The sequence below is a fragment of the Stenella coeruleoalba genome (assembly GCF_951394435.1).
Source record: "Stenella coeruleoalba genome assembly, chromosome: 6".
Lineage (NCBI taxonomy): Eukaryota > Metazoa > Chordata > Mammalia > Artiodactyla > Delphinidae > Stenella > Stenella coeruleoalba.
The window spans coordinates 114290918-114435096 of record NC_137151.1 but is presented as its reverse complement, the minus strand read 5'-3'; the positions used below and the strand labels follow the sequence as shown (position 1 = coordinate 114435096).

Genomic DNA, 144179 nt, shown 5'->3' with positions numbered 1-144179 from the left:
TGTGAAATTTTTTTGTTCTAGTTCTGTGAAAAATGCCATTGGTGCTTTGATAGTGATTGCATTGAATCTGTAGATTGCTTTGGGTAGTAGAGTCATTTTCACAATATTGATTCTTCTAATCCAAGAACATGGCATATCTCTCCATCCATTGGTATCATCTATAATTTCCTTCATCAGTGTCTTAAAGTTTTCTGAGTACAGGTCTTTTGTCTCCTTAGGTAAGTTTATTCCTAGGTATTTTACTCTTTTTGTTGCAATGGTAAACGGGAGTGTTTCCTTAATTTCTCTTTCAGATTTTTCATCATTAGTGTATAGGAACGCAAGAGATTTCTGTGCATTAATTTTGTATCCTGCTACTTTACCAAATTCATTCATTAGTTCTAGTAGTTTTCTGGTAGCATCTTTAGGATTCTCTGTGTATAGTGTCATGTCATCTGCAAACAGTGACAGTTTTACTTCTTCTTTTCCGATTTGGATTCCTTTTATTTCCTTTTCTTCTCTGATTGCTGTGGCTAAAACTTCCAAAACTATGTTGAATAATAGTGGTGAGAGTGGACAACCTTGTCTTTTTCCTGATCTTAGTGGAAATGGTTTCAGTTTTTCACCATTGAGAATGACGTTGACTGTGGGTTTGTCAAAAATGGCCTTTATTATGCTTTGAGGTAAGTTCCCTCCATGCCTACTTTGGAGGTTTTTTATCATAAATGGGTGTTGAATTTTTTTGAAAGCTTTTCCTGCATCTATTAAGGTGATCATATAGTTTTTCTCCTTCAATTTGTTAATATGCTTTATCACATTGATTGATTTGCATATATTGAAGAATTCTTGCATCCCTTGATAAGCCCCACTTAATCATGATGTATGACACTTTTAATGTGCTGTTGGATTCTGTTTGCTAGTATTTTGTTGAGGATTTTTGCATCTATGTTCATCAGTGATATTGGCCTATAGATTTCTTTCTTTGTGGCATCTTTGTCTGGTTTTGGTATCAGAGTGATGGTGGCCTCATAGATTGAGTTTGGGGGTGTTCCTTCCTCCACAATTTTTTGGAAGAGTATGAGAAAGATAGATGTTAGCGCTTCTCTAAATGTTTGATAGAATTCACCTGTGAAGCCAGGTGAATTCACCTGTGAAGCCAGACTTTCACCTGTGAAATTCCTGGGCTTTTGTTTGTGGAAAATTTTTAATCACAGTTTCAATTTCATTGCTTGTGATTGGTCTGTTTATATTTTCTATTTCTTCCTAGTTCAGTCTCGGAAGGTTGTGCTTTTCTAAGAATTTGTCCATTTCTTCCAGGTTGTCCATTTTATTGGCATATGGTTGCTAGTAGTAATCTCTCCTAATCCTTTGTATTCATGCAGCATCAGTTGTTACTTCTCCGTTTCCATTTCAAATTCTATTGATTTGAGTGTTCTCCCTTTTTTTCTTGATGAGTCTGGCTAATGGTTTTTCAATTTTGTTTATCTTCTCAAGGAACCAGCTTTTAGTTTTATTGATCTTTGCTATCATTTCCTTCATTTCTTTTTCATTTATTTCAGACCTGATCTTTACGATTTCTTTCCTTCTGCTAACTTTGGGGGTTTTTTGTTCTTCTTTCTCTAATTGCTTTAAGTGTAAATTTATGTTTTTTATTTGAGATGTTTCTTGTTTCTTGAGGTACGATTGTATTGCTATAAACTTCCCTCTTAGAACTGTTTTGCTGTATCCCATGGGTTTTGGGTCGTCGTGTTTTCATTGTCATTTGTTTCTAGGTATTTTTTGATTTCCTCTTTGATTTCTGCAGTGACCTCTTTGTTATTTAGTAGTGTATTGTTAGCCTACATGTGTTTGTATTTTTTACCAATTTTTTTCCTGTAATTGATATCTAATAGCATAATGTTGTGGTGGAAAAAGTACTTGATATGGTTTCAATTTTCTTAAATTTACCAAGGCTTGATTTTTGACCCAAGATATGGTCTATCCTAGAGAATGTTCCATGAGTACTTGAGAAGAAAGTGTAAGCTACTGTTATGTCCTATAAATATAAGTTAAGTCCATCTTGTTTAATGTATCATTTAAAGCTTGTGTTTCCTTGTTTATTTTCATTTTGGATCATCTGTCCATTGGTGAAAGTGAGGTATTAAAGTCCCCTACTATTATTGTGTTACTGTCGATTTCCCTTTTATGGCTGTTAGTATTTGCCTTATGTATTGAGGTGCTCCTATGTTGGGTGCATAAATATTTACAATTGTTGTATCTTGTTCTTGGATTGATCCCTTGATCATTATGTAGTGTCCTTCTTTGTCTCTTGTAATAGTCTTTATTTTAAATCTATGTTGTCTGATATGAGAATTGCTACTCCACCTTTCTTTTGATTTCCATTTTCATGGAATATCTTTTTCTATCCCCTCACTTTCAGTCTGTTTGTGTCCCTACGTCTTAAGTGGGTCTTGTGTAGACAACATATATACAGGTCCTGTTTTTGTATACATTCAGCCAGTCTATGTCTTTTGGTTGGAGCATTTAATCCATTTACATTTAAGGTAGTCATTGATATATATGTTCCTATTACCATTTTCTTAATTGTTTTGGGTTTGTTATTGTAGGATTTTTCCTTCCCTTGTGTTTCCTGCCTAGAGAAATTCCTTTAGCATTTGTTGTAGAGCTGGTTTGGTGGTGCTGAATTCTCTTAGGTTTTGCTGTCTGTAAAGGTTTTAATTTCTCCATGGACTCTGAATGAGATCCTTGTGGGTTGAGTAACCTTGGTTGTAGTTTTTTCCCTTTCATCACTTTATATATGTCCTGCCACTCCCTTCTGGCTTTCAAAGTTCTGCTGAAAGATCAGCTGTTAACCTTATGGGGATTCCCTTGTATGTTAATTGTTGCTTTTCCCTTGCTGCTTTTAATGTTTTTTCTTTGTATTTAATTTTTGATAGTTTGATTAATATGTGTCTTGCTTTGTTTCTCCTTGGATTTATCCTGTATGCAACTCTCTGCACTTCCTGGACTTGATTGACTATTTCCTTTCCCATATTAGGGAAGTTTTCAACTATAATCTCTTCAAATATTTTTTCAGTCCCTTTTTTTTTTCCTCTTCCTCTTCTGGGACACCTGTAATTCAAATGTTGGTGCATTTAATGTTGTCCCAGAGGTCTCTGTGATTGTCCTCAATTCTTTTCATTCTTTTTCCTTTATTCTGCTCTGCGATAGTTATTTCCACTATTTTATCTTCCAGATCACTTACCCTTTCTTCTGACTCAGTGATTCTGCTATTAGTTCCTTCTAGAGAATTTTTAATTTCACTTATTGTGTTGTTCACCATTGTTTGTTTGCTCTTTAGCTCTTGGTCCTTGTTAAATGTTTCTTTTATTTTCTCCATTCTATTTCCAAGGTTTTGGATCATCTTTACTATCATTACTCTGAATTCTTTCTCAGGTAGACTCTCTATTTCCTCTTCATTTGTTAGGTCTGGTGGGTTTTTACCTTGCTCCTTCATCTGCTGTGTGTTTTTCTGCCTTTTCATTTTGCTTAACTTACTGTGTTTGGGGTATCCTTTTGCAGGCTCCAGGTTCACAGTTCCCGTTGTTTTTGGTGTCTGTCGCCAGTGGCTAAGGTTGGTTCAGTGGGTTGTGTAGGCTTCCTGGTGGAGGGGACTAGTGCCTGTGTTCTGGTGGATGAGGCTAGATCTTGTCTTTCTGGTGGGCAGGTCCACATCTGGTGGTGTGTTTTGGGGTGTCTGTGGACTTATTATGATTTTAGGCAGCCTCTCTGCTAATGAGTGGAGTTGTGTTCCTGTCTTGCTCGTTGTTTGCCATAAGGTGTCCAGCACTGTAGCTTGCTGGTCGTTGAGTGGAGCTGGGTCTTAGCATTGAGTTGGAGATCTCTGGGAGAGCTTTTGCCACTTGATATTACATGGGGCCAGGAGGTCTCTAGTGGACCAATATTCTGAACTTGGCTCTACCTCCTCAGAGGCTCAGCCCTGACACCTGGCCAGAGCACCAAGACCCTGTCAGCTACTTGGCTGAGAAGAAAAGGGAGAAAAGAAAAGGAAAGAAAGAATGAAATAAATAAAAAGTATTAAAATAGAAAAAATTATTAAAAATTAAAAAATAATATAAAAAAAGAGAGAAAGAAAGAAGAGAGCAACCAAACCAAAAAACAAATCCACCAATGATAACAAGAGCTAAAAACTAAACTATAAAAAACCCAAAAAACAAAAATGGACAGTCAGAACCCTAGGACAAATGGCAAAAGCAAAGATACACAGACAAAATCACACAAAGAAACATAAACATACACACTCACAAAAAGAGAAAAAGGGAAAATATATATGAAAAAAAAAGGAAGAGAGCAACCAAATCAATAAACAAATCTACCAATGATAATAAGCTCTAAATACTAAACTAAGATAAACATAAAACCAGAAACAAATTAGATACAGAAAGCAAACCCCAAGTCTACAGTTGCTCCCAAAGTCTACCACCTCAATTTTGGGATGATTCGTTGTCTATTCCTGTATTCCACAGTTGCAGGGTACATCAACTTGACTGTGGAGATTTAATCTGCTGCTCCTGAGGCTTCTGGGGGAGATTTCCCTTTCTCTTTTTTGTTTGCACAGCTCCTGGGGTTCAGCTTTGGATTTGGACCCTCCTCTGCGTGTAGGTCACCTGAGGGTGTCTGTTCCCTGCCCAGAGGGGACGGGGTTAAAGGAGCAGCTGATTAGGGGGCTCTGGCTCACTCAGGCCAGGGAGAGGGAGAAGTACAGAATGCAGGGTGAGCCTGCGGAGGCAGAGGCCAGCATGACATTGCACCAGCCTGAGGTGCACAATGTGTTCCCCCAGGGAAGTTGTCCCTGGATCACGTGACCCTGGCAGTGGCAGGCTGCACAGGCTCCCAGGAGGGGAGTTGTGGATAGCGACCTGTGCTTGCACACAGGCTTCTTGGTGGTTGCAGTAGCAACCTTAGCATTTCATGCCCATCTCTGGTGTCTCCACTGATAGCCACGGCTCGTGCCCATCTCTGGAGCTGATGTAGGCGGTGCTCTGAATCCCCTCTCCTCATGCACCCCAAAACAATGGTCTCTTGCCTCTTAGGTAGGTCCATTCTCTTTCCCAGACTCCCTCTTGGCTAGCTGTGGCACACTAGCCCCCTTCAGGCTGTGTTCATGCAGCCAACCCCAGTCCTATCCCTGGGGTCTGACCTCCGAAGCCAGAACCTCAGCTCCCAGCGCCCACCCACCCCAGCGGGTGAGCAGATAAGCCTCTCAGGCTGGTTAGTGCTGGTCAGCTCCAATCCTCTTTGCAGGAATCTCTCCACTTTGCCCTCTGCACCCCTGTTGCTGCGCTCTCCTCCGTGGCTCCGAAGCTTCCCCCTGGCTCACCCCCCATCTCCTCCTGTGAAGGGGCTTCCTGGTGTGTGGAAACATTTCCTCCTTCACAGCTCCCTCCCACCGATACAGGTCCCATCCCTATTCTTTTGTCTTTGTTTTTACTTTTTTCTTCTGCCCTACCCAGGTACAGGGGAGTTTCTTGCCTTTTGGGAAGTCTGAGGTCTTCTACTAGCATTCAGTAGGTGTTCTGTAGGAGTTGTTCCACATGTAGATGTAGTTTTGATGTATTTGTGGGGAGGAAGGTGATCTCCATGTCTTACTCCTCTGCCATCTTGAAGGCGCCCCCTGGTAATTCTACTTTTAATTTTATAAGGTACTGCCATACTGTTTTCCACAGTGGTATACCATATTACATTCCCACCAACAGTGCACAGGTGTTCCAATTTCTCCATATTCTCACCAACACTTGTTATTTTCTTTTCTTTTTTTTTCATAGTAGTCATCTTAATGGGTATGAGGTGGTGTCTCATGTAGCTTTAATTTGCATTTACATAACTATTAGTGATATTGAGCATCTTTTTGTGAACTTATTGGTTATTTGTATATCTTCCTTGGGAAAATGTCTATTTAAGTCCTGATATTAAGCATCTTTTTGTGAACTTATTGGTTATTTGTGTGTCTTCCTTGGGAAAATGTCTATTTAAGTCCCTTTGTCTACATTTTTTTTTAAGAGTTTTTTGGATGTGGACCATTTTTAAAGTCTTTATTGAATTTGTTACAATACTACTTCAGTTTTATGTTGTGGTTTTTTGGATGCAAATCATGTGGGATCTTAGCTCCCAGAACAGGGATTGAACCTGAACCCCCTGCTTTGCGAAGTGAAGTCTTAACCACTGGGCCACCAGGGAAGTCCCCCTTTGTCTACTTTTGAATTGTTTAGTATTTTTCTTTTTGTGTTTTAGGAATTCTCTATATAATCTGTATATTAATCACTTATCATACGTATAATTTACAAATATTTTCTCCCTTTCTGTGGATTGCCTTTTAATCTGTTAATAGCATCTTTTGATGCACAAAAGTTTTATTTTCATAAAGTCCAAGTTGTCTATTTTCCTCTTTTATTGCCTGCACCTTTAGTGTCATACTCAAGAAATCATTGCTGGACTTCCCTGGTGGTGCAGTGGTTAAGAATCTGCCTGCCAATGCAGGGGACATGGGTTCGAGCCCTGGTCCAGGAAGATCCCACATGCCATGGAGCAACTAAGCCTGTGTGCCACAACTACTGAAGCCTACGCATCTAGAGCCTGTGCTCTGCAAAAAGAGAAGCCACCGCAATGAGAAGCCTGCGCACTGCAACCAAGAGTAACCCCTGTTCGCTGTAACTAGAGAAAGCCTGCATGCAGCAATGGAGACCCAATGCAGCCAAAAATAAAATTAATTTAAAAAAAAAGAAATCATTGTCAAATCTAATGTCATGAAAATTTGTCCCATGTTTTCTTCTAAGAATTTTGTAGTTTGTTCATATTTTCCTCTTGATTTATTATTTTTTTATTTTGTACATATTTTATTATAAGTGTAGATGAGCATTTCTTTTTTTTTAATAGATCTTTATTGGAGTATAATTGCTTCACAATACTGTGTTAGTTTCTGTTGTACACCAAAGTGAATCACCCATATGCATACATATGTCCCCATATCCCCTCCCTCTTTAGCCTCCCTCCCATCCTCCATATCCCACCCCTCTAGGTCATCGCAAAGCACTGAGCTGATCTCCCTGTCCTATGCTGCTGCTTCCCACTAGCTTCTCACATATATACACATTCGGTAGTGTATATATGTTGATGCTACTCTCACTTTGCCCCAGCTTCCCCCTCCCACCCTGTATCCTCAAGTCCATTCTCTATGTCTGCATCTTTATTCCTGCCCTGCAACTAGGTTCATCAGTACCATTTTTTTTTTTTAGATTCCATATATATGCATTAGCATACGGTATATTTTTTCCCTTTCTGACTTACTTCACTCTGTATGACAGACTCTAGGTCCATCCACCTTACAGATAACTCAATTTTGTTTCTTTTTATGGCTGAGTAATATTCCATTGTATATATGTGCCACATCTTCTTTATCCATTCATCTGTCGGTGGACATTTAGGTTGGTTCCATGTCTTGGCTATTGTATATAGTGCTACAATGAACATTGTAGTACATGTCTCTTTTTGAATTATGGTTTTCTCAGGGTATATGTCCAGTAATGGGATTGCTGAGTCATATGGTAGTTCTATTTTTAGTTTTTTAAGGAAACTCCATACTGTTTTCCATAGTGGTTGTATCAACTTACATTCCCACCAACAGTGCAGGAGGGTTCCCTTTTCAACACACACTTTCCAGTATTTATTGTTTCTAGATTTTTTGATAATGGCCATTCTGACCAGTGTGAGATGATACCTCATTGTAGTTTTGATTTGCATTTTCAGCTTTATTTTTCCAGATAAAATCTGCAGTCTAAATATGCCCTGGGTAAAATATACACGGATGTATTACTCATCTACAGAACCCAAAGGTAATTAGCTATTGTGCCTGCACTTGTGTGCATGTGTGTACTCAAGTACTTGCGCATGTGTGTTAGGGTATCGCTTGCTGCAAGAAATAGCAAAAGCATTTAACACTAGTACAGGAAAATATGGGCATATTAGATAGGGTAGGCTAATGGCTAAACAAATAAGCCAAAAATTTATAACTGTTCAAACAAGAAGTTTATTTTTTGTTTATGTAACATCCAAAGCAAATATTTTTGATTGATGGCAGTCTTTCCTCAAAGTCATCATTCAAAGACCCGTGCTCCTTCCTTCTTCCTTCTTGTGCCATCTTTGACAGGCTGCATGTCCATTTGCATCAAGCTGGTGAAAGCAGACAGAGAGTGAAGAAACCACATCTGCTTCTTAACCACCTTAGTTTAGAAGTGACATACCTAACTTCTGTTCCCAAGCTTTTGGCAATACCTAGTTACTTGGCCCTTCCTAGAGGCAAGGTAACTAGGAGATGAAGTCCCTGAGAGCATAGCTACTTTCCAGTGATTGCTCTATCTTTGCGATCCAATATGGTGACCAGCAGCCACATGTGGCTATTGGGCACTGGGGATGTGGTTCATCCAAATTGAGATATGCTGTAAGCATAAAAAGCACACCAGACTTTGATGACTTAGCATGAAAATAAGGATGTAGATATCTGATTGGTAATTTTTAGAGTGATTACAGGTTGAAATGGCAAGATTGTGGATAACTGCGTTAAATAAAATATATTATTAAAATTAATTTCACCTGTTTCTTTTTACTTTTTTACCAAGGCTACTAGAACATTTTAAGGTACGTATGTGACTTGCATACTTGCGTACTATTTCTATTGGATAGCCCTGCAATGGAAACTACCCTTCTCTGTTCCACAGATTATCTCATAGGATTGAGATAGGGAGTATATCTGGGCCACTCACAGAATCAGAAGAAGAGGAATTGGAAAGCTCTCTGGAATCAAGGTGTGTGCTCTCTCTCTTTCTTTCTTTTTCTCTCACTGGAGCCACATGGTCACTGGTCTCTCTGTCTATACCTACTGACTTAACTCTTCTCTCTCTGTCTTTCTCTTTCTCCCTCTGTCTCTTTCATTCATGTTGCAATCAGCTGGGGTCAGGAGGCTGAGGTCAAATGGCTTGCCACCCATTCACTAGAAGCAATGGAAACAGGTTCTCAGGGAAAGGGCACAAGTAGGTCAGACAAATTGACTGACGTGTTTGCTCAGTATGCAAATATGTAAAGGCTACATGGACTTGGCAGCTGTCAACATTCCCCAGTTTTTACACTTCAAAGACTATATTTACTCTGAGGCCTTTTGTAAGAACTCTGTGTTGAATAGATGATTAAATTTAATCTGAGAGTATACTATTTAACTCATGTCATCACTAATGAAAACATGTAACTAATCTTTATTTCTTGGGTTTGTACCAGTGCCCAGAAATAGTCAACCTCATTGACAAGGCTTGAATTTCCAGCAGTGTACATTGGGCTCAACATATATTCATAGAATATCAATTTAGCCCATAGGACCAGGCTCATTAAACCATATGCAGAAATTATGTGAGAGTACAAAGTTAATATATGGGTGATATACCCCCAAATATAACTCTCCTGTTGGGCCGGAACCTTTACATTTTAATGCCATTCTCTGGAGTTTAAGAAATGTCACCAGCCCCTGTTAGAATATGTATATATGACCTAGAGAGATTACCAGATGTGTTTAGATTCTCAGGAAGAATTTACATGTCAGACACCATCCTAAATCCACTAACAATTTATCAGAAATGGATTTTTCAGATTATTATCTTCCACCTAGAAAAAAAAGGGGCCCATAAGGAATGGAATTAACTTTTGTTAAAACGGGATTTGGTTAGCTTCAAAATATGTCCAGGGGTCCTACAGAAGCTGGATGGCCAGTATCTGCACTAAGATCTTAGCCATCAGGGAGGGAAAAGGAGGTAGGGGATGGTGATGAAAGAGGGGACACGAATGTCACCAAACACACATTTTACCTTCTTTATTTTCCTGATGAAACTAGAGCTTTGACAATGGTAGTCCTTTTGCAGGTGCAATTTCACAGCCCTGCTTTGAGGCTATGACCTTCAAAGTTGGTAGGAATCTCCTAAGCCTCTGAGGTTCTTTTGGACTTGTCTTAGTTAGTGGATGACCTTCCAGAAATGAGCTGAGATTTCCTGTGGCATTTTTAGGATGCTGAGTGGGGCTGGCTGTAAGCTGAGCTGTTGGGGATACATGCTTTGCCTTTTTCTCTCCTGCAAAGCTTATTCAGAGTCCAATGCGGGTGTAGGTCTGCCAGGAGATGGCCTCTACTCCACCAGTGTACTGAGCTGAATCTATCGTCTCCCACTGACATAATGACCTACCTCCCAGGAAACCTAGCATATTCCTAAGGGGGATTCTCTTACCCTTTCACTAAGAGGAGATGGGGTACAGTTGCCAGCTGTACTCCTCTCTCAGCTTGGAATCTAGACAAATTCTAGAGGGGTAATTTGCCAGGAAGTGGGAAGTAGTAATGCAAAGAGCTTAGGTATCTTCCACAACTTATGGATGGCTTTGAGGGCTACCCATAAATCTTGATGGAATCACTGGCCTTGTAATTTATGTAATGGATAATAGTTCTTAGCTCGTGTTCTTTCTAGTACATGTTCCTGAAATTAAACACACATCTTAAGAATGTTCATAACATTTGACTACTAGAGTTAGATTATTAGTTCTATGAAGGCAGGGACCACTTCTGTCTTTATTGTCTTATTTTTCCTAGTGTCCTTAGAGCTAAACACTGATTTAATGAAGGAATGAATGAATGAACAATGAATTTACTTATACTCTTATGTTATTTATTGATTGTGCATCTTTGTTATAGTTGTTCTTTTAGGGAAGAAAAAGATGTTTTAGTTTATTCTGTGTCTTGGAGACAGCTTTATCAGGGAACCACTTACTAAAAATCATTTGCTAATAAACAACTGGACAAGAACATTTAGAAATTTTATCCGTAGAGAACAAGTAATCCTTTTCTTTAAAGCATGGACTTCTTTTTTCCACTTCCTATGTGAAAATGAAAAATAATAGAGGCCACAGAGAGATAATAAATAGTATCTGCCCCAAACTCTATCACGTGGAAAAAAACGCCCACTTTCACATACTCTATTTCATTTTATTCTTAGAGCAATCTTCTCAGAAATAGAACTGACAGTATAATCTGTTTTATTAATAAAAGAGTAATTAAGATCCAGATAGTTGTAGTGTGTAGCTCCAAAAAAACTAGAAGAGTTGGGGTCAATGATTATAACACGTGGCTTATTTTAACTTTGAAATCTGGACACAGAATTCTGTATATTGACTCTTAGGTTAAAATCGTTATTTTATGTCTGACTCTTACACATCCCTCAGATCTCAATTCAAATGTCTCTTCCTCAAGGAAGTCCTCTCTGTATTCCCCAGGCTGGGTCTGGTCTTCCTGGAAATGCTCTTATAGTGCCTGGTAACTTCTGTACATGGTACTTATCATACTTGTCTGTTACTGGCTGTTTTGGTGGCTTTATCTGATTACTATATTTTCTCCTTAACCAGGAAGCATGCTGTTTTACCATGGTATTCCTGGAGCTTAGCACACAGTAAGCATTCAGTAAATACCATAGCATTAATAAGTAAAGGAACAAGGACCTACTGTATATCACAGGGAACTATACTCAATATTTTGTAATAACCTATAAGGGAAAAGAATATGAAAAAGAACATTTATATTCTGTGTTATACACCTGACACTAACATGACGTTATAAATCAACTATACTTCAATTTAAGGAAAAAAAGAAAGAAAAAAATAATAAGTAAAGGAACAAATAAATGTTGACTTTTTAAAATGGAGTTTAAAGCCCTAGGAGGAATTCAAAGAGAAAGTAAGAATTGAAATTCATTTTCAGAGGACTTGAATTGATGTTTACATTTCAGAAGAATTCAGAATAATTTTTAAAATTTAAATAAATGTAATAGCAAAGAGATATTTCAATCAGTTATTACTAAGATACATTATTTTTATAATTATGTATATGCACTAAGACTATTTAAAACATTCAAAATAACTTCTAAACATCCATAAATCTATAATACAATTTGAACTTATTTTTTAACCTGACCTATTTTATGCTTTCTTTATGGGAACATAGGTTAAATCACTAATTTTGTTAATTTTTCCTCCTTAATGGTCTGTTTTTAAGATAAAAACATTTGATTCATGTTATCTATAACAATATATTTTATTAAAATGATGCTTAGTGAGGAAGAAAATGGCTAGAAAATGTCAAAAAACAAAAATAATGTCATAGTGTGTATGAATTAAATTTATAGGAAACTTTATCCTACTTAGAAAAGTTTTATAGGGCAGTAAGACATCAAAAAGTTTAAAAAAAGGAAAGTTTACTAATGGAAGAAAAGAAAGTTTACAGGTTTTTCTAACTTTTCCCTATCTATAACGGAAATAAGCACCATTCAATAGAATTCAAATGTAAGACATTTAAATGTGGAGAAAAACAGTAGCTAAAAATAAAACATGTCATTAAAACTGTCAATTTTTTTTTTTTTGCGGTACGCGGGCCTCTCACCGTTGTGGCCTCTCCCGTTGCGGAGCACAGGCTTCGGACGCGCAGGCTCAGTGGCCATGGCTCACGGGCCCAGCCGCTCCGCAGCATGTGGGATCTCCCCGGACCGGGGCACGAACCCATGTCCCCTGCATCGGCAGGCGGACTCTCAACCACTGTGCCACCAGGGAAGCCCAAAACTGTCAAAATTTTAGTGTGAAAAATTATGGTTAATTTTCTTTCAGTGTAAATACTAATAAGATATTTATAGAAAGATTATAATTTTAACTTTTTTCATATTCACATATATGTTGCATTAAGATATCCTCAGATTTAGACAAAGAAAATAATACCTAAATTAGCAACTGCAAAAATGAAAAAAGGATTTTGGGGAAAACTCTTGAGACAATTTCCTTAATATAGAGATTTAATATAAAAACATATGTCTTAATATAAAGATGTATAAATACACGTATAAAGGTGAGTGAGTTCTTTAAGTAAGAGATTAAAAGTCAAAGCAGAGCAAGCCAAGAGGACTGCCTGGGAAGAATAAAAGGGAATGGAGGTCAGGGATTTTATTAGAGTAGGAAACAGGCAAATCTATAGACCTTTGAAGAGCTGGTTTTCATAAATATGTCTCTTCCTTGGTAAACTGTAATTTCCTACTCATGTATTTAGCTTAATAGCAGAATTTTACCTTAATCAAAAGTTAAGTGGGCTTACCAAAATTCTTGAGTGTTTTGTTTTGGTGAATTCCATAGTTACTATGATGCTGATTCACAGGAGTCTAACATAAATGGTACATAATGCTAGAAAATTGAGTTTAAAATACAATTCTCTTTTATATTCTCATTCCCATAATAGAAGAAGAGAAAACTGAGTTTAAAGCTGCTGTGTTACTGACACTTCAAATAAGATTTAATTAGTTTCTCTGACAAAGCAGTAAATCTAAATTAAAGAGTTCAGGAGAGCTTAGCCCCATAAATTCTCTAAGGAAATTTAAATAGGAATAATAAATTTTAAACACATCTTTCTTGGTGCTTCCCATGAAGCAGCCAGTGTTGGCCCTTGACAAATGACAAATATAAAAATACCTTGAATCTATAAAAGTCCATCACAGGCATTTACTAAAATAAGACTTCTTGATGTTCAGGAATTAGAAGCCGACCTCCAGAATACCAGAGAATGATATAGATGAAATATTAATCAATCAATAAAAGTCATCTTTCTCTATAACAACAGCCAACATTTACTAAGTGCTTATGAAATGTTATGGCCTACTTTAAGTATTTTACATGGATTGAATCTTTACTCCTCTCAACCCTATGTGGTTGAAGCTATTATTATTTCCATTTTATAGAGGAAGAAACTAGGTCTTAAACAAGATGAGTGACTTCCTAGGAATATACTGATAGAGGATGTCTGTAGCAAAGGCTGCAGGTGTGCCAACTATATTCCCTTGGCCTTATCAATGTAGTGCACACCCAGGCCTTACTTCTTTCTAACTGCCAGGGCCTGCTGCAGGCCACTTTTGTGTATGTTTTGCTGTATGCAAGACAGACCAGAAAAGCCAGAGCTAGAATCTGCCCCAACCTCCTCCCAGGAGCCCTCAATCAATGACAGATGGACTTTGGTATAAAATATCTCAGATCCCTCACCCCTCAGGTAGGGTAGCTCAGAGGCACGTATTCTATATTGCCTACTAAGAGTTCCCAAGTGGGATTAAACTTTTGTTACTCACAGTTATAACTTACTTAAAAATTCGTCATTAATTGGCTGCCTTCCCTTGCCTTTCTTATTTCCTTAGTCATTACCAGTGATTTCTGAGATTACCTCCCAAAATAAACTGTTTTCTCTCATATCCTTATCTTAGAGTTTGTTTCTCGAGAAACCCAAACCAGAAAGAGACCTAGACATGATTAGAACCCAGACAGTCTGGCCACAGAGTCTAAGTGTTTAATTCCTACAATGTGCTGCCCATTCTCCCAAAAAGAGGACATATATTTTGTAAAAATGGTCTCAAGAGATGATAGGAAGAATTTTTGTCTCTATTTTCCATCCCACCTTCTTGTCAAGAACGGTGAAGGGTCTGAGATTTTCCTCTTCTTGCTAACGAAGGAATTAGCTTGCTTTGAAGGCTGGTAGAAGACATGAGACTCCTGAGTCAGAGACAAGAGACTCTATTACACACAGCAGTGGCAGTAGCTGAAGAACCTGCATTTGTACCAGCTGCCCAAGGCCCATTTCTAGGATGACACAGACAAGCCCAGATGAATAACTACACATGCAGTGGATTGTGTTATGGGAAAGAAACCCTGAGGTTAGGGAACCCAAAACTTTTATACAGGACAATAAACATGCCTGCTCTTTGCTCCAGAGAGAGACACTATCTCTGTCTTTCAAAGGTGTCAGCTATACCAAAAATTTTGAAAAGATAGTCCATAATAAAGGCAATCAGTGCCTCACATGAAAGGTGTGCAGCTATGCAAGACACCCATGGAGAATTGTCTTCTATGTTCGGAAATCAAGAAATATGTTCATAGTTTCATCACACTGTGGTAACATAATTATGCCTTACAGAAAATGGCAAGAACGAACAAATTGGCAAAATTTAAACATTGTTTATTGTGTTGTTCTTAGTTTTTATTGTTTTGTTTTCAAAGCATAAACACATTTTCCTTTGATGCCCACAGTAATCCTGTCAGGCAAGTATTTTATGGCTGATGGAAAAATGACTCAGAAGATAAGGAACTTCACTACCCTCATCTAGTGAGTGGTGGACCCAAAAGTTAAATCCAGGACTTCTTAGCCCAAAGCCGCCAAACATTTGACCAATTGCGCTAGAGAAGATGGACAACTGCTCAGAACTTATAACCTAAAAGCTTTAGTGAGTCTCTTCATTTCTTCGATGCTGCCACACTCCCAGATCAGAATTTTGGGAGCAGAACTGAAGACATAAGCTGGAGGGTGCAAATGGGGAAAAGGGCACAAATATGCCCTCTTTGTTTTTTTGATGTTCAACTTCTACGTTCACTTTTGTTTTAGGTGGTTTGCACTGTGCAAATCAGTCACTGCTTAAAAAAAAAAATCCCAGAAAGTCGTGGGTTTGGAACTGAACTGTGAAAAAAACTCCACAATAAGCAGAATTATAGCATTTTCACTCAAATGGATGCAATACATATTTATTTCAGAATTTCGTGTGTTTTTCCCACCAGGGAAATATGCACAATTTCAGTGCATTCAAAAACTCAAGCTAGGGCTTCCCTGGTGGCGCAGTGGTTGGGAGTCCTCCTGCCAATGCAGGGGACACGGGTTCGTGCCCTGGTCCGGGAAGATCCCACATGCTGCGGAGCGGCTGGGCCCGTGAGCCATGGCTGCTGAGCCTGCACGTCCGGAGCCTGTGCTTCGCAACGGGAGAGGCCACAACAGTGAGAGGCCCGCGTTCCACAAAAAAAAAACTCAAGCTAATGTTACACTTTTGGACATACTGTTTATAGCAGCAGGGTGCCATTGTTTATGACATACGATACCTGAAAAAAGTATATAGATCAAATTCTGCTCTATCACATTATGGTTGAAGTACATTATGGAAATGTTACTTAAGGGAAGCCTATAGTGAATCCATTTTGTAGAAAACAACTGTAGTCAGAGAGATATCATGACTAGTGGCAAAAGTCTTGACCAAAGAGTAAGAATTCTGGGATTCTAGTGCTACTGCTTCTTTGTGTCATTTGTACCAAAGGAGGGGATACTCGATAATCTCTAAATGCCTCTAATTTAAATTTCCCTTTTCTGGAGTGTAGTGACTGATGTGGTTTGACTCTCAGCTGTGCCGCTTACTGGATACACACTTTCCTGCAATTTATGTAACCTTTTCATAACTTTTCCTAACTTGTGAAGTTAGGATAATAATCTGTACTTCAAACAATACTTGTATTACATTAAATTAGATAACACTTATTAAGCAGTTTGTACAAAGACCGGCACATACTAAGTGCTCAATAGCTTGCAGTCCATATCATTAATTCTACATTTTCATGTATCAAGTTCACTTACTGTGAGACTTCCTATAATACATGCACATTCTGGACTCTTCTTTTCAATTAAATATGACTATAAGTAATTTAATCCACACATTCATGCTTTTTTTCTAACATTTTATTGAAAAATTTCAAACCTGGTATAAAGTTGAAAGAACTATGCAATGAATACCCATCTACCTACCACCTAGATCCTACAATTAACATTTCCCTAGATTTGTGTTATCACATGTCTGTCTACTCACTCCGATATCCATCCAGCAAGCCTTCTTTCTTGATGCATTTCAAATTTAATGGAAAATGTCAGCACACCTTTCCTAAACATATCAGCCTGCTTATTGTTAAATAGAATCCAGAATTTGTTTGGAGGCCTTTTTTTTCCCATCTGAGGTAAAACTTTACATACAAGAAAACCATGCATTTATTTTTATATTCTGGGGTGATTTAAATATTTCAAATTGACTCTTTTGTAGGGACTTAAATATTCAAAATTAAATCACCAATTATGTTTGCTATAACCTGTAACATAATGCATTGAAATGCCTTTAAAATCCTGGTGTCAAAGAGCAATCTTACCTTATAGGTCAGCTAAACCATATCAAGTTTCTCTTTGGTGGTTGTTTTATTTGGGCACATTCAATTTGACCTTGGTGTCATATATCCACATCCACTTGGATATCCATTTGTAAACTATATAAAAAGATGTTCCACGGCAGAAAAAAAATTTGTAACTATGTGTGGTGATGGGTATGAACTAGACTTATTGTGGTGATCATTTCACAATATATCCATATATTGAATCATCATGTCAGACACCAGAAACAAATCGAATGTTATATGTCAATTATATCTCAATTTTTAAAAAAGAGGAAAAGTAAATAAATCTATAAGTATGTAATAAGATTTCAAAAAAGAAAAAGAAAATGAATACTGCAAGTCAATAAAATTAGAATGACATTCTAATTCACATTCTGGTTTTCCAGCTTTTGTTTGATTCTACCATGTTGAAGCACTTCAACTCAATAGTTCCCACATGTAACACTAAGGGGAAGATGCCTGAAGAGATCCCCTACCTTAGGAAGGGCTTTGGCAATCTTAGTCTTATAGGGGATACTCCAAGAAAAAGGATTTCAACAAAATTATCCCCTAAACTATACCTGCTCAGCTTGTTTTATAATTCACACCTACTCCCTTCCCACTTCTCATAATATATCTGACGTACAAAGTAAACCCTGGACAGAAAAATAAATTCCACTGAAATTACTGGAAAAAAAAGCAACAATTAATCATAGCTGGGACCCTCAGATATATCTGCATGTTCTGGTGAACTAAAGAAATTCATTTAGCTCCAAAACCTCTGTGGAAACTTTAGTTCCTTTCTCTAATGTGTGAGAAGAACAAACTCAGCAAAAATCATTTTTTCCTAGCTAATTTATGTCTTAAAGTATATAGAGATGGTCTTCATGAGTAAAGATCACAGTAACGTGGATAGAATATTATCACATTTTCAGGCCATCACTCAAAATGGCAACAAAATACAGTCATCCCTCAGTATCCAAAGGGGATTGGCTCCAGGACCCCCATGGATACCAAACTCCATAGATGCTCAAGTCCCTTATGTAAAATGGTGAAGTATTTGCACATAAGCTATGCACATCTTCCTGCATACTTCAAATCATCTCTAGATTATTTATGATACCTAATACAATGTAAAAATATTTGCAGTGTGTGGCAAATTCAAGTTTTGCTTTTTGGAAATTTGTCTTTAAATTAATTTATTTATTTTTGCTGTGTTGGGTCTTGGTTTCTGTGCGAGGGCTTTCTCTAGTTGTGGCAAGCAGGGGCCACTCTTCATCGTGGTGCGCGGGCCTCTTACTATCGCGGCCTCTCTTGTTGCGGAGCACAGGCTCCAGATGCGCAGGCTCAGTAGTTGTGGCTCACGGGCCCAGCTGCTCCGCGGCATGTGGGATTCCGCCAGGCCAGGGCTCAAACCCGTGTCCCCTGCATCAGCAGGCAGATTCTCAACCACTGCGCCACCAGGGAAGCCCTGGAATTTTTTTAACCAAAAATTTTCAACCCTCGGTTGAATCCCCAGATGCAGAACCCATGGATACACAGGACCAACTGTAGTTTGTCAGGGTCTTAGGCATAGACTATCCATCTGTTGGTCATTCAGCAACATCCACTTAGTGCCCTTTAAGTGCAGAGCACTCAGGAGTATACCAAAAAAGTTATTATTATTATTTTTTTTTTTTTTGCGGTACGCGGGCCTCTCACTGCTGTGGCCTCTCCCGTTGCGGAGCACAGGCTCCGGACGCGCAGGCTCAGCGGCCATGGCTCACGGGCCCAGCTGCTCCGCGGCATGTGGGAACTTCCCGGACCGGGCCCGAACCTGCGTCCCCTGCATCGGCAGGCGGACTCTCAACCACTGCGCCACCAGGGAAGCCCAAAAATTAATTTTGATCTCCAACTTTTGGGGCACTTTGTCCTATTATCCTGTGTGGAATAGAGTATTTGAAATAGATATTCAGCAGAAATATGACATATTTGTGAAACAGCCAGGCTCTAGAATTGGATAGACCTGAAATTAGATAAAAGCATTTAAATCCCTCTCTCATGATTTATTAATGTAGTGACCTTAGGCAAATAAACTCTCTCAGATATGACAAGTTACTTAATCTCTTTGATATACAATTTTCTGATCTATAAAATAAGAAAAGAGCAGATTTTTATTAAGTGCTTATTATTTGCAAGGTGCTGGAGTAAGAGCACTGAAGGTTCCTTAACTCCTTTAATCTCATAACAATCTCAGGAGGTAGGTACTGTTATTATCTCCTTCCTATATGGGAGCACCCAGGTCGTTCAGCTCATGAGTGCAGTGCCTGAGCTGGAACCCAGAGCTGTTCATCATGATGCTAGTGATACTGAACTGCACAGGGTTGCTTTCAAGAGAAGTGAGCAAAGTTGAGGCGTGAAAGACATGTAGCAGATGTTCAATCAATGCTAACCTCCTCTCCTTAGCAATAGTGTACCTAAGAACACCCAGAACCTACACTTCAGATATTTTCTTTTTTTATTTATTTATGCATTTACTTATTTATTTATTTATATTTTTTTAAAAAAGAAACTTGTTATCTGTTGAGCTTTTATTTATTATTTATTTTATATATTTATTTTGGCTGCTCTGGGTCTTAGTTGCGGCACGTGGGACCTTCATGGCAGCATGTGGGATCTTTAGTTGCAGCATGTGGACTCCTTAGTTGCATCATATGGACTCTTAGTTGTGGCATGCATGTGGGATCTAGTTCCCTGACCAGGGATGGAACCTGGGCCCCCTGCATTGGGACTGAGGAGTCTTACCCACTGGACCACCAGGGAAGTCCCTTTATTTTTTATTGAAGTATAATTGACATACAATATTATATGTTACAGTTGTACAATACAGTGATTCATAATTTTTAAAGGTTAGATATTTTCTTATTTTTAGGAAGTTAGTGAATGTAAAACAAACAAAACAACAATAAATTAAGAATCGATCTGATGTAAATTAAAAAAATACTAACTTCTATTCCCAAAGGAAAATTTCTTTGTTATACCAGTTCTTTACATCTTTGGGAGACACCTTTGCTACCAAACAGTAGAGACAGGATCAAAAGCCGAAGGGGGGCTTCCCTGGTGGCGCAGTGGTTGGGAGTCCCCCTGCCAATGCGGGGGACACGGGTTGGTGCCCCGGTCCCGGAAGATCCCACGTGTCGCGGAGCGGCTGGGCACGTGAGCCATGGCCGCTGAGCCTGCGCGTCCGGAGCCTGTGCTCCGCAACGGGAGAGGCAAAAGCCGAAGGGTTCCAGAACGATTAATAAATGTTTTGGCATCAATCAAGTATAAGTATTTCTGAACTAAACATCCCAATACAAAATTTTCACATACCTACTCACTCCCTTAGAAAGGTTTAAAATGAACCCAAGGTCATACTTCATTCTTGGGAGATGTCTTGATTAATTTCCATTGTAATGTGGAAAGGAGCCAATCTCTCACCAACAAACAGGAAGTGGAGTGAAGAACACACTTCCCCTCAGGAGGCAAGGCAGGAAAAGGGGAGCTCCCAGAGGGCCACAGGGCCGCTCTCCTGAGACTCTTACTTCCCAGTTTCTTCCTCATACATTGGCTCAAGTAGGGCACATGTTTGAATCTCATTATCACATTATTTTCCTATGTGTTTTACACAGATATGTTTGTCTATTGGAAATCTAAGCAAACGGATAAAGAAGTTGCTTCTCCCTTTTTAAAGATCCTGCCCATCTTGGGAATTCGCTTGTTTGCAGGTACACTTAGATTCTATGATGTAACAATTAATGCTAAGCTTTGGTGGCTTAATGTAGCCTTCTTCACATAAGCACTTACTTTTGAAAAATCTTTAGACGTGCTTTATCCAATAGTGGAACTGATGGCTTTGAGCTCAGAGTGGGGTGCTATGGGGTTTGGAGAGACAGCACAGAACCTTCCACCCTGTATCCCATAGGTAACTATCTTGTCCACCTAAGCAGATGGCTAGTTAGGTCTCTCTGTGTTTTTGTGCATTTGGTTTGCTTTGTTTTGTTTTTAAAGGGGGAGCATTTTGGAGGGTAAAGAGGCCTCTTCATCACCTGTCAGGTTGCTCTTTGTGGGCACCCACCTTTTGTCCTCATTTGCCTGTGGAGGTCCTGGTCTATAGAGCCCACAAAAGCAGGGAGCAGAGAATAAGATTTCTCCAGCACCTCTGAGACAGAAGCCTATGACCCCTGAGAGAAGTGTGCAGCTGTCTGTGCATGCCCACAGTATCTTTTTGAAACAAGCTGCACCTTTCTGTGGGTCCCTGGCTGTGATGCACTTCTCTTTGATCTCCTTACCTGTGTTTGAGAGCTATCCATTCATTGTAGTTTGGGGCCTGAGATCATGCCCCTTCATTAGCCAAAAAACCTATTTTTCACACACATACACACACACACACACACACACACACACACACACACACACACACTTCCCTTTCCCTCAAACTTAATCTCCACGTAAAATCTCTTCAGAGATAAATATATGTGCTCTGTACTAAATGTTGACTCTCCAAAATCTGTTCTACCCCAATGATAGCATAAACTATGGTCACTCCCCTTACTACTGAGTGGGTTAAAATAGACACATAACCTAGTCTTGGCCAATAAGCCACAACAGTCTCCTGCTTCTGGGAACAGCTTCCTAGCTGATTACACAAAGCTGTAAGAAAGAGGCAGTCTCTCTCCTTCCTTTAGTCTGGACTTTGTTTGTCTGCAAGTGATACCTATAGTGTCTGGAGCCACCTTGCCATCAGCCCAAGGCCAGGGCCAGGAAGACTGTCACAAAGCTGGGCTGGAGCCTTGATGTACCATGTCTGGAGACCACACTAACTTTGGACTTCTTATGTAAGATAATAGATTTGATTGTTGCGTGTGCCAATTTGAGTTCGGTTTTCTGTTACTTGCAACAAAACTTAATTTAGCTAATTCATAAAAATACTATTTTTATGGACAACCTTAATTGTTCTATTGCTTTGATATAACCATTTGATAACTGCTAATATTCTTTGAGTTCAGACCATATGCCAGGTATTTATGTAAAGGAGAGTCTGCTGGCTTGTTTTTAAAAGTGATATCGCTTATAATCAATTCATTTGTAATCCTTCTCCATCCCTACCCATGGTCACTTGTTACCACACTGGTTAGTATAACATTAGATGGTAGCTATGTAAATTCACCAGAAACTGATGGTGAATGAGTTGATCAAACTAGAGCCATGTGGACCATTTCTTTTACTCCTAAAAGTCTGGACACAATTATGGAAAGACCTGCCTCCTTAATCAATAGATAAAAAACATACTTTAGATGATATAGCATCATGCTTTCAATCAAAATCTTAAGGATGAAAAGAAAATCTTAAGGATGAATTTAATTTGCCATGTACTTAACACTGACATGAGACTCCTAATTTTTCAGTTGTTGTAATGATGTAAGGTCCAGCCTTGCTGCCCTCTTGTGCATGACAAAGGTGACATGGCAGTGGGGAGAGGAAAGCAGAAGTGCAAATGATAATGAATTGCACCACATGTAATTTACATATCCAAAGTTTATACTTTGTATGTTTTGGAAAGAAAGAACACAGCCTAAAACAGATCATGAGAAGGGACAGTCGGGTTACGTTGCTTTGCATGCTTATTTTCTAAAGTCCATTGTGGAACCTTAAAGCAAGCATAATAGATTTAAAGTTTTAATCCTAGAGTTGTGGTACAACCAAATCTTAAACTACAGAGAGGATATCCTGACGATTTAAAGGCTGTTGAAGATTTTGATGCGGCTTGAAAATCAAAGCAGAGTTCCCACCACTGTTTATTCTTTTTCAGTCTTTTTTAGGAGGCTTGATGCTCCTGAGTCTCACTGGAAGGATAGATAACTTGGGAGCATCCTCCACAGATAACAGATGGCTAGGATGTAAGCCTAGAGAAGCGAATGTTGCAGGGAAAATGAATGCTGACTGGAAAGTGATGTGATCGAGAGGATGATGGACGTATAGGTATCAGATACAGATGACAGGGAGGCCACTGTGTAAGGGGTGATGGGACTGGGCGTTGGGGAAGAGATTAACCACACAGGATGTTGTGGTGGCTGCAGGAATGGAAGTCAAAAAACAGTATTGGAAATTAACCATAAAACAATTGTTCATGTTCTTGGAGTTCAAACTGCATGCCAGGTGTTGGGCTAAATGCTTTATCTCTACTGTTTCATCTAATCCTCACACTAGCCTTGTGAAGTCGGCATTATTATTAACCTAATTTCACTGACGAGAGTAAATGGCACACTTTTTGATACACTGCAGAACTCAGATGAGAATCCAGGTAGTCTGATTCCAGAGTTGGCATGCTTAACTAGATGCTCTATTGTTTCAGAGTTTAAAATATTAGTGCATGGGCGACGCACAGCCACTGCTGGTCTATATGATAGTTTTAATGCAAATTAGAAAAGACCAAAGGGCCCTGCCCACCACCCAGTGAAGTCCAGCCCCCTAGCTGCACAGTTTAGAGGGCAGTTGGCATCTCTGATCAAGGAAACACACGCTCCATCCTTCAGGTAATTACAGCCCTTGCAAGGGTACCTGCCTTGGATATGAGCCTCTATTGACCTTCTCAGCAAGGCACCTCCTTACAGTGCACAGGCTTTACAACTATATGAGGGGGCTTTAAAAAATGAATGTATATGTATATTTTAGTTTTATCAGTCAAGTCTCATTCGCAAGCACTCTACACAGATATTCCCTGTTCCCTCTCCAGATCTATTCTCTACCCTTCTCCATTCTGCTCTGTGTTCTGAAAGGCTGACCCTTATGGGCTCCACCAATGGGCTTCCTTGCCTTCTCGCTTCCAGGTAGCTTCATCCAATGGGAGGCACCAGCCAGAAGTCCAAGGGAAGGAGAAGAGTGAGGCTGGGGTATTTTGTCCCCTGGCTGCCTCCGTATTGAGCCAGGAGCTTGGGTCCTCTCCTAAGGTCTCAGCTTGTCAGGCAGCACTGTTCCACAGCTACAGAGAGAGTTCTCTCTCCAGGTTCTGGTGGCACTTCACCTCATAGCCCTTCCAGCCTAGAAGTGGTATAAGGCTCCCTGCTGTTGCTAGTCTTCATCATCCCTTGGTCACTCCCTAACTCTACCCACACTTCTGTAAATAGTCCCTGAATTAAAGTCCCCCCAATTTCCCTGTTTGAGTGAGCCAACTGTTTCCTGCCAGGACCCTCTCTGATACACAGCGGAAACAAACTTTGACCATCTTAAGCAAAAATGGAATTTAGGGAAGGCATTTTAGGAAGCACATGAAGGAAGATGGGAGGACCAGGGTTGGAGAACAAGCAGGAACCCAGGGACCTCTGGAAAGCTGAAGAGCAGGAATGACAGCTAAAGTCATTCAGTGGGAGGAGCTTAGGCCACCCACTGCCACTGCCCCCATGCCAACCAACTGTCCCTGTGTCCTTCAGCCACCTACTCAAGAGTGTCGAGGAGAAGGTCCGCTTGCCTGAGTCTACATCATACATCCCCAGGCTGAGCTGGGGAGTGGAGATGGGGGAATCAGGCCCCTCTGGCTATTGTGATAGGAATGGACACCACTACCCACCAAGACCACACCCAATGGGTGAATCCTTTAAAACAAGAAATCAGGATGCTAATAGGAAGCACCACCCCCAAAACAAGGACAAACATAGCTGTAAAAATTAATAAAATAATGTGAGACTGCCTTAACAATCCAATCCAAGCATCTGAAGTAACTTTTCCCAAAAGACGAAAGTTTGTGCAAAGACAGGCACTTCTCAACAAGGATTCCAGTAGCAGAGAAGTATCTAAAGGTCTTATAAATGAAAAGTCTTTATAGGGTTTCAAACTGGGTTAGGTATAAAGATGCTGGTTTCATCTTAACAAGATGCCATGTTTGTCCCTTTCTTAGAACCACCCATTCAATGGGTCTTCTGCCCAATAACCAGCCACTCAAGAACTAGAATATTCAGATACCAATAACTTATTGCCAGGAATTAATTGATTATATCAACCTGGGGCTAGAAACTGGCCCCAACAATTTTTTTTTAATCTGTTAGTCTCTTAAAGGTTATTCTTCAACTCTACCACCACTCCTTTGCTTTATTCAGATTTTGTTTTTTACTAGTTGAAGATGTAGGAATAAAGAATACAGGTTTACTGTGAACTAAAGACAAACAGCTTATTGCAGAAGTTTAAAGATAATACTATTTTATTATATTTGTTGACTGTTGTATTTATAATTCACACAATTACTAAATCTAGCATTAAATTTAGACTACTTTTATAGCTCTCTGGAACCATGCTTTATCTCATCTCCAAAATTAACTTACTTCACAAAGACAGAGCTGATGAGTTATAAATTTCAACATATGCTTTACTTGTCACGAATGAAAGCAATACATATTCATAATTGTCCCCCAGAGGTTTCTTGATATAGTTACTGTTATCAGTAAGAGGAAATTATTTTTCTTCAAAATAAAATTACATGAATGCAACGCCTATAATTTTTTTTCTTTGCAGTACGTGGGCCTCTCACTGTTGTGGCCTCTCCCACTGCGGAGCACAGGCTCCGGATGCGCAGGCTCAGCGGCCATGGCTCATGGGCCCAGCCGCTCCGCGGCATGTGGGATTTTCCCAGACCGGGGCACAAACCCACGTCCCCCGCATCGGCAGGCAGACTCTCAACCACTGCGCCACCAGGGAAGCCCAACGCCTATAATTTTTAATTGAGAATATGTATTCTGGTAAGTTAGGTTTGTTGGTTGTATATACAGATATTTTTATTTCCAAAATATTAATTTATTGGATAAATGTGGAGTAAATAGAACACTGTCCAGGCCAACTAGAAGGTTTCCAGAGCTGCCAGTGAGATGCTTTTGTTTAGCATGACAATGTGATAAAAATTGAGATGGGTTTTTATGATACAATAGGCATTTAAGATTTTCTTTAATTCAAGATGTAACTTGTCACATATGCTCATAGGTCTTATAAACTTCTTGTCTTGATGACATACACATAAAAAGATAGTAAGAACAAAGTAGAAAAGATCTACAGTTTTTATATATGTAATTGTCTGTGGTTATGTTCTCAATCAAATACTCCTATAATATGTCATCTTATAAAACAAATATGAATGCTACTGCTCTAAATATGTACAAATTTAATGGCCTGCAATACTTGCTAGTTGCCTGGTGGAGACAAGGAAGAAAGTAGATCTAGCCCTTCTTTTCAAGGAAGTGATAATATCTATAAATCTTCCTCTTCCAATTTCAAAAACATGCATCTTTCCCTAACAGTCTTTGTTGTTCAAAGCCATTGACCAGATTTTTCTAAATGAATTGGGAGGCTGTCAGCAGTTTTAATAACCAATATCTGCACAATCAGATCACCAGGTACGATATAGTAATTCATGTGGCTTGGTATCCTGGATACCTAGAAATTCATGGCCAAGAAGAAGCTATTGCCTTTCACTGGCTTCTCACAGTCTGTACTGCCCATTTCTAAACTGGGTTGTAGAAAAGAGGCTGGTCCACTCAGCCTCCTGACTTCTCTGACTGCACGTGCTCCATGCGAATAAATGGAAATGGGGCCACTGTTCTCCTGTGTCAGGACACGGTCAGCGTAAGTAGGAATACCAACTGGCAGGCATGTAACATCTAGTGAGTTCCTAGTCCAGAGCTGCTTTCTCTGCTAGATCAGGTGGCAGGTGGCAGGTGGCAGAAAAAGAAATATCCTGAAAGTTCATTTGCTATTTGCAAGTCAGGGAATACTACTGGACTAGAAGAATGGTCTACTGCTGCTTTAGAGAGTATTTCATAGACATTTTGAGGATGCTGATTTCCTAGAAAGGAAAAGCTCTGATTTCTGTACTGCAGTATATAAAAAGTTATTGCCAAATTCAACCTGGGTCTGTGGTTTCCAAATTTTTTTGGGGGGGGAGGGCGGTGGGAAGAACTACATATTCTGTGATTGCACGTCTCATCTGTCTTATTCACCTTAGTGCCTGACATATAGCAACCATTAAATAAATGTTTCTTAAACAAATGAATAATTAAATGAAAAAGTAAATGAGCAGTAGATTTTTTTTTATGGCAGTGGTAGACAAATTCATTTTGAAGAGTTTTTCTGGGTCCTTGTGGTTAAAAGCCTAAAGGAAGACCGTTGAAAGTGATTCTTTTAAATGCAGCTAAATTTTGCTTAAGCAAAACCAAAATATGAAAATCTGGGTTCACAAAACAAATTAATTAAAAGGTGATTATATGCTTCACAATTACATGGGAATATGACTTAATGCAGGGTATTCCTAAATGCTGGCCCATGGTGTTTTCTCAGGTTCTCGCTGAAAGGAGAAAAATCAGCTCAGTGTATTGTTCTAAAGAACTGTCCTCTATTCACAAATTGACCTTCCTCCATTTCTGTGGTTAAAATATTTAACAACAACAAAAAGATAATGAAACTAGTCTCTACTTCCAGTTAATTATTCCTTTTTAATATTCTTAAACTTGCCAAAATAAAATTGTCAACCCTAAATTGGTTCCCCAGCTTTTTGAAAAATACTTTATTGGTTTGTGAAATCCAAATAAGATTCATTTTATAAAAGCATATAGCATTTTTAAAGAAACCTACATATTGAATAAAGGACGATAGTGTAACCTGGGCCTTAATTACCCATGATAATAACAGCCAACAAGTTTTGAGTCGGTGCTGAGTACTGCTCTCAGGCCTTTTAAAAATGGTGTTAATCATCTAAATTTCACAGTAGCCCAAGGAGAAAATATTATTTTTATCCCTATCTTACAGATGAGGAACTCTAGACACAAACAGTCCAGTCCTTGCCCCAAAAGATAGAAAATACAGCCAGTAAAATGGTCGAGATGGCCCCATATATTCTTAAATTACAAAGAAACTGAGCCATGTGACACTACAACCAATAAAAAAAATTGGTTGTTAATATAGTCTAATGATTATAGAAATGGCATTTCAGTCAGCATACAGATTATAAACTATCCAAGACTCATAGTATTTTATATTTAAATCAGAATCCTCCCAATCTTACCTTAGCAACAAAATTCTTGAGCTATTTTTAGCTTCAGTATTTACACAGATACTGCTTCAAGCAACATCCTTGTTTCTTAAGCTCTATTCTATTAGCAAATACCAGAAAACAAAACAAGAAAATATGATGTTTCTAATGGGGCATTTCAACCAAGTAGGGGGTGAAAGCACAACACTGGTAAATCTAGCTATCAGGATTAAGCTAATTTAGGGAAAATTCAACCTTATAGCGAACAAATCAACAGGTATATTTCAGTCCACTTATTTAAAAAAAAAGTATAAAAAACCCACTTTCCAAATGCTACAAAAGTATTACACTCCAGATTTTTTTTAAAAGTCTTTAAAAAATAAATTTAAAAAGTATTACTACCCTAGCTTCCAAATGTAGGGTCTTATTTAAAATGAGATCACAAACTTTAGTCGGAACTCACATATTCCTCTGCAGAGTCAGAAATCCAAATATAACATCAATTGGGCAAAGAGGTAAATTAGTAAGTATAATCCATAATAAATGAAAAGCAAAACTAGACTTTTTGATCACAATGCCAAAAATTTTTTTTCCCAAGTTATCCGCAAACTGGAATCAAAGACAAAAATTTTGGCTTTCAAAGTCTATCATACTCTTGTAATGGTAAAAATGATTTGGCAGGTTAAGGATAGGTTTCTAATCATCCTATCTTCTACTTAACACCATTTACCAAAATACTGCACTGCGTTAAGGGAGTTATCTCAATGGCAACGAAAAAGAGATCTTAACACTAATAAGTTCTGGGTCCCTCAGAAAATATCAGTGAATCTAGAGCTTATGCTGTTTAAGGAAATTTTGTGGATTTACACCCCTCAATCCTGACAGCTGGGGTGTGCACATCCGATCTGAATACTTTGTTAGGCATACAGGAACCGAATTTCTGACACTGCAGGTAACTCCTGCACAAACTCTTCTTTCAACTTTCTGGCATCTTGTCCAGTACCCATCCCTAGTCCACATGCCCTAGAAAAACACAGGAACCAGTTCTAGGACGTGGTTATCCACCTAGCACCCCACGCTCCACCCCGAGACTACTCGCCTCCCGCCCTAGCTCAGCCCACCCCGGCCAGCCCAGCCCGGCGGAGCCGGACCCAGCCTACTACAGTCCTACTGCTCTGGCTCTCCGAACTTCCCCCGCCCACTCCGTCCACGTGAACGGGGACCGCGCCGCGGTCCACCAATCAGCAGCCACCTCGCCCAGGATCCGGTCTCCAACGATCCCCTTTCAAAAAGTCAGCTTACACCTCCCGCCTCAGTCCCGCCCCTTTCCTACCTCCCCGCCCCTCTGGTCCCTCCCACCTCCCCAACTACCGGTTCCCCTCCTCTCCTCCCGTTGCCCCCTCCCGCTCCCAGGCTTCGCCCCGCCCAACCCAGGACAGAGCACTCGCCCTCTTCTCGCGAGATCTGAGCGTCCCCCGCAGCGGCCGTCCGCTTCCCCTTCTCGTCCTCCCGCCCCCCTCCTCCCAATCTCTCCACTCTCCGGCTCTCTTCCCTCCCTCCTCCCCCCTCCACCCTCTGGGCCGGATCTCGTCTCGCTGAGGCGGAGGAGGAGAAGGAGGAGGAGGAGGACGTTCGGCCTGCGCAGTGAGATGTTTGTCCGTCGCCGCCGCCGCCGCCATCGCGGAGGAGCGCGATAAAGGGAGCCGAGCCGGGCGTGAGGGGCACCCCGTGGAGCCGCCGCGCCAGCGCAGCCCCCCAGCCAAGCCCGAGACGCCGGAACCCGAGCCGCCGCCGCCACCGCCGCGGCCGCCCAGGGGCCGGCCAGCTCCCCAGCCCAGCCCGTGGGCCGCGCCGCCGCCCCCAGCGTCGCCCCTCGCCTGCCCGCCCGCCTTAAATGTGACACCGGCGCCTCGGAGTGCGACCCGAAGCCGCCGCCGGGGAGGGGACGAGCACCATGTCGAATCTGAGCAAAGGCACGGGCAGCCGGAAGGACACCAAGATGCGGATCCGGGCCTTTCCGGTGAGTCTCTTCTCGGAGCCTGGGACCCCGGGTTGGGGGCCCGGCCAAGAGCCGCACGCGAGGCCCGGGCTGAACTCCCCCAACAGGCCGCAGGCCCGGCCTCCCCTCCCCCACGCCGCCGGCCGCGGGGCGCTAGCCTTCCCGGCAACTGGGCGGCGCGGGGCCCCGGCGCGGCCGCCCTCCCGGGCCGTTCCCCGCGCCCGTCGCCCGAGTCTGGCGCCGCTCCCCCGCCCCGGAGCTGCGCCTCCGGTCGCCCTGCGGGCTGCGGCTGGGGCCCCTTCGCCGGTCCCAGATTCTCCCCACGCTCCTGGGGTGTAGGCCCAACCCCTAGTACTCCGCTCCCGCTCGGTTCCCGGGACTCCCAGCCCTGCAGGTATGGGGACTGTCCAAGTCCTTCTTGTTTGGGGTGTGTGTGTAACTTTTCACGTGGGGTTTCGCTGCGGTTGAAAAAATCACCCAGCCTAAAAGATGGCCAGCCCAACGATGAGGGGGACTGTCCTCTCCCGCTCTTCCCCTGTTCAGGAAGGGCTATGCCATCCACCTGCCCCCCACGCAGTGACAATGGTTCCACGTAATGCTCCATAGTAACATACCAACAACGTTCTGTGTGTTTACAGCATTTTTTATCCACAAGCTTCCAAAGCACTTGACAAACTCTCTTGTGCAGGAATTGCCTTGCCAATCAAAGGGAAATAAGAGAAAACAAATTGGACGGTTGGTTCTCCATTTCTTAGCCATGGAATCCCAAAAGAATGAGTAGTCACCACCCTGAGTTGCTTTACTCTTAGGGACAGCAAACGTAGTCTGTTTAGAAACTTATTCTTTTTTAGCATTACGTTGAGTCATACCCTTGCAGTGTTTAGTATATGGGGTATAACTTTGGATGTCATATCTGATTCAGATAGCCAATGGCAAGCAATTAAAGTGTACTATTGGAACAGAGGAGCTGGACATACTTGCTCATGTCGCTACAGTAACAGGTATATGTCAAGATAGACAAACTAGCAATGGAAAAGAAGATTTTAAAACAGTAAAACTAGAGAAAGAACTTGGGTTTCCTTTCTTAGAATCACAAACACAGTATATCATGCAAGGAGGGAAAAGAGGGTTTGTATTCACTTCATGAAGCATGCTTTTTCTAAAGTGTAGTTTGCACTTTAGAGGGAAGACTTATTAATATAATTGTCCTAGTTGAGTAAGAAAGCGACCCAGAGAACTTGAGGACCTCTCTGAATTCTTAAAATTTAGAAGAAGGAAATACACCTTATGCAGAACTCTGAAGTTGTAATAACAAATATTAATATCAATGTGAAGAGTCTTCAGGGTTTATGTAAATAAATGTAGGATATACTCAGGAGAATTAAATGTTTTGATGCTCATTAAAGGGATTTTATATCTTTGAAGTTTTTTTTCTAAGTAATCATGAGAAAGTACAAAGAAAGTGAGAAATGTTGACAGAAGAGAACTGATGAACTTCATGTGCACGTTTTTCCTTATAATGAAACAATGAACTGGGTTTATGATTTTGTGAGTAATGTTAGTTCTCCTGCTAAACCAGTTCTGAATATTTTTAGCAGAATCTAGAATTACTCAGAATTTTAAATAGTTTAGTACAAGAATTTTTTAAGAAAAAATTAGCTATTCTTAAAGTCTGAGTTCTTCTAATTCAGATTATTACTAAAATGTGGAGTAGTTCACATCTGACATCAGCTTACTTATGTGGATATTCTGATTAACCAGTTGTACCTTTATGTGTAGTCAACTCTTTGATCTCTTGGTTTTGCCTGTTCCTACCTGTTCTTCCATTCCTTCATTCATTCAACAAATATTACTGACGACTGTGTGCCAGGCACTGTCCTAGGGTCTTGGGATATATCGGTATAGCTTGAAAGATGAGTATCCCTCCCTTCTGGATCTTGTATTGTTGGGAGGAAGTGGTGGGAGAGAATTTCATTATTCCTTTAGCTGAAGAGTATAATAGTATGTGACAAGTTACCACATACTACTGAAACTGATTTTTTTTTTAAGCAGCATTATGGTCATGAGCTAGTTTAGACCCTTTCTGTCTAAAACTTGTTGCCCTCAAAGTTTTTCTAAAATCCTTAAATGAAGTTTGTAAGTGGCTAGTGTTTGATATTCAGTACTTAATATCTGCTAATTTTTAAAAGCATTAAGATTTTTTTTTATTTCATAAGTATTAACATCACTCATAAGTAGTTCCTACTGAAAAGAACCATTATATTTTTTAATGTATAACTTTTAAAGTCATAGTTCTTTGAACCTTCATTCAGGATGGATACATACCTCAGTGGTGTGGTATTTCACTGATTAATTTGGTAACTGAGTGCTTCTAGACCTTCAGAATTTTTTTTTTATTCCAGGTTAGCAGTCTTTTACAGAACTATAGTCTCCATGGATTGCTAGTCAGAAGTAGTAAATGCATATTATTCCATAAAGAAAATATTATGTTCATATGTACTCGTGTGTGCATACTTAAAACTGTTGTATTTCACATTACCATTTGAGATAGACAGTTACTCTAAGGGAAATTGCAGTGTAATCGAAAGCCTCAAGTGCTCTTTTCAGAGTGTGTTTTATAAAATTGATGTGTAAAAAGTACAAAAATATGTTTCAGGATTGTTTTGTTTTCATTGCAAAACAGTAAGTGAAGGTACAGGATATTTTGTAAATGTGTAAACCTACTCCAGCTATAGTCCCATCAGTAAAATCAGTTTCTGAGAAATTGGTTCTTTTTAAGGTGGGAAACAATGAAGAGCTTTCTGCACTTATAGATTGGTGATGGAGGAAATATTTATTCCAGTTTGTAAACTTTCCTGCAGTGGACAAAATACATATCATTTCACATCTTTTGGGGTTTTTTGGTACCCAAAGTAACAGCAAGGGCCACAAAACTTTTTTAAGGAAGAAGTCTGTAGTTGGGAAACTTCTGGAAACGATATGGATTTGGACCAAAGAATGCTGCCCCCAGAAGTTCCTGGTCCTCTTTCCTTGCTGTTGCCATGTGTCTCACTCCTGAGCTTTTATTCCACTATGTAGGATTAGTTGCTGTCAGGTGAACCTTTTGTCCTTATCTTTGAAAAGCCATTACTCACCATCTGTACTGTCCACTGTCCACGTGGGCTTGAAAAGCTTGATTGGTTTGGAGGGGATATGGTTGAATGGAAATACTGGTCTCTCCTCTGATTTGCCTTCTTGTCTGAGCCTTCAGAGTTTAGGAGACGTGTTATGAAAGTGATTGTCTTTAGAGTGTGATCTGGAAATGGTTTCAGTTTTTGGTTTATAGAAGCATGCTAAATCATGATAATGAATCTCTGGTTGTAGTGTCCACTCCATAGTTCTAGATGGGCTTCACAGAGCACCACCTGTGTGGCGTGAACAGTTACTGATGTAGAAGTTATTGTTAGATGGAACCCGCAAAATGACTGACATTAGAAAGAGATGAATTTTAAGATCATTTGTGATGTACTTAAATACTTAAGAGGACAAGAATTTAATGACAAATGGGGACAGTTAATGTTTTTTTTTTTTCCTGGCTATAGTGATATTTGCTAGATATGGAGGAACAGCTTTGATCTTCAAAATAGGTTTCTCTTAGGGAAAGTAGTTGTTGCCTAGAACTAGCTGGACTGTACATAGAGAAAGGCTGAATAATAGTTTTGGAAATCACACAGGGCGGGGAATTAACTATAAGTTTGTTTTGCATTCTCTAGTGTTTTGTTACAGAGATGTTATGGAGTAAGATATAACATTCATTAAAGTGTTTCTTTCACTTAGACTGATTTTGTTCTATTTAATGGTTTTAGGACAGTCAGCTGTGTTGTAGCTGTTAGTACCTCTCAGGCTTTAGAAGTTTAAAAATAAAAAGATAAAGTAGTTATCTATAAAAGTGTATATTTTGCGTTATCTCCCTAGAAAGTTCACAGGAGCCAAGAAAATTATTACTGCCAAATTATTAATACTAAAGTTACTGAATTTGAAACAATTATAGTAGTATAGAATATAATGTGAGAATTTGGCCTTTTAAATAATACACTAGTCACAAAGTTCTTTCAAACAAAATAGAGAAAGTGTCATTTGTTTGTACATCATTCATTCATTAAATGTAGCTAAGTAATAATAGCATTTCTCTATTTCAACAAGAATATATAATTAAGACTAGAAAAAGTAGTATGTCTTCCCTTTGTGTTATAAATTGGGAGACCTTAGAGATAATTTTTTGCTGTTATCTTTATTCAAGAGTATCTGGGTGTTAACAGTTTTGTTAGATTTTTATAAAAGTTATTGGACAATTTGTAGTTTTAAATAATGGAACTTTGAAAATAGTTCTTGTTTGTCCATTGTAAAGTCAGCAAAAAAGTAAAAGTGCTACTAGTAAGAAATCACTGAGATAAAACGTGAAGTACATTTAGTGTCTTTCTATTGTGAAAACTATTCAGTAGTAGTCTGTCAAAGCTATGAATTCATTTTAGTAGCTTTTCTAATTAGAAAAGTGATGCATATTCATGATAGAAAATTTAATAAATATCTAAACTTATAAGTAAGGAAATAAATATCACCTGTAACCCTGCCACTTGGAAATAAGCCATATTAACATTTTGATGTGTTTCCTTTTAATCTTTCATAAATGTATAAGCACACAGTAAAACTGAGGTACGACCTTTTCATATGCTGCCTTTTAAAAAATATATAGTATCTCACTGTACATTTATTTCCATGTTAAATATATAGAAAACATGATTTTGGATGACTGGGTAATACTCTCCAGTACCTTGGCTTATACATTTCCCTACTGACAGGTATTTTGATTGATTCCAGTGAATTCGTATTTTCTCTGTTATAAAGAATGCAACTGAGACTATTTAGGCACATAAATATTTGAGCCCATCCATGATTATGGAATTACTGGGCTCGACATAATTGATACATATTACCAAATGGACCTCCAGAAGGGTAGGAGTAATAATAGTACCACTCACCGAATGCTTATCATATGCCATACAATTGTTCTCTGTACTTTGCATGTGTAAACTAATTTCATTTGCACAATAGAATACTACTATTATCATCTTTTTTTACCTAAGAGGCCTTGAGAGCTTAAGTAGTTTGCTTAAGATCACTTTGCTTGTAAGTGGAAGAACTAGGGTTCTTTCTAACCTAGGTAGTCTAGCTCTAAAGTGAATGCTTTAAGAATTAATTACATCTCTCAAGCTTGTATCAGTAATGTCTACCATGTAGCAGTGTCTTAGCTAACATATCTTTAATTTTGTAGGTGAAAAAAATAGTACTTCAATGCTTTATTTTGCATTTCTTTGCCTACTTGTAAGAGTAAAACTATGGATAGTCTAGGGAATTTTCATTTAGTTTTACATTAGAGTATTCAACATATGTTTTAGAAGTATGACTAAAAAGTAAAGAGACTGAGAGCATAATAGTTAAGAGGGTGGGCTCTGGACTGTCAGAGTTTGAATGTCAGCTCCACCTCTTTCTAGTTGTGTTATCTTTAACAAGTTACTTAACACTTCTAGCCTCAGTTTTCTCCTTTGTAAAATTAGAATATTTATAAGACCTATTTTACAGGGCTGTTGTGAGATTAAAAAAAAAAGGTATTAGAACAGGACCTAGCACACAATTAACTATTGTTATACCAACATTTAGCCATGATTATGCCACAGTTTATATATTAAAATTGAATGTTATTTTTGCAAGTAATTTTATTTACTGTACAGTTATTTTAGTGATGCCGCCATTTTTTGGTGCTTACATTTTTAGAACTTACATTTTGAAAAGCTTACAGAATCAATCTGTGAACCACATTAAGAACTCAGTGTCAGGATATAGGTTTGGTACCACTGGAGTGCTTCGAAAGAATGCCACTGGCTCTTGGGTGAGGGGTAGATTCAAAAGAGAAGAGATCCAATAGTGATTATCACATAATCATCGGAATAAGTATGTAATCTTTCTGGGGTAACTTTATTGAAGGAGTAAACACTCATTTGGTGTGTACATTCTAATATGTACATTAAGTGTTTATCTAAAAATACATTTTGTTTTTATTTCCTTCCTTTTTTTCTTCCACCCTCTTTTTTGTTTCACTCATGAACTAGGCTGCGGTCCCTGCCCAAAGCTTATACCAGACACCCTTTTGAACCTGGAAGTACTTAGCATAGTGTTAGACACAGTGTGGGTGGTTAGTGAATGATCGATTAAATGAGAAACTAGTCCTTTAAGACAAACCATAGAAATTCATTACTTAGCTAAATCGATGCAGGTAGTACTCCAAAATGTTTGAACTCTTTTCAGCTGTAAGTGAAGTCTTAATTTGTAGGTCATTAATGATCATGTGGCACTTCCCTTAAAGGTTAGTCAGTCTAATCTCTTGAAACTGTAATGACTTGAAAGTAAAGGTAGTATGTACTGGCAGTAACCTTGGATTGGCATGTCAGAAGACTTCATCTCTGGCCTAGTCTTTTCTGTTTACTAGCTGTACTCTACATTTTTTCCTTCCACCATGACACCTTCCTCCCAGCCTGTTAACTATACATGGTGATCCCTTACTTCCATTGCAGGTTGACTACCCTGTATCATCAGCCTGTTCTGTGAATTCTTTTCATCTGAAATTTACCTTTGCCCTGAGGATACAGGCTTATATTCTTGAATTGAGGTGTCTTTTTTCCTTATAATCCTTGAATCACTGGGCCCAGATGCCATTCATTGCCACATCTGTGATCCTCTTGTGTCTTGGGCCCAAGTGAACTATTTTTTTGAGTGCTTCTTGTGACCATCTCCTAACTTCGTACGTATGCTCCCTCAGTCACTGAAGACTTCAATACCTTATTCACAGACATTCTCTGTAGCTTAAATTGTAACTTTATCCAGTGCATGTGGGCAGTCATTCTTCTGTTCATTCTAAAGTATGTTTATTGTGTGTTCCTACTAGAGGTCTGGCACTAAATATACAGTGATGATCAAACAGATCTGGCCTCTTCTGTATTACAGTGATCTTCACTTTGTCTTGGAGCTCGTCATCCCGCTACTTTAGAAATCTTAAACTTCAATATTACATTGTATCCTAGCTCCTTCATTTATTAGATGTAGGACTTGAGCAAGTCACTTAACTTCTGCCTGTTTTGTTCTCTCTTTTGTAAAAGGGAGAAAACAATATAGTACCTACCTCATAAGATGGTTGTAAGGATAGAGTTAATACATATAAAGCTCTTAGTGTCTGGCACTTAGTAAGCATTATGAATAAATACAGCCTGTTATTATTTCATTATTCTATCCTACTTGCTGCTTATTTCTTTCTCACATTAAATGTGCTCTTGGATTTCAAGAAGACCCCTTGCATTCTCCCAGGCTGTGGCGCCTGTTGCTAGTTGCCCCTTCTTTCCTGCCTCCCAGAGTGAGGCCAGAAATATCAGCAAAAAGCATCTTGAACCATTCTATTCATCTGCCTTCACTGCTCATATTTTTTAGACTATTGTGCACTCCTGGAGAAAATTCCAAGACTGTGGTCTCTAAGCTAGTTGGACTCTCAGTGCCTCTGGGCGATATTTTTGTGTCCCTGGTAAACTCCCTCTCCCCTTTCCTGCATGAGCTATTTCAGACTTTAATCACTGTCCTTAAGCTCTTTATTGAGAGTTCTCTTATCTCTCTTTTTCAGGAAACTTAACTACTAAAGTTATCTTGTGTAAGCTTCTCTTTCAGTTATATTCATTAACCTGTATCTTTACTCATTCTCAGCTCCTTCCCTTGGGTCTCAGAGAAGGAAGGTGTTCCTTTTTCTGTCTTCCCTACCATGGTAACTACCATACCATCTCCCTTCATAGCCAAAATTCTTCAAATAGTCAGTATCTCCTTTATTAGAACATGATTTTCTTTAGAGGAGGCAGCAGGTCTTTTTGTATTGATCTTTGTCAGTGCTGCACAGTAGTAGCCAACAATGTTGAATGAATAAACTGACAAGACTCTGGTTTGTTTTCTCATCTTTAAGATGGGAACTATGGCAATCTTTCTCACAGGTTAATTGTGAGGGTTAAAAGAAATAATGTCAGAAAGTGCTTGCTAATAAACAGTGGCATCATTGAGACAGTTAAAATGATTTTCTAATCATAAAGTTAGTATTTTCAAGTAAAAGTAATATGTTTCATGTAGGACATTTATTTTCAAACTCTTATAGGGTCTCCAGGACCTAGGAGGAGTGGAGTAGGTATCTTCAGAAGTTTCCCTCTCTAGTCATTTAGAGCAGTTTGTACATTGCTCTATGTGTAGAAGATTTCTTTTTAAAAAGTTCTCTAACTATTGCTTTAAAATCACTGTCATTAATCAAGCCTTTTCAAAGTTGAGGAGAGTCCTACTTTCCCAAGTTGGTAACATTAACCAACTGAGAAATTGAGAACTGATCCTGTAGTTGTTGTAACCACTAATCCAGAGCTTTTGCTGCTAGAAGAGCTTTTGCTCTTTATTTTTTTAAGTCAATTTTAAAGTTGAAAATTAAGTAAAATTTCTTAATTTGACTTCATTTATCTAGTGATCATTGAGAAAGGAATGGACCTGAATTTGCTCTTTAAATGAGAAAGGTTACTGCTAAGCAAATGAATAAAGACTTCAAAGGGATATCTTTTACCTACTTTAAGAAAATACAAGATTCCTTAGAGACGGTTTTCTATAAAAGCAAGCCGTCATTGCTAAGAGGAATGCTTTAACGTACTGATTGCAAGTCATCCTTATCTAAAGCAGCTCTTAACTGAGCAACACTTAGCCTCTTCTATTTACCCTGTCCTCTTGAAAGTAATCATGAAAAATTCTTTTTCTCCTTCCCTTTTCAATTTATTTAATCGTATGAGAAGTTGCTTCATAAGATGAGTAACTACAACTTGTTCAGTGTCTACCTTGTATTAGGCTCTTTGAACTATAATTATCTCAAATTCTCAGAACAATCTTTAGATGTTACTTCTGTTTTAAATCTATCCTGGGGCTCAGAGAGACATAGTAAAATATGTGTATTACATATATACCTATGGAAGGGCAGAGCTGGAATTCAGATCCCAGGTGTATCTGTCTCAAAAATTCATGTTCTTTTCATTACACCACACTGCCTTAATTATATTCCATTAAGAATTTGCTAGATTCTGAAATATTTACTTTCATAATAGGAATATATTGGAAAGTTAATTCTAAGCTTGCCGTTTAAATGATTACCCAGGGACAGATCTAGGGCCCCTGAAGCTTATACACTGCAGTACTCTCTTTATAAAAAGGATTCAAAATTAGTTTCCAGATCTTGGAAGGAGCTTTTGCAAGCTTTAAACCTCACTAGATTCAAAGTATATGCACCTCTCATAAGAGAATACATGTTATAAAAACTTTGAATACATGTTATAAAAACTTTGAATCGATGGATGCCTATGTTGTTCAGTAAAATTTTAATATATAAATTGCTTAAGGGGGTCATAGTGTGTATTGAATAAAGCAGTCAAAATCATAACCAATAGGAAGGATATATTAGTTGACGTATTTCTTAGTTAACACTTTCCTTTTTAAGTTAAAGACTGATAGTACACATTTTTAAACTTTTTTCAATTAGAAATTTATCTTGTAAATATATGTTTAGGGCTTCCCTGGTGGCGCAGTGGTTGAGAGTCCGCCTGCCGATGCAGGGGACACGGGTTCATGCTCCGGTCCGGGAAGATCCCACATGCCGCGGAGCCTGCACGTCCAGAGCCAATGGGAGAGGCCACAACAGTGAGAGGCCCGCATAGCGCCAAAAAAATATATATATATGTTTAGAAAAAAGTGATTTTATGTCTTTCAGAATGTATTAAGAAGTAGTAGGTTAAACAATGAAATGAATTTTGAAGTACGAAGATCAGGTAGTTTAGAATAAGCAGATGAGACATGAAAGAAGTGTATTATTTTGATGAACGTTACCATTAGCCAAAAAAACAAGTAATTTATTTGGTCCTATTTGTTTTCATAGTTTAATTTTTAAGAGCCAGAAAGGACTTTAGAGAGAATATGTTCTAATCTTATTTAATACATGGGGAAGTGGAGAACTGGAGAGGGTGATTTTACCCAAAGGATACTTACAGCTTGAATTTATGGAAGAACCATGACTAAAAGCCTTATTTCTGGTTAAAAGCTCTTTTCTCTAGACCAAACTGAAATAAGCGTATAGCCTTAATAATTCAGTGTTAATATTAGCCTGTTAATTATAAATTGATTTTGTAATATCAGACACTCAGGTGATTTGAGTTGACATGGTGTAATGGAAGGGTCCTTAGCTCAGGACACATGGATTCCTTCATTGCTCTAACTAGCTGAGTGATCGTGGATAAGCTACTTAGCTTCAGTTTCTTCATTTGTAAAATGAAGAGATTTTAATTTGGGGTTGTCTTAGGCTTATTTCCACTCTTAAAATTTCAGTCTAGAAAGCGAATGCTGGTGTGTTCTCCTTTGCTCTAAAACATTTTGTGATGTTGCAAATGTCACCTATCTTTTCAGCCTTAGAATAAGAATGGTATATTTCAGTGGTGATGATTAAATGCTAATATGAAGCAGTGGAAAAGTTAGCTATGTTCTTACATACTTCTTTTTGTGTAAGTTGGTAGTTTTAGAGAAATTTTGAGATTTGATATCAGATTTTTGTAATAATTTTATGTTATAGGCCTTTTGTTGTCATATCACATTTAGTTTATGGTTAGGTTCATTCAAAGACAGAGCTAACTGTGGCAGTTTGTATTGTTTTACATGTTTTTTTTCTCTTTGGAGTGTGTGTAGCTGATTCTGGTATAAACTACTTTGTTATTGTCCAACAGTTTTATACATCTTTACACTTTATCATAGTTTTAGAAAAACTGGGTTTATCCATTTCAAAAAAAAACATAGCGATGTAAGCTAAAGAGAACAAAGTATTGTCATTTTTTATTAAAATTCATAGTTTTAGATTGTAGGATAGAAATATGGGACTCAAACATGCACTTAGATATGAAGTATTTTTTGTCTGTAGCATTACTACTACTACTTTGAGATTCCATCCAGAAATATATGATTCTTGCTTTTCTATTATTTTTGTTTTCCAGATGAATGTTTAAGAGCTAGTTTATACACGAGCCCTTACTATTATTGAGATTTAATAGTATATTGAGAAATACAGCAAATGTTTTTATAATTTTAAAGTGTTGATCTTACAGATGTAATAACTAATCTTCTTAATAGGGAGAGTCTCTATGTTTGAAGAGTTCTAGTCAAGATGAATATTGTATTCTCTGGATAAAACGTGTTTCAGGGTGTCAATAACATCTCTTTATATCAGCGAAAATAGCACCAATAGGAGAGTGACAAACTTCTTGACTCAGGGAGAATACTTATGATTGCATATTATTTTTTGTGGTCATCATCAGACTATGAAATGTTACATATACATTTTTTCACATATGCAAAGATCATTCACAGAGATATCGTTGAAAGAATATTGTTAGTACTCTTAAGTCACTTGTGACTTAACTGAACTTTAACAGGCTAATGTGAAAGCTTGAACTTAGTCTTTGAAAGAAATGTTCCAAATTTTTAAATTGATTTTTGAACAGCCTACTCATGTTGAGAACTGAAATGCAGATTATAATAATTGAACTGTCTGTTGATGATTTAAGTGTCTCATTGTAAATGTTACTGTTCTGTAATTTAGTGATATTAGAGGCCAGTTGAGTGTAGCTCAGCCTTAATTTGTGATTTCATAGCATTTTCCCGGACTTCTGTGCTTTTCTAATTGATAATTGTCATTATCAGTCGTTACTTTCGGCAGCACAATTCCAGCACAGAAGGCTGTATGTTTCTTCCTTGTAGTAAAGAAAAAGAAATTTATTGAGCAAGTGATGTGTGTCGGATGCTTTCACAAACTTTCTTAATTGCCATACAATACACCATTTTCTCCCATTTCTCTTGTTACAAGCAGATGAGGAAAGTGAAGTTTGGAAGGTTAAATAACTTGCCCAAAATCTGAATGTGTCCCACTGGGCTGTTTCCTCAAAGCTTGGATCTTTGGCTATCTTTTGATGGTTGAGGATGTTTAAAAATTAACTGATGAATAAATGGGATTATTGGAGATGTCATAAGTCATTGTGTAGCCATTGGTCATCAAGTAGGTTCATCATCATTACTAACTCTAACGGGACTGCATTCAAATCAACTAAGAATCATAACATGTATTAAAAAGGATACAATAAAATAAGGGAACAGAGACTTGATATTAGTCTAAGGTGCTTATAATCTGGGAGGGAACTTCCTTACAAAATTTATGGCTTAGTTGTATTTATCTAGAATATTGCCATTCCTCAGATATTTGTACCAAAGCAGCTGTTTTGAGGCTGAAGCTCAAAATTAAGATCAAGCATTTTTCCTTGTTTATTTTTTTTCTAGCTGTGTCATTCTGAATTGCCTGGAATTTCAAATTCTCACCCTTTTCCCCCACCCACCCTGTTCTAAATTTCTTGTAGAAAATTATTCACAGGGGACTAAAGACTTTTTGTCCTTTGTATGTAGTGGATGTGAAGAGTACAGTTCTCTTCCTTTTAGTTTTAATTGGCTAATGCTGTAGTTCTCCAGCTCTCAGTAATTACAGAACCTTCAAGATGTGTAAGTGTATAATAGACTGACATCCTTTTAAATGCAGCATTTTGAAGGTTTATGTTTTTATATCTTTTAAGTAATGTAGATGAAAAACCAGAGATGTTTGTGAAAGAAAATAAAGATTGTTAGTGTTATTTTTGTTATTGATACTTACTAGTGAGGGGATTATAATCCTGGATTGGGGACAGGGAAGTGGGCAGAAGTCACTTTTAAAAAATAAAGTCTTGTTTGGTTTCTAAGAGGTCTCACTAAACCATGGACATTTAAGAATACTCAATTATATCTTTCCTTTGAAAAAGAGCTTTTGTTTCTTTTCTTGCTAAATGAATTTACTTTGCTGAACACTTTGTAACTTGAGCTTGTTGGGGAAAGATGCAGTATATATCTAAAATAAGCAGACATTAAATGTTTGTGTATATACGTATGTGTGCATTTTATCAGTTTATTGTTTTGCTGAAGCATTGTTACCAGATCCCTTCCTGAGTGTATTTGTAGTTATTGCAACCTGAGTAAGTCAGTTTCATCAATGGGATTAAAATCCTGCTCAAATACTTTGGAATATTACTTTAAAGTGTTAGGGCTTTTAAATGACTCTGAGTGAAGTCTAGAGTGATGTTTTTAATGGTTAACATTGATGACTTAGAGTTTATCATCTAGTCCTTTTAACTTTCATTGACAGTTAATGTTGTATTCTCTATCAAGGATAGGTGAGAAATTCACCCATCAATTAATCAGTAATGTAATTATTTTGCCACTGCTCATTTGATGCCAGGACCAAAGCGGGTATGTAGCAATATGTACTTGAAGCCTGTTTCCTTGGGTGTATTGTTTTTGGACTTATTTGATTTGGGGAAAGACTGTAACTTGTAGATCTCCTCCTGAATAGCCTTTTTTTAATCCACTATTTTCCTCCTAGTTAACATTTATTAATAAAGTTAATGATTAAGCAGCCTTTTGAAGCATTTAGTTAGGTGAATGTGAAAATACTACTTGATATATGAAATTTGAGAGTCTTTTGCTTGTACATTATTGTACTTTATTTCTGTTTGGAAAATATATTATTTTAAAATTACATTAATCGTTACATAAACATGTTAAATTATTTTTCAGTATCATTGTGCTTAGTAATTCAAATGTTCATGTTTTCAAAATTACATTGGTATAACATAGGTAAAACAACATTCCCCAGACATTTGTTTATGGCCTTCTAAGTAACATTGAAGAAAAATGCACAATCCCTCAACTATCTCATAGTCTAATGGAGGAAAAAGATTCACCAACAGATAATTATGCAGCAGTATGGTAGGGTAGTGATAGATATAACCCGAGTATTATGAAAGAGCTGAGAAAGAGTTGTTAACTTTGCTTGAGGAGGTCAGGGAAGGATTTTTGGAGGATGTGACACCTGAGCTGTGTTCAGAAGCTATGTAAAGAATCAAAGAGGCAGAAGAGGGGTGTATAAAGAAGACATGAGAGGGTGGTGTGTGGAGGGGAGGTGTGACAGTGGACAGGAATAACCACTGGTTTAATGTTTCCAGGAAGTGAATGTAAGATAGGTAGTAGTTAGTGAAAGATGAAGTTAGAGAAGTAGGCATAGACTGACTAGATCATGAAGTGTTATGTTCCCTTTTAAAGCACACACCCCCCCCCCAGTTGCTAATGAGAGGTGGGTTTTGAACAGGGGTGTGATGCTGATGTGGTTATTTTAATGATTTTGAGGAAGATGGATTCCAAGAGGTTATTAGAGTTCATGGTGGCTGGAAGGCTGTTGCAGTAATCTAGATGAAAGTTTTAGGGCAACAGTATTCAGGATGAAAGATTGGGAGCATATTTGAGAAATCTCTTGGGCCTGATGTTGGTAGCACTTGATGATTGGATGAGAAAGGGATGAGAGAGAGGAAAGAAGAAAAGTTAAGGCTTACGCTTCTAGCTTGTATAACTAGGTGGTTTGTGTTGCCGCTACTGAATTAGAGAATACAGAAAGAAGATTTGGGTGTGTTTGGAGAGTGAGTTTACCAGAAATTTTGGACATGATAAGTTTGATATGTGTCTGGAAAATTTGGTTGGGCATATCCAGCAGGTGGTTGAATACAGTAGTTAAGGCTTTGGGGGAACTTCTGGGCTGGCAATATAGATTTGGGAGCAATTAACATGTAAGCCAGTAATTTATCTTCTTTGAGATGAGGACCAAACTTCTTGGGAAATCTGATAAGAGCTAGTGACCCACCATCCAGAAAAGAAGTGCACACACATTATATTTGCAAAATTTTATATGCAGTTTTAGGAGGCTCCAGAATCCCTTGCCAATCTAGAGCCTTGTAAATTTTAGAACCCTAGAAGTATATATATATAGTAGTTGTAACTATGATAATGAATGGAAGTGCAGCCAGTGTAGAGTGAAAAGAAGAACCAAGGACAGAGCTCTGGGGATTAAAATGATTTAAATGACACTGGAAGAATAGGAGATATGAAGTAGGGGAATATTGTTTCTGAAAGAAGGCTACATTTTACTGACTTTCATTTAGCATAGTTGTCCTCTTAAGGTACTTTTGTTTTAGCTGTTTATTTGCTAAGCCTAAAAACTATTTTTTTTCCTGACATTTGATGCCCATAGATGAGAGTTCAAGAGATTCTGTCAGTTATTCAGCATGTGAGGGATTATACCGTAGCCCTCGGTATCCATGGGGGATTGGTTATAGGACCTCTTCAGATACCAAAATCTGAGGATGCTCAAGTCCCTTACATAAAATGGCATAGTACAGTCAACCCTGTATCTGCGAGTTCCGTGGATATGGAAGGCTGACTGTACTGTGCCCTAGGCTGGGCTGAATTCTACTGACATTTGCATTTAATCCTCTTGATAGTCTTTTTGAGATAGGTATTGTTATTAAACCTACTTTTTTACAAGTGAGGAAATAAAGGTTTAGAAGAATTAAGTAATTTGCCCAAGGTTGCGTGGCTTATGAATTTAGCAGAGCCATGACGCAAATCCAGGCCTGTCAGACAGCAAAATCTATACTCTCTACTAATACACTGTACTGTGTTTACCAAGATAATCAGTGATTATACTGTAATATTACTTTACCCTATTAGCACAGTGGGATGGGAGGTGAGTTCAGTGGTTTGTACTGGATTTGAGAATATGAATTCCGATTCCAGCTCTGTGATTTTGGGTAAGTCATTTAATCTCGGTCTATTTTGTTCTCCTTTGTTTGAACATTTTTATACCTGAGCAATCACCAGAAGAAACATTTTTGCTCTCTGTCTTCATTTCTATCTATGAAGCACAAATACTGAGGAAAATACTACATACCATCTTGAATTTCAAAATAATGCTTGATTTATATATGTGAGAAATGATTCTTTTATTACAATGTAAGAGTATTTGTACAATATTTGAAGCCTCTTAGTTTATATCTTTAAAATACTTTAGTTTCTAATAGAAAATTTAGTAATTCATGCTGAGTAGAGACGTTTTTGTATGTTTTCTAGCTTTCATGGGATCTTATGTTACAGAGCCTGAAAAGATCATTTGAAGTTTTTGCTCAACTATTAGCAGTATAGTTATCTCTGGAGTTTTTAGTCCGCATTAACTTTACTCTTTTTTGAAATTGGTTTGAACGTTCTGCTTTATATGTTCGTTGTTTAACCGCAGGGATGGTGTCTTAGCCTGCTTTATTGTAACCTCTACATATGCTGTCAGCAAACTAAAACCACGTTGCACATACATGGAGTATTTGAGGCCATCATTATCACGTTGTCTTGTGGGCTTTATTTGTGAAAAGTTGCAAATAGCAACATCTATTTATATTTTATATGGATGGCATCCTCTGTATGAGAATATCTGATAAAAATAGGTAGTAGTTTAGATGTAAGGGTAAATTCTCTTAAGGCCATTTCAGAGAAGTCTCTGATAGACCTGGATTTGAATAATATTTGAGTAACAGGAAAGAATTTGTTTTCTAAAGAGTTCCTTTTTAAGCTCTCCAGAAAAGATCAGAATAATAAGACTCAGTTTGAGTCATCTGCTTAAGAATCCTCTTGATTGGGAGTTGAGCTTGTTTGACTGAATGAACTGTTTTGCCTACCTACTTCTTCCTCTTTCACATTCATACTCATTGTACAGGACTTGGAGAGGATTCTTTTTTTTTAACCACTTTATTGAGGTAAGCTGTACATATTTAATGTATGCAACTTGATGAGTTTGGAGGTAAGTATTCATTTGTGAAGCCATCACAATCTATGCAATAAACATATCCATCACCTCCAAAACTTTCTAGCTTGAGAGGATTTTTTTAGCTCGGTATCTTTTATCCATTTCAGGTCAGAAGTGTACATGAATCTGATAAGTAGTTGATGCAGTGTTTCCCTGGTTGTGAACGTGGAACTTGTAGGTTTTCTGAGCATGAAGAGGGCCGCTTAGTCAGAGATTAGTAGAAAATCAATCAGCAGGTGTAAGTGCTTGTTATATGCCAGCTATTATTTTAGTGGCTGAGGTTATTCAGCAGTGACGAAAATCCCTGCCTTCATGGAGCTGACATTTGACTGGGAGGAGAGAGGCCAGGAAAAGAAGTAATGTGAGGTTGGAATTTGAGGGTCACTAGTAGGAGGAGGCTGCTGTTGTAAATAGAGTAGCTAGTTAAAGCTTTATTTTAAGGCGACAGTTGAGCAGAGTTTTGAGGTTGATCAGTGAATGAGCCACTTAGGTATCTTGGGGAAGAGCATTCCAGACAGAGAGAGTAGCAAATACCAACTTGAAGTGAACTTGTTTGCCATATTCCAAGGAGTAACAAGGAGGCTGGTGGGGCTGGAGCAGAGAGAGCAAGGAGGAAGAATAGATGAAGTCAGAGAGATTATCAGGTCGAATAAGGCTTTGTAGAATAGCGTAAGGACTCTGACTTTAACTACAAGAGAAATGAGAAGTCACCGAGGGTTGTGAGCTGCCGAGTGACATGATTTGGTTTGTTTTCAGAAGGTCACTCTGATTGCTCTATGATATTGGGCAAAGAGCAGAAACAAAGACCAGTTAGGAGGCTGTTGTAATAATCTGAGAGATAATGGTGGTTTAGGAGCAGTGGAAGAAATGAGGAATTAGGTTCTGGGTACATTTTGAAGGTAGAGACAACAGAATTGCCTTTTGTTTTACAAGTGAGGTGAGAGACTAAAGAGGACTTGATTACAGACTTTTTGGCCTTAGCAGCTGGAAGGATGGAGTGGATATCTGCTCAGTTGGAGAAGACTGCAGGGGAAGCCAACTTAGGGGAAAAGATTAGGCTTTCTGTTCTAATTGAGATGCCTAGTAGATTTTCAAGTAGAAATATTGAGTAGGTAGCTGAACATAAGACTCTGGTGGTGAGGGCTCCAAACAGGTTATATAAATTTTGAGGTTAACTTAAAGCCATGAGACCAGATGAGTTAACTTCACCTAAAAGCCGAGCGTGGATAGGTAAGAGGTTCAGACAAGAGGTTGGAGGTTGTAGTGATGAGTAAGAAGCAGTAAGCACGCTGACAAATAGGAGCAAGTGGAATAGGAAGAGAAATGAGATTGTAGTGCTTGGAAGGCAGGTGAGGAATCTGTGTCAAGTGGTAGGAGTGATCAGCTCTTTGAATTACTGCCAGAAAGGTCGAGTACGATGAGAAGTGAGACTTTGACTGTTAGATTTAGCAGCGAGGAAGTCACTGGTGACCTTCTCAAGAGTAGTTTCTGTGAAATGGTAGAGATGAAAGACTTATTGGAGTGGATTCAAGATACAACGGGAAAAATGTGACTTGGAGACAGTGAATATAGAAGTCTTCTCCGTAGCCCTGTGATTTTGTTGTAAATGAAAAAGAGAAAAATTAGGTGGTGCTGGAGTAATATGTGGGGTTGTGAGGATTTGTTTGTTTGTTTGTTTTCAAGATGGGAAACTGAGGGTATTAAATGCAGGTGGAAATTACCTAGCAGGAAGGAAAATTTTGATGATGCTGGGAAGGGAGATTGCTAAAGGGAGGTCCTTGAGTAGGTGAGTTGGGATGGAACTAGAGCAATACTTGTTAAACTTCATTTTGTATAGGTATCACCTGGGGTTCTTGTTAAAATGCAGATACGGTTCTGTAGGTCTGGGATGGGGCCTGAAATTCTGCATTTCTAACAAGTCCCTAGATGATGTCTGTGCTATAATTTGAGTATAAGAACTTGGCACTTTGAGCACAAGAACTAGCAGGTTATATTGGTATACAATCAGGTAGGTTAGTGGATATGGCCAGAGTTTGTGCAGTGTCTCTTCAGGTTACTTCTGTTTTTTCAGTGGAACAGGAAGCAATTCATTATCCTGGAGTGGACGGAGGAGATGGTGTAAAATCATCCAGGAAAGTAGAGTCCGTCTAGAAAAGTAGGATTGTGGGGTTGTACTAAGGGCCGACTTGTGGTTAGTGGTTATGAATTTAAATTCAGATGGATTGAATATGGTTGTATGTATGTTATTCTGTAGTTGCTTTCAGCTGTGTGGGTGCATGTGAGGCGTAGGTGGGCAGTTGGTGTTTAGAATGGCAAGTATTTTGGAGGGGGGGAAGGGGGCAAGTTATTTATGGGTGTATACAAGGTGCTTAGAAATGACGGACCATGGAATCTAAAGTGGGAAAGGAGGAAAATGAGAGAATGCTAGGTTTAACAAAGAAAATGTGTGGTTTTATTGTTTTTTTTGTTTTTTAATTACAGATCTCCTCATCTTTAATTTGCTAAGGAGCTCTGCAGATCTTCAGGAGAGGAAAATAGTGTTCATGTCCCCAATTTTTTTTCATCAAGGAACCTTTCTGTCTCTCTGAGCTCATATTCTACTAAATAAATTTAGGGAAAATATGTCTTACACTTTTTGGCTAAAGCAAGTATTAACATCAGGGATTATGATTTTATTTAAAGTGGAGGGTTGTGCTGCAGATAAGAAAGAAGGGAGGTGTTAAAAGGATTTGTTAAAAATTTCTTCTATCAGCTCTAAAAACTTATTTTAAAATGTATCCCTTTATTTCTGTTAAAATAGATTGGTAACATCCTTGTAAGTCATGCAGATTTATAATCATAGCCATATAATAAAATATTTACTATATGGACAAATACAGAAAGATTTTCAACCATTGGTTTTTTTTTTTTTTTTTTTTTTGTCTCTTTCTCTCTTTTGGATATTACAGATGACCATGGATGAAAAATATGTAAACAGCATTTGGGACCTTCTGAAAAATGCAATTCAAGAAATCCAGCGTAAGAATAACAGTGGTCTTAGTTTTGAGGAGCTCTATAGAAATGCATATACAATGGTTTTGCATAAACATGGAGAAAAGCTCTACACTGGACTAAGAGAAGTTGTTACCGAACATCTCATAAATAAGGTATCCAACTTTAAAGGACTGTTGCTAACTATATTGAATCTAGAAGTATTATTTTTAAAGGTTCCAGGAAGCCTATAGAAATAATAATTAGTAGCTATATTATAAAACCTCACTTAAAACTTACAATCAGCTAAACCAGAATTTTTGATAATTGAGAGAAGGTGAAGTTTGTGATCTTTGATAGATATAATCTCGGAAGCAGACTTTTAATTTACATATGCTTGTTTATTAATATGTTAATTACAGATCATTATTTCTTTCTTTAAAATGCTTAATCAGCCCATTTTAGCTTTCTCTTCTTTCTCTATATATTTGAAAATAATAAGACTACATTGTTTAAAAAATATTGTCTAAGTCTTTTCACCAAATGAAATTAACTTTATATAAATTTTTTAAGATAAATTAGTGTTGGACTGTTAACATTATAAAATGGTTCTTTGGTTCCAAAAAGATGTATTTGTTTTTTTAGAGCAAATGTTTTTATAAAGCAGACTCTTCCACTGAAAGTATGTCTTGCTTTAAGATTGTCAGATAAGATGTAAAATACCACAGATAAATAAAAACTTCTCAAAGTTTTTGTGTGGTATTAAGGTATTTGTTTTTTAAACTTTATTTTAAAAAAATGGAAAGTTGCATCAGTAGTACAATGATTTACCAGTTGTCAACATTTTGCCACATTTTAGCCAGTCTTTCTATTGGTACTTGTTATTACTGTTACTGGTATTATTATTATTGCTGGACAGTTAAGAGAATAAGTTTTAGATTCATTTACTCTTAAATACTTTGGAATGTTTCTCCTAAGAACAAGGAAATTCTCTCACTTAACCAAAGAACAATGTTCAAAATCAGGCAGTTTAACATTAATATAAAACTGTTATCTAATATGGTCCACATTCAAATTCACCAGTTGTCCTGTGTGGAGGTGATGTCATTTATAGCAGTTCGTTTTCGGATCCAGGATCTAATCCAGGATCACACACAATTCCTCAGCCTTTCTTTGTCTTTCAGCACATTGACATTTTTGAAGAGTATAGGTCAGTTGTTTTGTAGATTGTCCCTCAGTTTTTGGTTTGTCTGATTGTTTCCTCATGACTAGTTTCAGGTTATGCATTTTTGGCAGGAATAATACATAAGTGATGTTGTGTCCTCAGTGCATCACATCAGGAGGCACATGATGTCAGTTTATCCCATTATTGGTGATGTTAACTTTGATCACTTGGTGTCCGCCAGATTTCTCCACTGTGAAGGTACCTTTTTTCCCTTTGTAATTCATAAGTAATTTGTTCAGATATATTTTGAGACTGTATAAATATCCTGTTCCCCAAGAAACTTTCATGTGATGGTTTTAGCATCCATTGATGATTCTTGCATGAATCATTATTGCTACGATGGTTACAATATAGTCACTTTCTATTTCTACTCTTCCTTCTGTAATTCTTTTCTCTTAAATGGGATTACCTGAGCAGGTAGCTAGTATCTCATGAAGCAAGGTGATTATGTTCTTCATGCATTCAACAGTTTTTTGTTAAGTGCCTGCCATGTACAGCTTTCTAAGAAAATCTAGGAGATGCAAAGAGATATGATGCTGTCCCTTCCTAGGTTTGTTTTTGCTTTTATTCTGATGGAGAGATGATACACACATTTAGGTAACAGTGTGAGGCATTATATAATTCAATGGCAAATGAGTTGTATGGGCAATAAATGGCTTAGGAATTCAAATGAGGGAGAGATTACCTTGGGCTGTAAGATTTCATGGGAAAGGATGAAATTGAACTGAGCCATGAAAAATTTGGGATATAAGTGAACAGTGTGGAAGGTGTTCCAGGATGGCAGATGTCACATGATTATACAGAAATAAACTTGGATGATAAGTAGAGTTTGACTGAGGTGTATAATAATTTATGGGGATTAGTGGGGTATAGTGTTGCAAAGTTGGTTTGGGCACAGATTGGAGAACTTCAATGCCAAGCTAAGGAATTTGGACTTTACAGTGGAGGTTTATTGGAGGTTTTTAAGTGGATGATATTGTGACAAAATATTTTAAGAAGATTAAGATGAGAATGATATAAATGTAGAATGGGGGGGATGTGTGCTATAAACAGAAGACCTTGAAAAATCTACGTTAAGGTGATAGGCTAGAAATGAGTGGATGATGTCAGAAATTCTGAAGACCAGGTAGAATTTGGTTACTGGGAGAATTATGGTGCCACCAATAGAATTATTGTGAACTTATAGTGGAAAACTTATTTGGAATGCGTAGAGGAGATGACAGATTCTGTTTTAGGTTATATTGGAAATTTTTATAGTTAGAAAGCACCTTAAAAATCATTTTACATGTGATAAAATTTGAGTGTGAGATTGTAATAAGATGTCCAAGTAAAAATATGATGTGTTTGGAGATATACAGGTTCAGAGCTTGGGCAGGAACTCAAAACTGGAGATCAAGATCTGACACTTGGTAGCATGTACTGAGGAATATGTGTTGGAGTGCAGAAAATGAAAATCCCAGAGCCAAGGGATGTCATCTTCAAAAGCAAACTGTGGTAAATAGGTGTGGGAAATGAAGACTGATTTAAGAAACTTGACATCAAAAGAAGGAAGAAAAGTAGAGTGGGGGAGTTTTGCCTAAAGCGGTTGAAGAGGAGAAGATTGGAGCAACTGAATTTTTGGGTATGGAGAGAGTGTGGAATTGAACAGTGGAGAAGTGAAGGTAGAAGAGGGGCATGTTCTCATTTGCCAGAGGTTCTATAGGGTATGATAATAATATCCCCAGCTAACTCTTATTTAGCATTTACTACGTGCTAGGTCCACTTCTAGTGCTTTTAGATGTATTCACTTATGTAATGGTCACAACCCAATGAGCCAGATACTACTATTATCTCTATTTAAAAGTGAAGAAACAGAGGGCACAGAATTGGTGATTTGTCCAGATGCATGTAGCTAGTAAGTGGCCTAGCTGGAACAGTACTGAAGTAGTGCGGCTTCAGGCCGAGTCCTTAATTTTTCTATAAATCTGCTCCTGAGGCATAATGAATTGATCAAGATGCAGTAAATATATGCTGAAATTGAGGGTGCATGTGGGGTTTTAGGAAAATCGGTTCAGTTTTTGTAAAGCTATAGTCTTTTAAACTTTAGTTCTTGGTTTATTTATAATTAAAATGAAGGAGTTGGCAGTAATATGTTTGAGATGCTTTAGTTCTAAGACTATCATGAATCTAATAATTAAGCAGTGCAAGTTCTGAAAATGAGATGAAGAGACTTGGAGTAGCTCCTGTGGGGAATATACTAAGGGAACTGGCAAGTGAGGAAAGAGATAGCTCAGTAGGAGTTGTCCTGAATGTCTGATCTATCGTGTGTTTTTTTTTTTTTTTTTAAGCAGTGCTTTGCAGCTTGGGCACAGATGCAGAAAAAACATTTGTAGTTATTTGGTTTGGTTGAGAATCGGCTCTTTCAAAAAGTGAAGAGTGGAGGGGAAGCCAGAGTGTGAGGTCAGTGTTGATGTGATTGATATTTGGACTCTGAAACATGGTTAGGTAGAAATCGAAGTCATGTGAACGATAACTCCATGGTAACTGTAAGAGCTTCAGCATATTGTTAAGTCTCTTAAAGTGGTACCATATCTAAGATTAACTATCATTTCAAAATATAGGCATTTCCCTATAATATATTCCAGAGAACATGTATTCAAGTTGATTATGCTAAAGAATTACAAAGTGTATATGCTAAACTTTTATTTCTCTTACAGATGTTAATGATATATCAACAGCATCTGAAAATATTCTTTAATTTTTATTTCTTTCACAAATACTCATTTGATCACCTTAAGCTAGTCAATTTCTGACTAGGGGATGTACCATTGTCAGCATATCTAATGATTGATTTCTTTATTTAAATTGAATTAAGTTTTTGAACCTCTGTTAGTATCTATGCTTTCATTTTTGTGTTTTCCATTGATCTTATTTCACTTTTACTCTTATAAGACACTTTAAAAAGTCATACAAATACGGTACTGTCTGAAGGGGACACTGTTAAAGGAAGTCTGTTAACTGATAGGGCCATCATACAGTAGACCAAAATGTTTGTCCCCTGATGTCGGAAGTCTCCATTTGTTTACTAGATGGGACTTAGGGATGTTTCTGATCTAATGTGCAGAAATATAGTTTGCATGGAAATCAATATTGCCTGTCTCTACATTGCACCTTCTGACTGGAAGGTAAGAGAGTGGTTTAGGGTTCTGTGGTATCAAAATAACTGTCTCAGTCTCACAGAATATATCCCTTTTTATGGTTCTGAAAGCATTCCTATGTGGTCCACTCCTCATTTTTTCGTTTACTATGCTTTTAGCAGTTAGCTGAACTGCCTAAGTAATAATAATATATTTTTTAAAGCAAAGTTATTTTCGACTGAAGTGAACCTTTTAGTGCTGTGGTATAGACAGCCAGGACCTATCTTTTCACATTGAAGAATTCAGAGGAAATACAATTTTTTCATGGCATCAGAGTTCGTTGGTACTCCGATTTCAAGATGAGAATAGTGAACATTTTGAGGAACATTTTTGGTAAAGCAGAGTGGTATAAACTACAAGAGGGCAGCTGATGGGAGGATAGTTCTTTGCAATGAAAGTAGCTGATAATGGGCTTTGGAAATAAGTTTACAGAATTGAAGCAGGCATAGAAAAGCTAGATGCTGTTTCTCTTTCTTAGTAGTGTATTCTTCCTATCTCTAGAAGAATGTTTCCCCAAGAAACTGAGACCCAAAGGAATTCAGTAAATTTCTCAAGACCGCAAAGCAAAACTTAGGGTGTGATGTGGCCTTTGTGCCTTGTCATTAAAAGAAAATTCTTGTCTTATTTAGTAAATATGAAGACATTTCAGAATTCACAGGGATTATTTTCTTCTAAGTAAAATAGCTTTAAAAGTATGGTTATGTTGGAGAAGAAAAGTTGTGCTACTTTCCAGTTTTAAGGATTTTTAAATTACAGGTCATTTTGTCAGAGCCTCAAAAGTATCCCTATAAGATTTATCATCACAGAATTTAACATTCAAAAGTATTTATTATTTGCTAGGCTGTGGCTCGGGTGTAAGAAATATATTGGTAAATGGGTTGCATCTGATCCCTGCATTCATGGAACAGATAAACAAGTGTTTAGTTATAAAAAGTAATGAAGAAAACAGGGTACAGTGATAGGGAAAAATGATGAGAGCAACTACCTAGGCCGGGGTAGGGTTGTTTGAGAAAGTGGTGGTGTTTAAACTGGGACTTGAAGGATGAGAAGGTGCTCATGAGAAAAGTGGGTTGAAGAGCATTGTAGGCAAAAGGGAATGGTTATGGAACATTTTTTCTATAAAGTGCCAGATAGCCAATATTTCCAGATTTCTGAGCCATATGTTCTCTGTCGCAGCTCCTCAACTCCTCTGTTGTAGCACGAGAGCAGCAATAGACTACACACAATGAACAGGCACAGCTGTATTTCGATACAGCTTTATTTTTAAAAGACAGAAGGACTTCCTTTGCCAATACCTGGACTAGAGAAATTTGGAGGGGCGGGGGCATGTCGTGAACAGGGAATTAAGAGTTGGCGGGGAAGAATGGAACAAGATGAGTTTGGAGAGAAAAGCAGAAGCTGCATCATGCCAGGCCTTGAAGCCATGCTGTAAGGGGGTCATACTTATTGTATGTACTGTAGGTAGCCATTCAAGATTTTAAGCAAGACAGTGATATGATCTGATGTAGATTTTTTAAATATTACTCTGGTCGCTATGTGGTGAATAAGCTACAGGGCCCAAGAGTTGAAGTGGGGGCAATAGGATAGAAGAATCCGATAATTCAGATGAATGATAGTGGCGATTTATACCAGTCTAGTGACACTGGGGATAGAGAAAAGTTTTCAGATTCAGGATTTATTTTGGATGTAGAAAGCTTGTTAACTGTGGTTTGGTTGATTGTATGGAATGAGGAAGAGGGAAGAATCCAAGATGACTTCTAGGATTTTGGCTTTTGAACAACTAGGAGTTTCCATTTTTTGGTATAGATTTGGGGTAGAAAAAGAAACTCCATTTGGCAGGTTAATTTTAAGATGCCAATGAAATGAGATATGTAAATCTAGTTCTCTTGAGAAGTTTGGACTGGAAGTGTAAATTTGGGAATTGTGAGCATATAGATGATACTTAAAGCCCTGGAAGTAGATGAAATCACACAGGAAAAAAAAAAGAAGAGGGCCCCAGGTTGAACCCTGAGGAACTTAAACATTTCAGGTAGATTGAGGATTGCAGTGGAGACAGAAAAATGGCCAGGGTTAGTGGTACTTTAAGACTCAGCTCTAACCTTAAATTATAAAATAATTTAATTTTGACCTTTATTTAGCAGCGTTGTGGTTTTCACAGTGTGTGCGTGCGCGCGCGCGTGCGTGTGTGTGTGTGAAAAGACAATTTTAAATTCAAAAATAGTGCTAATCAGGGACTTCGCTGGCAGTCTGGTGCTTAAGACTTGGTCTTCCAGTGCAGGGTTGTGGGTTCGATCCCTGGTTGGGGAGCTAAGCTCTCACATACCTTGTGGCCAAAACCCAAAAAAACATAAAACAGAAGCAGTATTGTAACAAATTCAATAAAGACTTTAAAAATGGTCCACATTAAAAAAAAAAAATCTTCAAAAATAGTGCTGATCAGTTCTATTACTTGAGGGCAGGGTTAGGTTAGGGTGGAGCCATATTTTTTTATGTTTTTTTCCCCCCAGCTTTATTGAGATATAACTGACCAAATTGTCAGATATTTAAAGTGTTTTGTTTGTTTTTTTGGAGTCATTTCCTTTTAGAAGTTCCTATTTGGGATTCAAACTTAATAGAAATTCTCTAAGCTCATAGTAAAGTAATGGAGGACTTGTCTTTTTTTTCTACACACCGCTAAGTACTCCATAATAAGAAGAAATAATAATATCAATAGAAGTAATAATAGGAGTTTAATGATAAAGAAGTTAGAAGTAGATGCAGTGGAAGAAGTACCGGATAGAAAGTAGGGAAAGGTAGGCTTTAGGCCTGATTCTACCACTAACAATCTTGAACAAACTACTAGATTTTTCTGGACTTCAGTTTATTAATGTATAAAAGGAGATTGGGATTGGTTTTGTTAGCCTCAGTGGGCTTAAAATTATATAATGACTAAGACTTAGGAAAATCATGGTTTTTGCAGTTTACCATTGTCCTTTCATGTGCCATAATATGTGTTTAGAAGTTTTTTCATTTTTAATTGTTTCTTAAAGTCAGGGGAGAAACTTTCTTTGGTTTTAATGTGGCAAGAACTTTATTTTCCCAATTTTGTGATGATTAACAGTTTTCTTAGATTTGACTGGTGCTTAATTTCCCCTTTTCTTTCAAATTATTAGTCTATAGTAATAACTAAATAATGTGGAGTCTCGTAAGTGAGCTTATAAAAGCTAATTCCTGTACTTTGAAAGTTTGTTCTCCTCTTAGAAAAATAGCTGGACAAAAAAGATGTTGACTTCTTAATTCTAGTAGTACTCCTTAACTCTAGTAGTACTAGAGTCAACTCTAGTTGACTTCTTAACTCTAGTAGTACTCTAGTAGTTTATTATTGCTAAAAAGAATATTTATTCCAGTGGTTTTCAAAGTCTTTCTTTTCATCTTGTTCTTCAAATAACAGCTTACTTTAAATGTGAGGAAGGCAGAATAAGAGGAGCTTCATCCTCCTCGCTTTACGTTCATTCAGAAAACTGCCTATTGAGGACCTGTTACGTGCCAGGCACTAGGCTAATAAGCATTTGTGTTATATCAAAGATCCCTGTCTTTCTGGAACTTATATTACGGACTTACATACTTGAATCTGTGCCTTGTCATCCTGATCAGTTCTCAGCACTTTGCCTTCCAGGTAGGAAAAATGAAGCCTTGAAGGGGAATTTCAATTTTTAAGTGACTTTCTTGTTGAGTAATTTTTTGTAAAGTCTCCTTGTAGAATAACATCCTACCATTTGTATTTTGTATGTAGGGTCACATTTGCTGAAAATGATGTTTCTATGTAAACTACTTGTTTACAGTATGTTAATTTTTCTCCCCATTTTTAGAGGGAGAATGGGAAGAACCAGAGTTTTAAGTATTATGTTTATTCATAGTTATATTTAGATGTTTATGTAGTAGTACTAATTGCCTGAGGGAATGAAGTTGGTAATTTTATGGTAAGCGCTGGACTATTTTGTAGGCCAGTTATTTAAACAGATTTAGCTTTAGCTTTTTTAGTGCTTTTCCTTTATTTCTAGGCAAATGTGAATGAATGTAGAGACTTTTAAAATGGCATTTATGTACAACACAACGTAAATACAGTGATTGCAGTTAATTACGAAGGACATTGATAGAAACACTAAGGACTAAGATTTTCATTAGCAAAGACAGATTCACTTTAGAGGCCCACAGATACTGAGTCTCTCCTGTGTTTTATCCACCAAAAAATAATTAAGACACCATGCCTCTCAGCAAGAAACCTCCCAATTTTAGTGAGGGAATCAGATTTGAAGGGGAATTACTTTGCCTGCAGAATTCAGGACAAAGTAGAAAGAGGAGGTCACTTGATGAGCCTTAAAGGATTATGAAAGATTCATCATGTAAACAAAGGCAAAAGATAGTCTCAGTAAGGAAAATGGCATGAGTAAAAAAGGCAGCTAGGTTTGAGCATTGTCTGGTGGACCAGTATAAGTGTAAATGGAACATAAAGGACTTCACATGCATTTGTAGGAAACGAGAATGGTAAAGTTAGTTGGACTAACATTGTAGGGCATTAGGCTTTTATTCTGTGGGTGGTAGGAGCTGTTGGGTTTTAATTTTTAAAAATAGACAGATTGAAATAGAAAAGATGGAGTAAAAGGTTTAGTAGGAGTGCCATTTTCAGTGCTTCTTTGCTACTTATCTTTCATTCTCCTGCCATCTTGTCTTGTCCTTTTTCCTAATTTAAAGTTGTTGGAAGAAACTAAGAACCCATTACATTGAATATTGGATCAGCTTAGGGTGATGACAGGAGTCAGAAAGAAGACGAAGGCTCTCAGCTAGGTATACAAACCCTTAAGAAATATGATTTGGAAGAGTGACTTGAATATAAATAGGATAATCGCAAAAGAGAAAGATTATTAGGGATAAGGTGAGGAAAATGGGCTGTTAGAGAGTCAGAAAGATACCAATCATAGAATATGAGGGGCATAGGAAATTGAGTAGTTTCTACTTTGAAAAGATTGAAAGAGAAATGATGTTGGGGAAGAGCCAAGTTTAGAGTGTTACTTAGCAAGTTCACCCATGTTAAATACCAGCTATTCCCACTTAAATTGTGGAATAGACAGTAAGCCCTGTGAGGGCAGGTACTGCTCTCTATTGTAGTTTCTAGTGATGTTCTTTTAATATTTATTAAGCTAAGACCTGTTTCATTCATTTTTTGTGTCTCCTGCTCTTCATATTTGCTCTCCGTAATTGTCTATTGAAATGAATCTCTAAGAATAATACTAACAGTCAAATGGAAACCATCATGGTTTGTATCCATGAACTGCAGAGATCTGTTTTGTCTTCTGTATGTGGGGTAATACTTCTACCTACCCAAGTTAATTACTCCTGAATCTAACCACTTTAAGCAGAGTGTGTTTCACCATGTAAAAGCACAGTGTAGTTTTGGGGCTGTATACCTCTGATTTCTTGAGGCTGGAGTCTGTCTGTCTGCTGGGAACCAGATTGTGTGATCTTGTGGAACTGTGTTTTTTTCCTCCATGGTATTCAGGAGAACAAAAAGACTAGTTGCCATATTGCCGTGCTTTGTATATATTTTACTGTTTATTATTTCAGTGTCCCTGTTGTTCAGAGTTTAACTATGGTATTAATGCTATAATGTACTTGATGCTTTTAATGTATATCTTATTGTCTTAACCATTGGGAATGAAGTACTTTACAAATGATAAGCATATTGTCCTTCTATGGTATACTGCTTTTTTATTTCTGTTTTCCTTTCCAACCATTAGGTAAAAAGCTACCATTTTTCATGATACTACTTTGTCCTTAAATCCCGATTTTCCAAGTTGTGTTACTTTTTTAAGAAGTTCAAAAGAATATTTGAACTAAGAATGTATTTTTTAAAATCCCAAATTTGGATTTTTTTATTTTCTTCAACATGTAGCAAATTTTCTTTGTGAAACTATGAAAATCCATTGTTCTAATTGCCATCATGTGCCCTTGCTTTGGACCTCACAACTTCTTTAGTACTATTCATTGGATTTCACTTTGTATTGAGGCCATATGAATGCTAATATTAGGCTCCTGTTTCCTACCCTCCTGTATTTATAGAGATTGTAAAGTGACTGCATTTTGTATTCTCCATGGTGCCTAGCACCCTGCTTCACTTTTTGGAAGTAATCATTAAATATTTGAATTGTCAGTTCAGGGAAAGATGTTTATGTATCCTTTTGAATTAAGAGCTTCGTTTTGGACACTTTGTGAAATTCTTAAACTTATGTCACTAACTATGTATACATTAGTAAACTTATTTATAGAAGAATCTTCTGACAGCAGTCAAGAAAAACGTTTTCCCTGTAGTGGCTATCTTTAGTTTTGTTAATGATACTGGTATGATTCCTTCGATCAAGGTGGCCACCTTTATTCTAAAAATTAGTGAAAATAATGAAAACAGTACTGTCAGTGTAGAAAATATCAAGAGGGCAGTGAATTTTATTCCATTCAGGAATCTCTTGTCATTAGTGAATTCTTAGAAAGTTTAAAATATCTACAAAAGTTAAGGTTAGCTCTCCTCATCTTTAGTAGGAGTTTGCTTTGAAATACAAAAATCTTAAGGTTGTTATATGTATTACGAGATAGCAACATCTATTCACCAAACTTAATGGAGGTTGGCTCCATTACGAACTTCTCAAAGTATGAAGTAAAAGAATTCCTTCTAGTGGTGGAGAAATTTCTGTTCTTTAGAGGAAGGAAAGCAAGAATCAAGTGGAAATTGAGAGTTTAGAAAATACTGTATAAAATATGTGAATATATAGGTATACGTGTTTTATTTATGTTGCTTGTTTCAGAAAATTTAAGGCACTTATGAATTTTCTGAGTATCTTGTTAAAATGCAGATTATGATTCAGTGGGTCCAGCTCACCAGTGATGATGATGATGATGATATTCACCATGATTCTGCTCTGTGCATACCACACTCTGAGTAGCAAGATTCAAATACGTATATGAATAATTTTAAGAATATGTAATACAAGTAATATTATAATAGAAGCAAATGCTTATATAGCATTTACTGTGCGCTAGGCACTGTTCTAAGTATTTTGTGTATACTGATTTTATCCACACAGCAGCTCCTTGAAGTAGGTGCTATTTCTGTTTTTATAAAAACTGATACATAAAGAAATTAAGTAAGTTGCTCAGGGTCACACATCTACTAAATGTGTGTCTGTGAATTGAATCAGGCAGATGGGCTTTTTAGCATCTGTATTCCTGTGCTGCCACTGTTCACCATGTAATCTTTTAAATCAAGAATTCTCGGCATAACGGGAAGAGCTGTGGAGCTTTTTTCAAAGGATGTGTCAGATTAGGAGACATACCGTCTACACTCCATGGCTTGGCTTCCATTGAGATTTACTTATACAGTAAGCCACTTTTATTGATAGGTTTATGTCACATCACTTTGGTGTGATGAAGTGAAAAATATTTTGAGATCTTCAGGAATTATTCTTTAATGGCATTTCTAGGAAAAACAGGGTTTATATAACTGGTAAAATTTGTAAAGTGACAAGCCCCCAGATCACATACGCAGGGCTCTGAAAGATTCAAATGTTGTGAGAACTTATATGCTATTTTTGATCATGGTAAATGTTGCATATTTATGTAAATACTCTGGTTTCATCAGGTGCGACAAGCAGTATGTTTTAGAATTTAGAGCCAAGAACGATACTTAGCAAGTATCCAGTGGCTGTCTCAGTTACAGGCACACCTTGTTGTGTTTAGCTTTACTGCACTTAGCAGATAACTTCATCTTTTTTTTTTTCCCACAAATTGAAGGTTTGTGGTAACCCCCTGTTGAGCAAGTAGGTCAGGCACCACTTTTTCAACAGCATTTGCTCACTTCACGTGTCTGTCACATTTTGGTAATTCTTGCAGTATTTCAAACTTTTCATTATTATTATATTTGTCATGGTGATCTGTGATCCGTGATCTTTGATGTTGCTGTTATAGTTTTGGGGTGGGAGGCACAAACTGTGCCCAAATAATATGGCGAACTTACTTAATAAATGTTGTGTGTGTTCTGACTGCTCCACTGACCAGCTGCTCCCCTGTCTCTTTCCCTCTCCTTGGGCCTCTATTCCCTGAGACGTAACAATATTGAAATTAGGCAAATTAATAACCCTAATAATGGCCTCAAGTATTCAAGTGAAAGAAAGAATGGCGCGTCTCACTTTAAATCAAAAGCTAGAAGTGATTAAGCTTTAGTGATGAAGGCATGTTGAAAGTTGAAATAGGCTAAAAGCTAGGCCTCTTGTACCAAACAGCCAAGTTGTAGATGCAAAGGAAAAGTTCTTGAAGGAAATTAAAAGTGCTTCTCCAGTGAACACACGAATGATAAGAAAGTGAAATAGCCTTATTGCTGATACGGAGAATGTTTGAGTGGTCTGGATCGAAGATCACACCAGGAACAATAGTATTCCTCTAAACCAAAGCCTAATCCTGAGCAAGGCTCTAACTCTCTTCAGTTCTGTGAAGGCTGCGAGAGGTGAGGAAGCTGCAGAAGAAAAGTTGAAGGCCAGCAGAGATGGGTTTGGAGGTTTACAGAAGGGAGCTGTCTCCGTAACATACAAGTGCAAGGTGAAGCAGCAAGTGCTGATGTACAGACTATCAAGTAATCCAGAAGATTTTCAGTGTAGACAAAACAGCTTTCTATTTGAAGAACATGTCATCTAGGACTTCCATAGCTAGAGAGGAGAAGTCAGTGCCTATCTTCAAAGTTTCAAAAGATAGGCTGACTCTTGTTAGGGGTTAATGCAGCTGGTGACTTTAAGTTGAAGCCAGCACTCATTTACCATTCTGAAAACCCTAAGCCCCTTAAGAACTATGCTAAACCTACTCTGCCGGTGCTCTATAAATGGAACAACACAGCTTGGATGTCAGCATGTCTGTTTACAACATGGTTTACTGAATATTTTAAACGCACTGTTGAGACCTACTGCTCAGAAAAGAAAGATTCCTTTCAAAGTATTATTCTTTGACAGTGCACCTGGTCACCCAAGAGCTCTGATGGTGATCTATAGACGATTAATGTTGTTTTCATGCCTGCTAACACAACATCCATTCTACAGTCCATGGATCCAAGGAGTAATTTCAACTTTCAAGTCTGTTTATTTAAGAAATACATTTCATAAGGCTATAGCTGTCATGGATAGTGATTTTTCTGATGGATCTGGGCAAAGTCAAATGAAAACCTCCTGCAAAGGATTCACCATTCTAGATGTCATTAAGAGCATTCATGATTTGTGGAAAGAAGTCAAAATATCAATACTAACAGGACTTTGGAAGAAGTTGATTCCAGCCCTCACGGATGACTTTGAGGGGCTCAAAGGGTGGAAGAGGTAACTTCAGATGTGGTGGAAGTTGCAGAAGAACTAAAATTAGAAGTGGAACCTGAAAAGTGGTTTCTTAAGATGGAATGTACTCCTGGTAAAGATGCTGTGAAGGTTGTTAATGTGATAACAAAGGATTTAGACTATTATGTAAACTTAGTTGATAAAGTAGTAGCAGGGTTTGAAAGGACTGACTCCACTTTTTTTTTTTTTTTTTGCGGTACGCGGGCCTCTCACTGTTGTGGCCTCTCCCACTGCGGAGCACAGGCTCCGGATGTGCAGGCTCAGCGGCCATGGCTCACGGGGCCCAGCCGCTCCGCGGCATGTGGGATCTTCCCGGACTGGGGCACGAACCCGTGTCCCCTGCATCGGCAGGCAGACTCTCAACCACTGCGCCACCAGGGAAGCCCCTGACTCCACTTTTGAAAGAAGTTCTACTGTTGGTAAAATGCTGTGAAAAAGCATTGCATGCTACAGAGAAATCATTCTTGAAACAAGGAAGAGTCGATTGATGCAGCAGCTTCATTGTCATCTTATTTCAAGAAATTGCCACGGCCGCCCCCGCCAGCCTTCAGCAAAACCACCACCCTGATCAGTCAGCAGCCGTCAATACCAAGGCGAGATCTTCCACCAGCAAAAGATTACGACTCCCTGAAGGCTCAGGCGATGGTTAGCATTTCTTAGCAACGAAGTATTTTTAAATTAAGATATGCACATTATTTATTTAGACATTTATTTAGTCTGTTGCACACTTAATAGACTACTGTATAATGTAAACATAACTTTTATATGCACTAGGAAACCGAAAAATTCATGTGACTTGCTTTATTGTGATATTCACGTTATTGCAGTGGTTTGGAACCAAACCCACGACATCTTCGAGGTGTGCCTGTATTTTTAAAATAGTGGAAAACCCCACTTTTAAAATCACACAAAACCAATATAAATCATATTTAATCAGGGGAAACAGTGCCCACCCTGGAGTGGTACTGAGACATCTTAGTGGAGCATTGCATGAGTGCCATTGATCTAATCAACCCCAGCCATATTACAGGGAAGAGGAGCTGCAGACTGTATAGGTCAAAGTCAAAGTCAAAAGTTCTAATTAGTAACTGCCCTTGGTAACTGTCTGCAAATACTAATTTTTTTTAACGTCTTTATTGGAGTATAATTGCTTTACAATGGTGTGTTAGTTTCTGCTTTATAACAAAGGGAAATCAGCTATACATATTCGTATATCCGCATATCTCCTCCCTCTTGTGTCTCCCTCCCACCCTCTCTATCCCACCCCTCTAGGTGGTCACAAAGCACCGAGCTGATCTCCCTGTGCTATGCGGCTGCTTCCCACTAGCTATCTATTTTACATTTGGTAGTGTGTATATGTCCATGCCACTCTCGCACTTCGTCCCAGCTTACCCTTCCCCCTCCCGTGTCCTCAAGTCCATTTGCAAATAGTAATTTGATTGTTTTAGCTCCTGAGTGAACATTACAATACTACAGATTTCTAAGAGGTTGCACCTCTTAACATTATATCAGTAGTATCTCTGTGATACTTTTAAATGTTCTTTTTTTAGCATTATGCACCATTTTATGTTTTTAATACATGGTATATATATTTCAGTGCAAAATAATGCTAAATACAAATATCTGTATTTACAGAGATTTATCTGTGTTGGAATTAAGTATTGTGCTGAGTTTTAAGACTTTCTAAGAAGGAAGTCCTTTTCAGTAGTCCATACCATCATTAATTATATGGCTCAGTTCTGGTTTCAGTAAACTTTAGAATTAAAATCTTTATAATTAGTTTTAGCTGATAAATTTCTTTGTGTTACCTAGATATTAGGATTGGCTTGCTGGGACTTTGCCCCAGGCATTTAAATTTAGGTGAAAAAATTTTAATTAATGATTAAAAATAAATGTGTGTATGTTAGAGGGTGGGGGGATACTGTGTAGATTATTAATATCCTTCAACTCTCCATCCAGCCAGGAGCTGCTGCCCCAAGGTCAGCCTCCTTGTCAATCCTTGTAGCTCCCAGTCATGCTCATGCCTGCTGGCCTTCCTGTCATCCCCTTTTCCATCCTTCTCCCCCTCCCTTTGCCAGTAATTTGATTGATTTGAGGATGTATTTCTTGCACCTTGGATGTTAATTTATCAGTGAACAGGTGTTGTTATTGATACAACATTGAAAAATAAAAGTGGGTTTTTTTTTTATTTAGTAATCTCCTTTAATCTTTGCTAAGTGTGTAATAAAAAGGACAGGGAAAGCTCTATTCACAGAAATGGAGAATGTGGTATGTCAATTTGAACTATAGCAGAGGCCTTTGGAACGTTGGTATACTCAAAATAATTAACAATTCTTCATTGTTTGGCATTCAAGTTGCTTTTATGAATAAAGATTGTGGCATCATAGCTTACATTTATAATATGATAATAAAACAGGACCCAATTTTGAGAATCATAATTACTGCAAGTTTTAAAAAGTCAATATACAATAAAATTAGCCTTTTATTTTCATGTACAGTTCTGTGAATTTTAGCCCATTTATAGATTTATGTAACTGCTATCACAGTCAATATAGAACATCCTTCACCCCAGAAAATTTGTTTTCCCTTTATAGTGACATCCTTCTCCTACCCCTAATACCTGGCAATCACTGATCTCTTCTGTCACTATAGTTTTGTTTTCTCAAGAATGTCCTATAAGTGGAATCATACAGTTTGTAGCCTTTGAGACTAACTTCTTTCATTCACATAATTATTTTGCAATTGAGCCAATCTGTTGTATATATCAATAGTTTGTTCCTTGTTATTGCTGAGTGATATTCTTCTATATAAATGTATCAGTTTGCTTATCCATTTACCTGTTTACTTGTTGCAAGACATTTGGGTTGTATACAGTTTCTTCTGATTATGAATAGAGTTACTATGAACATTTGTGTACAGCTTTTTGTGTGAATATAAGTTTTCATTTCTCTAGGATAAATTCCTAGGAGTGGGATTGCTGGGTCACGTGTAAGTGTTCATAACATACTGCCAAACTGTTTTCTGGTAGGGCTGTACCATTTTGCATTCCCACCAGCAATGTATGAGAGTTCTAGTTGTTGAGAATCTTTGTCAGCACTTGGTATTGTCAGTATATTTTATTTTAGCCATTCTAATGGGCGTGTGTAGTGGTGTCTCATCACGGTTTTAATTTGCATTTCCTTAATGGCTGATGTTGGTGAACATCTTTTCATGTGTAGAATGTGTTCGAGTCTTTTGCCCATTTTAAAATTCTGTTGTTTGCTTTCTTTACTGAGTTGTGAGAGGTTTTTGTTTGTTTGTTTGTTTTTATTCTGGGTACAAGTCATTTAATATTTTCTCCCAGTCTTTAGTTTGTCTTTTTATTGTTTTAACAGTACCTGCAGAACAAAAACTTTTAATTTTGATGGAGTCCAGTTTATCATTTTTTTCTTTTGTAGCTCATGCTTTTGGTGTTAGGTTGGAAATTGCTTAAATCTCAGATGACATTGTATTTTTCTTACATTTCATTCTGCTATACCCTTTTTCTTGGAATTATTACAGTGCTTTGGAAATGAAATGATATAGCTAGAAACTTTTCTCCTAAAGTAAAGTTTAATTTTGAATGTTAATGGATGGCTTAAAAATATCAGGACTCAGAACCACATCAGTATGATTATTATTATAACTATATAAAAAATATTCATATTGAGGAAATTCTGCAAAGGGAAGGAACAGAAATGGCTAGTGTGGCTCTTTTAAGTCAGTGGTTTCCTAATCCTGGCTATTGTATCAGAATCATTGGGGTAGCTTTAAAAAGAAAAATACCCAGATTCTCTTTCTTTTGATCAGTGATTTTTAGATCAGTAAATTGGTGGGCCCCCCCAATTTTTTTTAATAGACTTTATTTTTAGAGCAGTTTTTGATTCACAGCAAAATTGAGCAGAAGGTACAGAGATTTCCTATATGCCCCCTGACACATGTACAGCCTCCCCTACTATAAGCATCCCATACCAGAGTGGCACATTTGTTAAAGTAATGAACCTACACTGACATACCATTATCACCCAAAGTCCATAGTTTACATTAGAGGGTAATTCTTTCTTTTTTTTTTTTTTTTTTGCGTGGTACACGGGCCTCTCATTGTTGTGGCCTCTCCCATTGTGGAGCACAGGCTCCGGACGTGCAGGCTCAGCGGCCATGGCTCACGGGCCCAGCCGCTCCGCGGGATGTGGGATCTTCCCGGACCAGGGCACGAACCCGTGTCCCCTGCATCGGCAGGCGGACTCTCAACCACTGTGCCACCAGGGAAGCCCTAGAGGGTCATTCTTGGTGGTGTTTATTCTATGCATTTTGACAAATGTGTAATGAAATACTATTATAGTACCATACAGAATATTTTCACTGCCGTAAAAATCCTGTGCTCTGCCTGTTCATTTCTGTTCCACCCTAATCCCTAGCAACCACTGATCTTTTTGACAGTTTCTTTAGTTTTTCCTTTTCAAGAATGTCATATGGTTGGAATCATATGGTACGTAGCCTTTTCAGATTGTCTTCTTTCATTTCGTACTATGTACTTAAGGTTCCTGTGTGTCTTTTCATGGCTTGATAGCTTATTTCTTTTTAGTGCTGAATGATACTCCACTGTCTGGATGTACCACAGTTTATTTATTCAGCTACTGAGGGACATCTTGGTTGCTTCTAAGTTTTGGCAGTTATGAATAAAGCTGCTGTAAACATCAGTGTGGGGGGTTTTATGTGGACATAAATTGTCAACTCCTTTGGTATTTATTCCAGGGTGCATAATTTTCTGTATCATATAGTAAGAGTATGTCTGGTTTTGTAAGAAGCTGCCAAACTCTCTTCCAAAGTGACTGTTACCATTTTGCATTCCTACCAACACTGATTGAGAGTGCCTCTCGCTCTGCATCCTCACCAGATTTGGTGATGTCGTTTTGGGTTTTGGCCATTCTAATAGATGTGTAGTGGTATCCCATTGTTACTTTAATTTGCAGTTCCTTACCGGTCAGATGTTGAACATCTTTTTATATGCTTATTTGCCATCTGGGTATCGTTTTGGTGAGGTGTCCAGGTCTTTTGCCAGTTTTTAAAATTGGGTTGTTTGTTTTCTTATTGTCGAGTTTTATGAATTCTTTGTGTATTTTGGATTACAGTCCTTTTTCAGATGTGTGTGTCTTTTGTTAATATTTTCTCCCATTCTGTGTCTTCTCATTCTCTTGATTGAAATCTATTAGTCTCCATGGGATTCTATTTCTTTGCCAAGTTTGTGATCTACTGTTTTAAATTACCGTGTCTTGCTTTATCCTTTGCAAGGCTAGATGTCTTGCATAGCCATCAGTTTTCAGCTACTCGTTTATCCTCTTTGTCACAGCTGGTCCATCCTGCTCTCAACTTCCATGGTTCTTCATCGTTTCACTCTTCAAATTCCAGTTCTTTATCTGGGTAATCTTCATGTAGATTTTCTCAAGTAATGATGCTGGTCGTACTTGATCTGCAGGTCCATTTGGTTCTGGTACCACCTCTACATCAGGGTTGCCTTTGCTGGTGCAAAGATTAATCATGTTACAACACACAGTTCCCACTTTCTATTTCAAATTTTCTGTATTGTTATGTTAATAATTTGTAAAATAAAGGTTAAATCTTTTTTTCACTTTATGTGTATTTTGCTTTATATGCCAACTTAATCTTCTTTTGAAAAGTGTGTTTTGATCTTCATAAAGATTGAATTTTCACCTCATTCCTACCATTTTGTTGTATATGTTTGAACAAATATGCATTCACTTTTCATGTATCAGAGTATGAAGATATTTTTCTGGGGCAGTTTTAGAGGAATAGTTTTTTGCTCATAAAGTGATCTGAATAATTAAGAGATAGTTGCAGCAAGTGTGCCTAAGGGTATTTATCTTTCATCTTTCAGTCCTGTCCGTGTGTGTAATCTTTCAAAAATAAATATAACAAAATTAACAGTTTATAACAGCTTATTTTCTGCTAAGTAAAATTCACTGTTACTGATTTGTCAGCATGATTTTTTGAAGTATAATGCAAATAAAGCAATTTTATCATTTATGACACATTGTGCTAGTTGATCGCATTTTAATTTTGTTGAAAGGCAGGTATCTTACACTTGTTGCTATGTTTTAGTGTATAAATCATTGATTTTAGAAAATATGCCTTATTTTATAACTTTTAAAATTTAATTGGTAAATTTTTCATTTATCCAACAAATATACCAAGCATATTCTTGCATTCCAAAATCAGGGTGACTTTAATACAGTTAACATATAACTTGATTTTATAACAAAGAGGGTATATAGAAGTTCACTTAAGTCCTTACAAATAATTAATTCCTAGATATTATGGTGTTTGGAATATATAATTTAATTTTTGTTATGTAGTACAGTTTCTCTAGTATTGTCATGATTTTGATTTAATTGCTACTCAAAGTTTAGTGGTTCAGTGAGAGAATATGAAGGTTGAAGAATTTTGTAAATAGGTACATTTGCAACTTGCTGTGTTTTTGTTTTTAGCGTTAGCTACCTTTGGAACTTGCGTATGATGAGTGGTAGACTTAATGAGTTGAAATAATTGGTATATTACCACTTTGCATGAAAGTGTTTGTTTAACACAGTACTGTCAACTAACTGACGTGGATGTTTATCACTTTTGATGTAGTCAGCATATTTATGGAGTAATCTCTGGGTGATATATTTGAAGTCAAGGAGCTGAGTCTGTGAACAAAAGATTATGTAATAACATTCTGAATTATGTGGTATAGGCTAGTGGTTTTCATACCGTATGCTTAGTAGAATAGATTTATTGTCCCATCACTAAAATCTCTCACTGACTTCTTTTCCTCTATAAATAAGAAAATATATAGTTTTCACAACTTCAGCTTACTCTCCTGTGGGTTGAGAGTAATGTGTTTTGTGTATTTTTTTTTTAATCTTTGGCACTTCGAACCACTTTATTCTAGTTCTAATACACAGTGACATTTTATTTACATGTATCTATAATATGGGTTTACAGGTGTCTATATATCTCAACACACATATTAAATAATTTGTTTCTCAGAGAACATGATGACTTCAGATTCTCCCCAACCTGAAAAAGTTGAACCACTACTGCAGATTTTCTATGGTAAAGAATGTTTAGAGATAGAAGATGTCACTTTAAGCTGGAGTTATTGAGAGTTGAGCTAGACCATGGAGGATTGGTTGGATTTGAATAACTGCATAGGTTGGCAGTATAGTCCCAAAATGTTGTAGGAACTTGGAGGACAGACACACTACTTTTTCATGACAAAGCTAGAACCAGAGTCTAGATTCTATTTCCTAGTCAAATAACCTTTCAGTTGGACTGATAGCATAGCAGGAAGTAGTAGTGGTCAGTAAGCTCATATTGGAGAAGGTGTCAGTATGCTTGTGGACTGTGAAATTCCTGAATTCTTACCAGGATTGCATTAGGAAGGCATTTCAGACTGAAAGGAACTTCATGTGCAAAGGCAGATATCCTGAAAGAGCTTACCTTGTTGGACGTGGATCATGGTATTGGAGGGTGGGGATGAAATAAAGGGTCTTTTATATGCCAGGCACTGTTCTAGATGTGGAAGGTACACATGGAAAAGACAGACTCCCTGCTACCGTGGAGCTTACATTTTAGTAGGAGAAATAATAAACATAAATATGTAATATACTAGTAATTAGTGATGAGTACTTGAGGCAAAATAAAGTGTAGGGTAAAGGAATAGAGATAGACGTTATTGAAATAGGATGTCAGGGAAGACCTTTTTGTGGAGGTGAAACTTGTGCAGAAAAAAAGGCAGAGAGTGAGGTATGTGAACCAGCACAGAGGAGATGGCAGAGCACATTTGCTGTATGCAGCTCCATGGTAGCTGTAGTGCATTAAGTTAATGGTTTATGCTCACTGAGTGTTTACTGAGTGCCAGACACTGTTCTACCTGTATTACTAGTGGTAATTCAGTCCTTAAAACCATCCTATAAAATGGATACTATTTCGGATTTGAGGAAACTGAAGCACAGAGATTAAATACTTTACCCAAGGTTGCACAGCTAGTCAGCGAGCTGGGATTCAAGCCCAGGTAGTTTGACTCCAAAATCAGTGTTTTCGACCATTCTTCAAAGATGGGGGAGGGGAAGCGTAGTAGGAAATTTAATTGGAGCAATAGCCTGGGGCCAGTTCTGTGGGGCCTTTGTGGTTCCTTTATAAAGTATTTAGGATTTTATGCTGACAGTGAGGTTAAGTCATTGGCGGGTTGAGAAATGCCCAAGAGGTTGCTTTATGATTCTGGAGGTCAAGAGAAGGGTCTGGACTATACAAAACACATTTGTTAGTTATCTGTATATAGGTTGTATTATAGCTTAAAATATTTCTACTGGTCTGTAACATGTTTCTTTGTTCTGAAATCGAAGATTCCACTTCATTATTTTGTTGAACAGATATGTGCATGTATACATATGAGTGCGCGCGTGCTTGTGTATAAAGAAACTAATGGAGTTTTCTGTTAATAGGTGCGAGAAGATGTACTAAATTCATTGAATAACAACTTTCTTCAAACACTAAATCAAGCTTGGAACGATCATCAGACAGCTATGGTGATGATTAGAGACATACTAATGTATATGGTAAGTAGAGCTTTGTTGTTTTTCCTTTAAGTTAAGCATTTCAAAACACTGTCTTTTTTCTGTCACATTTATTTGGATGGTACAACTCAGTGTGGAAAGCTTTTTTCTTTTCTTTTTTTTTTAAATACTATTTCCTTCATAAGGGCCAACCTTAGCTTATATGAGTAAAATCTTAGTTGCTCCTATACTTAATGATTAGAATGGAAAACTGAAAGGGAAAGATTTAATATTTTTCTAAATATCTAGCACTTATGCTTCAATATGTGAAATACTGAAAAGTCTGTCTCTTCTTGAGTAAGGGTGATTGAGTGAAAACATGAGAGATGAAATATTCATTCTCTTGCAAGTTTTTAAACCCTAATGTCCTTATATCCTCAGTTACAGGGGATGTCATATTAATACAAATATTTTTGTAATAGCTGCCATCTACCACTCCTAATGATAAATCTCTCCCAGTCTTACAAGGACTGTAAGTCCTTGCAGTGTATATATAAATTCTTAAGATATGTATTGCCTTTTTCACCTAGTATTACTGTTTTATTATCATTCAAGAAAAATATCTTGTTCATTAAAACAATTTGGAAAACATGGACCTGAGGTAGGCTGTTTAATAGCTTTCAAGGCGATTAAACTCTCAGGTTTTTTTAACTTTAGAATGATTATTAAGATTCGTCAAGCTTAATTATTGTGTCTGCAAAATCATCAAGCCCAGTAACGTACTTCATTGTTTATGTTTGAGAATTGGACGTAATGATTTTCTTCTAAGATTTTACTCTCTGCTTTTCGAATTTTTATTTTCAGTTTCTTTAGTTTTGATTATTAGTGTAATGGTGAGAGCGTGTCCTGGTTTCTTTTACTTGGTAGAATAAAGCAGTGTTTGGAAAGAATTTCCAATGAGAGCAAACAGCTGTAAAGTTTTTTGTTCTGCTGAGTGAATTCAATCAGGCCTATTACCCCAGGTTTTATAGGGCTTAGTGGCAAGAGGGTCAAGGAGAAGCTACTTCATTTTTCAGGGTTTTGATAAAACACTTAACAAGTTATTTAGCCTTTCTGAACCTCATTTTCCTCTTCAGGGTATAGATTCATTTTATGTTGACATTTTGAGGTAAATGTGATAGCATGTGAAAACATATATTGTCTGGGATTTAAATGTGAAATAAGTTAACTTACTGCTGTCCTCTTTAAGTTTTGGATTTGGTGAGTCTTTAAATACAAACACTGAGATAGAAAATTACTTGTGATTTCATCATCACTCTGTTGATAAAAGGAGTATTTTAAAATTATTTATATACTTTTTATACCATGCGATTTTTTAAATTTCTGTTTTATTTCAGCACACACACATACCACTTTTTTTGTTGGTTGGGGGGCAAATGAAATCTCAGACCTTGAATCCTGGCTGTTACGTGACCATATCATTCCTCAGCTTCCTCATTTATAAAATGAAAATAATATTGTGCTAATTGGGTAGAGTGGCCATGAGGCTTAAAGGAGCCTTTCATATGAAGCACCTGTATGGCCTGGACTATAGTAATGTGCTCAGTAAAAATTAACTAGTATTAATATTTTCCATCATCTTTTCATCAAACCCAGCTGGTAGTACCACAACCCTAGATAAACCCAGCAACTTGCCTTTCCTGGGCTTCTGCTGGTAGAAACCCCACTTGGGAAACCTCACACAGGGTAGCTCAGTGCCACTATATGTGGCATTTTCACAAACCTCTAGTCAGCCCTCCACACTGCTCAGTAGTCTCACTCTTCTCTATTCAGCTCATTCCGCCACTTTGAAAGAGTTATTTCTCTTCAAACCTCCAGCTATCCTGCTGGTCCCCTCACTCTTAATAAACAGTCTTGCCCTCTGCCTCTCAGAGAGAAGGAGAAAGCATCAGGTGGAAGCTGGGTTCATCTCTTGCCTCTGAATCTACAGGTTTCCCTATATTTTCTCCCCTTTTGTGTTTCTCTTTTTCCCTCCCATTTTAATGGAGGGCAGTGTTTCCTCACCTATCAAATGCCATTTCTTCACTTGTGCTAAGAATCTCATTTCTTTCTGCTTTGTCAAAAAACAGAATTATTTTCAGGTTCTGCCTTTTTACTGGTCTTACTCGTCAGCATTAGACACATTCAGGTCACTGGCATCCTCAAAATAAAATCCCACTACATTTTCAGTTGGACCCCTGCACTGCTTCCCAGGGTCTCTCATTGCCATGCACAGCTAAATGTCTCATAGGAAATGTTGACACTTGCTATCTCTTTTTTCTCATCTTTTATTCATTTTGAATATGTTTTAGTCACGCTTGTATCTCAACTCTTCTATTCATTCTCGCTCTTAACTAAGATCACCGCGCCTGTGCATCTCTGACAGCAAAGCTCACTGCTAATCCTCATGCTCCTTGACTTTTCCAGCAGCATTGGCACAGTTGACTACCTTTTCGTCTTCTAACACGTTGGGTTCTTAATTTCTGTGACCAAACACTCCCTTGGTATGCCTCCTGCCTTTCTGTTTCTTCTCAGTCACTCTTCCTTCTCCTCTGCCCTTTAAAAGAGAGGCATTCTTGGGGCTTAGTCCTAGGCTTCCTTCTCCTGGTACCTGTTATTTGCTTACCTTAGCTCTCTGTTGTGCCTCTGTTCAGGTGATTCCCACATTATGTCTCCAGCCTCATTCTCTGAGCTTCAGACTCGTAAATTCATTTATCTAGTTGGTGGCTTCCTTCATTGTCTGAGAGGTACTTCAAACTTGGCGTTTCCAAATGAGCTCATAATCAGTGTCATTCCATCTGATCGTGACAGAAACCTGGGAATTATTCTTGTTAGTTTCTTCTCCCTCTCTCCCTACATCATGTATTTCTAGAACCTGAAATTTCTCTGTTTTCATATCCAGTACCTAAGACCAAAGCACCTTCATTTCTTAGTAACTAGTCATATAGTATTCACTATGCTCCCCTCTATTCTCTTTTTCATATTGCTCTAGAATTATTACTTTAAAGCACATGATTATGTTACTGCCCTGCTGAAGTCCTTCTCTCTCATCTCGGGATTTTCACACGTCTGCTGTCTGGATATGTTTCCAGAATGTTTATGTGATTTTTATGTGATTTTTTTGCCTACTTATCCTTCAAGTCTTAGCTTAAATTTCTGGTAAGCTTTCCCTGACTCATGCTGTGTACTGCACACTGGCACCAGCTGCTCTCACTGTACTCGGTACTCCTTTTGTAGCATTTATCATTATTAACAACTGTTTAGTGCCTCGTTTCCTCACTAGACTGAACTTTATTGGGGGGGAATGTCTGTGTCACCACTGTGTCTCCAACACCTAGCACAACTCCCTGCACAAACAAGGCACTCACATACATCTTTGAATTAATATACACATTTTTAAATATATCATGCTTGTTTTCAAAATGCTCATTAAAATATGCAATTATAGATGCAGAAAGAAATTTAGGTGTTGATAAGGTTCTATAAGGTTCATGTTCTATAAGGTAGACTTCTTTCATCCTTCATTCTCTTTATTTTTCCTTTTTATGTGTAGTATTCTGGGCTTAGTTAAATAAGTGCTTTTAAAAATTAAGGTAAAATTTATATACATTGAAACGTGCAAAACTGAAGTATATAAAGTTATTTTTGACACATGTATGCTCCATTGTAACCAGTACTTCAGTCAAGATAAATAAATGCTTTTAATTTTCCAAAGATCAAAAAAAATTTTCTGTTGACATCTGTTATTTTCTGTGAAGATTTTTACCCTCAATCAGACTTATCAGATCACTTTACCTGCTAGATAAGACATACACCTGAGGTGTGCAGGTTTCTAGACAGATTTCTCTTTACTATGAATTCTGGCTCTAACTGTTGGAACTTTAGATCTCAGGCTCAGAGGGAGGAGAGAAGATGCTACACTGTCTTCCCACCTCCCTCCTACTCAGCTAGCTGACTTTTTCTCTGACAAGGAGGTGTCTGTATCTAAAATGCCCTGTGTGAGCCTCAGTGTATATAGATAGCATGGGACACACTGACTCTTGAAAGTGGAAATGGAATCAATCACAGGTTATGTGGAGGCAGCCGTTGGTCACAATTTGTCCGCACTCACTTTGTTGTTGGCAGGTTCAGCGTTCCAGAAAGAAAAGTGTACATGTCTCTAGATGGAACATGTGATCTATACCCCTTTCTAACATTTGAGACTTGCATTATGTATTTTGCCCGTGAAGGCGCTGGAGTTTGTAATCTCTGCTTTGTTTCTTATTTTTAATTCATTCTCTTCTTTAAGAAAAGTTAACATGTTAAACTTAATAAGATTGGTTTGAGCCTACTTAGTATAAGTTTCCTTTTCAATTTTTTAATTGTTTAAAAGATTAATGATTGGGGAAAGATCTGATTATTTTATGGAGAAAATGTGTTATAGGTTATATAATCGCTTTAATTATCAAAATAATCCACAGGTATATTTATATTCAGTTCATTTCCCTCCCCCGCTTAAACTATAAAATGAATACAATAACAAGGGAGAGTTAAATTTATGGATGGTATTCTGTAGGTTACTTTTGAGCAATTAGAATTAATGTCAAAAGATATAGGAAAGCATTTACTATTGTGATATGTAGGCTAATAGAAGGTTAATAGAGGAATTTTCTGCGTAAAACTCTGGTTATTGTCAAAGATATTTTCATGTTTTTACTTGAATTTATCTATATTCCCAGTCATTTTCACAAATAACAAAGGTATAGTACTATTGCAGGTTATCCTTAAAGACTAGAGGCTATAAATTCAAAGTCCTGGGGTGGAGAGTTGACCCAGGAAAGAAGGGTCACTGCTTCTTTGAGCTATATGGGAAGTCATCAAGGATGGTGGGTGAAGAGGTGAAGTGGAATGTAGCAACAACTTTGTGAAGAGGAAAGAAGCTGAGGAACTCTTCTGATGCTCTTGGTCTCCTTAATAAAGTAGAAGGTGGGACCATCAGTTACGGGTGACAGAAGCATGTCAGGTGTTGAGGAGTGTGGTAGACTGAGTAATGGACCCCCAGATATGCCCATGACTAACCTCTGGAACCTAGGGATTGTTACCTTATATGGCAGAAGGAACTTTGCAGGTGTGATTAGGTTGAGGATCATGAGATGATGTTTTCCTAGGTTATCCTGGTGGGCCCAGTAGAAGTGCAGGGTCTTTATAAGAGGGTTGCAGGAGGGTCAGAGTAAGAGAAGTCAGTATGATGACAGAGACAGATTGGAGTGATAATGCTTTGAAGATGGAAAAGGGGCTATAGCCAGGGAATACAGGTGGCTACTGGAAGCTGAAAAAGACAAGGAAGTGGATTTCCCCCTCAGAGCCTCCAGAAAGAACCAGCCCTGTCGACATCTTGATTATCCTAGTGAAACTGTTTTCAGTCTTCTCAACTGTAGAACTGTTAGAGAATAAGTAAGGTACTAAAGTTGTGGTAATTTCTTCAGCAATGATAGGAAACTAACACATGGAGGAAGTTTGGACTATCCCCTGTGCTGGGGTCAACTATCTATAAATAACTAAGTGGATCATCTGTAATTGTGAGGAGATAATTTAGGGTAAGCTGGCACAAATTTTGTATAGTGGAGGCAGTCAGCAGCATTTATACTTTTTTCGGAGGTACTTAAGCAGTCTCAGAGAAGAATATTCAAAAACTAAGGAAAACCTACTGATATAATTTGGCTTATTCGGTATGGGGAAGAATTCTAAGATAGTAGCATTGTTAAAATTGTTGATCGTGGATCTGTGCTGTTTAATAAGCAGGCAAGTGAATCACAAGGTCCCAGGAAACAGAAGTATTAGGTGTAAGGGATCAGTAGACCTGGAGCTCCAGTTAGAATGCGGAGCAGTTGAAGTGTAACCGAGGAGAGGCAGGAGGAAAGAGGGTCTGTGATACCAGGGACACCTGATGTCTTCTATGAAGAGTCTCAAGATTTGTCCATATCAATATGTGGGTGAAGGGAATCCTGATAAGATGGGAGATGAAAATTTAGGCATCTGTAAGGAGTGTGTCAGATTGGTCATTATTATGAAAGTTGCAGTTACCAAAGGTGATAGATGTCAAGGAGTAGAGTTGAGAGAAATAATGTAAGCTGTTTGCTGAAGCTACCAAGGATTTGTATGTCCTTGGAGATCAGAAGACAGGATGAGAACATGGAGATCACAGAATTTGTGAGTCTGTTTTTTCTCTCGTAGATTTTGATACTTTTAGTTCCAAAAAAATACGTCTTTACTGTATTCTAGATTGCACATTGAGAAAAGTTTGAAAATAGCTGTATTCTGGAAGAACATAGGTAGGTTGCTTATGAGTCTTCTTGGTACTTTCTCTGTTTTCAAAATAACATCTTAGAAGAAAATAGGATCAAGTGGCTTTGGGACTGTTAAGCTTCACGCTTGTTCAATATATTTACTTACTGCTTTTGCAAGAAAGGTCTGTGCAAGACAGGTTCCCCATATGTGCTCTAGTGTTTGCATTTGTGACTGACAGTATAATACCTTGGCATCTTTTTATGGTTAGGTCAAAAGCCAGGTACTAGGCCTTTATGTAAAATAAAACTAGGGCAACATCGTAAATACTGTAAAGGTTAAGAGTATTGTGCTTGATAATTAGGATTTCTTCCTTGCCGTCCATTTTAGCTCCTCTTTCAAACAAATTAATAGAGCCATAAACACCTTGATTACTATGCCCTGTGAACTGTTTTTGTGTGTGTGCACTGATTATGTAGCAATCTATGACTGAGTTCAGGGAGGCAAGTATTAATTCAGCCAGAGGTAGGCCCTGTGGTGGTGCAGTCATATCTTGCTGTAGGAAAGGAAATGAAACTTTTGTCCATAAAGGGGCTGCTCCCCATATATATACACGTGTGTGTGTGTGTATGATAATTTTATGTAATATCATATATGTATATGATAATTTATTTACACAGAGTTGAGCTAACATTCATTCACCTTTGTGCTTAGGTGGATAAATTCATTCATTCAGCAGGTATACAATGACTGTGTATTATGTATCAGACACTATATTCTAAACAACTGGGTTCCTTTTTCCAGTTTCTTCTATCACTGGGCAGTTTTATGATGTGGACATCCCATTTGGGCAAATAATCTTGGTTTCCCAAGCCTAATTTAAGAACAGTGATTTTATCAATGATCCAGGTGTAAGCTATCAAACATATTAGAAATCTTTAGTATTGTTTCTTTTCTCATTTTTTATTTTGAATTTGATAATAAAATTCTCATTGAAGAAGTGACTTTCTAAGGCTTTAGATACCTAATTGTCATCAGAAGTTATTTAAAACCATCATTATTAGAACACTTAGAAACTCAACACAAATACTAGATACGGTAGCAATTATTCTAACCACTTGATAGGATATTAGCCTTAAACTAATTTGAAAGTCCTCTTCTAATTTTTTTAGAAACACTTTTCTTGATATATAACATAAATTAAACTACACAATTTTTTTTTGCCCATTTTTTTAAAAAATGTGGGTTTTCTGGGGTTTGTTTTTTTAGTAATTTGTGAGAGTTCTTTATATGTTCTGGATAAATGTTCTTTGTCAAATAATATATGTATTGTGAGGTAGTGTCTTCCATTCTGGGCTTGCCTTTTCTCTTAGTGGTGTCTTTGAAGAGAAGTTTTTAATTTCAGTTAATTTCAGTTTTTCAATCTGCAATTGTTGGATAAAGTGTTGTAGTTAGTCAGATTTACTAATCAAGTTCAGATCTTCCACGTCTTTACTAAACTTTTTGTCTGCTTGTTCTATCAGCTACCAAGAAATATTAAAATCTTCAGATTTGATTTGTTTATTCTTTTAGTTTATATATTTTGAGGTTTTGTTACAAAGTGAATATCAATTTAGGGTTTTATCTTCCTATTAAATCGACTTTTTTATTTTTCTGAAATATCTTTTTTTATCACTAGTAATACTTCTTGCTTAAAGACTACTTTGTCTAGTGTTACTATATGAGCTTTCTTACAATTAATGTTTGCATGGCAAACTTCATCTCATCCGTTTCTTTCCACCTTTTTGTGTCCTTATATTTAAGGTGTGTCACTTGTAAGTACCATATAACAACATGCTTTTTAACCTATCTGATAACCTTTGTTTTTAAATTGAAGCATATAATTCATTTACATTTAATGTGATTACTGATGTATTTGGGTTTATTTTTGCCATCCTGTTTTGTTTTTTTCCTGTTTGTCTTATCTGTTCTTTTGATTTTTTTCAGCTTTCTTTCCTCCTTTTAGGTGAATCAAGTATGCTTTATTATCCTATCCCCTTCCCCCATTAGCTGTTATTTATATGTACTTTTATTATTATTATTTTAGGGATTACCATAGAGATTACAACATAGATCCTTGACTTATAGTTTACGTTATATTAGTTTTTTTTTTAAACCACTTCTGGATAGTATCAGAGTCTTAGAATACTTTGACTTCCTGGGGCTTTTCCCCCTTAGTTTTTAGACATTTGATCCTGGGGTGCTTGTTCTGATTTGGTGTGGGGACAGGCCTGGTAATTTTTCCAACATTGTGTATGAAAAATTGTGGAGGCCCTGGATGATGATGTTTTCCTTCATAGGATCAAAGATCACCATGATCTCGTTGAAGCTGGCTTTTAGGCTTTGTTAAGGTTGATCTATTTTCAGTTTGCCTTTTTTTCCAGGGCATGTTTTTACGCACAGGAAATAACCCCTTCTGGGGTCTCAGTTAAAAGCCTGAGTTGTTTACTGGTTTGCTCTTCACAGTTACTGGTGCCTTGAGATACCAGCTTTTGTCTCTCTCTACTGCAAGTCTGCCAACAGTCTCTGTTCAGCTCTTTAGTCTCCCAGTGCTGCTTTCTGTTTGGTGTTTTGGTGTCTCATCCACGCTTAGGTGATGTGTCAATAAACATCTCAGTGAAAATTGCTTGCAGAATTTCTGGCTCTTCTTTACATTTCTCTCTTCTTCAGACTTTTGCCTCATAAGTCTTAGCTGCTTGATAGCCAGCCCACCTGTGACTTTCTGCTTGGCCTCTTTTTCCAGTCCTCCAAATATAACAAATGACCCAAGGGAACGAGTGAAGGCGAATGTAGGGCTCCTCTCAGTATACTTGTCTTTTCTCCAGAATCCGGGTCCCGCAAGTCCAGGTTGCTTTTGGTGCTCTTTGATGCTTTTAAACAGTATTTGTTCGTTTGTTTTAATTGTTGTAAAACGCACATAACATAAAATTTATTATCTTAATCATTTTAAAGTGTACAGTTAGTTCAGTGGTGTTAAGTACATTCATACTGTTGCACAGCCATCACCTCCATTCATTTCCAGAATTTTCATCTTGCAAAACTAAAACCCGATACCCTTTAAATGATAACTCCCCATTCCCCACCCCCTGGTCACCACCATTGTACTTTCTGTATGTATTAGACCACTCTAGCTACCTCATGTAAGTGGAATCATAGAGTATCTGTCCTTTTGCAACTCAGGTTTCATCCATGTTGTAGCCTGAGTCTGAATTCCCTCCCTTAACAGATTAGTGGTTACCAGAGGGAAAGGGGGATGGGGGCAGCACAAGATGGGTAAAGGGGGTTGGCTGTATAATGACAGAAACTAAACATTTGGTGGTGAGCACATTGTAGTGTATACAGAAGTCATAATATAATGTTGTACACGTGAAATGTATGTAATGTTATAAACCAATGTTGCATCAATTTTAAAAATTGCCTTTCTTTTTCAGGCTGAATAATATTCAGTTGTATGGATATACCACATTTGCTTATCCATTCATCTGTCAGTGGTCACTTGGCTTGTTTCCACCCTTTGGCTGTTTTGAATAATGCTGCTATGAACATGGGTGTATGAATATTTCTTTAAAACCCTTCTTTTGACTCTTTTGAGTATAAACCTAGATGGTAGAATTGCTAGATCATATGGTAATTCTGTTTTTATTTATTTATTTACCCTTTTTATTTAAATTTTTTTATTTTTTAAAAATTTATTTAATTATTTTATTTATTTGGTTGTGCCGGGTCATAGTTGCAGCATGCGGGCTCCTGCCACTTTTCTAGTCTCTTTTTTTAAAAAAAACATAAACGAAAACAGTTATAGATCTTGCCTTGAGGACAAGAAAGTGAAAGAAGAATTATTTAAGTTTAATTAAGCTCCTTGACAGTGTGCTTGATAAACAACTTTCAGAGCTATTCACTTCAATTTAAAAAGTGGTCTTTGCCTAAATAAATAGCTACCATTGGTCATAAGTGGGATCAAGCAGGGAAGTGTAGATAAATGAGTACTAATCCATAACTGCCCTTAGTTCGTTAGTGGTTGTATTAAAAGTACTAAACTGCTGGTATTTGAAGCAAAAATTTTATAACAAGCTCCCTCAAAAAATAATTGAGACAAAGGACTATTGTATTTATATTTGTAGTACTGAGTGTTCAGAGTTGAATGTAACCCAAAGGTTAGTTTTAGAATTTGCTTCCCAAATATCTGTTTAATCTTACAAGAAAACATTGTTCAAATGAGACATTAGATATGAGTGATATTGAAAGAGCTTATAATTTTGTCCTTTCCTTGGGTGCATCATTGATTCCTATGCCGAGTACACATTTATCCTAGTTTGCTTTTTTGTGATACAATGACTGTTGGTTAAAAATATTTCCCATACCATTTCTTGTGGATAAAGTAGTAAGAGTTATTTTTTGAGGTTCATTATCAAATTTTTGTTGTTTTATTTTTATTTAAATACCACTCCCTGAGTCATGAAGCTTTTTAGCCCACTTACACAGTCACTCCTTGACTTTGCACAGGTTTAGCTTTCATAAAATCTATATTTTCGCATAGTGTGTCTTGACACATCTAAGAATAGTTTTGCATGCTGAGTTAGATCTCTCATATATTAGTTAAATATTTAGGTATCTTGGTGGATTAGGTGTCTTGGTGAAGCCATCAGTTAAGGGGAAAAGATTTGCTTGGTCTAGGAATAGCATCTCCCAAGAGGGAACCATAAACAGAGATTTTAAATGTAATTTTATCTCTGTAGTTATGAAACTCACATCCCTTTAGTAAATCTAATGTTTGATCCAGACGTGAGGCTTTCAAGTGGATTTTTCAGAACATTTTATACTTAAAATGCCTGTATTTTGGCTTTCAAAAGGCAAATAGAAGCAACCACCAGCTTTCTATCTCTGCTGAGCTCTCTTCAGTAGATAAATGACTAATGTTGGACTCATACAAACTACCTTTTGGTCACATTAAATATTCACATAGAAAGGTATACAAAATAAAAAGTCCTCCAGTGATTTAAATGATTAGAGCTAAATTGATATTGTATTACATAAAATGAACCACTTATTTTTTAACAAAGAGAGATTCCTGTTAGAATCTATTATGAAAGGCTGTTGTGTACCCACAGGCTGAATTCCTTCTGATAGTGCTGATAAACAGTAAACAGAAGATTTAGCATGTTCATTCAGCAGATATTTTAATAATCATGTGCAGATCACAAGTTTATTGTGGATGTGTGCCTGCATTAGTTTAATGTACGCACACGTAAGCACTCAGGTGTATGTATGTATAGCTTTTATTTTACTTGATGGTAATTAATCATATGTACCAAACAATATAAATGACTATTTGGTATTACTCATTTAAGTAGCTGTACTCATGTTTGCAGGTTTTCCCTTCTCTATTTATTAGCTCTCTGGTATCTATAATCATATTTCAGGGTTAACGGCTTTCCTTAATATTATGTCATTTAATTATAATCATTATACACCTTGACAGTCTCACATTAAAAGACAAGGGTTTGGTTTTTATCCTACAACATCTCTACTTCCCTTATCCCCAGTCATCCTCCATGGATGTAAATTTTCTATGCATTGCTCAAATACTCCAACCATGTGTTCCCATCATACCTGGCTTCTTTTACTCTGAAACATTGTTCTCTTCCGTATGCATTATGCCTGAAGAACTCATCAGCTGCACCTGGCTCTCTTTCTGTCTTTTTGCCACAGGGCTTAAGATAGCAGATATTATAGGCCAATACGGTTATAGACGCACCTGCTTTGGTAGTGATAGCATCACTGTGTTTAGGATTGAGAAGAGAGTACCCAGGCCAGGGGAGACTGATAACAGAAAGGGAAGGAGTAATATTGAAATGTGTCTTGATCCCTAGTATATGTTAATTTTTGATCAGAGAGTAAAGCTTCAAAGGAAATCAGAGTTTTAGAGACTGTCTTTACCAGCCGTTTATGTTACCCAGGACCGGAGTGGGTAAATGGCTTACTCAGGGTCACACCACCAGCTAATGGTAGAGCCAGAGATAATAGGAAGAATTCTATAACTGACATGTCCACTTTAGAAAACAAACAATTTGACAATTTTCATATAGCTCAATAGTACTTCTACTCATAGAAATCCATCCAAGAGAAATGAAAGCATACGTCCAACAAGAAGATTGTACCCAGGTGTTCATAGCAACATTACTCATAGTAGACTGGAAACAGCCCCAAATATCCATCAGCTGATAAATGGATAAGCTAAATGTGGCATATCCAATACAATGGAATACTTCAGCCCAAAAAAAGGAATGAAATACTAATATATGTTATATTAATGAACCTTAGCAACTTTACGCTTGATGAAAAATCAGACACAAAAGATTACATGTTCTGTGATTCCACTTATATGAAATGTCCAGGAAAGGAAATGTATAGAAAGAGAAAGCAGAGGTGCTGGAAGTGGAGATTGACTGCGGAAGGGCTGGGGGGATCTTTTTCTTTTTTCCTATTTCTTTTTTTTTTTTGAGTGATGGAAGTATATTCTAGAACTGGATTGTGGCAATGACTACACAATATAGAAATTTACTGTAAATTATTGAACCATGCTCTTAAAATGAGTGAATTTTACGGCATATAACTGCAATAAAGCCAAAAGGGGAAAACGTTAAAAAATTTTCACTTTAACACTCTTAGTTTACTCTGAAGATTACATAGCATGTGTCTTTTGTTCTGTAATTCTTAAAAGTATTTGCCTTTCACCAAAAACAATAAAATCTGACTTGGTTTTTTGACATTTCTCTTAGCCTAAATTAAGAACATTTGGTTTCCTAAGAAAGAGGTTAGTGTCTTAGTAGACATATGTTAAGTTTGCTTATATCATATGTATGTGATGTTATATATCCCCCACAAGATGTGCTGAATGTCACAGAGGCATATCGTACAGTTGAAACTTAACAGTACCTGCCCGAATTAACAGTACTTTCTGTTCTAGCTGTGAAACAGCCTGATGGATACAAAGTTCTCTCAGTGCTGTTCCACTGCTTTTCAGTGTATCTTCTCTGTTTTGCTCTTGTCAGTTGAGCTTTGCTTACTGAGAGTCAGTTGTATTTGTTTTCAGGCCTGTTTATGCTAGTTGTACTTCTTGTTATTACATCATTTTATATTGTGTAAGTCAATAAAAATGTGAAAAACAATTAAATTTATTATTTGGCAAACTAGATTGAATGTTTTGGAAAGACTTGACAAAGGCAAATCACTAAATATTGGGTAATTTGGTAATTTAGACTGGAGTGGAAATTGTAAAAATCTAGAAGGCCATTTACATTGCTTCACAGTTGTCTCTGGTCAATAGCCATCTTAATGAGACTGAAAGTAGACAGACTAGATATTTATGATGTATGGGTATATGTGAGAAAGACAGCATTGACTTCTAATCACAGGACTCATGTTCAGAGAAAAAGTCTTTATCTCAGTGAATGCTTATATGTTTTAAATTAAAATGTTTAAGGTGCTGGTGTGGGTGGGTGTGTGTGTGTGTGTGTGTGTGTGTGTGTGTGTGTGTGTGTGTTTAATATTTTTCCTCTTTTACCACATCAGCTAGCTAGTTACTGGTTTTGATTGCATTGGGTAAGAGTGATTCTGTATTTGGTACAAAATCTGTACCATAGAAATTTATAATCAAAATTGTAAATATCAAATTTATAAATAATTTACTCAATAATTGGAGTGATTATTTTCTCATTGCTTTATAAATTATTAGATTTATACCAGTTTTTATTGAATGTGTTTTGTTTTATGCTGAAAAGTAAGCCAGAATCAGTATGGTAGTGGAGGGTGGGGAGTGTTGGAGCTGAAGGTCATGAGAGTAAAGAGTAACTTCAGTACAAAGAAAACAGTGAGGCCATCAGAAAGGAGGAGGGATGCGGTCAGGGCAAAACTCAGAATTTAAGATCTTGAGGAAAGAAGTATGAAATTCAAGAATTTATTGAAGAAGTCATCAATGAAAATTTTGAACTTAACTGAAGTTGCTGTCAGGATTTGAAAAATGTGATATAAAATGTAGAAAGTGAGCACCAACAATGCTAATAAAAGAGCAGCTTTCCTTGTAGTCATTAGGTATGTACCGTTGTGTGAGATGAATGAAAGTTGGAGGATAGTGTCTGTGAAGAGAGTGCTACTCATGGAGAATTTAGTAAAAATTGGCTAGAAAGGTGATCAAGACCATTGAATACTAATATGGTAGAACTTCTGTTCATGTTTACCTTGTATTCTATTTGATGTTGCTTGTATTAACAGTGTTCCTTTAAAAGTTCAGAGATCACAGTTTGCAGTGAGTCTTACTGTTTTTGGATTACAAATGCCTTTAAGAATCTGGTGAAAGCTACGGACGGACTCTTTCCAAATACTTACGTAAGAACAAACACACAATAATTTTAAAATTTTAGGAAGTTCACAGACCCGCCAAAGCCCGGAGAGATCCTGGTTAAGAACAGAAAGGAATTCTGTTACTAATCCTTTTGTGAATTAAGAACAGTAGTTTTATTTCAGTGTATTTTGGTGTAAATACGGATTTTAAAATATTTCACAAAATAGGACTTTTATGGCCAATAATTCTGGATTATCTGTACTCTATTAAGTGAGACACCAGTAATCATGTTGGTAAGAACTTGAAAGTTAGATGACTACCAGTAAATAATCTGAAACGGCAGTAGCTAGGGGTGTTTTAATTATGTAATACTGAATGCTACTCTGTTATAAGCATTAGAACCTTTCAACATTTACCAGTAAACAATCAGCTTAAGTCACATGCATCTGTATTTCATTCAGCTCTCAATTTTACTTAAAGAATATGATCTTCAGGTACAGTATTTAAGAAAATAAGAACCATATTTGTGCATGGTATGACTTTGGGAGAAAGGAAGTTCTGCCTGCCTTGCTGTTTACCTTTCTCCTCTACTTTCTGCTGACTTGCCTCTCTCCCTGGGTGGGGTGCTTGCCTTTTTCCTCCCTTTTTCTTAGGGCAAATGGGCAACCGCCTATAGCCATTGTTTCAGTAGCAATTGTAAATTGTAAGGACTTACTATATATAACTTTTATATAACTTAGGAGGTACTAGAAAATTCCATGTTGCTTGAAGTGTTTCTCACCTGCAAAATTGACCACTTTTGGAATTTTATTTCCTTTATTATTGTAACTCAAAAGGATTATTTTTATGTTCGCAAGAGTTGTACTAATGTTTATATTATGATTTTGTTTTAACTGCAGGACCGTGTGTACGTACAACAAAATAATGTGGAGAATGTGTACAATTTGGGATTAATTATTTTTCGAGATCAAGTTGTACGTTACGGGTGTATTAGGGATCACCTACGACAAACGCTGTTGGATATGATTGCCAGAGAGCGGAAAGGAGAAGTTGTAGACCGGTATAATAATCTTTTCACTCTCTGGGTTTTGGTTTTTAGTGGTTATATCTTGAGAATCGATTCACTGTCTTAATTTTATTAAAGTAAATTAAAGTTTGATTGTCCAGCATATTATGAAAATACTCAAAAACCTTATATCACAGTAACAAAGTTAGCTAGATTGTAACTAAAAAGCACACATTTATTTTTAGAAGAAACTATCCTAAGATTTGTTGAATATACTTTTAAAAAGCAAATCAGCCATTAGTCTTTTTGATTTTTAATGTATTTTTTATGCTTTTTTTTGTTTGTTTGTTTGCTATTTGATAATATTTTTTTCTTCTTTAAAAGGGCTTTTGGCTAGCATTTATTTTTAAGGTCTTTGAAGAAAAAAATGTTGAACATAGTCTAAAATGACTAAGAACTCTTGTACCCCTTTTGTTAAGTCATATTCCACCCCCCCAAACATTGTTGCAGTGCCATTTTTGTGACACTGCAGCCAGAGTGGCTTGAAACATGCAAGCCTGCTTTCTTTGCTTCTTTGTATTCAAAGCAGCTGTTAGAGGAAGACTTGTAAAGTTCTTTTTATTTCAGCTTTGGTGCTTGGTCACGATTGCCCAAAAGCCATTTGGTGCAAAAAAATTATATTGCCTAGGAGTAACTGTGCGTTGTACCCATGTCAAGTGCTGTAGACTCCCTCTCTCCTCCCTGCTTCCTGATAGGCTGTTTATTCTTTTTGCACTTTTAAATACACAGGAATATTTAGTCATTTTAAACATATTTTCTTCAAAAATCCTAAGTTACAACAGCATGAGAACAACTTGAGATAAATAGCTGTGCAGTCAAGATAGGCTTTCCAATTAAAATTACTCTAAATCCTTATGTTATAAATTAGTTGCTTATGGGAGATTGGTCACTTTGGTTAAAAAAAACTTGCTCTGAAAGTTTTTCTAGCTACTTCTGCTGCATCTTTTACATGAATCTTTAATGTGTTTTTATTAAGTGGTTTAACTTCTTTTGACAGAGGCGCAATAAGAAATGCTTGCCAGATGTTAATGATTTTAGGTCTCGAAGGACGATCAGTCTATGAAGAAGATTTTGAGGCTCCTTTTTTGGAAATGTCTGCAGAGTTTTTTCAGGTAATCAGTGAGATATAAATAAATACTCTTTTAAGATGTTCTTAAAATTACCGAATATAGTTAGTAATTTAAGCATTTTGACCTTTTCGTACTGAGGCCCTTTGGGGAAGAGGGTGCAAATTACACCCTTCAGCACACCTACCCCACAGTCTCACATTCCAGTGAAGGAACTGTCTGAAAATAAGTCGAAGAGGTTGGACTTACGTGATTTTTTTAAAAGTATATGTATAAAACATATAAACTTAGAAATAACCTTAAATTTTATTATATTTATATGTTACTAATTATTTACCATAGATTCACAGGCAGTACATCACCAATGAAGTTTCACTGTTCAGGCTTTTTGGTAATATAAGTTACTAGTAAAATAAATATAGATATATGCATGATCCCATAAGGTATATATATGTCTTAAGAGCTGTTGATTAGGAAATTAAAAGTCAGTAATTACAGTTGATAAAAATTTGCAGCAGTATGTACAACCCCGAATCAACTACGTTGCTGAAAGTAAAGCTAAACCGGTACTATTTTGTAATGAAATTATAATAACAATTACTGAGTACTACGACAAATGATAAGACAATATTTATAAGGTCAAGATAATCAGGCGTTCTTCCTGAAAGCCTCAACTATCTGAGCAATTTATAGTAGGAGCTTTGTAGTGTTGCTAAAGTAGACTTTACTGGTCAACTTTAGTAATAACCTTTTAAAGAACTAAATGAATAGAACGATACAATAACTCTACAGTGCGTCATTCGTAGAAGCCATCGGATGAGTATAGAAGTAGACTTGGTGGGTTTTGGTGTCCTTTGGACTGGCGTAACCCCCAGGCCGCTTTTCAGAAATCAGCCTGTAGCCATCAGGAAGCTTTGTGTGGCCTGTACTGGTGAGCCTGGACCATACTTCATGAACTATTAATTTTATAATGTAGGAAACAGGCTTTATTTTCTGGTAACACAGCAACTACTTCTAGATATTTCTGGCAACGTTTTTGACGTTTGCATTTGTTTTGATTACCTTCATTACAGTATAGAAATACCAGTAGGTGATTAATTGTCAGGATCCCAAAGTGTGTTACAGTGGCATAAGGATATATCTGTGTGTATATATAAAATACAGTTTTGACAGTGAAGTGACGGTCTCACCAAGATTTTTATTTGGTGTGTTAATGTTTATTCTTAGAAACTTGATTATTTTAAACTGCTTTCTTTTTTTAACATCTTTATTGGAGTATAATTGCTTTACAATGTTGTGTTAGTTTCTGTTGTACAACAAAGTGAATCAGCTATATGTATACATATATCCCCATATCCCCTCCCTCTTGAGCCTCCCTCCCACCCTCCCTATCCCACCCCTCTAGGTGGTCACAGAGCATCCAGCTGAGCTCCCTGTGCTATGCGGCAGCTTCCCACTAGCCATCCATTGTACATTTGGTATAAACTACTTTTTATTAAGAGAATGGGAAATGTTATTACATTTTGTACATAATTTATATTAATACATCTTTTATGTAATTCTTAGGTATATTTGTTAATTTTACTATGAGATTGAAGTCAGTTGAGCCAACATTTAAAATTTACTGGAATTTCTCTAAGGCTGGTGTTAGAAGACAAGATTAATAGTAACTCAAAAGCTCTATTTCTCAAACTTTATATATATTCCTTTGAGAGCGGGAGTGGGGTGGCAGGAGGACTTTAGTAACTACCAGTATGCCAGCAAAACTGTATGATAAACATGATGAATCTTTTTAGGCATAATTTTACAATAAAACAAATCAAAGAAGAATTTCCCACTCTCACTTGGGGTCAGATGCTTCATTCTATACTTTTGATCTTCACTGGCGTGTGCTTACTTTTTCTTCTATTTGGAATACACTGGCAAAGTCTGAAAAACGCTGCTTAAGGATAATGTATTAATTAAGTCTTATGTAAGTAATGCTTTAAAGGGTATAATTCGGACTATATGAATATATATAATAAGACAGTATATAAAATGTTAATAGTGCTTGGGATATTTAGTTTGGTTTATGAGAAACTGTAGAAACCCAGTTAAAAGCAGAAGCACATTTTGCTTCTGTGTTTTAAAAAAAAAAAATCATGCTTCTTATTTGCAGATGGAAAGCCAGAAATTTTTAGCAGAAAACAGTGCTTCAGTATATATAAAGAAAGTAGAAGCTAGAATTAATGAAGAAATAGAACGAGTGATGCACTGCCTTGACAAATCAACTGAAGAGCCAATTGTAAAGGTGGTTGAGAGGGAACTCATTTCCAAGCACATGAAAACTATAGTAGAAATGGAGAATTCGGGGCTAGTACATATGTTGAAAAACGGAAAGACAGAAGGTAAGTGTTAGCAGTTGAAAAATAATTAAATTCTTATAGTTCTACCAGGTTCTCAGTATTTTTTTTTCCTATTGTAGTTTATGAATGTCAATTTTCAAGAAGTTGTGGTGTTTGTCATTAATTTATCACTGTTGTTACTTTACACGTATTAATGAGGATTTTAGATATTCCTAGTGAATCAAGCGGCTTTTTTTCTTCTTTCATCTTAAGTCTCCTCACTTTTTGTTTTTCTTAACCCAAAAGGTAAGTTTAGGGACTTCCCTGGCGGTCCAGTGGTTAAGACCCCATGCTTCTACTGCAGGGGGCACAGGTTCGATCCCTGGTTGGGGAACTAAGATCCCACAAGCCACACGGTGCACCAAAGGGGAGAAAAAAAAAATAGAGGAGAAAATAAAAGAGCTTAAAAAAAAAGAAGAAGATTAATATTATTTATAAGGTCAATGATCCTCACCTATTCCTGTACTTTATATTTCTATACCAGGGTGTTTAGACTCTTCTTTCCCACACACTCTCCTGTAGTTTTTGTGATTCTTTTACAACCTGAAGTTCCAATCTTAAAATTTTTGTAAGCATTTCTTTGGGAGTTAGTTGTGGTAAGGGTACCAAAAATGCAAAAATATGTGTCTTCCATGTTGACATATTTAGATAAATTAATAGATTGGATATCTTGTTATAGAATGAAAGAGGAGAAAGGAGAATTGCTTAAAAGTAAACATTTTGGAGGTAACTGTAACATTTACTCTTCTTGGCTATTTACCTGATTTTCCTAAAATGTTATTTTGTAACAAGTACCCAAGGAGAAATTGTAAAGAATAGTCATGTTGTCCTCTTCAGTTTCTGAAGATTTTCTTTAAAACTATGACTGGATAAGTCACTGATATGGTACTTAAAAATAAAAAAATTTGGTGCTCTTAGATGAAGTCTTAGCAATATTTTAGCCATGTATTTCTTATAAAATAAATGCATATTGCCTGTTGGGTCATGACATAGGTAGGGAATGGGAAAAAATTTTTTTAAGTTAATAATTTAAAAGAGGAGGATGTAAGAGGAGGGAAAACAAAGATGGTAAGCAGAGAGGTTGTTCCATTCTTTCTCTAGTGGAATCTTTGCCTTGTGTTTTCAAATGGTTATATTTCTATATATGTGCTAAGTTCCTAAAAAGTTGTATGTAAATTTATTGTTTTTATTAAACTAGAGAAAGTTACTTTTTAAAAGACCCTTCTGGTAAACCTTTTTTACAAAAGCAAAACAAAAATGATTTTTAAAGATGTTTGTCACGTTTTCTAAAATAAGCTACTCCTGGATGCCTATGGTCTGTCAGGGATTGGCAAGCTTTATTTGTAAAAGGCCAGATAATAAATATTTTAGATGCTTGGACCAGACAGTAAACTACTCATCTCTGCTGTAATAGTGAGAAAGTAGGCATAGGCAATAACACAAACGAATTAAACTTGACTGTGTTCCTATAAAACTTTGATTTTTATTTTTCAAACATTTAAAAATGTGAAAACCATTCTTAGTTTGTGAGGTGTACAGAAACAAGCAGCGGGCTGTAGTTGGTCCACGGACCATAGTTTGATGACCCTGATCATTGGTCCCTGGCAGATAGGACTTTATGAAAAGCATTTTCCTTTACTTAAAATGAGAATCTATCCTTTTTTTTAAAAAAAAAATTATTTATTTATTTTTGTCTGCGTTGGGTCTTTGTTGCTGTGCACAGGCTTTCTCTAGTTGCGGTGAGCGGGGACTACTCTTCGTTGCGGTGCGCGGGGTTCTCATTACGGTGGCTTCTCTTGTTGCGGAGCACGGGCACTAGGCGCGCGGGCTCAGTAGTTGTGGCGCGTGGCCTTAGTTGCTCCATGGCATGTGGGATCTTCCCGAACCAGGGCTCCAGGGTGTCCCCTGCACTGGCAGGCGGATTCTTAACCACTGCGCCACCAGGGAAGCCCTCAATTTTCTAATGTACTGTTTAGTTATTGAGTTAATGCTTTCTTAGTCACCTTGGGTGGGGATTATTGAGGAGGGGAGATGAAATGGGCTTGGAGATTAGAGGCTAGGAAATGTTTGATGGGGAGGTTGTTGAGCATACCTGAATTATAGTAACTGTAACCTGCATGGAGACTTGTGTTAAAGGCATTAAGTATACCTAACACATGGCAAGTGCTTAATAAGTGCATAAATAATGGAGTATCAGAATAGCCACTTACCATAGTTTCTATTTAGTACTTAATGTTCTCCACAAATAAGCAGCTTTCTGTGATTCTAAATTAAATTTTAAAATCATGGCTTCAGTTTTCCTGGCTTTCCACTAGAAACCTAATTGCAGAGTATCTTTAATTATGCTAGGCCCTGCTCGTGAGCAGTATGTCAAGAATATGTCAGAGACACAGCTTCACCATTATGAAGCCAATTATCTCATAAATCAGAAAGTGAAAAAGTTTTTTCCCACCATGAACGGAGGATGAGTTGGATTGATAATTAAATGCAGATAACATTATGAAATTAAGTTTGAATGGTATCATTTTATTGTTTTATGAAGTGTATACAGAAATAATGATATTTAATTTTTGAATGATGCATATTTTTCATTTTCTCTTTCACATTCTCCACTAAGCCATACATTTATTTATATACAGTGAATTACATATAATGAAATTGTATTAATTTACATACTGTTAAATATACATGTGACTAAGCAAAACTGTAACAACATAGGAACAAAGTAGACAAAGTTGGGAACTATTTTGTCATGAGGTATTTGATATGCCAAGTTTACTGTAGTATATATGTTCATAAATTATTGTTTGTAATATTTGTTTTTAACATGGGAAACTTGGTTGTAATTTATAACAAATGTGAGAAACTGTCAGATTTGCTGTGTGTAGATTATTTTGGACATATATTATTGATGAAAGCACTTTTTAATGAAATTTGCTTTTGAAAGTCATTGAAACAAATTTTGAAGCCCTTTTTGTAAAACTTGTGTCCAGGTATCTTTAAAATACATACAACTTCAGTTTTAAGATCTAAGTTGCTCTTACAAATGTAGACCAGGGTGGGCAAATTATAGCCTGTCTGCCAAATCTGGCCCACTATCAGTTTGCTTGAAAAAAAAAAAAAGTAATATTTCATTACACATGAAAATTATATAAGTTTTAGATCTCAGTGTCCATAAATCAAGTTTTATTGGAACACAGTCATGCCCATTCATTTATGTATTATCTGCAGCTTCTTTATGGCTACAATGGCAAAATCGAGTAGTTGTAAAAGAGACCATATGGTCCACAAGTTTAAAATATTTACTCTCTGGTGCTTTACAGAAAACAGTTTTCCAGCCACTGATCTAGAAACTGCTGTACTAACTCCATATTTAAAAGTTCTCAATCATAAAGCCTTTTTATATCATTGTAAAGTTTTGACACTATAGCCTCCCAGTAAATTCTTATTTCATAGATACATTAGACATATGGAAAAGCAGTATTTTAACTCCACATTTTAATCTTGTAAAAAATAGAGTCCAGAGTTTTCCTTCTAAATAAAAACAATGTAGTGAGATAAACCAATTTTTAAAATATACATATTGGCTTAGGTCAACACCTGGGAAATATTAGGGATTGCTCTGAGGAAAATATTAAAGAATAGGAATTTATGCTGTAAATTTCACATGAATTTTACCATGATGTGTAATGAAATAAATCCTAGTATATTTAATTTTATTTGTTGTCATGGTTGTCATTTGAACTTTTGAGACAGATATACTTAAAAATTATCTGTAAGACTTTAATTCGTTTTTAAATTTCTTCTTTATTACATTAACTGCCAGGTATACCACAGTTAAAGTTATCCTTTTGACAGTTGTTTTGCAGTATTAACTAGATTCTAGATTAGAATTATATAGGCTAAATTATGTAGGAACTCAAAACTTCAGTTTTCATTTTTTGTGACTATTATGCTGTTTGGACATCTCTTCCATGTAAACTAAAATTTGCTATGACATTTTATTGATGCTTTTAAAGTATCTCATCTGTAAGACGTATTTTGTAAATTGCAATAATAACCATTAACTAGCTTTTTTTCCCTGTTTTCCTGGGGTTTTTTTTTTTTTTAATAGTTTTTCATGTGGTCAGCAAATGATCATAATGGAGAAATAAGCTTCTTTAAGTATCGCAAATTAGCATGAACAGGGATTCAAATTTCTTTTCTTAATTTTTAATGTAGCCAATTTGTGTGTGTGTTCTGATTGCAGACCTTGCTTGCATGTACAAGTTATTTAGTCGTGTGCCAAATGGTTTGAAAACAATGTGTGAGTGTATGAGTTCCTACTTGAGGGAACAAGGTAAAGCCCTTGTTTCTGAGGAAGGAGAAGGAAAGAATCCCGTTGACTATATCCAGGTGAGTAAATACAGAAGATTCTCTTTATCATAAAGTAATTTTGACAAGTGCTAAAAAGGTCACTTTTACAAAGCTATGTAGTATGTATTTCTGACTTAATTTTTCCAGTGGTAAATTAATATGTAATTATCCTAAATATTTTAGAATTTTGGAAAGCATGTATATTTATATCAGGGATACAAACTCACCCACTTCTTTTCATTTATGAGCTTGTCTGATGAAGAAGTCTATTTAAATAGTCTCAAGAATGAAAGTTCTTTCTACTTTTTTGTATGCTTTAGAGTTCATATACTACCTTAGTGTGTTCAAGAAAAAATAACTGTTTTAGTGACTTTTTGGTTCAAGATATTTTGCTTTCAAGCAGTACAACAAATACATTATGCTCTCAAGTTTTTCATATTTTAATATGAATAAGCTTTCTCTATGTATTTTTAAAGCTAATTTTCTCTCAGGCTCACCCATTCAGTCAAGATAGAGGAAGGTGGGGAGAAAACGTGAGGAGAATCTTTGGTTCACCTTTAATAGAATAGTACATAAATGGAAGATAGAATACTTCTCTCACCACTGACATTTTTAACAGGCTTAGAAACAGGCTTGAAAATAGCAATATAGAATCTGTAAGTTTAACACTGAATGCACACATTTATTACCAGCAAAGTTAAACGTGTGTAGTTACACATGTATTGTTTATAGAAAAGTTATTATAATGTATCCTAAGTTTCTTTGTTTTTATTTGGAAGGGCTTATTGGATCTGAAGAGTAGGTTTGATCGCTTCCTCCAGGAATCGTTTAATAACGACCGGCTCTTTAAACAAACTATTGCGGGTGACTTTGAGTATTTTCTCAACCTCAACTCCAGGTCCCCTGAATACCTCTCATTATTTATTGATGATAAGCTGAAAAAGGGAGTCAAAGGGGTAAGTATTAATGCATTTGAAAATATATTAAGTTTTATTTGTAGATATAAAATTAGGAAATAAAATATAAAATTAGGGAATTTTGTAGATATAAAATTAAACAGTCCTCCTTTGCTGTGCTTAAATGTGCACTGTGATATTTGAAAGGATTGTTTCAAGTATCTGAAATGGTCAAAAGTACTTTGACATTTCATTGAATGTGTAACTGGCATCAAAAACAACTACACATCCATAGACTTGAGATTGTGAGGGTTAGATATGCTATAGAGATAATAAGGAACTAGAATACAGCTATCCATGTGGCACATAGAATGTTGCTTGCTGTCACCTGGTTCTGGGGGTTACGTATCAAACAATACTTGAGTGCCAAAAATTTGAAGGCACGGACTAGAATAGGTATCAGAAAATAGTTCGAAAGCATATATGGAAGCTCAGTTTCAAGCCTTTATAATATATCTGGGATCTTGGAAGCTCACTCCAGCACAGAAAATCAAAATAAGCAGATTGTGATCACACGTGAATTGGTCTTCTTGACTTCATCTTGGGATTTGTGAGACAGAAGGGCAAAGCAACAAATAGGTAGCTATAACAAAGAAACAAATAAGAGGAAGATTACTAAGGACACCAAATAGAAAATACACAGCTGAGTAGTCTACCATATTTTTAATATAAGCTTAATACAACCTGCCACAGTATCATCTTGCCCTTATTTAAAAGATTAGGGGCAAGAGTCCTTTTTACTTTTGGAATTATAACATTATTACCGTTCTGGTTGCACAATTTAGATTTTGAATGAGCTTATATAAAAATATCTGTCTTATGGCCATGTAAGTTTCTGCCTAGATACTATGCAAGGGCATGGTAAAATTCTTTTATGTGATTAAAATTTCATTTCTTCTGTTCTCAGTCATCCTTTAATCCAGCCATGTATCACTTCATGCCTCCCTTTCAGAGGTAGCCCACTAGGGAGTGGAACTCCATTCCAGCCCCTGATTAATGCTGCACTAGATGAGGATTTAAGAGTCGTGCTACTAGATAAAGTAGGAGGCACTTTCTCGCACTAGATCCCTCCTTCTGACATATCTCAACTAGATGTTTATGTTTGTTATCAAACAGTGTTTTTAAACTATTGATGAACTGTGATGCTGTTTTTGTAGAACTAAAATTGTGTAATTGTTAAATTGTCTTTTCAATGGTTTGCAGCTAACAGAACAAGAAGTAGAAACAATATTGGATAAGGCAATGGTCCTTTTTAGGTTTATGCAAGAAAAAGATGTATTTGAACGTTACTATAAACAACACTTGGCAAGGAGACTTCTCACAAATAAAAGTGTTTCTGATGACTCTGAAAAAAATATGATTTCTAAGTTAAAGGTAAGGTGTATTTAAGATGGAATGGAAAAAAAAAAAGATGGATTGGAGTGCACGTCACTAATGATTATCACATAATTGAGCACCAGCAACATGTGACTGGGAAATACTTAATTGATTTAAAATACTTATTTCTCTAAATTAATAAAACTAGATTTTTTTGAGCAGGCTGTACTTAGATTTGTTCAAGTTCTGGGACATTCACAGTGTGCTGGAATTTCTCTTGGTGTGGCAGATACATTCATTCATGGAGATCTGGGGGAGGATTAGTACAAGGGAAACAATAAAGGGAATATCACCATATAGTTCTGTTTCACAGAGTGTGGTCCACAGACTACTTGTACCCATATCACCTGATATGAGTGTTTCTTGCTGAAAACATAAGAGTTCTGAGCACTGCCTTCAGTGAGGTTTATGGGAATCTCAGAGAGTCTGGGAATTTGCATTTTAAAATAAAATTCTTGGATTAATCTTAATCACACTGAAGTTGGTATCCACAGACATAGAACAACTATTGGAAAGATTTAGGAAGGATGACAGTAACATGGAAGAGTTTCTTTGTACATTTTCTAATAGTAAAATCCATCATTTATTTGTGTATATTTGTTTTTCTTCCACAGACTGAATGTGGATGTCAGTTCACATCAAAACTGGAAGGAATGTTTAGGGATATGAGCATCTCAAACACAACTATGGATGAGTTCAGGCAACATCTACAGGCCACTGGGGTGAGATTCTTCATTAATTTCTACTTATGTAAATGTGTTTATGTAAAGTCTTCTGTAATGGGCATTTTCATCCAATCAGATAACTGAATTGCTGGTGTTATTTATTTTTTTAAAAACTTTTATGGAGTATAGTTGATTTACAATGTTATATTAGTTTCAGGTGTACAGCAAAGTGAATCAGTTGTACATACCGTATATCCACTCTTTTTTTTTTTAGATTCTTTTTCCATATAGGCCATTACAGAGTATTGAGTAGAGTTCCCTGTGCTATGCAGCAGATTCTTATTAGTTATCTATTTTATATATAGTAGTGTGTATATGTCAATCTCAGTCTCCCAATTGATCCTTCCCCCCACCCCATGTCATTTCTTTAAATGCCATTAGTGACAACATATGTATTGTCTGTGAGTGCTTTAAAAATTATTTCTCCCATATAACCTCTTTTTCTAACTATTAATCTTAAAATATTTTTTCTTATTCTTATAAAACTTAGTTTATCTTCCCCACTTGAAGGAATATACTGAAAATTTAATAAATAGTGATTCTGCTGTTATAACCGTTTTTAGGTTAGGGAAAGAATACCAGGCTTATGCAAGCTTACTGAGTTTTAATGCTCTTCCTTTTACTTTACCCCAGGATGGTGCTATCTTAGAATTGTTACCTGATTTTCCTGTACGTCAGTATTCTTATTCATCTGAAATGTCAGGATAAATGGGCCTGACATCCTCAGGGTCGGTGGAGGGTGAACTGAGTATAAAAACACTGATGCTAGTGTGTTATAAATGTGGTTTTGTATTGTGATTCCCAGAAGGCAGTAAGCTGCAACTTATATGGCCTTGGAGTCCAGTGGGGTGTTGTGAAGATTCAGTGGGGTTTAATGAAGTTCAGAATTTTCCCTTCTCTCTTCTTTTTTTTTTAAACTGTTTTTCAACTGTAACTTTAAGTTTAGAGAACTCCACATTTTTTCTTTAATGTTTTCTCTCTCAACTGACAGTATACTACTTCATAATTAAGACATGTCACAACCATTTAAAAAAAAATTGGAGGTCTTTTCTTTGATATTTAAATATAAGATCATCACTTCTACTGGTCCCATAGGTCTCATCACAAACAAAATATGTGAAAATACCTAATTCTGTAGAAATGGACATTTATATATATTAAGACATTCTGACTCAGAGGGACTTCTGTTTCCTCTTTGTTATAAATAGTTGTGTGATTTGCCTCGGATGTTTACAGTGGAGAAAGGCTGAGAGCAGGAAAGATAGACTCTGTGATAAATAGAAATTTGCGTGGGCAGGGACTGAATAATGTGATTATCCTAGATGTTTTGCTCTTTTAGATTGTTCAGGGATTTGTGCTTCATTCTGTCTAATGCATTGATAAAATCATATTTTCATATGGTACATTTTTTGTGTTTTTTGTTTTTCTTCCACTAATGTTACACATATTTAAGAGCTATAAGGAGATAACCTGGTCTGAATAAATGCTGTATTGAAACCATGTAAAGGAATGTTCCCGGATGGGTCCAGAACCCTTACTATTTTTTTAGCTGTCTAATTACCTTATCTGTGGTAGTTGAAGGCATTTTGATAAGAAAATTACGGTCTTTATTTACTCTCGACCACTCTCTTGCACTTTTTAAAAAAAGAGGGAATGATCGTTCAACGTGATCATTTCATCAGATTGTTTGCTTTTGTTATTTTCTATTGTTATGAAGTTGTGCGTTTTCTATTCTTTCATTTTGATTATTCAGATATATCCTGCACTTTATGGTGGAATATTTGTTTCATAATTTGTTATCCCAGTAAGTAGAGTACTTATCAAGATGTTCAAAGTTGTATATCTGCTAATCTGGTTGCAGCTTTCACTTTGTAAGGCCATTATTCGCATGCAGTTATTGGCTATTTTGTAATTGTTTAAACTAAGGATCTTAAGCTTTACGTCTCCTAAGCCTTAATCTTCATTAGAAAGATTTGATGAAAAGTGACAGAGGAATCAAAACAAATCTTGAACTTTCTGAAATCTTGGAACCCTTTTAAAACATCATCAATCCTCAGATAATTCTCTGTAACTTTCTTGAAGGTTCTTGGCCTGTTTAAATATACCAAGAGAATGACTCTTCTGTTTACTTTCAGAAGTCATATTAACAAGTACTTTTCTTAAAATGCTAAATACTTGTATATTTTATTAGATAAGTCATATTTATTATGCTGAGGGAAATTTAAGTGTGCATTTCTTTCCTGTGTTTTACTTTTTTAATGGGGATAGGAACAGGAAAACCACCTTGCTATCGTATTTCTGTTTATTTATATCAGCAAATCATATCACATCCAGACAGACTTTTCTGGTACCTCTGTTTCTGTGTACTTGTCCCTGGCATGTGCTATCTTGGAAAATAAGCTGAATGGTTTAAAAATATTACTAAGAGGGGCTTCCCTGGTGGCACAGTGGTTGAGAGTCTGCCTGCCGATGCAGGGGACACGGGTTCGTGCCCTGGTCCGGGAAGATCCCACATGCCGCGGAGCCGCTGGGCCCGTGAGCCATGGCCGCTGAGCCTGCGCGTCCAGAGCCTATGCTCCGCAACAGGAGAGGCCACAACAGTGAGAGGCCCGCATACCGCAAAATATATATATATATATATATATATATTACTAAGAGAGGTAGAAAGAAAAGGTCCAAACCATTAGAGTAATAGTTCCTTGAGGTTCTTTCTTTTTCTTTTTTAATAAATTTATTTTATTTATTTATTTATTTATTTATTTTTGGCTGTATCGGGTCTTCGTTGCTGTGCACGGGCTTTCTCTAGTTGTGGTGAGTGGGGGGCTACTCTTCGTTGCAGTGTGCGGGCTTCTCATTGCGGTGGCTTCTCTTGTTGTGGAGCGCAGGCTCAGTAGTTGGGGCGCACGGGCTTAGTTGCTCCTTGGCATGTGGGATCTTCCCGGCTCAGGACTCGAACCCATGCCCCCTGCATTGGCAGGCGGATTCTTAACTACTGCGACACCAGGAAAGCCCTCTTTTTCTTTTTTTTAATTTAACAAATAACTCATTGTTTCTGTGCCAAGCGTTTTTCTAGGCACTGGTTATACAGCAGAGAATAGACAAAAATCCCTGCCATGTTGGAGCTTACTTTCCAATCTGGGAGACGGATGATCAACAAGATAAGTAATTACATAGCACCTTAGCTGGTGATAGGAGATATAGAGGAAATCTGTAGCAAGGAAGAGTGGTCGAGGAAGGCCTCCTTTAAAAAACGACATTTTGAGGAAAGACTTGAAGATTAGGGAGCAAGACGTGGAGATATGGGAAAAGAGATGAAAGACTTCATTGTCTTGGGTGGATTGAACCAAGTTGTGACCCCCTTCCCAATTACAAGTGTACAAACAGTTCTCAGCCCCTTCTCCATTCATCATCTAAGAGTCTGCTGTGATCATCTCTCCTATGTGTCATGTAAGATTTCTGGATTCAGTTTCTTTAAAATAGAGTAAATCATTTATTAGATATTTATGAAGAAATCTGAGTGTGGAATACTTCTTGATATTTATAAACTCATTTTTCTCTTTAAAGAATTTCTATCACTAAATCATCCAGGTTACATAAAAATGGAATAATGGTTTAAAACAAGCTGTGAATATTAAAAATAAAGATATTTCCCCCTTTAGAATTTCTGTTGATGTGTTTTATTTTTGTTTTCTTAAAATTGTAATTTATTTAAAAAGAAAAAATAATCTAATTGTGATGGTAATGCTAGCATATATTTTGTAGAGGTAGTCAAACATTATGCAAATGCTTATAGAGCACCTGCTGTGTAGAACTGGATCTAGTGTCCTATGCAGAGGACAGAGGATAGAATGTGAGCTGCATGTGAAAGCATGGAGGTTATGGTCAATATAGTTGAAATGTGACTGGGATATTAGAAATGTGTTGTTTCTGTGTTAAGATGGTAAAAATGTTTAAAAGCTGAGATGAAAGGTATTATTCTAGAATTTTCCCTAAAATGATACTGATAATGGCCCCTTGACATTTTATCTGAAAAAAATCTTGAGGACCAAAATCTCTGTACTTTTCAATGACACCAGTAAGACTTTGTTCATATGCTAGGAACTTTGATCAGTATTGTAAATTCAGCATCTGAAGCAATAATTATAAATGTGCCAGGATAGTTAAAATTAGGAAAACATTGGATGAGTGTAACTTTTAAGAAGATGTGTTTTATTTGCTGAATGTTGGATATGGAGATAACTACTTTGATAACTCTAACACAGTGTCTGTATGGAACAGATAACACATCCTAGCTAATTAAGGGGGAACATTTTCTTCTCTTTTCCACAGGTATCTTTAGGTGGTGTTGATCTCACAGTTCGGGTGCTCACAACAGGTTATTGGCCCACTCAGTCAGCCACACCAAAGTGCAACATCCCACCAGCACCAAGACATGCTTTTGAGATATTCAGAAGGTAAATGTAGATCAGACTTTGTATTTCTAAGTACAAATTGTCCAGAATTTAGATAAATTTGAGCATTCAGTAGTGTCCCCAATTGAAGGGGTATATACTCCATTTTTTAAATCTCATGTTATCCTTTATGCATTTAATATGTAAGGATGAATTGCATAAACTTTTCAGAGGAATATCAATCTGCTTTCTTCAGCATTAGTGCATGGTTAGGAGTATATTTTGTATTGTTGATGTCTGACACTAGCTTGGGGTGACTTGCTTATTGGGTTAACTGTGGAGAAAGGAGGTCATATAAACAGCGGTGGCTGAGCAGCAGCCAGGGGCAAATAAATGTACTGGTGGAAAGTACTTAGTGTGCTACCTTTATCACTTATTATCTAGCTAAGTTTCTTAGGTCTGTTTCCCACCCAGCCACCCCCACCCCTTATTTAGGGCTTCTTTTCTGTAAAAAAAAATTGGAACTGAACTTGATTCCTAAGGTTTTGTTTAGCTTTTAAAGTCTCCCTTGCATATATGTTTGTTAAGGGTTGGTAGTTTATAATTTCACATATATAAATTACATGATTCTCAAAAACATGGTTTGATTTGCTGAAGGTTTTACTTAGCCAAACACAGTGGTCGACAGCTCACACTCCAACATCATATGGGTTCTGCAGATCTCAATGCCACCTTTTATGGACCAGTTAAAAAGGTAAATATTAATAGTTTGAAGGTATTTTTATTAAGTAACTTAAAATTAGTCTGCAGAAGTGATTTGTGATTTTTTTTGACTTAGATAAATTATTTATTTCTTTTATTTCCTTACCTGTTTCAAATATTAAAAAGAGGGAAACTTCGGCTTTGATTTATTGATTTCTGTTCCCTTAGTTGCTAACTTCATTTGACAATATGAAGACTATACCAGTAGCCTTCCTTATGGAATAAATAATATAATTACATGTTTTATTTATAAGATTAGATTTGAGATAATATTGCATAAAATAATGGATTTGAGGGCATACAAAGCCATGAGTTCCTTTTCAAAATTCTCAGTCTCCTATAATCCTTATTTCCAATAAATTGAAACCGGGAAAGCTAACACGTAAGATTTGTGAAATGTACAAAATGTTGCTAAAGTGATTATTTAAAAATTAACAGTACAGGGGCTTCCCTGGTGGCGCGGTGGTTGGGGGTCCGCCTGCCGATGCGGGGGACGCGGGTTCGTGCCCCGGTCCGGGAGGATCCCACGTGCCGCGGAGCGGCTGGGCCCGTGAGCCGTGGCCGCTGGGCCTGCGCGTCCGGAGCCTGTGCTCTGCAGCGGGAGAGGCCGCAACAGTGAGAGGCCCGCGTACTGCAAAAAAAAAAAAAAAAAAAAAAATACATTAGAGAAGTGCCTTTATTTAAAGAAGTAATTGCTTTTTTATATGTAAAATTGTGAGGTTTAGAGTAATAATATACTTCATTGCTTGGTATAAATCAAATCAGGGTCATTTGGCTTAAAATGGCAAAATAATAAAAAGCTTCTGAAAAACATTAAAATACCTAAGTTGTCATCTTGGCAGCAAGTAACAGTTTCATTAAATATTTTAATTAAAATCTTACTTGTCACTGCAATACCAAAGTTTTTTTTTTAATATTGTTGAAGATGCCTATATACATGTTCTAATTTTTATATTTAATGAAGTGGGAAATAGTCCTTAGAGTTCAGTTAGTTGAATAATGTTTGACACTATTATATATTTAACTGTAAGTGGGAAGGTCAAGGATACATACTAAAGAACTCAGCTTTTAATTATTGCTTTCTTGTTTCTGTTTTAAAGGAGAGGGTTTTTTCCTAAATAATCATGTTATCTTTTGAGGTTTTATTAAACTGATCAGTAGGTTTTAAAAACATAATTCATATGTTAATTATTGAGGACTGAATTTCTACTTTGTACTTCTAAATCATAGAGCAGGAATAGGCTTTAAGGATGGCAGAGGTGTTTTCTTCCCATCCTATGCTATTATTTGAACTCTTACCACGATCAGACCACACAGAAAGAAACCTAATACTACTTTAGGGTAGTAGTATAATGGCAGTAGCATCTTATAAGTCCATTATTATCCCATTGTGTACTGTTAACATAATTTTAGTTATAAATATAAGGAATTACTCATTACTTGCTCAGATACATTAAAATGTTCATAATGGAAAAAAATGGGACAGTCCTAAATAAAGACTTTGTGTGTATGTATACACACATATTTACACGTACACTTTTAAAATAACATTTCCTTTTTATATAGGAATGAGTTTATATCATTTTGTTAAGGGGAGGTTGGGCATTACAGAACTTATTTTTCAAATATACTGTTAAAGTTACTAGGAGATAATTATATCTTGTTTCTATTTTTATATTTAAAAAATTAAACAGGAAGATGGATCTGAAGTTGGTGTTGGAGGGGCACAAGTAACTGGCTCTAATACGCGGAAGCATATATTGCAAGTCTCCACTTTCCAGATGACCATATTAATGCTCTTCAATAATAGAGAAAAATACACATTTGAGGTATGGGCTGGTTATGTGAATTTTAACCAATTGTTTCTGATTCTCACCCGGCATTTGGGTTGTTCTCAGATCTAGACTGTAGTGAATAGAGCTGTATGTTTAACTTTTTAAAGAAGTTGCCAAACTGCATCCCGAAGTGATTTTTACCATTTTACATTACTGCCAGCAAGTGTAGGAGAGTTCTAGTTGCCCCACATCCTCTCCAAAATTTAGTATTGTCTTTTAAATTTTAGCCATTTTAGCTGGTGTGTAATTGTACGTATACATTGTGGATTTAATTTCTTTCCTTGACTAATAATGATATTGAGCATTTTTTATTTGTTCATATGCCACTTATATGTCTTGTTTGGTGAATTCTTTGTTCATATCTTTATCGGGTTTTTTAAAAGTTCTTTACGAATTCTGGATACAAATCCTTCATCAAATCAAATCTATGTTCTGTGAATATTTTCTCACAGTCTGTCACTTGACGTTTCATTTTCTTAATGTTATATTCTGAAGAGCAGAACTTTTTAATATTGACGAAGTCCAGTGGCCACTTCTTTATGTTTATGGTTCATGCTTTTGATATCCTATCTAAGAAATTATTGGCTATCCCAAGTTTGCAAAGATTTTCTTCTAAGTGATTTATAGTTTTAGCTTTTACATTTAGGCCTGTGATCAATTTCAAGTTAATTTTTTTGGTATGGTTAGAGGTAAGGATTAAGAATTATTTCCTCCCCACACATAGGTATTCAGTTGTTCATTTCAGCATCATTTGTCCAAAACACTAGTCTTTTCCCTTTGAATTACTTTGAGCCCTTTATTTAAAAAAAAAAAAAAATTCAGTTGACCATATGTATGTGGGTCTATTTCTGCACACTCTGATCTATTTCATTAATTTCTATGTCTATCCTTATGCTAATTTTACACTATTTTGATAGTGTCAACTTTCTTTTTTTTTCTTAGAGTATATATATTATAATATACTTTTTATTTCTCCCATTAAGTCATGATTTGATTGAATTAAATTCATTTAGTCTTTTCCCATACCTTTGATGAGTAGGTTGGAGTTGAAATGAAGATCATGTGATTTTTAGTAAGTTTAAAGATAAGGAATGAATATTTTAAAAAGCTGTAGAATTATAGCCATATTTATACTTAACTGAAAATCAATTCTCAGACATAGGTGAATGAATATAGGAAGAAATAAGTTTAAGTTTGAAATGAAGAGCAAGATTAAATTCTAGGCCTATTTTAATACTCATCTCCATATTCCCTTTTTGTGATGATGATAAGTAGTTAAGAGATGACTGTTTTTATGTGATGTACCTCAAGGAAATATTTTGAAACGTAAGTGTTTTATTTTTAGGTCAGTGGCTAAGCCAAGAGGTTTTGCTCTTATAAATTTCCAGGCGTGTTTTACCTAGGGAATAACTTTAAGTTTCAAGCACAAGTTAAATGTGATTGAGTTCTAAAGAATATTGATTAAGTAAGTATTGACTACCTTACCCAAATATTGTAAGCCTTGTCAGACAGGTGGAATTGAATTATCTTTAACAGCTTGGATGTTTTAATCTGCTGTTCTCATGGATAATGTATTTTAAACAAAATAAGCTACTTGATAAATGCTGCAGTTGGTTTTCAGAGTCCTACTTTATAAAGAGCTGGCAAAAATAGTGGGATAAACAAAAACATAAATTGATTTTCTTAAGCCATTATTGGAATTGCTAGTAATTTTAGTGGTTCAAGCTTCCTTTTCTCGTCCCAGTCAGCTTGCGATCAGTGAGGCTAGTGAGCAGTGATTTAGGTAGAAGGTAAAATTAAGTAGAAAATTCCTGTAATATTTTAAATTTTAGCTAAGTCACAAACCAGAAGCCTGAGCATAAGTGGCGTATGTAAAATGCCATTCCTATGGCTCCAAAACCTTCTGGCTGCTTGCATCTCAAACCAGGGAATAGTGAAAAGGCACATGAAGTTTTTTGTCTTTACTCACACTATGTGCTTATAGTCAGTCTGCCGCATAAGTTTTGTTAGACATCTCTTTTACAGAAATTGCCACAAATTAGAGGAGACAGTTAAAAGTATTTAACTATAGGAATTACTAAAGGAAGCTGATCTCTTATCTTTGAATATTCTTTCTTTATAAGTTCAGTAAGATGGTGTATTCATTATTTAATGCTACACAACAGGTCTCAAATTCATGTTTTAAAACAACCACTAACAGTTTATTATCTTTCGTGGTATCTGTGGGTTGGGGATTCAGGAGGGGCTTTCTGGGTGGTTCTGGCTTGGACTCGTTCGTGAGTTTAAGATGTCAGCTGGGGCTTCAGTTGTCTAATGTTTGTCTAGGGCTGGAAAATGCTATCGGTATGCGCCTTCTTCCACGTGGCTGGCAAGTTTGTTTTGGCTGTTGGTAAGAGGTCTTAGTTTCTCTCCACATGGGCTTTACCAAACATGGCTGTTTGATTGTCCTTGCCTCCTGGTGGCTAACTTTCCCTAGAGCAAGCGATCCAAGAGACCCAGGAAGAACCTGCAGTGCCTTTATGACCCAGCCTTGGAAGTCATGTATCGTCACTTCCTTATTTTGTTGGTCACTCAAGTCAGCCCTGGTGCAGTGAGGGGACCACACAAGATTAAAACATACCAGGATCATTGTGGGCCATCTTGGAAACTGCCTACGAAAGGTGACATTTATTGGAGTGTCACATTTAATCCATAGTAATCAGGCTACTCAGGCTTTTTCCTCTTTTTATATAGTTTTTGGAATGAAGTCCGTATTGTGATTTAGAACAGCTAAAATACGGAAATACATATAGTGGTAATCTGTACCTTAGATTTTTAGTAATAGCATTTAATTTTTGAAAGAGGTATGGATATTAATACATTTTTCTGAATGTTCTTTATTATACTTTTCAAAAATTTCTGAGAATGAGTCTGAAATATAAAAGCTAATTGTAGACAGTAGCAAAATTAATGTCAGACAGAATTTGAATAGAAAACCATTAAACAGCAGTGGTAATTGATATTTCATCGAGAACTTATGTCAGTCAGTAATGTGGCATAACAATATATGAAGGAAAATGGTTGGAAGTACAAGGAGAAATAGACAATTCCACAGTTACAGAAATCCCTCACAAGTGTACTGATTGACTATATGATAAAAAAGAGGGATATAGAAGATTTGAATAACACAATTAGCAAATTAAAATTGAAAGCTATACAGGGAACTTTAAACTCAGAAAGCAAAATACACAAATTGTTCTTGGGAAATATCTGAGGCTGGCATAACCTTATTACTAAAACTGAACAAGGAAAATACAAAAAAGAAAGGGAAGCTATAGGTTATTCAAAATAAATACACAAATCTTAAGTAAAATATTATTAGCAAGTTATATTCAGCAGTCTATTGAAATAATAATTCAGTCTGTCCAAACAGGGTTTATTCCTGGAATACAAAGAAGGAATTTGTTAACAGATAGTTACTGAGATTTTATAATAATAATAAAATTAACTGATCACCTGCTATATTACCAGACATCATTTCAAGGAGAAAATCAATGATTTCCACAAATGTGCAAAAAGCACATGAGAAGAGTCAGTCCCCACTTCTTATTTCCAGATGGGGGACTCTTAGCCACCTAAGAATAGAATGAAATGCCTAATGGCATATGGGTGTATCTAATGAGAGACCTAAGCTTTAAATGAGAGACCTAAGCAAACAGTAATTAGTAGTAAAATGTTAGACACCTTCCCATTAAGGTTAGGAAAAATTTAGGATACCTGCCTTTACTACTGCTATCCAGCCTTGTTCTGGCAGGTCCTAATTAACACACTAGGAAAGAAAAAGGAATGAAATTTATAAATATCAGGAGTTGACAAAGTTTGTCGACAGTATGATTGTCAGCTGTAATAATCAACTGAGAAATGAGAGTTTGGTTGAAAAGTTTTTCTATAAATCATACTTACTGTAAGTCAACTTTTCTCTACATCAGAATTAATCTGAAAATGACATGAGAAAAAGGATGTTTTAATAAGAATCATAATCTTTCTAGGAATCATTCTAACCCAAAAAGTAGAAGACTTAATCGAAAAAGGCAATAAAAGAAAAGAATATGGAAGGGTAAATGTACCTGAAAGGGAAAGCTATGTGTTATAAAGGACTTTTTTTTTTTTTTAAGTCACCTATAAATTCAGTGAAATGTCAGTCCAAATCTGCGGAAGATTTCTTTTCTGTGAAACTTGACAGGCTGATCCCAGAGTTCATCTGGGCAAGAAAATGCACAAGAATAGGCAAAGAGGGGCAGGGATTTGGGAGATGGGAAGGCCCAGTAAGAGGGAAAGGAGTATGTCTTAATACCCAGACATACCTCAAAGTTAAAATTGTTTTTAACATGTGTAAACGAATAGGTCATTTGAACAAAATAGTCCAGAAACAGATGAGTATATAGAGAGGTTTTTGGAATGCGATATATTTACTATTTCTAATAAACTAAATTAAAAAAACTGCTACTTCATTTGTGGGAATGGAAGGAGAATAGTATGGCGAACTTAGTTCCATATGTCATATCAAATGTAAAATCAAATTCCAGGTAGATGTAAGTACAAATCTATAAATGTAATAGAAAAAAACAATATTTTGATAAGCGTGATATAAGTAAGGCCTTTTTTCAAGCCTGTTACATAAACCACAAAGAAAAAGACTGACAGATTTAACCAAGTAAAAAGTAATAAAACATGCAAATGCTGAAATAAGTTAAAAGAGAAGATAAAGAGTCTAGGAGAGGGCCTCCCTGGTGGCGCAGTGGTTGAGAGTCCGCCTGCCAATGCAGGGGACATGGGTTCGTGCCCTGGTCCGGGAAAATGCCACATGCCGCGGAGCAACTAGGCCCATGAGCCATGGCTGCTGAGCCTGCGCGTCCGGAGCCTGTGCTCCACAGCGGGAGAGGCCACAACAGTGAGAGGCCCGCATACCCCCCCCCAAAAAAAAAAAAAAAAAAGAGTCTAGGAGAAATTATTTACAGCAAGTAAGAGTATTGAAAACTGTAATACATAAAGAGCACCAGTAAATCAATACAAAAACAGTTGAATAGAAAAACGTGGAAGGAATACGAATAGATAAAGCACAGAAGAAGAGTTACAGATATCTTGTAAACATAAAAAGATGGTTTTTTCTCCTATTGGTTATAGAAGTACAAATTAAAATAATGAGATAACATTTTTAGCCCAATAGATAGGCAAAAGAAAAAGCCAGTTCTCTGTTTGAAGGTAGAGAGAATGAATACTTGAAACTGCTGTGAAGTTAAATAGTTAAGAAACTTGAAAGGCAGTTTGTCACTGTCTGTAAAATCTTTATAACTCTGAGGAAACAAGTACATTTCTAGAAATCTGCTTCAGAAACCTAGCTCTTGTACTCAGGCAGAAATGCACGCTCCATCACAAAATTGGATACCATCTCAATCTCCATATTGTGATAGAGCAGTACTATGGAATTCCTGTAGCTTTAATGTCGTTATGCAAACATGCAAAATCATCAAGAAATTAATGGAAGAATTCATATGGTGTGATCCTGTTTATATTTAACACTGATACTAGTGTACAGGTAAGTATGTTACTGTACATACATGTATATGTGTATTTGTATTCATATGTGTGTGTGTGTGTATATGTGTGTATGTAGATGTATTTTTAAAAATGATATAGAAGGATGAACATTGAATTGCAGTACAGACATTTCCTGACTTATGGTGGTTTGACTTAAGATTTTTCAACTTTATGATGGCACAAAGCAGTACGCATTCGGTTGAGGCTGTACTTTGAATTTTGATCTTTTCCCAGGCTGGGATCAGCAAGCTGCAGCTCTCAGCTAGGTGATCACAAGAGTAAACAACTGATACACTTATCACCGTTCTGTACCCATACAACCATTCTGATTTTTACTTTCAGTACAATATTCAATAATTACATGAGATATTCAACACCATTATAAAAAATAGGCTTTGTGTTAGATGATTTTGCCCAACTATAGGCTAAGGTACGTGTTCTGAGCATGTTTAAGGTAGGCTAGGCTCAGCTAGGATGTTCAGTAGGTTACGCGCATTAAATGCATTTTCAGCTTATTCAGTACTATGAGTTTATTAGGATATAATGCCGTTGTAATTTGAATAAGATCTGTAGCTACCTCTAGGAATGATCTGTAGTTGTTAAAATACCACCTAAGAAGGTATTTCCGGTTCTTTGACTATGGTTAAACAATAATACATGTAAATAAGTCACTTTTATCATGTACATAATAATTGCAGTTAACATTCTAATTATTAGTAGCACCTATTTAATATGGTGGGATTAACATTTATATGTCTAAAGTATGTAGACATGCTGAGATCATTTGAAGCAAGGGAATATGCATCGTCATCACTAAAGGTCACATTTCTTTCAGTTTCACTTACCTGACAGTCCTTTAGAAAAGCCTAAACTGTTCTTCAGAGACTTGTGAAAGGGAGAACAACTCTCTCCAGATCAGTTACATACTCTGAATAACACCATCTTTATACCCACTCTTCCTAAGCTCCTTTTGAGAAAAAAACATCTTTATACAATGTGAATCAAAATGATGTATCCTAATACGAAGATTTGCTGCACCATACAGTACTGTAGATGTGAAGGGACTAAATCATATACATGTACAGTTCTCTTACTGTCCCATTGACATAAAAAGAATATAATGAGGGCTTCCCTGGTGGCGCAGTGGTTGAGTCCGCCTGCCGATGCAGGGGACACGGGTTCGTGCCCCGGTCTGGGAAGATCCCACATGCCGCGGAGCAGCTGGGCCTGTGAGCCATGGCCGCTGGGCCTGCATGTCCGGAGCCTGTGCTCCGCCACGGGAGAGGCCACAACAGTGAGAGGCCCGCGTACCACAAAAAAAAAAAAAAAAAAAAAAGAATATAATTTAAAAGTTACAGATTCACTCTTTCCTGAACTGCTTTTTTTTTCAGTATTACATTTTATTCATACCATAATAATGTAGCAAAAATTATCACCTGCACTTCAAAACATATTTCATGTTGCTTTTCATATTTAGTATTAATTACCACGTATTTTAAAAATTTTTTTCTTAATTTGATTATACAGGCAGTAAAAATGGTCAACTTGGATTGTAAATTTTGGTAGTATGATGGAAGACCTTAGGTCACTCTTACTTTGATTATTTCTAGGAAAGAAGTTGCTAAGCAAAAGAGTAGTATGGATAAACTTGAGAGGATGATTGTAGAATATTTATAAAATTAGCAATCATATGTTGATTAACACTTTGTTTTTTACCTAAATATTAAAGCAGGTCCCTTAATAATCTCTGCTGGATGACATTCTTAGACTACGCTTTATATCTCTGAAACAAAAAGTACATGTCTTCTCAGTATTTTGTAATTTGAACTACCTTTTTCTCTAATTTGTTCAAATAAGTGAGATTTTAGAGTCATAATAGTCAGGAAGTTCTTTGTTGTAAATTATTTAATGGAATTACCTCTCTAATTACTGCTTCGTCAATTTTACTTACTAATTAATCTTTCAAAAAATCTAATTATGTTAATCTGATGAAATTTCAGGAAATCCAACAAGAGACAGATATCCCTGAAAGAGAACTTGTTAGAGCCCTGCAGTCCCTCGCCTGTGGTAAACCAACACAGCGGGTTCTCACAAAGGAACCCAAGTCAAAGGAAATAGAAAATGGTCACGTATTTACAGTTAATGATCAGTTCACATCCAAACTACACAGAGTCAAGATTCAAACAGGTATCTGGAATTATATTTTTCTCTCTAAAAAAATTATATATATTTCTTCTTTCTAAAAAAATTCTTAATTGTTGGATTTCTATTTTTTAAAAAGTAATGCTTTTCTGGTGCTGCATGACATATAGGCTTAAGAAATAAAGCACTTTTATTGATATGTATTCCTGTCAAAATGCAGTTGAATCCAAGTACAGTAAGCATTTAAAAAAGTCATTCATAATGTGAACAAGTATTTATTTCCATATGGTTTTCTACAAGTGAAATATAATTTTATGAACATATTAGTATTTATAATTGTTTTTAACTGGTTAACTGATAGTCATTGATGTCTATTTTAAAGCATTTACAAATTTCTCAAAATTGGGAGTTACCTATTTAAAATTTAATCTTTAAATGCAACTATTTATATTTGATAAATACTTTCTAAGTTTCAAAATTTTAAAACCCATATTCTCTCTCTAACTTAAAACCAGTGATGACCCTGTTGTGAACAGATTTTGGTACAGCTTTTTTTTAGGTTGATGGTAAACGTCCTACTTATTGTATATTTAGCAATGTAAGGTGTATATTTTCTATGCATTTAAGGAGGAAAAAAGGCACTTTACCTTTGCTGATTTTTAAAACTCTAATGTAGCTTGCTACCTGGTTTCAAAACTAGTATTAGGTGAGCTTCCCAGTGCTAGTTTATCCATTACAGCTAATAGCGTCTGTACCGTAAGATTAACTTTTTAAATGACTACAATTTTCTGATTTGAAAATGGTTTTACATTATATATTAATAAAAGATAGTCTTTTTAAAATTATTTTAATGTTAAATATACAATTGATTGCCAGAATATATTGATTCAAGAACATTTTAATATACTTTTGTTTTTCTTTTTGACCCTAATTGGATATTCTTTTCAAAGCAGAGTGGTCTCTCTTTACAGACTTGACTACTTTGTCCCATCATTGCAAACCTTATCATTGTATCTTATCTTCATCACCAAAATTGATCCATATATTTGGGACACATGTATATTAAAAATAAAACAGAACTGTGCTAAGGAGGGTCATGGAATAAAATTTCTTCTTCTCCCAGTACAAGACATATGACTATAGTTTTGGGCAGAAATGGGTTTTGGATATCAGGACTTACTTGAATTTCAGATTTGGAGGATATATGGTGATACATATCTGAAATACCCAGCCTCACCCTGCTTTATCCTAAATAAATAAGTGTCTTTGTAATGCAAGATTCCATCGTGTCCTGCAAATATTGTCAGATATTATTGTGATTATCAGAAAAATAGTCTTCTTCATAGATTGTTAATTTTTGGTGTTAAGTGTGTGTGTATAGTATTTTAGATCTGATTAAAATAGGAATATAGTTATACATGATGAAGAATTTGACTCGATGACCTTTTAAAGTTCTTTTCAGCTGTAAAATTCTGTAAAGAAAAATGTTTTTCATTTTGAAATGGTGCTTAGATTATCTTGGCTCTTACTGATATTTTGTAGAAGTTAAAATTTTCTCTCTGGTGATAAGTATTGTGACCACATAGTGTTTTTAAAGTTGTCAAAATACATGTTTGCCTTTTTGAGAAAGTACTCAGGCTCGTAATCAAATATTCAGAGAGGCTGATCTTACCTACTTTTGCTGCTTTTTACTGTGGTCAGTAATAGACATTCAAGCAAAAACTGAAAAGCATTTACTCAAATAACACAACCTTTGAAAAGAATTAGATTCGTTGTATTTTACAGTGATTTCTATAGTTGACAGCCTTCCCCACCACCAGCACTCACCTTCTCTGTCCCTTTCCTCCTAATACATCTAGATACTTAGGTACCCACTTACACAGCACATACCCTTGTTATGCTCTTCTTAAATGCAGAGAGTATTGTGCTAGGCTCTGGGAGTGAGCTCCTGCCCTCACATTTTTAAAAACATCATAATTCAGTGTGTATCACCACAATCTTCCCATTTATCTTGGAGTATATTAATTTAGGTGACCAGATTTAGATGAACCAAGTGGATTGTTAAAAAGTTTTTTTCCCTCCACCATTTTATTTTATATATTTTCACATCTGCAGGAAAAGTGAAAAATGCTCTAATAGATAATCGTTAAAACTTTGCCACATTTGCTCAAGCACCCTTATTTCCACCCTTGTGCTCTCCCTCTCTCCCTTCATATATGTATATATTTCCTACAGCATTTTTTAAAATATTTTTTAAATAGTTCTTTATTTGAGTATAATTGCTTTACAATACTGTGTTAGTTTCTGTTGCACAAGAAAGTGAATTAGCCATGTCCCCATATCCCCTCCCTTTTGAGCCACCCTGCCATCCTCTCTATCCCACGTCTCTAGGTCATTGCAAAGCACCAAGCCCATCTCCCTGTTCTATGCAGCTGCTTTCCATCAGCCAACTATTTTACATTCGGTAGTGTATGTATGTCAATGCTACTCTCACTTCGCCCCAGTTTCGCCCTCCCACCCCATGTCCTCAAGTCCATTTTCTATGTCTACCTCTTTTTTTTAGATTCCACATATATGTGTTAATATATATTTGTTTTTCTCTTTCTGATTTACTTCACTCTGTGTGACAGACTCTGGGTCCATCCACCTCACTACAAATAACTCCAGTTTTCTTTTTATGGCTGAGTAATATTCCATTGTATATAAGTGCCACATCTTCTTTATCCATTCATCTGTCATTGGACATATAGATTGGTTCCATGTCCTGGCTATTGTAAATAGTGCTGCAGTGAACGTTGTGGTACATGTCTCTTTTTGAATTATGGTTTTCTCAGCGTATATGCCCAGTAGTGGGATTGTTGGGTCATATGGTAATTCTAGTTTTAGTTTTTTAAGGAACCTCCATACTGTTTTCCATAGTGGTTGTATCAGTTTACATTCCCACCAACAGTGCAGGAGAGTTCCCTTTTCACCACACCCTTTCCAGCATTTATTATTTCTAGATTTTTTGATAACGGCCATTCTGACCAACATGAGGTGATACCTCATTGTAGCTTTGATTTGCATTTCCCTAATAATTAGTGATACTGAGCATCTTTTCATGTGCCTCTTGGCCATCTGTGTGTCTTCGTTTGTGAAATGTCTATTTGGGTCTTCCACCCATTTTTAAACTGGATTGTTTGTTTTTTTTATATTGAGTTCCATGAGCTGTTTGTATATTTTGGAGATTAATCCTTTGTTGTTTCATTTGCAAATATTTTCTCGCATTCTGAGGGTTGTCTTTTTGTCTTGTTTATGGTTTCCTTTGCTGTGCAAAAGCTTTTAGGTTTAATTAAGTCCCATTTGTTTATTTTTGCTTTTATTTCCCTTACTCTAGAAGGTAGGTCAAAAAAGATCTTGCTGTGGTTTATGTCAAAGGGTGTTTTTCCTATGTTTTCCCCTAAGAGTTTTATAGTGTCTGGTCTTACATTTAATTCTTTAACCCATTTGGAGTTTATTTTTGTGTATGGTGTTAGGGAGAGTTCTAATTTCATTCTTTTACATGTAGCTGTCCAGTTTTCCCAGCACCACTTATTGAAGAGGCTGTCTTTTCTCCATTGTATGTTCTTGCCTCCTTTGTCGTAAATTAGTTGACCATATGTGCGTGGGTTAATCTCTGGGCATTCTGTCCCGTACCATTGCTCTGTATTTCTGTTTTTGTGTCACTGCCGTACTGTCTTGATTACTGTAGCTTTGTGGTGTAGTTTGAAGTCGGGGAGCCTGATACCTCCAACTCTGTTTTTCTTTCTCAAGATGCTTTGGCTATTCGGGGTCTTTTATGTTTCCATACGAATTGTAAAATTTTTTGTTCTAATTCTGTGAAGAATGCCATTGGTAGTTTGATAGGGATTGCATTGAATCTGTAGATTGCTTTGGGTAGTATAGTCATTTTCACAGTATTGATTCTTCCAACCCAAGAACATGATATATTTCTCCATCTGTTTATGTCATCTTTGATTTCTTTCATCAGTGTTTTATAGTTTTCTGAGTACAAGTCTTTTGCCTCCTTAGGCAGGTTTATTCCTAGGTATTTTATTCTTTTTGTTGCAGTGGCAAATGGGAGTGTTTCCTTTATTTCTCTTTCTGATTTTTCATTGTTGGTGTAGAGGAATGCCAGAGATTTCTGTGCATTAATTTTGTATCCTGCAACCTTACCAAATTCATTGATTAGTTCTAGTAGTTTTCTGGTGGCATCTTTAGGATTTTCTACATATAATATCATGTCATTGGCAAACAGTGACAGTTTTACTTCTTCTTTTCCAATTTGTATTCCTTTTATTTCTTTTTCTTCTCTGATTGCTATGGCTAGGACTTCCAAAACTATGTTGAATAATAGTGGCGAGAGTGAACATCCTTGTCTTGTTCCTGATCTTAGTGGAAATGCTTTCAGTTTTTCATGATTGAGTATGATGCTTGCTGTGGGTTTGTCATATATGGCCTTGATTATGTTGAGGTAGGTACCCTCTATGCTCATTTTCTGGAGTTTTTATCATAAATGGGTGTTGAATTTTGTCAGAAGCTTTTTCTGCATCTATTGAGATGATCATATGGTTCTTATTCCTTAATTTGCTAATGTGGTGTATCACATTGATAGATTGCATATATTGAAGAATCCTTGCATCCCTGGGATAATTCCCAGGGATAATTCCCAATCATTGATCATGGTGTATGGTCCTTTTAATGTGCTTTTCGATTCTGTTTGCTAGTATTTTCTTGAGGTTTTTTCCGTCTATGTTCATCAGTGATATTGGTCTATAATTTTCTTTTTTTGTGATATCTTTTTCTGGTTTTGGTATCAGGATGATGGTGGCTTTGTAGAATAAATTTGGGAGTGTTTCTCCCTGTGTAGTTTTTTGGAAGAGTTTGAGAAGGATGGGTGTTAGCACTTCTCTAAATGTTTGATAGAATTCGCCTGTGAAGCCATCTGGTCCTGGACTTCTGTTTGTTGGAAGATTTTTAATTATGGTTTCAATTTCATTACTTGTGATACATCTGTTTATATTTTCTAATTCTTTCTGGTTCAGTCTTGGAAAATTGTACCTTTCCAAGAATTTGACCATTTCTTCGTGGTTGTCCATTTTATTGGCATATAGTTGTTGGTAGTAGTCTCTTATAATTCTTTGTATTTCTGCAGTGTCAGTTGTGATTTCTCCTCTTTCATTTCTAATTTTATTGATTTGTGTCCTCTCCCCTTTTTTTTGATGAGTTTGGCTAAAGGTTTATCAATTTTGTTTATCTTCTCAATGAACCAGCTTTTACTTTTATTGATCTTTGCTGTTGTTTTCTTTGTTTGTATTTCATTTATTTCTGCTTTGATCTTTATGATTTCTTTCCTTCTACTGATTTTAGGTTTTCTTTGTTCTTCTTTCTCTGGTTGTTTTAAGTGTAGGGTTAGATTGTTTATTTGAGATTTTTCTTGTTTCTTGAGGTGAGATTCTATTGCTATAAACTTCCCTCTTAGAACTGCTTTTGCTGAATCCCATAGATTTTGGGGTCGTCGTGTTTTCATTGTCATTTGTTTTAGGTATTTTTTGATCTCCTTTTTGATTTCTTCAATCTCTTGGTTGTATAGTAGAGCACTGTTTAGTCTCCATGTATTTGTTTTTTACAGGTTTTTTCCTGTAATTGATTTCTAGTCTCATAGCATTGTGGTCAGAAAAGATGCTTGATACAATTTCAATATTCTTAAGTTTTTCAAGGCTTGATTTGTGACCCAAGATGTGATCTATCCTGGAGAGTGTTCCATGTGCACTTGAGAAGAAAGTGTATTCTGTCACTTTTGGGTAGAATGTTCTATAAATATCAATTAGATCTATCTGGTCTCTTGTGTCATTTAAAGGTTGTGTTTCCTTATTTATTCTCTGTTTGGATGATCTGTCCATTGGTGTAAGTGGGGTGTTAAAGTCCCCTACTATTATTGTGTTTCTGTCAGTTTCTCCTTTCATGGTTGTTAGCATTTGCCTTATGTATTGAGGTGCTGCTGTGTTGGTGCCTAAACATTTATAATTGTTGTATCTTCTTCTTGGATTGATCCTGTGATCATTATATAGTGTCCCTCCTTATCTCTTGTAACAGTGTTTATTTTAAAGTCTATTTTATCTGATACGAGTATTGCTACTTCAGCTTTCTTTCCATTTGCATGGAATATCTTTTTTCCATCCCTTCAGTTTCAGTCTGTATGTGTCCGTAGGTCTGAAATGGGTCTCTTCTAGACAGCATATATATGAGACTTGTTTTTGTATCCATTCAGCAAGTCTGTGTCTTTTGGTTGGAGCATTTAATCCATTCACGTTGAAGGTAATAATCAATATGTATGTTCCTATTACCATTTTCTTAATTGTTTGGGTTTGTCTTTGTGGGTCTTTTTCTTCTCTTGTGTTTCCCCCTTAGCAAAGTTTCTTGAGCGTTTGTTGTAAAGCTGGTTTGGTGGTGATGAATTCTCTTAGCTTTTGCTTGTCTGAAAAGCTTTTGACTTCTCCACTGAATCTTTTTTTTTTTTTGGTGGTACGTGGGCCTCTCACTGTTGTGGCTTCTCCCATTGTGGAGCACAGGCTCCGGACGCGCAGGCCCAGGGGCCATCGCCCACAGGCCCAGCCGCTCCACGGCATGTGGGATCCTCCCGGACTGGGACACAAACCCGCGTCCCCTGCATCGGCAGGCGGACTCGCAACCACTGTGCCACCAGGGAAGCCCTCTCCATCGAATCTTAATGACCTCCTTGCTGGGTAGAGTAATCTTGGTTGTAGGTTTTTCTCTTTCATCACTTTAAGTGTATCCTGCCACTCCCTTCTGGCCTGCAGAGTTTCCACTGAAAAATCAGCTGATAACCTTATGGGGATTCTTTTGTATGTCATTTCTTGTTTTTTCCCTTGCTGCTTTTAATAGTTTTTCTTTGAATTTAATTTTTTTTACTTTGATGATTACGTGTCTTGGTGTGTTTTTCCTCCGGTTTATCCTGTATGGGACTCTGTGCTTCCTGGACTTGGGTGACTATTTCCTTTCCTGTGTTAGGGAAGTTTTCAATTATAATCTCTTCAAATATTTTCTCAGACCCTTTCTTTTTCTTTTCTTCTTCTGGGACCCCTCTAATTCGAATATTGGTGAGTTTCGTGTTGTCCCAGAGGTCTCCGAGATTGTCTTCAATTCTTTTCATTCTTTTTTCTTTATTCTGCTCCTCGGCAGTTACTTCCACCATTTTGACTTCCAGCTCACTGATTTGTTCTTCTGCCTCAGTTATTCTGTAATTGTTTCCTTCTAGTGTAATTTTCATTTCAGTTATTATGTTCATCTCTGTTCTTTAGTTCTTCTAGATCTTTGTTAAACATTTCTTGTATGTTCTCAATCTGTACCTTCATTCTATTTCTGAGATTCTGGATCATCTTTACTGTCATTATTCTGAATTCTTTTTCAGGTAGGTTGCCTATTTCCTCTTAATTTATTTGGCCCATTAGGTTTTTACCTTACTCCTTCATCCGTGACATGTTTTTTGCTCTTTTTTTTTTTTTTTTTTTAATGAGGGGATTGTGTTCCTACCTTACTGGTTTGTCCTGAGGCTTCCAGCACTGGAGTTTGTAGGCTTATTGGGTAGAGCTGGGTCTTCATGCTGAGCTGAGGACCTCTGTGGTCCTCACTCTGATGAATATTCCCTGGGGTCTGAGGTTCTCTGTCGGTCCAGTGGTGAGATAAAAGGAAAAGGGATAGGGGCCTTGGCTGTGGAGGGGTTGCTTAAGCAAGAGCGAGGTTTGGGTGGTGGACAGGGCCTATGCTCAGGACCCACAGGGCTGGAAAAGGCCCTGGGGGCTGTGGGGGGTGGAGCTTAGGCTCAAGGAACAGAAGGGGCCCAGGCTTGCCCCCCACACCTGGTCTCAGAGGGCAGGGGACCTCACCTAGGGGCTCAGCAGGCTTCCTGGGCTCAAGTGGTGGGGCAAATGCCCTCCTCTCCTCTCCTGCGCCTCTGGTCTGGGAGGGCCCCTCCTGATCTCCTGGGCTTCCCTCCTGTGCCCCCAAGGACCTACGTGGCCTGGAGGGGACTTTGGGGGGCAAGGGACTGGCCTGGGAACTCAGCAGGCTCCTTTCCCACTCTTCCTGGTGAGTCCCTCCTGCCCGTGTCTTCTGACCTACCCGGCCTCAGGGGTGCCGATCCTGTCTGGCCTCCACTTCTCCTCCCTCCCCCCCACTCACCCTGTGTCCTACCGGTTCACTTTGCAGTTCCTCCCGTCTCCTTGGGCATGAGAGTCCCCCACCAGCAGCCGGCAGGTGCCCTAGTTGTGGGGAGACGCTAACTCCGCATCTTTCCACACCGCCGTCTTGACTCCGCCTCCTTTCCTACATCATTTTAACTTAATTTGCCAGCGTTATAACACTTCCCACTTAAATACTTGAGCATATACCTATCTCAGAATTAAGATTTTACCACATAATTGTATTACTGTATCACACCCCAAAAAATTAATTCCAAACATCTATATATCACCCATATTTACATGTCCACAGTTATCTCAAAAATGCCTTTCATATCTTATTTTTTGGATCCAGGATTCAGTCAAGGGTTCCACATTACATTGATTTTAATGTTTCTTTAGTTCTATTCAATCTAATCCAGTGCCTCTATCTTTTTTTTCCCCTTATGACATTGAATTTTTGAAGAAAAGCATTTTTCTTCTTTAGTTGAGCATTTTATTCTAATTTTACTCTTTTTTATTAAGGTATTGATTAACTTGGGAGAAGATACTGAAGCAGAATTCTTAACCAAGGGATTCTAATTAGAAACAGCTAAATGAATATGCACACCAAAATGATCTTCTAAATTGTACAGTCTGCTATCTCCTGGTTGTGCCCAGGCCTAAGTCAGCAATGTTGCATATGGTTCTTTGTAATTTTACAATTTCTCCCTCCAGAAACTTCACATCTATCTCCTATTGATGACCAAATAAACAAAAAAAAATCTTTCTCTGCTGCTTCAATTAGAGCAAAGTTATAAGAGAAAGGGACTTTTATACTTATTTCTTTAGCAGTTGCCTTGAAGACTATAGGGAATAACAGTAAAACTTCTAAAGAGTGGAATATAGTTTGCATTAGTCATATTGAGATTATGACATTTAATAATTACCAAGATACATGTTAAGAAATTGTTGAATAATTGATGAGAGGTACAAAAGAATTGTTACGGAGTTAAGTGACATTCTAGTGGTACTTTAAATTTTTTATTTAGTTAACTAAATCTTGGCAATACCTGTTCTTTCCTCCTCTTAAAGTCCCCACATTTCTTCTGTTTGAGGTACTTTTGGTGAGGTTTAACTTGGAGTCATGGTGGTAAAATACTAGTTAACCTCTGGAAGTTACAAGCAATGAAAACTATTTACTGATAATTTTACTGCTAAATATATCCAGCTAGTGTTTTTCTTCTAGGAAAGGAGTCACTGAATTCTATAAAAATAAAATTGGTTTTATTATCTCTGTAAAATTAAACTCTTAATATTTAAAAAGAATAATATAGAATTGAAGAATTTTTATATCACTGCTTGTTAATTATTTAAATATTTATTAAAGTAAACGTTGAATTAGGCACTTTTTGAGTGTTTAATTAATAAGTATATGTGTGGTGTATATTCAGAGGTTGACATTGATTTCTCTCTTGATAATAGTAAATTATATTAAGTTTGCTTACAAACATTTTTCCTTACTTTCGAAATTTACATCATAATCACATGGTAAATGTCTTTATTTCTCTTTTAGTTGCTGCCAAACAAGGTGAATCTGACCCAGAAAGGAAAGAAACAAGGCAGAAAGTAGATGATGACAGAAAACATGAGATAGAAGCTGCTATAGTGCGGATAATGAAATCTAGGAAGAAGATGCAGCACAATGTGTTAGTAGCAGAGGTGAGGACACTTCCAGACTGGATTAATGTAGAAAAGACAAAATTACTTTAACTATTTAAATTTAGGAAAGTACTGTATTCAGCTAATTTAAAATACAGTCTTAAAATTAGAAAACCGTAGTCAAATAACACATTATTAAAAGCATGGTACTTGCTTGATAGTTAAACATAGCAATGCATCAAAATATGTGCACACTTTAAGAACTAATATGTTTGTAATGAAGATAATAATAGAATATTGTCACATGAAGAATAAAGAAAAAGCTTTTCACCGCTATTTAGTACTTTGATGTAAAACAAACTACCTATACTTCTAAAAATTAATGGCTTATTTATTGAGTAAAAGTTAGGAAACTAAGGAGGGGAAGACCATTGTGAAGCCATTGGAATAGTGAGGAACAAGGTGGATTAGGGCTGAATAAAGTATTGGTTGAAGATAGAGAGCTGAATGAAGACACATAGGAAGTGAAATTGACAGCATTTATTGACTGATCGTGGGAAATGAGAGGGAGGAGTGGAGGACGACTCTGAGGCCCTTGCTTGCTTGGCCAGGTAGAGGCTGGTTTCTTTAACTGAAAAGGGAGGGGCAGTGTGCTGCTGTGTTCCACGGGTCAGCTAATACCACTTTTTATAAGTTGACTTCGTATCACATGGCAGAGGAAGAGAATTATAGGTGAGTGGTCAGTCAGTAATTTTAAAAATCATTAAAAAACCAAAACAAGTAAACCTTTAAGACATGTTGGCAATTAGGTGACTGGTTAGTTTTCCTGTTTTCATTGGACTGGTAAGAATAGACATTTGATGGCAGTTCCTTGAGAAGTAAATGGAGGTGAAACCACCAAGTGAGTGGTTTCTCCTTTGAGGTGTTGGCTCGTGGGAAGGGCACAGAGAGCAATACTAGAGGATTAAGTGTTTAGTTGAGGGCTTCTGGGTACTGTTTTTCTAGATGAGAAGACATTGAGTTATATTTATATTCTAAGGATAAGAAGAGATGCTTAAAAACAAAAGGGAAGAAAAATGAGATGAGGGGTTACTTGATGTACTCAAGTCTAGAAAAAGAAAAGCGAGAGGGTTGTATAGAGAACACAGGTAGGTGGTAGATGTGTTAACAGGGATGCTACCAAATACCTTTCCCGAGAACCCAGGGCTGGGTGCAGGGGTGGTTGGAATGAAGCATGGAAACAAGCATGGACAAATGGATAAATGGATAAATGTAAGGTTGTGGGAGTTTGAGGAATTTCAAACTGAAATGGCCTCTTTTCTTATGTAAAACAGGATGTGAGGTTATGGTGCTTGAGAACTTGCTGACCTTGAATGCTGTAAATTTGTGTTATCAGCCTAAACCAGAGATTGGCAACCTTTTTTTAAATGGCCAGTTGCAGCATGAAAGCACCCGTAGATAACAAGTGAGTGTGCTGTGTTCCAGGAGGGATTACAACAGGCAGCGGGCTGTATTTGCCTGTGGACCCCAGGTCTACACAAAAGGTGTAAAAACGACAACTTTACTCAAAGAACCGAGTAGTGGATTTCGGGTGATGTAGTAAATGTAGAATAGGTGCTTATGGAACAGAACCAAAGGAGTCAGGGAGTTGAAGGTACTGTTGGGGGTGCAGCTCAGGTGATCTTTTATGAAGGAAAGAGGTGAGGTCAGACAAAGAAGTTATTGATAGCTTAGAAGAAAGGGCCAGAGGATTGACTGAGGGTCTCAAGTGGGTTGAGAACAAATTTGTTGATACTGGAGTGATAATATTAGAAGAGTGATGGATTTTAGTTGGGGAGTGAAGTGCTGACGTTTCCAATTTTGAAGAGTTAATAATCCATTGCAGCCTTCGAAATGAACTGATCCAACACGAGTAAAAGAGAAAGAAGCTGGCTTATGGCTAGATGAGTGATCTGCAAGATCACTAACTGGATTAGTGAGAAAAGCATGGGCTTCAGGGGCAGGAGGATGTAGATTCTCATCTCTTCTGGCTCTATTTACTACTTGTTCATATCATTTTTCCTTTCTGGCTTATTTTCCTCATTTGTAAAACGAGACAACCTACTTTGCAGGGTTAAGAGCATTAAATAAATAAATATAAACAAAACTGACTGATACATAGTGCATAGTCAGATTTCGGCTACTGCTGTAGTTCCTGTTGTATTATTACCGATGTCACAATACCTAGAATCCCGACAGCTGTTGGAGAAAAGAATACCAACAGTAGCACTTAACTATGGACTGGGCATTATTCTAAAGCATCACATCTGTTAACTCATTTAATATACATAACAACTTCATGAGGTTAAGTAACTTTCCCAAGGGCCCAGAGCTAGTAAGTCGTAGAGCTGGGATTTGAATCCAGGCAAGTCTGAGTCCCGAGTTTGTGCTTTTAAACACATTATGCTACCCAAATTCTGTGAATTGGGAGAGTAACCCAGAAGTCATTAGATTATAGCTTCAAAATGGGTTAAACTATACGGTGGTATAAATTCATACTAGTATATTTCAACTAATTCGTCTATTAATCCACTTTAGCATTCACATTCTGATGTGAGGAGGTATGTTCTAGCCATACATTACATTTTCAAATAGAATCCTTTTTAATTTTCTGTATTTTTAATGTTCATAATCAAATTAGTAAAGTTTGAGCTGAGTCTTAAAATGACGTATCAGTTCTACTCAAAAATAAGAATTTTTGTGTGTTTATATAGAAATGTTTTTTGTTTTTGTTTTTTAATTTTCTGGTAGGAATTAGTGTTGTTTTTTTTTAACCTTCTCTTTTAGGTAACTCAGCAGTTGAAGGCTCGATTCTTACCAAGTCCAGTTGTTATTAAAAAACGTATCGAAGGACTCATTGAGAGAGAATATTTGGCACGAACACCTGAGGATCGCAAAGTATACACATATGTAGCATAAAATGCATTCAGAAACTTGATTTATTATTGGACTGTACTCTTCGCATGGACTGGGAAGTTCTTTTAAATCATTAAATATTAAGACGACCATCTCTTCTATTAAATTACAGTACATGTTTTAGACCATTCAGATCAAGCCTTTACTCCCTTTGAGAGTTTTCAACATCAGTTGATTGAGCTTCAGGCTTTACAACGTTTATCCCTGTAGAGATCATCTTTACAGTTCCTCGGGAAAATGTGAATGTGCCGCGTTTTGTTTTCAATACTGTACGAAAACAGGAAAAAATAAAACAAAATTTAGAAAATACAGCTCATTAAAATAAAATTGTTGGATTTCATTTCCCCAGGTCTTCAGTGTTCATGTAAATGTGTTTTTGTAGTGTTGCTTAGCACTTTGCGCATTGTATAAGTTGGGTAACAAAAATGGTAAAGGAAATGACACAATTCCCATCTCGCTCTGCTTAAGGCATTTCTTTAGCTCGTCTTGTTTAATTTAAAGGTTTGATAAATATACAGAGACCCAAGCATAAAATTTGAGCATGCTTTATTCTACCACTTGCACTTACTAATCTAATAGCCTAATGACCAGGAACCTTTGTTTTGGGCTCAGTATACACCCTGGTTTGATTTTTCCCTACTGTAATTTGAGATGTCGCAAATTCTTACAATGATTAGGTTTTGTTCTGCATTATCTCTAGAGAAAGAAAATATTTTAGTATGTATAAATTGTACAATAATTTTTTGCTGTTGTACTCACTGCTAATAGTGGATTGTATAGGGCAGTGTTTTTATTTCATTTTATTGTAGACAAAAATAAATGAATTTAGTATACACATACTCACTAATTCAGGTGTGTCAGAGCACAAAGTTGGCAGCTGGTTGTATTTAATTCAGCCCCTCTGAAAAGCACATACAGTCTACACTTTGTTTCTAAATATCTTAGGTTCACCCTCTCTTAAATATATATTTTGGTGAAGCTGGGATGCACTGTTAATTTTCTGTTTCAAAATGCATTCTAAAGATGCAATAAATACGATTACCTTAATATTTTTTAATAAGATCTTTAGTTCTTGCAGCTGCGTTTTGGAAAGTGATTAAGCAATATTTTTCAAACCTGATGATTCTTGGATCATTCTTAGCTGTTGTCCTCCAAAGAGTCATCGTTTCATGTTTTCAAAAGATGTGCTTTGTGCTGAAGATTCATGTCAGTTATCCTGTGCTTCCAACTTTCACCAATATTTTTTACCTGATTGATCTGCCGAGGATTATAGTTTGCTTTATTTTAACTTCAGAGTATTTTTATCTTCAGTTTTATTTAATTTTGTTTTCATAAGACAATGTTTCAGATATGTAATTGGGGCAAACCACTATAGATTTCTGTTGATAGAAAAATGACATGTTACTAATAAGTTCAAGTAACCAACTGACTATGATACTGTTGATACATTTATTAGAATGTATGTCTCAGAAGATGGTATCTGTTTTAAATTTATGGTCAAGTTACAACTGAATTCTAATATGGATTAAAAACTCCACATAAATATTTTTCCCCATGCGTCTTGGGTTATAATTTTCCTTTAACTTGCAAATATGCTCTTCCTACATTTAATTTTGTCTCCATCTGTCCTGTAGAATTATAAGTCTTACGCTCTTAATCTCTATGTTTTCCACTTTTACATGATGCAATTAAGATACAAATGAAAACTATCATGAACATTATTCTCAGGATACTTTCACCATACTTGAGTGATAGTAGGTCAGGTGTAACAAGGAAAGCCAAAGGGTTTCCCTTTCTGATTTTACACAATTGGAATTTCTTTAATGACAGGGTGTTTACCTACAGGAAAATACTGGTTCTTTCACATTTCATAATTTTTTTATTAACTTGACAATCTGACTGTTCTGTTTCCCAAAGTGTTGTATATATCATTTAATTGGTATATATATAACACTTTGGGAAATAGAACACTCAGATTGTCAAGTAAATAAATATGAAAGATGTAAAAACTTCCATTTGAAGTCTAAATGAGACATTAAAACAAAAATTTAAGTGCTGGTTTGAACTATTAAAAATCAGTCAAGTTAAATTTATGTCATTGTCTCAAGTGTGGATGTACAAATCACATTTAGAATTCAGAGACATACTTGTTAGTTTTGGAGAACAGGTTTGATATTTATGCTTCTAAATGCTTGTAAATGTATTAAAACATTTCTGAATTGCAGTTGTATGGTGGGCGAAGGCAACCATTTGCATTCAGTTGCATTTCAGTCAATTGCAGTTGAGTCGAGTGGTCGCAGAATGATGCTGCATTGAAAAAGAAAATTGGATCACCTAACATGTTTTATATGTTTTAGCGCATTTAGTGCATTTTATTTTAGCTCGTTAAGCTCGTAGTGATACATTTTGACCTTGCTTTCTTTTCAGCAAGAGATCATTCATGCCGTTTTTCTTCATTTTTTAATGTCTTAATCTCAAAAGAATAATGCATCCTAACCATTCATTTAATCCTGTTGATGTGAATAGATTTTGGTGATTTGCTTGAAGAATTTTAAGGAGGATGGATGCATAGTTTTCCAACTGCAAAAATGATGTACTCTTTGTTCACTTGTTAAATTGTAATTCTCTGCTATCATTTTTGAATTCAGGACAGTGTTTATTTTGAATTGTTATATAGTTATATTATTTAAAGATTGAAAATTCATTGCAGTTAGGGAACACACAGCCTCACAAAATAAACTGTGGTTGTGATTGCAAGGTTCTTTATGTCAATGAGTTTTAAAAGGGGATGGGAAGGGGTGCATGTCTTGCTGAAGGATGTGTTAGAATCACGTGTGTAGCACTGTAAATATAGACATGTACCACCCCCAAACTCCAAGATGCTAGTACACTTTCTTGACAAAGAACTTGTCATAGTGAAGCACTGTTGATGTTCCATCCCTCAGTGTGTATGTTGGGTAGCAAGAAAGGCTTAGGTGGCAACTAAGTGATCTTACAATTATGCCTCCATCCCTAGGAGACTAGTTGGCATGATCTCAGGCCTCTAAATATTTAGTTCCTAATTTTGGAAAATAACTGCAGTGTGTTAAATCCAGATAATGCTGAGGTTTTTTTTTTTTGTTTACAGTTTTAAATACTCATTTTGAATAAGTATTAGAGGGTTATATCTTTGCCTGCCTACTGTAACTTAAGACTCAGTTTTTATAGCCTTGTTTTTCACATGGTATCTGATGAATACTATTAGATTGTTTCAGTCTGGGGAGGAAAGCTGTCACCTATCAAAATTGTAGATCGTGTATTTTATATGGTGCATATAGTCAGTCAATAAGTGTTTTGTACTCTTGATAAGAATGTTAAAACATTTCAGGTTAGCAAAATAACATTTATATTCCCAAAAGCAGAAACATTAGAAATGTTAAACAGTAACAACATACGTACTTATTATCATGTGCCAGACACTATTTCTGAGTGCTTTTTATATGTGTTTCATTTAGTCATCACATGGGCTCTGTGAGATGAGAACTGTTAATTATACCAGCGTTGCCCAAGGTTGCTACTAGGAAATGGCAGAGCCAGGAGCTGGACCTAGGTTTGATCATATGTCTGGCTCCTAGCTTATCTTCCATATTGCAGGTTGGCATCATTTTCTATTTATAAATTTATCATTTAGTTTGTATCTCATTCACATGAAAAAGAACTTATGGCAAGCTAAAGTTAAAGATAATACACAAAGCATCTCAATATGGAACGTGAAGCATCTCAGTATGGAACTTAAGACAATTTTATTGCCTTTATACTACTTGCTGATCACAGTTTTTAGTAGGAAGGGATACAGGGAAGGTAAAGGCCGCTATTCTGGAGTCTTAGTGAATGTCTTACATACTTTAATGGGTAACATGGAGAGATGCTTTATTTAAATTCAAATCTGGGGTTTTAAGAAACATTTTACTTACTGCATGCCTTTTCTATACCACATTATTTAGCCAGAAGTAAGAGAAGACCTAAGAATGACTGAATTTAACAAGTAATGATACAGAGATTGGTCATGAAGCTAACTTAGGGAAACATGAATAGCTAGAATTAACTTGAAAGCCCATTTAGTAATTTCAGAAATAGCAAATTTGTAAATGGGTCATTTAAGTGATTTGATCCTTAGTATTAGGGTCTAAGGTGAACCTCCAGTAAGCCATGCCAAGATAACTGTGTGTGAGGAGCTCAAAGTAATCTTAGGAACATTTTAGTCACAATGAAATTGTCGAAGTTCAGTATTCAGGTAAAGTACAGTTCAAATAATACACGAAACTTTAGGACTTTTTGCAGTGTGGGAAAAATAAATTCTAAGTCTTAAAATTCTTTCTGCAGTTGTGATTCTTGAATAAATGCCTCAACACAATGTCTGGCATGTGGTGGGTGTAGGCACTCAGTAAATCTCAGATGAATGTGCTTAACGATCACGAAGTGATTTGGAAGAAAGTCTTAAAAAAATTGAACTTCATAAATTAAAATTTGTACTGCATTATCAGGAGTATGACAGTATTCATGGAGTAAGGATTATATTTTTTTTTACTTTTGTAAATGGAAATCACTTGATGTTTGGTTTTTAACTAGGTAAAAAGTGGGAAGTGTAGACCAACTGCTGGGTTGTTCCAGATGGTATTAAATGCTGATTTTAAAGCCCTCTTGACTCACAACATCCCATGGAAAAAACTCACTCAGACTAGTGATATGAAAATTCATGATCCCACTTGGAGATAATGGCGTACAGGAATTTGGGCACAGGTCTGTGTGATTCCAAAACCTGTGCTTCTCTAATTAGTGTTAATGTGTCCCCAGTTGTTTTGGCAGATGGTGGGCAAAACTTTATGAACTGAATTTACATCTGAAAGGTGATTTTCTTGGTGAGTATTATGGTGAAAGTTTGTGTTGATTTTTTTTTAGAAAGTGTTCTTCGGAGAATTTGATACTGTGAAACCTGTGTAGAACCTGCACAAGAGAAAAATTGGTAATATTAGCTGTGCATATCACTGTATGTGGTATATGTGTATTTTGTTTATAGTAAGTTTATAGAACTGATGTCAGATAACGATATAGAATTAATCTTTTATTTCCTACATGATGCTATCCTCTGTATTAAAAAAAATAACCACTAGACTGATTTTTTTTTTTTAATGGAATGCAGTTGTAAGCAGAAAGAGACAAAACTTACCTAAAGGGCATGGAATCAAGTGAGGAGAAGGATGAAATCTGCATTTTGTTCCAGTGTGTAGCTCTAGCAATAGGCAACCAGTGTATGTAACTATGAAATAGACTCTGTCAAAAGCCTGTTGCAACTTCTACATCGGAATGAAGGGGGTGGGGTGGGAGGGGAATGCCCTTAAAGTAAGAAAGTCTATACATATTGGGTTGGCCAAAAAGTTCGTTCAGATTTTTCCGTAAGATGTTACAGTACTATGTTTATAGTATCACTTTAAAAAAAAATTCCCCCTCTTAGGTTTGGCTGCAAAGGTGTTTTGCAGTACTCCTAAGAAAAGCAAAGTTACTATCTTCTGACCGAAATTAGTATTATCCAAATTTGTAGTAAGGCATCTAATCCACCTGACTTGAGCTGATTAGAAAATAATGCAATCCATTCTCAAAGGAGTGACAGGTTGCAGTAGCTTTTAAAAGCTGCTCCAGAAGAGGAGTGACAAGTGCTTTGGTGTTTTAAAACCTAGAAGTACACCGGAATTTCTTAAGGAAGCTTTAAAACCAAACAAAAACATAACGCCTCTTGTAGATTATGATTTAGTAGGTCTGAGGTGATTCTTCTGTGCAGCTAAATCAGGAACCATTGCTTTAGACTACATGTGTTAAAATAAAGCATATAAGTTCCCAGTTTTCCTAATTGAAGAGGACATTCATTTGATATGGTATGCAAGTTATGAGATGCTCTTACACATCTTACATGTACTTATTTAAACCTCAGCTGGTTATGGCAACATGTTGCTCAGGTCAAGTGGTTTGATTACCAAGTGGACCAGTTAATTTCAAGCTACTCGTGGTCACAGATCACAGTATTAATCACAACCAATCAGTTGTCATTAGTGGATCCTCCTAAATCCGGGGGTGGGGGGGTGGCTGGATCAGTAATATTGTAATATTGTCCTCACAGTCAAAGGGGAACCTGTGGTCTTAGAATTTTAATTAGGCATTTTCACTGGGAGAAATTAAATTTAGAAACCAAGTGTTCAAAGCCCAGTGACCTCCATCCCATTAGTATGAGTTTAGATAGCAACATAAAAGAGTGATTCTAAGAAAAAAGTCAGTGCCCACTGAACTGATTTGGTTTTTTTCTCCCATAAAGAACCATTGGTTTAGAATCAATTTAATGAGATCTGGGTGACCAAAACATTGGTATGTTTGTGTTGCCAGCCTTGTAAGATCATAAACAAGTGTAAACCATAGTTTTGGCCATTATCAGTGTAATCCAAATGGTGCAAAGTATTTGCAGGGAGAGTTAGTCTGGTTTGAGGATCATCCAAGGCCAGTAATTGCTGCTTCAACCCAAGTATGGATACACAGCATATTAATGTTTACTGATCTTTCTAATGTTTACTTCTCCGTTGGCCTCAACCAGGAATCCAGTGGTAGAACTAGGTGACAAATGACGTTACTGCTCCTGAGAGAGAATTTTCCCTCTGTAGCTTTACTTAGAAAATTTGGAACTAGAATTTATCAAAGGAGCAGCTGCTGGCATGCTTTCACTGTAATAGCTCTTAGCGCGATACCTGTCACTTAGTTTTCAAATGCTAACTTCATTCCACCCCTTAATAACAGCATTCACTTATGAGACAATGGGTAGGGTCCTCCCTGTTCTGTATAGTTAATAGCCCTGCTTATGAACCCAGGCTGCTGTATAACCTCATTACGTCATGCTCTAACCAACTGAGCCCATTACCTAGAAACTTTGATTTATATACTAAGCCAGTTCATACTGTTCTCCCCTTGCCTTTGAACTAGTGTATCTTGAAACAAAAGGCTTAATTATCTATTATGAACTTCCTACAATCCTTCCTTAAAAGCCCCATATTTCCTACTTTGCAATCAATAAGACCAAAAAGTGAGTTGCTAAAAGAGTTATGTACAATACAATCAAATTATTGAAATCCATTTTTTTTCATTGGAGTATAGTTGGTTTACAATGTATTAGTTTCAGGTGTACAACAAAGTGAATCAGTTATATTTACGCATATATCCACTTTTTTTTTAGATTCTTTTCCCATATAGGCCATTAGAGTTCCCTGTGCTACACCGTAGTTTCTTATTATGAAAGCCAGTTTTGTATAAATGTTTTTGTACATGTATATATGTATGTATAGTAGACCCTTGAATAATGAGGGATTTGGGGTGCTGATACCCTCTCCTACCGCACCCCACCCCCAGTCGAAAATCAGTGTATAACTTTAGTCGACCCCTTGTATCTGCAGTTCTGCATCAGAAGATTCAACCAACTACGGATCATGTACTGTAGTACATATTTATTGAAGAAAATTCTGTGTTTAAGTGGACCTGTGCAGCTTAAACCTGTGGTGTTCAAAGGTCAGCTGTATATGTGTGTGTGTGTGTGTGTGCATAGATTTGGGTATGTGTGTGTGTGCCCACGGGTTTGGGTATGCACATTTGTGTGTGCATGATAAGTGACATTAGATCTTAAAATTAGGTATCGGGTAGATGGTAATTTCTGTTATAAATTACTAGATATATAATTTATCAAATGGCAAACCACATAGTAATAAAGTGAGTTTAGACCCATTTTACTTTACTACCTTTGCTAAGAAACAGTGTATTATTAAATATCAGTAAAATTCTGTTAGGCAAAAAATGTATGCATACATATAAGCCTGCATAGAAGGAACTCTAGGAAATTTGTTGACTAATAAATATTAAAGTTGTATTCATATGAAGTTAACTTCACATGGTTAAGTGTGTATTATCAAATATTGTGATGTAAATAATTTCCTTCTTTGGTAAGAAATGTACATACTAGAAAAGCAAAAACAAAAAATGTGTACATATATACAAAAGTGCTGCATTGATCTAGCACAGCCAAAGATTTACATGATTTATATTCTTTTTGTAATTTCTGGGGTCAGCTTTCTGCAACTGTGTTACACATGTATGCACCTTTTTTGAGAAGAGGTGAGTGGATATATAATCTGATCTCATGATTCTGGGCATCAACTATAGTAAAGTTTTGTGCCTTTTGTCTGGGGCTTGTCTGTGGCCTCCCTCCAAGTCTGGCGGAGTCTGGCTGCAAGTTGCCGCCTTGTTCAGTATGCTTGCCTCTAACAGCCTCATTGCTTCTCCTGTGCTACAGATGGAAACAAAGTAACTTCAGTGGTGAAACTGCTATTCAGCAGTAAACGAGACTAAGACCCAAGGAGGGGAGGAATAAAGGGCCTGGCTTTGTGAGAGTTTGCAGGGCAACTTGGGTTTGGATTCTGAAGTGTAGGGGAAATCTAACCTCCAGAATAACGGCGTGTAATTGCGTAATGTAAAATTGCCTCTACATTGACTTGTAGTTATTTTAAGTTTGTCAGTCCGGATTTACTAAAAACGAAACAAACTTTCTTGAAAAAGGAGTGAAGAAGTTAAAAGGGGACCGTGGAGGATTGGGTGACAATAGCAAATCCCATTACTGAATTCACTCAAGACAGAGTATGTGCAGACAACTTATAAGATGTGCGTATTTTCAGAAGCTACCAGCATTAGCGATGGGAACTCCCACAATCCACAGGTGGAATTTGGGTGTTGCTGTTAAATGAACATTCCCAATCTGTTACCTAGTTTGTGTATCATACGTAACCTACTACATTTAAAGAATATGAATGTAATGAAATTTAGTTAACTTACATTGACTAATATAGTTTTGCATAGAATTCAGTTGTTTATATTATGTATCTTTAAGTAGTTAACCATACTTAATATGTATCTTCACAGCTATTTAGGTATATATCTTCTCTGTGCCCTGTAGTTTTATTTAGGCACCGGCGACTCAGCAGTGAGCAAAATAGACAAAAAACCTTGCCCTCAGGAAGAGTACACTGAGGAGAATTGCCAAATATAATGAATTATATAACATGAAAAATGTGATAAGAACTGTGAGAAAAAAATAAAAGCAGCTCAAGGGCACGAGGAGTGGCATGGTGGAAGGTGGTTAGGCCCTAATTCTGAACAGGACGATGAGCGTAAGTCTGTCTTATTCAGAAGGTCGCATTTGAGCGAGTAGGATTTGGAAGAAGTGAAGGAGCAAGCAAGCCTTGCCAGTATCACGAAAGCATGTCCCAGGCAGAGAAATAAGACAGTTGAAAGACCTGATTAAAGTGTTAAAGCAACAGAGATGGAGCTGACGTTGCTAGTGCAGAGTCGGGGAGGGAGAGAGAGAAGTGGGAGGTAAGAGGGGCCAGATGGTGGAGGACTCTGCAGGCCCTGGAGAAGACTGGCTTTTACTCCAAGTGGAATGGAGAGCCATTGTGCGGGCTAAACAGAGGAATGACACCCTCTAACTCATCCTTTGGAAAGACCACTCTAGCGGCTATGTTCTATGGCTACTGCAATACCCCGAGGTGGGAGATGATGAGAGCTTGGACCAGGGTGGTGGAAGTGGATGCAGAAAAGTGATGAGATTCCGCATATATTTTACAAGCAGGATGTGATTGATAGGATGTGGGCAGTGAAAGAGATGACACCAAGGCATTTGGTCTGAGAAACTGAAAAGACAGATTTGCCATTACCTAATAGGGGGAGAAGGTGAATAGGGTAGTTCTCTTTTTTCATTTTTTTAGATTTTTGACATTTATTATTTTTATTAATAACCTTTATTTTTTAGAGCAGTTTTAGGTTCACAACAAAACTGATCATTTTATTTTCAGGGAGGGGTGAGTTGAGTTCAGTTTAGAGCCTGTTAAGTTTCAGTGTCTAGCAGACAACCAAGTGTGTACATCGAGTAAGCGGTTAGACTACATCTGCAGTTTACGGCAGGGCTGTGGGGTGGAAATAATAAATTTCACAGTTGTCAGTAGGTAGATGGTATTTAAAGCCATGAGACTGGAAGAACATACCAAGGACATGTGTCAGTTATCCACGTGATGCCTCAGCTCCAAATGCGCCCTTCATCTGTGCAAATGGACCTGCGCCCTTTAAACAGTTCTCCCTTGCCCGCTGACACGTTATTAAACTCTATCAGTAGAAGGTATTGATGGGACGTTGCAGGGGAAAGAGTTGTCTGTCCTGGGCCTGGTGGCTCACCCACCAGGATCTAGGGGAGGGCCCTTTTCTTCGGTCCGCTGCTCAGCTTGCAGTGTTTTGCCAGTGCTAGGCGCCCACAGGGTGTAGCTCTCTCCAGCATTTAGCCGCCACCCTCAGGGCTTTCTTAAGCCCTGACTCAGGCTTAGCAGCTTGGCTGGGGACCCCAGACAGTGTGGACCTGCACTTCAGCGAAGATCGCTGCGCCCTCACCCTCTCCTCAGGCCCCACCCCCAAGCATGCCAAGAGGCCTTAATAAACCAGCCATTTGACTTTCATCCCACGCAGCATTCTAGCCATCTGGGCCAAGCCATGCACAGAAGTTCACAGCGGCTCTCTAGCCCCTGGTTCCAGCAGTGCCTGCAGTGGGGCGCCAACCCCCTCTGCACGCCCAATTCCCTCTGTACAACCAGCACCCTCTGTACAGCCAACCCCTCTGTACAGGCAGCACCCCGTGTACAACCAACCCCCTCTGTACAACCAACCCCTCTGTACAGCCAGCCCCCTCTGTACAGCCTGCCCCCTCTGTACAACCAACCCCTCTGTACAGCCAGCCTCCTCTGTACAACCAACCCCTCTGTACAGCCTGCCCCCTCTGTACAGGCAGCCCCCTCTGTACAACCAGCCCCCTCTGCACAACCAGCCCCCTCTGTACAACCAGCCCCCTCTGCACAACCAGCCCCCTCTGTACAACCAACCCCTCTGTACAGCCTGCCCCCTCTGTACAGGCAGCCCCCTCTGTACAACCAGCCCCCTCTGCACAACCAGCCCCCTCTGTACAGCCAGCCTCCTCTGCACAACCAACCCCTCTGTACAGCCTGCACCTCTGTACAGCCAGCCCCCTCTGCACAACTAGCCCCTCTGTACAACCAACCCCTCTGCACAACCTGGGGTTTGTTCCTCATGGCCTTTCCAGCATGGACACTGTCAATTCCAAAAGTCCTTGTACCTGCAGCCGCACAACTCCTTCCACACAACTACCATCAACCTTGGCTTGCCTGCATCCCAGAGGATTGTTCCTGCTTGCTGGGTGACGACGGGTCAGGAGATTCTCCTCCGCCCAGTGGACGGCACCTGCACCTTCTTCGATTGTCCTTCTAGCACTCTTCGTCAACCCTAAGGTGCCCATTAGGGTTCTCTTGCAGTCTTCACAACTTTCTCTAAATAGCTTAATAATTCCTTATTTTAAACTTCCCCTGTTTAAATTACTGTGTGGTATCTGTCACCTGATTGGACCTGGACTGATACCAGAGTTGAAAATTAATGTGACTTGCTTATTGCAGTAGTCTAGAACCAAACCTGAAATATCTCCAAGGTGTGCCTGTAATCTCCTTAAGAGATCATGGTAGCATTTGAACAAGGATGATGAAAGTAAAGATTGAAAATGAGATGGATTGGGGATTTGTTTTTGAGGTAGAACGAACAATCCTGCTGATTGAATGTGGAAGCTAAAGCTGGACCCAAATAGGACTTCAGGGTTTAGGCAGAGAGGTGGGTAGAGGAGCTCTTTACTGGAATGGGAAAGATGGGGAGGAAGGCAAAGCCCAGAATGAAAAAAACAACTCTTGTTTGACTCATCATGCATATTCCAGATAAACTGAACCATAATGTTTTACATACACAATCTTTTTATGCTTACAGTTGAATTCAGGACTGACTTACGTGACAATAAGATGAAGTTCACTTTTACCATGATGTAATGTTTCTAATGAGAAACAAGCATTTGACAATTGTATAAAATATAAAGATGCTTTTCTTAGATCTAGTTTATCATTGTATGTAAACTTGCTTAATTCCTCCTCCTAGAAGATAATTAAAATTATGTTGAAGCAAAATTAAAATATCAGTGAGGAGGCACTTTGAATGGTAATTCCACTCATTACAAAAATAATCAGTAAGGGGAGAAAATAAAATAATTATACTGTCTTAATTCTCAGCAAGTCACTTCCCTTTTCATACCTTCATTTCCCTATTTCCCCAAATGCCTTATTCCTCCAAAGATTCTGATAAACTTTACCATTCACACGTTCATTTTCTAGCATACTATGACGTGTGCTAAATAGCCTTCTCCCAGCTCCCCTCTCCACAAAAAATGTTCACCTCTTTACCTGTTTTATTCAGGCTGTGGTCACACATACACGTGAAGCAAAGTGGGACTGAGAATATTAGTTCCAAGTCTGCTGGTGTCTGGAAGTAGCAGCCACCTGAAGAAAGGGCCCCTGACGGACTGAGTGTGTGGGGTTCACCCAGACTGGCTCTGACTTGAGTCCTTTGGTTCCTTTTCTGAGTCAGATGCATCCCTTCTTCCTATGAGTTTCCAGTTTTGCTCCTATTACACATCTGATTTAACTCTCCCAACACAGTTAACTTCCAAACCTGAACTCTGACTTGCTACTACTCTCCTTTCTTCTACCTGTTTGCTTGAGGTTATGGACATTTCCCTGCTCTCCAGTGAAGCTGATGCTTCTCAAGGGAGAGCGCTCCTTTACAGAGTGTGCCAACACGCTGGATATGACCAGCCTCTCCAGACAGAAACAAAATGGGGATTTGACCCCAGTGTAAAGGGCACAATTGCCAAATATAGTCTCCTGGCCTCCAGTGCATGGGATCTGTCTCATTTAACTCATCCACTAATTAGCATTTTCCTTTGAAAATTCTGATTTACACACTGTCAGGAACATTTGCATTTTTCTTAATTTTAATCTAAGTCCGACCATTAAAAATCCACTCCTTTTGGTTAGATGTGTGTTGCTTCCCAAGACTCCTGGATAACGGCCAGTCCTCCCCAAGTAGACTTGCAGTTTTCCTGGAGCCCCCGGATTGACTGGACATATTTTCATACACATACACACACACAAGTCCTTTTGTTGTTATTGTTGTTTGTTTTTTTTTTTCGTACATGTCAATCCCGAACTCCCAATCTATCCCTCCCCACCACCCTTCCCCCCTGGTAACCATAAGTTCGTACTCTAAGTCTGTGAGTCTGTTTCTGTTTGGTGAATAAGTTCATTTGTATCCTTTTTTTTTTTTTTTTTTTTGCGGTACGCGGGCCTCTCACTGTTGTGGCCTCACCCGTTGCGGAGCACAGGCTCTGGACGCGCAGGCTCAGCGGCCATGGCTCACGGGCACAGCTGCTCCACGGCATGTGGGATCTTCCCGGACTGGGGCACGAACCCGTGTCCCCTGCATCGGCAGGCGGACTCTCAACCACTGCGCCACCAGGGAAGCCCTCATTTTTTTAGGTTCCACATATAAGCAATATCATATGATATTTGTCTTTGACTTACTTCACTTAGTATAATAGTATTTAGGTCCATCCATGTTGCTGCAAATGGCATTATTTCATTCTTTTTAATGGCTGAGTAATATTTCATTGTATATATATATATACCACATCTTTATACATTCATCTGGTGATGGACATTTAGGTTGTTTCATGTCTTGGCTATTGTAAACAGTGCTGCATCGAACATTGGGGTGCATGTATACTTTTGAACCAAGTTTTTCTCTGGATATATACCCAGGAGTGGGATTGCTGGGTCGTATGGTAGTTCTATTTTTAGGGAACCTCCATACTGTTCTCCATAGTGGCTGTATCAATTTACATTCCCACCAACAGTGCAAGAGCGTTCCCTTTTCTCCATACCCTCTCCAGCACTTATTGTTTGTAGATTTTTCGATATGGCCATTCTGACTAGTGTGAGGTGATATTTTATTGTAGTTTTGATTTACATTTCTGTTGTTTGTTTTCTTAATTTCAAATCAATTTGTTCCAGAATGAAAACTACTACTAAGTGTATTCTCTTTCCCTGAATGTATGTTTCCTATTGCTGTTGTAATAAATTACCACAAACATAATGGCCTAAATTTATTATCTTACAGTTCTGGAAGTCAGACGTCCAAAATCAGTCTCATGGGTCTAAAGTCAAAGTAACAGCAGGGTTGTTCCATTGGAGGCTCTAGGGGAGGATCCATTTCTTCACCTTCTCTAGCTCCCTGAGGCTGCTACATTCCTGGGCTCCTGGCCTCTTCTTTCATCATCAAAGCTAGCAGTGTAGGGCTTCCCTGGTGGCGCAGTAGTTGAGAGTCCGCCTGCCAATGCAGGGGACACGGGTTCGTGCCCCGGTCCGGGAAGAGCCCACATGCCGCGGAGCGTCCAGAGCCTGTGCTCCGCAACGGGAGAGGCCACAGCAGTGAGAGGCCCACGTACCGCAAAAAAAAAAAAAAAAAAAAAAAAAAAAAAAAAAAACTAGCAGCATAGCATCTTCTCTCCTTCTCCCTCACTGCTTCTGTTGCCACATCACCTTCTCTCCGACCCTGACCCTCCTGCTTCCCTCTTACGAGGACACTGTAATCACATCAGGCCCATCCTGATGACCCAGGATAATCTTCCCTCTCAAGAGTTTTAACTTAATCACATCTGCAGGGTCCCTTTTGCCCTATAAGGTAACATATTCACGGGTCTCAGGGATTCGGGTGTGGACATCTGGGGAGAAAGGGAGCATCATTCAGCCTGCCAGACCAAGTAAACTAATTATTTTCTCTTTTTCTTCAAAATAAAAATTATAATTAGTTAAATGAGCCATAGGTCAAGATTTATTTTCTTTATGGATAGAAGCCCAAGGAGTTTAATGACCTCTACACAGTCATGGGATGAGAATCGACTGGCACAAAATCAAGGCACATCAATCTGAGATCAGCCAGTGGATCACCTTCAATTTTTTGTCACATTGACCAGTTTCTTTTCTTCTGTTACTGCATAACATAGAACAGTATTCCTAAATTATTAACAGGCCATCCTTTGATCTGGCTGTACAATTTGTGTGAAGAAGGCTGTGTGGAAGTGTTTTGCCGGTAGAAAACTCATGTGAAGTTGAGGGCCAATAGTATAATTTGACATCTTAAGTCTTTTCACGCTGGTGGCAGCGTATTTGACAATTTATCATCCTTGGGTTTGAAATACCAAAAGTAATTGGAAGAGTGGGTACAGAATGAGGTTGATTTAGCTAGTAGCTATCAAGAATCCACTACAGGGACTTCCCTGGGGGTCCAGTGGTTAAGACTCCGCGCTTCCACCACAGAGGGTGTGGCTTCGATCCCTGGTCAGGGAACTAGAGATCCTGCATGCCCTGCTTCGCGACCAAAAAAATAAAATAAAATAAGATGGTTAATGAAAAACAACCCACTACATGCAAGGCACTTAACCGACCACCTTAAAGAACATGGCTTCCAAATGGAGAGGCAAGACCACCACGTGAACACTCAGCAATGTGGCACGCAGGTGCTATTGAGGAAAGAACCACCCCGTCCAGAAAGACTTCACATTGCCCGTCATGCCCTCGATATTTCATTGGAACCTGCTTTCACTTGGGAAATTATGAGGAGTAGGAAGTGGATGGGGAGGTATAGTTTGTTTGTTTTTTTTAATTAATAGACTAATTTTCAGAGCAGTTTTAGGTTTACAGAATATTTAGCAGAAAGTACGAAGAGTTCTCACATACCCCATCTCTCTCCTGCTTACAGTTCCCCTAAATTTTTTTTTTTTTTTTGTGGTACGCGGGCCTCTCACTGCTGTGGCCTCTCCTGCCACGGAGCACAGGCTCCGGACGCGCAGGCCCAGCGGCCATGGCTCACGGACCCAGCCGCTCCGCGGCACGTGGGATCCTCCCAGACTGGGGCACGAACCCGCGTCCCCTGCATCGGCAGGCGGACTCCCAACCACTGTGCCACCAGGGAAGCCCTCCCCTACATCTTGAGTTACTGTGGTACATATGAACCAATGGGGACCCACTGTTATTAACTAAATGTCCTTCACTCTTTGTGCCATACAGTTCTATGGGTTTTGACAAATGCCTAATGTCATGTATCCACCATTACAGTATCATACAGAATAGTTTCATTCTGTATTCATTCATTCATTCATTCATTCATAAATCCCTTGTTTTCCACTTTTTCATTCCTTCCTGCCTCCTCTCAGACCTCTGACAGACACTGATCATTTTAGTCTCTATATGGGTCTGCCTTTTCCAAAATGTCACATAGTTGGAATCATATAGCCTGTAGTCTTTTCAGACTGGCTTTATTCACTTGGTAATAAGTATTTAAGGTTCCTCCTTGTCTTTTTGTAGCTTGATAACTCATTTCTTTCATCACAGAATAATATTCCATTGTAGGGATGTAGTACGGTTTATCTATTAAAGGACATCTTGGTTGTTTCCAACTTTTTCCGATTATGGATAAAGCTGCTATAAATATGCATGTGCAGATTTGCGTGGACATAGTTTTCAGCTCCTCTGGGTAAATACCAAGGGTTCTGGATCATAGGTGATGACCATGTTTAGCTTTGTAAGAATCTGTCAAACTGTCTTCTGAAGTGTACCATTTTGCATTCCCACCAAAAATGAATGGGAGTTCTTGTTGTTCCACATCCTCACTGGTATTTGCTCTTGTCAGTCTTTGGATTTTAGCAATTCTAATAGGTGTGTAGTGGTACCTCATTGTTATTAAATTTGCACTTGCCTAATGACATATGATGTTGAGCATCTTTTCACATGCTTATCTGCCACCTCTGTATTTTCTTTATTGAGGAGTCTGTTCAGATATTGCCCATTTAAAAAATGGGTTGTTTTCTTATTGTTGAGTTTTAAGAGTTATTTATATATTTTGGCTATAAGTTCTTTATCAGATATGTGCTTTGCAACTCCTTTCTCCTAGTCTGTGGCTTGTTTTTTCATTATTTTAGTCATGTGTTTTGCAGAGCTGAAGTTGTTTGTTTTTGTCTTTTAATTTTGTCTTTTTTTAATTGAAGTATATTTGATATACAATATTATATACATTACAGGTGTACGGTATAGGGATTCACAATTTTTAAAGGTTTTATTCCATTTATAGTTATTATATTATAAAATATTGGCTATATTCCCTGTCTTGTAAAAATATATCCTTGTAGGCTTATTTTATACATAATATTGGGTTGGCCAAAAAGTTTGTTCAGTTAGTGAACACATTGTTCAATAAAATTTTTGGTGAAAATTAAAAATGTGTCTTTTATTTTTACTTAAAACTGAATGAACTTTTTGGCCAAACCAATAGCTCGTACCTCTTAATCCCCTGCCCCTATATTACCCCTCCCCCCTCCCTTTCTTTACTGTTAACCACTAATTTGTTCTCTATATCTGTGAGTCTTTTTCTTTTTTGTTATATTTATTAGTTTGTTGTATTTTTTAGATTCTACATATAAGTGATATCATACAGTAGTTGTCTTTCTGTGTCAGACTTATTTCACTTAGCATAATGCCCTCCAAGTCCATCCATGTTGTTGCAAATGGAAAAATTTCCTTCTTTTTTATGGCCGAGTAATATTCCATAGTGTGTGTGTGTGTGTGTGTGTGTGTGTGTGTGTGTGTGTACATATATATATATATATAT

General features: G+C 37.2%; 1 protein-coding gene across 4 annotated transcripts; it reads left to right on the top strand.

The window, feature by feature from the left end:
* The first annotated feature begins 29916 nt into the window (after positions 1 to 29916).
* On the top strand, positions 29917 to 129716 carry CUL3 (cullin 3). 4 transcript variants are annotated; one of them, XM_079924516.1, is made up of 16 exons: positions 29917 to 30128; positions 49938 to 50135; positions 72281 to 72394; positions 87914 to 88074; positions 89078 to 89192; positions 91306 to 91534; positions 95781 to 95926; positions 96667 to 96843; positions 98047 to 98217; positions 98835 to 98942; positions 103275 to 103399; positions 103994 to 104090; positions 105793 to 105927; positions 113511 to 113697; positions 123427 to 123572; positions 126339 to 129716. In XM_079924516.1, exons 1-16 carry the CDS (start codon positions 30063 to 30065, stop codon positions 126468 to 126470), a joined length of 2307 nt encoding a protein of 768 aa, XP_079780642.1. In that variant the 5' UTR covers positions 29917 to 30062; the 3' UTR covers positions 126471 to 129716. The 4 variants fall into 4 exon arrangements, with proteins under 4 accessions (XP_079780642.1, XP_079780641.1, XP_079780643.1 ...); XM_079924517.1 differs by lacking the exon at positions 29917 to 30128 and adding an exon at positions 51256 to 51382 and having other exon boundaries at positions 50081 to 50135; XM_079924515.1 differs by lacking the exon at positions 29917 to 30128 and having other exon boundaries at positions 49287 to 50135.
* Positions 129717 to 144179: the final 14463 nt, after the last annotated feature.

Bases quoted from the DNA above. Each gene is read 5' to 3' on its own strand.
- CUL3 (XM_079924515.1), top strand. From the start codon at position 49,812: ATGCAGATTTATAATCATAGCCATATAATAAAATATTTACTATATGGA. The intron at 91,535-95,780 runs GTAAGTGTTAGC...TTCTGATTGCAG, and splicing joins GAAAAACGGAAAGACAGAAG to ACCTTGCTTGCATGTACAAG. The intron at 103,400-103,993 runs GTAAATGTAGAT...GATTTGCTGAAG, and splicing joins GCTTTTGAGATATTCAGAAG to GTTTTACTTAGCCAAACACA.